This window comes from Phyllostomus hastatus, unplaced genomic scaffold, assembly GCF_019186645.2.
Source record: "Phyllostomus hastatus isolate PE091 unplaced genomic scaffold, TTU_PhHast_1.1 phas_contig_254, whole genome shotgun sequence".
Lineage (NCBI taxonomy): Eukaryota > Metazoa > Chordata > Mammalia > Chiroptera > Phyllostomidae > Phyllostomus > Phyllostomus hastatus.
This window is the reverse complement of record NW_025333810.1, coordinates 10,736,254-10,880,432: the sequence shown is the minus strand read 5'-3', so window position 1 is coordinate 10,880,432 and position 144,179 is coordinate 10,736,254. Positions and strand designations below refer to the sequence as shown.

General features: G+C 37.2%; 3 protein-coding genes and 2 pseudogenes across 5 annotated transcripts in view; 4 read left to right on the top strand and 1 right to left on the bottom strand.

Annotated features, from left to right (window-relative positions):
• Positions 1 to 41,008: 41,008 nt before the first annotated feature.
• On the bottom strand, positions 41,009 to 116,094 carry AP3S1 (adaptor related protein complex 3 subunit sigma 1). Of its 2 annotated transcripts, none has more exons than XM_045837880.1 (6): positions 115,895 to 116,094; positions 91,040 to 91,131; positions 87,709 to 87,820; positions 71,433 to 71,504; positions 50,874 to 50,981; positions 41,009 to 41,724 (listed from the first exon to the last, which is right to left on the bottom strand). In XM_045837880.1, exons 1-6 carry the CDS (start codon positions 115,961 to 115,963, stop codon positions 41,596 to 41,598), a joined length of 582 nt encoding a protein of 193 aa, XP_045693836.1. In that variant the 5' UTR covers positions 115,964 to 116,094; the 3' UTR covers positions 41,009 to 41,595. The 2 variants fall into 2 exon arrangements, with proteins under 2 accessions (XP_045693836.1, XP_045693837.1); XM_045837881.1 differs by lacking the exon at positions 41,009 to 41,724 and adding an exon at positions 47,613 to 47,653.
• Positions 84,506 to 84,840, top strand: LOC123818026 (annotated as a pseudogene).
• LOC123818025 lies at positions 112,943 to 113,347 on the top strand (annotated as a pseudogene).
• A 31-nt stretch (positions 116,095 to 116,125) lies between the features above and the next one.
• On the top strand, positions 116,126 to 138,749 carry ATG12 (autophagy related 12). Of its 2 annotated transcripts, XM_045837883.1 has the most exons (5): positions 116,126 to 116,248; positions 116,347 to 116,617; positions 122,827 to 122,963; positions 136,322 to 136,384; positions 137,087 to 138,749. In XM_045837883.1, exons 2-5 carry the CDS (start codon positions 116,455 to 116,457, stop codon positions 137,144 to 137,146), a joined length of 423 nt encoding a protein of 140 aa, XP_045693839.1. In that variant the 5' UTR covers positions 116,126 to 116,248; positions 116,347 to 116,454; the 3' UTR covers positions 137,147 to 138,749. The 2 variants fall into 2 exon arrangements, with proteins under 2 accessions (XP_045693839.1, XP_045693838.1); XM_045837882.1 differs by lacking the exon at positions 116,126 to 116,248 and having other exon boundaries at positions 116,255 to 116,617.
• Positions 138,750 to 142,537: 3,788 nt separating this feature from the next.
• Positions 142,538 to 144,179, top strand: part of CDO1 (cysteine dioxygenase type 1) — a 12,692-nt gene continuing 11,050 nt past the window's right edge. The window contains exon 1 of the mRNA XM_045837879.1: positions 142,538 to 143,071. Within this exon, the coding sequence (XP_045693835.1) occupies positions 142,902 to 143,071 (170 nt within the window). The 5' untranslated portion in view covers positions 142,538 to 142,901. The remainder of the gene's footprint in view (positions 143,072 to 144,179) is intronic.

The window sequence follows — 144,179 nt, the reverse complement described above, 5'->3', positions numbered from 1 at the left end:
CAGACATATAGGTAGCCTTTTTGTGATTTTACATCCTCTATGAGATCGTTCTTTCTTATTCTGAGATACTTGTATTTGTGGAGCAGTATCACATGTTTTAGGTGACTTTGTCCCCCATGTCTGTGGAGTTTTTGGTCTGCTTATTTCTGGTTTGTCTTTTTGTATGTGACAAAAATCTAAGGAAAACATGTAATTGATGATAACTAAACAAACATCAAAAAAATGAAAATGAAATTTGATTAGCTTGAAAAAACAGCCTGATGATCTAAAGATGCTTGTTATATCAGACCGCTCACCAACCCTTACACATTGTGTAAAACTTGGAAGCGTACACTACGTCAGATTGGGTCTGATACAGGAAATGCTATAATCAGTGTTCTTGCAATAGTGACAAAAACTCACTTTCCCTCTATTGAGGATCAAATAACTATGCAGAGTAATAAATGTTTGAAGGTCTGAACCTGGCACTTTATGTACATCATCTTATTTAACGCTCAGACTGAGGAGGACACAGGCCCAGAAAAGCAAAGGGATTTGCTCAAGGTCACTTAGCTAGGATTTGAAACCAGACCTTTCTGTTTACAAAGACTGGGCTGGTAACTGATAATTATAATGGCTTCAAATGTTTAATACCTCCATTAGTGTTATGTCTTGCATTTACAAACCCCGTATTTATGAGTGTTAAATGCATCTGAGTGATGAGCCATCACTCATAATGCCTTTGGACAGTGACGGTCTCTAGCCCATGCCAGCACTTGCGTTGCATGACAGGTCTCACAGCCGGGAAGTGGCCTTAACAGAACCGTGATTGCAGCTCCTTGCTTCTCAGGGATGGAAAATCCTGAAAGCAGGCCTGGTTCTCCACTTCACCTTTCAACTACTTTAATATTGACCACCTCTGCACTGGATATTGCCAAATAATTCATTTATTCCCTTCATTTTGAAGACCATGCTCATTTAAAAGGAAATGTAATCCATATGTTTCTGGTTCCCTTACATTTAAATCACCAACAATATATTCTTTGGTAATAGCTACTAGATGTCTAAATGTCTTTGGGGACAATGTTTTTTTTTTTTTTTTCATGAGGGCAGGAAGCTATATTTGGAAAAGAGTAATCACTAAAAGGTTTGGGTTCACGACTTGAAAATTCAATCCCATAAGGTTTAACTTGTAAACTTGCCCACTCCTTATTCAGAAAGAACCTCAAAGAACAATAATAACAAGGATCTGGCAAGTGGTAATATATGGACAGCTGGAAAACGGGGGAAGGGTTGGAATAAGAGGAGAAGACAATGACCAATATGGATGCCATCAGGAAGCCAGGCCAGGCAGGGTCCCTTGACAAATCAAGGAGACACAGTGTCCTTGGAATCCTGATGTTCTTGTTCTGAAGTGAGAGATGGTAGTAGCAGCCAGAAGAGCACACCAGGAACAATCAGGGAATTCATGGTTGAAAATAGAGCCAGGACTTGGATCCATATTTTATGCAAAACTAGACATCTGTGGCTGGGCCCAGAAGCTCCTATTTGTTCAAATGTCATATGAACAGGTCTCTACTTCTGCTGCGCTATGGAGGAATCTCATTCTGGGACACAGGTAAGAGAATTTAGAAGACTAATTTTTCATAATCAGTGGATTAAACAATAATTCTTTTGGTGAAACCTATAATATGTAAGACTTTATTATACATTTATTTTGATCATAACTTAGGAAGGGCTAAGGATTTTCTCAGTTGTAAATGAACATCAGAAAAATGAAAGTGATATTTGATTAGCTCGAAAAAACAAGGGAAAATAAATTACTCTTAAATGTATTGAAATATAAATATTTTCTATCATTAATTGTAGATAATGGAGGACAAAGACTTAGTACTGTATGAAATCTGATTAGATGGGCATTCCCTTAGAGAAAAATTAAAATTACATTATTTCTAGTTAAAGGACTAGTTGTGAAATAGAAAAGGCATAATGGGGTTCCTCTGTGACAACATGGGGCTCACAGACACAGGAAACATAGGAGAACCTGAAATTATGTCTCAGAGACAAATTCTACATTGACTGGTATGTCTCTGAGTCTCACATTACTCACACACAAGTGTATTTCTCTGTCAGCTGCTGCTGCTACCCTCCTTAACAAGGAAAGAAAAAATGTAAAGAATGGGGGCAAGCCTTGGCTGGCGTAGCTCAGTGGATTGAGCACGGGCTGCGAACCAAAGTGTCGCAGGTTCACTTCCCAGTCAGGCCACATACTTGGGTTGCAGGCCACGGCCCCCAGCAACCACACGTTGATGTTTCTTTCTCTTTCTCTATCTCCCTCCCTTCCCTTTCTAAAAATAAATAAATAAAATCTTTTTTTAATTTTATTTTGATCATTGTTCAAGTACAGCTTTCTCTCATTTACTCCCATTCCAGCCCCCCCACCCAACCCTCCCCACTTCCCTCCCATTACCCCCCCACCCCTAGTTTTTGACCATGTGTCCTTTAAATTTGTTCCTGTAAACCCTACCCATTCCCCCCTGAAATTCCCTCTTCTCTCCCCTCTAGTCACTGTCAGTCTGTCCCCTATTTCAGTGTCTTGGGTTATATTTTGCTTGTTTCTTTGTTTTGTTGTTTAGGTTCCTGTTAAAGGTGAGATCATGTGGTATTTGTCTTTCACTGCCTGGCTTGTTCCACTTAGCATAATGCTTTCCAGCTCCATCCATGCTGTTGCAAAGGGTAGGAGCTCCTTCTTTCTTTCTGCTGCATAGAATTCCATTGTGTAAATGTACCATAGTTTTTTGATCCATTCATTTACTGATGGGCATCTTGGTTGCTTCCAGCACCTAGCTATTGTAAATTGTGCTGCTATGAACATCGGGGTGCAAAGGTTCTTTTGTATTGGTGTTTCAGTGTTCTTAGGATAGAGTCCCAGCAGTGGAATTGCTGGGTCAAAAGGCAGATCGATTTTCAGTTTTCTGAGGAAGTTCCATACTGCTTTCCATAGTGGTTGTACCAGTCTGCAGTCCCCCCAACAGTGCACTAGGGTCCCCTTTTCTCCACAACCTCTCCAGCACTTGTTGTTTGTTGCTTTGTTTATGATGGCCATTCTGACTGGTGTGAAGTGGTATCTCATTGTGGTTTTAATCTGCATCTCTCTGATAGCTAGCGATATTGAACATCGTTTCATGTGTCTTTGGATTTTCTGTATGTCCTCCTTGGAGAAGTGTCTGTTCAAGTCCTTTGCCCATTTTTTAATTGGGTTACTTGTCTTCTTAGAGTGGAGTTGTGTAAGTTCTTTATATATTTTGGAGATTAAACCCTTGTCTGAGGTATCATTGGCAAGTATGTTTTCCCATACAGTTGGTTCTCTTTTTATTTTGATACTGTTTTCTTTAGCTGTGCAAAAGCTTTTTATTTTGATGAGGTCCCATTTGTTTATTCTTTCCTTTATGTCCCTTGCTCTAGGAGACATGTCAGTAAAAAAGTTTCTGCGTGAAATATCTGAGATTTTCCTTCCTACGTTCTCTTCTAGGACTTTAATGGTGTCACGGTTTATATTTAAGTCTTTTATCCACCTTGAATTTATTTTTGTATAAGGTGTAAGTTGGTGCTAAAGTTTCATTTTTTTTGCACGTAGCTGTCCAGTTCTCCCAACACCATTTGTTGAAGAGGCTATTTTTATTCCATTTTAAATAAATAAAATCTTTAAAAAAAAAAGAAAAAAGAATGGGGGCAGGAGGGTAGAGAGACCAGAAAATCCAAGAGGCTCTAGGAACCAAGGAACACAGGAAGGGAAAAGATGTCTATGATGGCTTGAGTGGAGTTTATTTTGTTGCTTAACCACTTGGAAGCTGTGGTCCTCAAGTCTGCTGGAGTAGAAAGAAATACGATTGGATGCCTATCAACTCTTAACTAACTCAACCCAGATGTGCCATATATACCTTCTGCACATAGTCTATAGGGCGGAATTAGTCACATGACCTAACTTGACTGCAAAGAAGAATAGGAGATGCAGAGAAGTATGTGGACAATTGGTGAGTTCCAATTGTTTCTGCCATAGCACCTAACTTACCTGTGCTGGTTCTTTGACTCCTCTGGGTCTCTTTGGCCTAGTTTCTTGTTAATTCACTGAGTTACACTGGTGATCTCCCCAAAATTCCCAACTCCAAAAAGTGAACAACAGTTAGGGTAAGACATGGAAGGAATATACACATCACACCAGGACTGAGCTATATCACATGGAGCAAACTGGGAGCTTCCTGTCAGTGTCTCTGCATCATTTACACTAAGTCTGAATTGAGAAACATAGAAATTGAGAAGAGATGGTTCCAACAGATGTTCAATTCTCAACTACCTTTTCCATTTTTCTTTAAATAAAGATGCATTATTTTTATTGGGAGAGAAGACTTACAAAGAGGCTTCATGTTTCAAATTGATGGAAGGACCCTCCAAAGGAGGGTATGTGGAGTGTATGGGTGCTGGAGCACATAAGTATGCCCTACATGTTCTGTGTGAGTTCAATTCATGGGAAGAGGTAGACTGTGATGCCACACAAGGTATGCCCCTATGATGCTACCCCACAGTGTCCAATGTGGGCAAACAGAATTATGAATCATCAGCACCAATGTTCTATTACTGTCTATCATCTTGATGTCTCCTACAAAAGCTTCCCACTGCTCTCTAAGCCACTGTAATGCTAATTGTGGCCACCATGAGAAAGCAGAGATGGGGGACAAAGGAAGGATATGGGGATCTCTGCCTTTTACTTGGTCTAACAAACATGGGAGCCAGGAGAGTTGTGCACAATTTAGAGAGGAAAAATGAGGGTTTAGATTTCCTACAGTCACCAACTACTGAACATAATTGCATCTATATGTCCTGGCCTTTGAATATACCTAATCTTTGAATATACCTAATCTTTGAATACACATGAGGTCACATGTATGGTGATGCCTCAAAGACACTGCTTTGTGAACTTAGTAGCAGAAATGTCTGGGGTTCTCTGGCCCCACATATCTCCATGTGGTATTACCAATGTGAATTAGAAATGCACTGTTGTCACTGAAACCACTGCTCCTGGAAGAAATTTGGTACTATTCCCTTGAGGCAAATGGGGGCCAGGGTTGGGATGCAGAAGCCAAGTTGTAGATTTTTGAATGGCCTAACTTTTCAATTTATTATACAAAGTTGACACATTCTGGGCATGCAATACTGTAAGCTGATTATGGCAGGGTGGGTTCTCCAGAAACAGATGCTAAAATGACATTTGGGGCACAAAGATGTTTATTAAAATCAACACCTGTGACAGAAAGGTGGGGTGAAGCATGTTAGGCATCAGGAAAAGTCAAACTGCAACATAGGTCAACCCAGTGAGGTGCTCGGGAGTAAATAATGTCCTTTGGAGTTGTCTCAAAACAATTGCCTGGGACTTAATATCCCTGAAATCAATGGCCAGCCCAATTTAGTTACCAGATGAAGACTGCCCTGAGATGGACATGGCTTTGGTCAAACAGATTCTCTGCAGCTGAGGCAGATCCTGAAAAGGTTGACAGCTGGAGACTGTCTACTGGTTGTGCTTTCTACTGCTGGTCTGCAAATCTTCCCTTGAAGAGGGATCTCCGTGGTGCATATCAGTGTCTACCACACCAATGGGTTAGCCCAAACCAGGGAACAGGGAAAAGAGATGAGGAGATAAAAAGATGAGAATGGGCAAGTAGTGAAGAAGCTGGAGCCACCTCGAGTGTGAAGTCAAATCCCAGTTTCAGCCCTTGCTGGTGTGGCTCAGTGCATTGAGCACCAGCCTGCGAACCAAAGGGTCACTCATTCAATTCCCAGCCTAGGGCACATGCCTGGGTTGTGGGCCAGGTGCCCAGTAGGGGGCACACGAGAGGCAACCACACATTGATGTTTTTCTCCTTCTCTTTCTCTCTCCCTTCCCTTCTCCCTAAAAATAAAATAAATAAAATATTTTTAAAAAACTCATGAAAGCCAACAATAACAACAAAAATTCCACTTTCAGTCTCAGGTCTGAGAAGACACTGGAGTCAGCAGTCTCTTACAGCCTCCACTACTACGACCAACTACATAGAGACCCCAACAACCTAACAACTTGCCTCTTTCACCTTGATTCCTCTTGGCCTGGGCCTCAACTTCCTCAATGTTGATGAGGCATAGGGCCACTCAGTGTTCACACTTACACAATCCAGAATGTGGGGGTTAAAGGTCTGGGTAGTTAATGCCCTATTTGACAACCCACTGACCAACTGGAGGCAGAATATAAATTTTGTCTTTCTGACTTCTGGCCAAGATGGAGGTGTAGGTAGATACAATTTGCCTCTTGCACAATGAAAAGAAGGACAACAACTTATTTAAAAACAAAAAATAATGAGAACTGCCAGAAAATCAAACTGTATAGAAGTCTGACAACCAAGGAGGTAAAGAAGAAACATTCATCCTGACCGGTAGGAGGGGCAGAGATGGTCAGCCGGGCAGAGAGGACTTGCAGCAAGGTGGCAGCTGGTGAACTGGGGTGGGCAAGGCGGCAACTCATGGACTGGGCGAGGTGGCAGCTGGTGGAGCAAGCAGTCCCACATTTGCATGCAGATAAACTGGTAGGAACAACTGGGAAGTAAGACAGACTACGCAACCCAGGGTTCCAGTGCTGGGAAATAAAGTCTCAAAACCTCTGACTGAAAAAACCCATGTGAGTTGCAGTGGTGGGAGAAACTCCCAGCCTCACAGGAGAGTTTGTTGGAGAGACCTACAGGGTCTTAGAATGTATACAAACCCACCCACCCAGGAGTCAGCACCAGAAGGGCCCAATTTGCTTGTGGGTAGCAGGAGAAGTGACTGAAAGCCAGCAGAGAGCCCAGCAAGTGGCATTGTTCCCTTTTGGACCTCTCACTCACATACAGCACCACAACACTGCAACTTGGGTTGCCCAGCTCTGGCGAATACCTAAGGCTCTGCCCCTTACTATACAACAGGCATGGAGACAAAAAAACAAAAACAAAACAAAACCCCCAAACAAACAAACAAAAAAACAGCCCAAATGAAAGAACAAATCAAAGCTCCAGAAAAAATACAACGAAGTGATGAAGAGATAGCCAACCTATCAGGTGCACAGTTCAAAACACTGGTAATCAGGATGCTCACAGAAATGGTTGAATATGGTCGCAAATTAGAGGAAAGCGTGAAGGTCATGAAAAGCGAATTAAAGGAAAAATCACAAGGAACCAACAGTGATGGGAAAGAAACCAGGACTCAAATCAATGATCTGCAGCAGAAGGAAGAAATAAACATTCGACCAGAACAGAATGAAGAAAGAAGAATTCAAAAATATGAGGAGAGGCTTAGGAACCTCTGGGACAACTTTAAACATTCCAACATCTGAATCATAGGGGCGCCAGAAAGGGAAGAGGAAGAGCAAGAAATTGAAAACTTATTTGATCAAATAATGGAGAATTGCCCCAATCTGGCAAAGGAAAAATGACTTTCAGGAAGTCTAGGAAGCTCAGAGAGTCCCAAAGAAGTTGGACCCCAGGAAGCACACACCAAGGCACATCATAATTCCATTACCCAAGATGAAAGAGAAGGAGAGAATCTTAGAAGCAGCAAGAGAAAAGGAGACAGTTACCTACCAAGGAGTTCCCATAAGACTGTCAGCTGATTTCTCAAACAAAACAAAACAAAACAAAACAAAACAAAACCCTTACAGGCAAGAAGAAGCTGTAAAGAAGTATTCAAAGTCATAAAAGGCAAGAGCCTACATTCAAGATTACTCTATCCAGCAAAGCTATCATTTAGAATGGAAGGGCAGATAAAGTGCTTCCTAGATCAGGTCAAGTTCAAGGAGTTCATCATCATCAAGCCATTATTATATGAAATGTTAAAGGGACTTGCCTAAGGAAAAGAAGAAGATAAAAAACTATGAACAATAAAATGACAACAAACTCACAACTATTAACAACTGAACCTAAGAAAACAAAAACAAACTAAGGAAATGACTGGAACAGGAATAGAATCACAAAAATGGAGATTACACGAAGCGTTATCAGTGGGGAGGGAGTGGGGAGAATAGGGGAAACAGTACAGGGAATAAGAAACATAAAGAGTAGGTAGAAAATAGACAGGGGAGATTAAGAATAGTATAGGAAATGTAGAAGTCAAAGAACTTATATGTATGACCCATGGACATGAACTAAGAGGGGGGATGGTGGTGGGAGGGGTGTCCAAGGTGGAAGGGAATAAAGGGGGAAATGGGACAACTGAAATAGCATAATTGATAAAATATATTTAAAAAATAAATATTGTATATCTCTTAGAAGACAATCCTATGAGATTGAGCAATCAGTCGTGTTTGACACCTGCTGTGGAGTGGGTAATACACTATCGTGTTGGCTCTCCTACCTTTCCATCTCAGTCTGTTTCCCCACTCTTCCCCTGGGATTGCACTCTCTAACAAAGCAGTAGCACAGAAACTTCTGCCTCAGGCTCTGCTCTTTGAAGACCCCAGGCTAAGCTAGTTTGTTTCTTAGGTTAGAGCAAATGTATCAGGATGAAAATTTCCCACTCTGCAAAACTAGCTAGTCATGTGCAAATGAGTGGATGGTCCAGGACTTGAAACTGTTGCTGTGTAGAAAGAAACTCCTAACTAACACCACCCCCTCCACCCATTAAGGGGAAAATCTAGATTCTTGTCTTGTTCTTTCCCCATTTCCCCTTGTAATCAGATCTTTAATGCATGCAAATCTACCTCAATCCCTTGCCTTTCACTATGACCAAAAAATTTAAAATTCAGGCCAAATACTTATGTCATTTCCGCCCCCCCTTCTCAGAATGCAAGAATTAGTAAGTGTGCTTACGTTTCTTCTTTTAAGATGGGAAACTCAAGAACATAGAGAGCAAAAAACATTTCTCCATCTTGAACCTTCATCTACTATTTGGTGTTCGATATAGAAACATTGCTCCCATTGTTCAGTCAAACGTTTGGCCTCTGACACACCTAGAAGAGCACCTTCAGATGTTCCTTTATGAAGAATTCCTTGGGGCCATGGGGGATACAGGCCAAATGAAAACTGGAGTCCATTATATCAAGCAGTACAGTTTACAATTCCAAATAGATTATTCCCAGACCAATGTGATGCACCAAGTGGAGCCTCTGGGCAATGGGGTTTATTTTCAAGTGTCACTCATAGTTCAGCAGTTGAGCTGCACATAAATGATCATGTGGCTGAATCACCTGTTGGAGATTAAGTGTATATTTTTCTCCCTCTTTAGGACACTGAAAGCCATTCCATCAGAAGGGGAAAGTGTTCAGGTGACTATTCTTGGAATAGGGCTAGAGTCCCATTGTGGGGAAAGAGCAGGATCAACATTTTAGTGCCCAAGGTTGTTATACTCCCAGAACACTCCAGACCACCTCCAGATACCATGAACTCTTGAAGAATGTGGACACCTTGGCATTGGTTAGCACCTGATGGTTCTACCCTCAGGCACAAAGTGAGAAGCCCATACTCTAGGGATGAGCTAGGGCCCAAGAGACAGAGGGCAGGACTTATCAGGAAAGTCTAAAGTTATGGAAGCCTTAAACTGTTATCTCCTTGTCTCCTTCTCTTTTCCTCCCAGTCTCCAACATTAGAGAAACAGATGCTTCACCAAGTAATTCAGCATGTGGCTCATAGGAAATAATAAGAGATCAAGAGAGTTTGTCAAAGCTTCATACTGTCATTGCACTGAGGCAGAAGCCTGAGACAGCCATCCAGATGTTTGCACTTAGATGTCTCCTGACTTTAGGCGCCACAGGCTCTCTCCTTCTGTAGCCACAGCTCCTTTCAGGATTCTGTGAACAGGGGCCTTATTTTGAAAGGACTTTTCCAAATGGATGAGAGAAATAGAACAAGAGGATGACCAGGTACACTTGAATTAAATATCAAAGGCTGGGAGTAGAGACAGAGTGGTGTGGAAGCAAGAGCACTGATCTGAGAAAAGGGACACTTGAATCCACTCCATTGCTTCCCAGGGAAAGAGATCTCTGAGCTCCCCAACAAGGCCCAAACCTCTCAGAACAGCAACATTCTCATCTCCAAGATGAAGGTGTTGGCCTATATCATAGATTTTCACACTTGTTAGCTGTGAAGAATAACACTAGTCAAAACACTTAAAAAAAAAAGAACTTCTCTTACTAGACTTGGAAATAAAACAACTGAAAACTATTGGTCTACAGGATTGCTAATGTCCCTGCCTGAAAATGCCATCTCTTAAGCCCTGTAACCCCCCGCGCAAACAGATGATATCTTATCCTCCAGATACATGCAACAGAGATCCAACCATAGTAAATTTTAAAGTTGCAAACTGATATTGAAATACTAGAACTGTTATTGTTTTCTGGGAAAAAATAAGAAAAATGAAAAATTATGTGTATCACCCTTGGTGATAGTTAGTAGATGTAGCCACAATGGGAATGATCCTTGATAAACAGAACATGTTTTGAGAAAATTTGTCCTAGCTGGTATATCCTGAATTTGCATAGGAGGATATGGGAACCTTATATATGTCTCTATAGTTGAGATCCTTAGCTTGCTGAAGGTTTAGAGGGTTAACAAGGTCTCCTCTGCTTTGCAAGATAGTTCTTATCCTCTTGCAAGTCTTCTTTCTACCAATAAAGACAACTTCATTCTACCTTGGCTCATCCCAACAGATCAAGAATTCAGGGACTCCCATGGATGGATGTCAAAAGTCCCTGGCCTTTAGTATGCTGTCATTAACTTTTGTTTCTCCTTAGACACTGGGAGGGGGTTAGGCATATCTATTCTGTAAAACATAAACATGGAATTTTAAGAATGCAGCTGGCCTAGAATCTCTAATACACTAATCTGTAGTATTCCTAGTATTATCTGTTGGGAACAGCCCTGACTGGTATTGTTACAGAACAGACAAGGGGGGCCTGGGACGATATACTATTATTGAAAGAAGGCCCCGGGTCCGTTATGTCCGCCGCCCTAGGAAAGACGTCTCTCAATGCCAGAGATTCATGAAAAGGAAAGGAAATGTTTATTTAATGCTATACTAACTTAAAGGAGTGACCTAATGTCTTTGTCAAAAATCCTAAAGTCCCTTAAAACACCCACAAACAGACACAGTCCTTCCTTCCTTCCCCCTTTGCCCAGTCCAGAGTACCGTATCTCAGGAAAGGAAATAGAAGTCCATGGCTCAGGCAGTCCTCTGGTTCTTAGTTAGTACTCCATCTCGACTGGGAGACCTCCCTGGGTTCCCAGCACCCTCGGCTGAGTCGCCGGGATCTCTGCTAAAACCAGGTGGTGGTTCCCCTTCTAAAGCTGTGGGGGTCCCCACTCTGTCCAGGTCGCGTGGTTCTCCCTCTCTCAAGGCTGCGCATGGTTCACCTCCTCAGGGCTGTGCATGGCTCTCCTTCCTAAAGCAGCATGGTTCTCCTTCTCAGGGCTGCGCATGGCTCTCCTTCCTAAAGCAGCATGGTTCTCCCCCTAATGGCTGCCAAGTCTGGGTTTTAAAATCCCCGCGGCCAATCTTCCTCTGCAGCCTCATTTCCAACTCCTCCCACACTTGGCTTCACAAGCCAGAATTCATATCCTTCCAGCTTTACTGGGCTGCCATCATGAGTCTGGGCAGGTGTGGCCCCATGTCCTGGAGCCAATCTTCTCCAAGCTCCCACGCAGGCACTGTAGCTTGGGGGATCTGCCCCCAGTCACATCTTGGTGGGGAAGTTACTTCCATTCCCCTGGCTCAGAGATGATCACAGCTATTTAACATATCCATGCAACCAGCCAAAGGCTATAGATATGTTAAATGACCACGCCAGAGCTTAGCTGCAAGGCTGTTGCTATGCCAAACAGCTCTCAATGGCCCTGCTCCATTTGTCCCTTCCCCCAACCCATACCCTGGGTGGGGAGATGGAGACATCTTAAAATCTCCTGGACACCTTAAGTTCTGGACCCCATTTCAAATGCCCATTTGGGGTCCCCCCTCTTGGCTGCACCCTGTAACAGTATCAGAAGCTGTAACCCCCACCTAGGCTAAGGCTAAGGGAACACCCTTGGAACCGTAAGCCAGAAAGGAGACAAAAGCTTATCTCCCTGGCAGGAATGCTGCTTCTGCTGCTTTATTCATAACTGAACCCCAAAAAGCTTGGTCGGTTAGCCAAAGACGGGTAAGATTCCCCAAGGGGGGAACGACCTAAGACAGGCACGGTAACTTTGGGAGGCCCCCCAAAAGAAGGACTTGGGGGGCTGCAGCAAAAGGGGGTGATGGACCCTCACTCCTCGGCTTTGACATAGTCTGAGTTCTCAGCGTCTGGGAGAAAATCTCCTTCTCTCTTGGTTGCCTTAGTTCCCTTGCTCCACCTAAGCCTGAAACAATGACAGGGTGGTGCAGCTCTGTGCTGAAAAGGGCGGATTCCCCGGGTGATCAGGCCTAAGAAAGAATATGTAAATTACTGTGAAACCTTCTTTGTTTAGAATGCTCTCAGTTGAATGAGAAGGGTCCAAGGAGGAAGTTAGTTTGTTCCTCGAAGTCTTACAGCTCTTTGACCCCAACTCAAAATAGACTGGCAGAGTTCCTTACTTTCTATAGTTCCTTACTTCCCCCTAATGAGTACTGTGCTTTACCTGAATTATTATGCAAAATGAGCCTAATAAAAGCAGGTATGGACGGTAAATCAGCGCGCTCCCCACTAGAGGGGGTGGCCATTTCGTCCCTACTTCCCCACAGAAACTAGTTTGTCTCTGTGCATGTGTTTTTTTTCTCGTGTGTTTTCGTCGAGCCATCCACAGTGTTCTGTGATCACTGCTGGCCGGTGACCCATGCAACATTATCAAATGTAGAACAAAAAGGTTTTATATATACCACTTGGAAATCAGTCAATTAGCACTGAATGAACTTCTTTGGAGCAAGTAGTAATAGTCAAAATATTTACTAAGTACTCTATCACGTGAATGGACAAATCAGAATGGATGAAGAACTGGAGTGAATTCTAGAGACCTCTTGTTGTGCCAAATGTTGACTTTTAGTTGACAGATGATGTTAAAAGTTGAATTGTGCCCATCCCACCCTACCTGTCAAATTCATGTATTAAAGTCCTAACTCCCAGTATCTCAGAATGTCCCCTTATTTGGAAATAGGTCTTTGTAGACATAATTCATTAAGAGGAGATCGTACTGGAGCGAGTTGGACCCCTAATCCACTATGACTGATATATTTATAAAAAGGAGAAATTTGGACACAGATACTCACACAACGAGAACACCATGTGAACACAGAGGCAGAGATCATGGTGATGCTGTCTACATAGCAAGGAACACCAATAATTGTCAGCAAATGACCAGGAGCTAGGGGAGAGGCCCAGAATAGATCCTTCCCTGAGTCCCATCAGAGGGAGCATGACCCTGTTAACACCTTGATCTCAGACTTCTAGCTTCCAGAACTGTAAGACAATAAATTTCTGTTGTATGAACCATCCAGTCTGTGATGCTTAGTTATAACAGTCACATCAAATTAATATGGATGGTGAGGAGGTCTGGGAGTCTCAGGGGTGGAGTCTAGGTGGCATTGGGAGAATATCTGGAGGCTTGGGCAGTGCCTATTTTCATACTAACAGGTATAAAAGCATTTCAGTATTTTACCAATCACTTTGGTCATACCATTGCACACAAGCTGGTTATCGGCCTGACTGGAAGATCTTGGGGTGCTCACAGTCTCTCATTTCCAGAAATGTATAAGAAGAGGAGAAAGAAATCTTTCTGGAGAGTTAAAGAATGCAACTACTCCAATTGGGGATTGGAAAAGAACGCTTTTATTTAGGGCTATTTTAGTTTCACGACTCACTGTATTTTGCACCTACTACTGGTTGCTTAAGTGGCCTTGGCAATGACAGAAGAAATAGGAGTCTAAGATGCTGTCTCTGATCTCCTGCAATTTACTGTCTAGTAGAAAAGACAAGATTGTGTCACTTGAAAGAAGCTTATATAAGCAATTGAAACTTAAGTGCAATATTCTTCATAAAAGTCATTATTATTATTGTTATTTTAAGAACCAGCTCAGAGGACTAACTTGAATTGAAGGTTCCTATCAGTCCAGAAGCTATTCCATGAGATGAATGGTACGAAATGCTCGGGCTGGAAGTTCATGTCCTTCTGCTCCTCCTCCCCCTGCCCCAGTATGCAAGTTGCTCAGAACATTTGGATGTGAGCATCTCTCTCAGATTGTGGGCTCTTTCTCAAGAATTAGAACAGATCCCTATGCTTGCCACATATGATGTCAATGTTCTTGCAGTTTTTTTTGGTCTCAATTGACATTTTAATTCATTTTACATTTGGTTTCTATGAGTCCCTTCCTGGTTGTGAAATGTTAGGGTGGTTAGTTTGTGTTTCATTAACTTCCCCTCAAGCCTGTCAAGATTTCTAGTTTCCCTAGAGCATATGGATATGGGCCAGACCCATAAATGTTAGCTGTGCACTGACCCTTTCTAGCAAAAGCCAAGGGGGAGTTCTCTGCATGGTAAGGAAAGCAGGTCTGACTAACAAGAAGAGGGAGGGAATGGGCAAGGCTAAAACATAAGCAGCAACAGGTCTTCCCAGAAGTGCTGGAATTTGCCAAGGGACACACTGGGATCCAGGACCTGCCAGGAACACGGTGCAATTTTTAGCCCCAATTAGCAGAGCTTCAGCATTATCACCTCTGAATGAGAATGTTCATAAAAGTGAGAGGACATGGACAAATTCCAAGCTCTCAGAGAATCATGTTTGGGGGACTCTAAGGGACATAAGTCTGGCCACGCAATCCAGAAAGAAGCTCCGACATCTGTTCCCTCTGTCTCTGGGCCCAGCCTGGGATCCCAGGAAGCCAACTGGCAAATGTGTTATTTTCTCTAGTCAGAAACATAGCATCTTGAGAAATCTAAATTCACCTTGACTTTTCTCTCCCTTTCATAAGTTGTTTGTTATTGGCCTTTGTTTTCCAGTCAGAGTTCCTTCATAATTACTTCAAACCTCAAACTTGGACACACTCAAAACAATAAATGCTGCCACTATAGATTCTGTGAGCCTAGGAGACAGGAGCTCCGGAAAGAGAACTGGAAACAAATTTTGAACATTGATAATTTAGAAATAGAACCAGATGCTTTATAACCATTTGAATTTAATTTCCATGAACCTCCTTTTGGATCTGTCCAGACCTTCGGTTACCACATTGTTTTGGGGCAACGCCGGTGTGGTAGACGTAACACTTGACTTTCTTCAGCTCTATCCCAGTTATCAACCCCTCACAAACAACCACGTTGACTTGCATGTAACTGCTTTGCTGATATAAATAAAGGATCAAACACGTTTACTTTTCATTTTATTCCTAAATCTTGGAGTTGGTCTATTGGTTTGACAAACTCTCCAAGAATTTGACAGCCTGTAATTGCCTATAGCCAGATGCCTTCTCCGGGGTAGAGCTTTCAGAAGAGTGTGTTGATGACACTCAGGCTTTAACACTCCGCTTCCTAGTAAAATCTGAACAGACTCCTTCCAAAAAGATTAAACAAACAAACAAACAGTATGATTTCCTGACACACCCACCATAAAATAGAAGTCCAAAGTGAAGGCCAATTGAAAAAATAAAGGATTTAGGAGAATTTGAATGTTTTCTCCTTCTTGGTTCGTTTCTGTTTTGGTTGGCTTGTTTTTGTGGGAATCTACATATGTGAACACTTGACTTACTTTAGTCAGATATTTTTGGGCTCTTGGCCTGGTACACACAGGAGCAATGATGGGAAGACAGATGGGGAGGAAGATGAAGGCACCAGGAAATGGGAGTGAAACTCAGACCCAGTGGTTTTTGTTGCTTGTGACTGGACTCCGATGATTTCAGAAAACTGTTCCAACCCGTCTTGTATGTTTACAGGGAAATGTCAGTTTCCAGGATAAATGAAGTTTTCTTTAAATTTACATGATACTTCACAGCAGTGCTGGGGTCCGTTTCTACTTGCACACAGAAAACATTCCAGGAATGTGTATTTGCTAAATTTAGATGAATTCCTAAAGGTTCTGTGTGACTTCCATTTTTATAAGTTGAATCATACTTTTAAAACATATGGGGTGCACATTTAAAGGAATACTGCATTGGGTCATTTTGTAAAATTAATACCCACCTCCTGATATATCTGTTTTGTAAACAGAATTGGGTTTACTGGGTTTTCTTAAAACTGAGCACATAGATACTTTGGTTCTCATCTGTAACATGAGGGGAGAGGATTTGGTGATTTTTGGATATTTCTTTCAATGTTAAAATGATAACGTTTTAGGAACAACTTCTAGCTAATGTTAAAATTTAGAAATTGAAAGATTTGGGCAACTTTTCTGCTTTGAGGGATAAGGAAAATAAGAGTAGTGTGATTCTGACTACCTTCTTTTATTCACAACTAACTCCTTATAGCAATTATATTCACTTGAAATAACAAGTGTTTGAATTAAGGCAGACTCACTTCTCACATTCAGCAGAGCTCTACCATGGACTGGATGCATTGTTTGCTTGTAGATATGCTTTACTGTTTGGCTACAAATGAACTGAGCTCTGCTGAGTTGAGACGGGAACATTTGAGCATTCCTCCTCCCTGCAGTGGCTGATTGTAAAAGATGTTATGTGTCTTAACAGCAAAATCAAGGTCCAATTTTGGGGGGTGGGAGTTGCACAGGAAAAAAATAAGAACATTTTTTCACTTTATTTGTTTTTGGTTATATAATGAGTTATATTTAAATATATTGAAAAATGAAAAAATAAATACGCTGGTAGATTATGGTAATTTAGCAAACCCTCTTTTGGACCAAATTTTATCCCACAAATCCTTACAAATTGAAACAGTATGTTGGTTCCCCTCATAACTAGAAATTATCAAGATAAAAGTTCTTGCTGGTTGGCACTTTTCTCATCCAACTTCATGTAAAAAACAGCGACTTTAATACTTTGTTAGAAATAACATGGTTATTAAAAATAACTCAAGCAGTATAGAAAATCACCATAAATTCCACTGGTCAGATACCGTAGTCCCTAAAATGTGGGCAGCATTATAGGCAGCTCCCTATGTATATACATACAGAGAGAAGTGATGGAAGAACACATAAATGTATGGATAGATGGAAAGAAAAAAAGGAAGGAGGGAGGGAAGAAGAAAGGACAGATAATCATACTATACATGCTTTTGGATTTTTAAAATATGCTTTTAAATATTTTTATATTTACAGAAAAATTGCAAGAGTAGTACAGAGGGCTCCCATACACTCATGGCCCAGTTGTCCCAACTGTTACATTAGTGTGCTACATTTGTCAAAACAAATGAACTAATACATCATTATTAACTAAAGTCCATACTTTATTTGAATTTCCTTGATTTTTATCTGCTGTCCTTTTTCTGCCCCAGGATCTCACTTGAGATACCACATTATACTGTCATCATTTCTCCTTAGGCTCATCCAGACTCGGACAGTTTCTCAGATTTTTTTTTGTTGTTGTTGTTGTTGTTGTTCTTGATAACTGGTGCTTTTGAGGAGTACAGGTCAGGAAACTTCGAGACAGGTCCTCAGTTTGGGTTTATCTGATTTTCTTTCTCATGATTGAGGTGAAAGTTTGTGGGAAGGAAGACCACAAAGGTAAAGTGCTGTTCTCACAACATGTCCAGGGCACATGCTGTTGACATGACTTATCCCTGATAGTGTCCAGCTTGACTGCACGGCTGAGGCAGTGTTTGTCACTTTCCCACTCTTGTCCCTCTTCCCACGTAGTACTGTTTGGATGGAAGAAGCTATGCATGGCCCGTACTAAGGAACAGAGAGTTACGTTCTACCAACTTGGGAATATAGTAGTTACATAAATTATTTGAAATTCTTTTGTACAGTTTTCTGTTATTTATCTACCCACTCACTTATTTGTGTCAGTATGGACTCAAAGATATTGACTTTAAACTTTGGGTTATAACCCAATGCTATGTTATTTATTTTGTTCAAATCATTTTAGCTGTAGTCATTGAGAGCTCTTTCAGTTGGCTCTTGGGTCATTTGGACAAATACCCATTGCCTTGTGTTTTGAGCACTTCCTTACTTTCTGACACCATAAGATGCTCTGGGCTCATCTTGTGTATTCCCTACCCCTACCCTAGAATCAGACATCTCCCCAAGGAGACTTTTTCTTTTTATTGAAGAATGGTATTTAGGATCCAAGTTCTGGGTGCTGAGCGTGCTCATTGCCACTAGGGTATGGCACTTCTTTCCTTTTTTTTCTTCTAGACCCTCTCAGCTGACAGAGTATAGAAATATATGTGTGTATACTAACTACTGTATGTATACATAGTTTTAATATTTCTATGTCGTCCATCTATATCTATATTAAGCTAAACATGAATTCATATTAATGTCTCCAATTATAATTCATTACTATATATTTTGTAGATATTGAAACTTGGAGAAGTATAAGCTAACCTGATTTCCCCCTCTTCTACATAACTCACTTTTCCTAACAATTTTGCTTTCTTTGAAATTCAGTAACTTCATGAGGCCATATATTGAAATCAATCATTTTAACTAGATCCTGACCCCATGAGAGGAACAGAAGTGTTCAGAAGACAATGCGAGGAAGCCACCTTCTCTGCAATTCCCAGGCTAAGCCCTATGGTGGTAACCCCAATCCTGGGACAAAGAGTTCTCTCCAGCCTCTCCTGTTGTCCAGATTGATGGGGAGAACTTTCCTCAGGGCAGGGAATGCCAAGTAAAGGATTTATAATTTTATTAAAAATTGCCTAATTTAAATTTGTACAGAGTAAAAGTCTATCTGTGATGAGCAGTTCCACATCTTTTGGCAAATGTATGGAGGTGTACAGTATACCTACTGCCACAGTCATGACACGGAACAGGTCACTCTCCCCCACCCCAGTTCCCTCCTGGTGCCCTCTGCAGTCAACCCCTCCCTCTATTTCTAATTGTTGTTATCCACTCACCTGCTCCGTATTCCTAAAGTTTGGTCTTCTCCAAAATGTCATATAAATGGAATCATACAGTAGGCAGCCTTTTGGATCTAACTTATTTCACTTAGCAAAAAAAGCATTTGAGATTCTTCCATGTAATTGCAGAAAATCACTTGATTTTAATACCAATATACTAAATCAGCATAGTTGCTCTAGAATGCCTATATTCTAGAGCAAAAATGAATGCCTGTATTAGTTTCCTACCTTTTTAAAGATTTTATTTATTTTTAGAGAGAAGGGAAGGGAAGGAGAAAAAGAGGATAGAAACATCGATATGAGAGAGAAACATCAATTGGTTGCCTCTTGTACATGCCCCAACTAGGGACCGAACCCACAACTTAGGCAGGTGCCCTGACCAGGAATCAAACCAACGACCTTTTGCTCTGCAGGACACTATCCAAACAAATAAGTCACACCAGTCAGGGCTGTATTAGTTTTCTACTGCAGCATAACAGATTACCACAGTCTTAGGAACTTAACACCTGCTTATTACCTCATAATTTCAATTGGTCTGGAGTCCAGGGAAAGCTTGGCTGAGTCCTCTGTTCAGGGTCTCACAAGGCTGTGCTCAACATGTCAGCCTAGGCTCCTAGCTCATCTGAGATTCACGGTCCTCTTCTAAGCTCACTGGTTCTTGGAAGAATTGTTTCTTACAGCTATAGGATTGAGGTCCTTGTCATGCCAACATCTTGATGTTTGTGCAGTGAAATTGATTTTGTTTCTTACCTCCAGAACTATAAGAGAACAAACTTGCATGTTTTAAGTGTAAAGCCACTAAGTTTGTGGTAATTTGTTACAGCAGTAATGAGAAACTAATAAGGAGAAAAGTGTATGTCCAGGGGACATATTAAAATACAACAGGGATTCCCAAAGTCTTTTAATTGCCAACTCTTGGTAAGTAATACATTTTACATCAATAGCCAAGATGAACAAGCATACACAGTTGTATACACACGAACACATATTCAAAAGTTTAACAAGTCATTATTTACTCTACACAGAATACTCTGATATTTTCTGTACTATTTATTCTACTTCATTATTTCAATTTTTAGAAAATGCTGGTTAGGACCCACTAAACTGATTTCACAATCACTTGAGTATCTTGAAAAACACTGGAGTTCAGGGTAGACACTTGGTCCTAAGAAAGGTAGCTTAGGACCAACTGGGATAAACTTTAAATGCCAACTTAAAAAAATCTTCTGTTTATTTACTTTTAGAGAGAGGAGAAAGGAGGGAGAAAGAGAGAGAGAAAAACATCAATGTGTGGTTGCCTCTCATGTGCCCACTACTGGGGACCTGGCCCGGCACCCAGGCATGTGCCCTGACAGGGAATCCAGCAATCCTTTGGTTTTGCAGGCCGGCACTCAATCCACTGAGCCATACCAGCCAGGGCTAAATGTCAACTTCTTCTTTTTTTATTTTTAAATTATACTTTTTATTAGCTATATATATATATTTTAATTTTATTTAAATTGTTGTTGCAGTACGATTTTCTATCTTTTACTCCCATCCCAACCCACCCACCCAACCCTCCCCTCCTCCCTCCCATTTCCACCGGCCCCTAGTTTTTATCCATGTGTCCTTATACTCATTCCTGTAAACCCTTCCCCTTTTCCCCTGAAATTCCCTCTCCTCTCCCCTCTGAACTCTGTCAGTCAGTCTTCTTGACAGCATGTGATAAATGCTTCTTAGTAGCTCATAGGTGGTAACACTACCATCCAGTGTGTAAACAAAATATAGACAGTGCCAAGTTTTCCCCTGGAATTCTGAATTCTCCATTCCAATGGTTCTCAGCTGAGGGTGATTTTGCAATCCAGGGGACATTAGCCAATGTCTACATTTTTGCTGTCATAACTGGGAGAGAGGCCACTACTGGCATCAAGTGAGTAGAGGCCAATGATGCTACTGCTGATCATTCTACAGTGCAGAGGACAGCCCCCACAACAATGAATTATCCAGCCCCAAATGTCAATAGTGCCAAGGTTGAGAAACCAAGCTGTAGCTGCTGCTTCTCCTAGTCAACTGCATCCAGAATGACTGTGTCAATCTCCTTTGAAGCCCCTCTCCAGGCTTGTCCTTCTTTATGATGTCATATGGTCCAACATTATGCCTTTCCTACCCAGCATAAAATATTCACAGGCTCCTGTGAGTTGAGTTTGTGTTTTAGTTTATTTGGGCTGCTATAACAAATATACAGACTGGGTAGCTTATAAACAACAGAAATTTATCTCTCACAGTTCTGGAGGCTGGAAGTCCACATCAGGGTGCCAGCAGGTCTAGTGGGGGCCCTCTTCCAGACTGCACACTTCTTGCTGTATCCTCACGTGGTAGAAGAGACATGCAAGCTCTAGGGAGCCTCTTTTAGACACACATTCATGAGGGCTCTACCCTCACGACCAAATCACCTCTCAAAGGCCCCACCTTCTAATAACATTACCTTGGGGGTTAGATTTCAACATTTGAATTTTGGAGGGATACAAGCATTCAGAGCATAGCAGCTACGGTGACAGCTATGTTTAAAAAAAAAACAACATTTATTAATAAATCTGAAAGCAGTAATTGGTGAAATGTGCAAGAGATCTCCTTGGCACAAAGTGGCTTACTTCACACTGCTGCTCCCAGTGAACTACATCAGTACACATGCTAATTGTTTCAGACTTCCAAACTGCAGTGTATGTAGCTCACCTAGTCATCTAAAGTCAGCTGCAAAATTAGATTTTACTACTGATTTACAGTACATTTGAAAATCATTTGAATGGGACACAGGTAGCATTGTCTCATTGAAAACTGAAAAGATAATGACTTCCATATTATAAAGCTATTTAGTAGTTTTGGGTTCCTTTTTTTTTTCATTCTAAAACTAGTTTTACCAGCCTCTAATTCTAAATATGCTATTTTGGGGCACTAGAAAACATTTTAAGGGTAGAAGGAAGAGTCAGAAATCAGCTTCTGTTGTTTCCAAAAATAACTAATATAAAATATACCATGTGTTTAGGAAATGACACCTAATTAAAGCCAACATGGGACAACTCTCTGAGGAAGGCCCAGGCCACAGTCACAAGGCCAGGGCACTGGGGTAGGGTGGACAGTGGTACACACAGGTCAAGTAGTGGTGCTTAGTGTTAGGGGGTGAATTGTTAAAATAACTTATTCTATCTCTCATATTTGGGGGGAAGATTAGGAAAATATATCATATCTATTGTTAACTCCAGAATTAATGGTTTTGCGGTTTTGGTATTATTGCCCCTTCTAGTTTCACAGGAACATGAAAGCACCTATAAAAATAAACTCCAGGAAGTGAAAGCTACATTACAAAGAAGGTTTTAAATATAATTAGAATTCCTGCCTCCTGAAACTAAGATAGCTTTATTGTGGAAAATACTCTGATCTTAATTTCTATGTTACAATATGTACCCCAACCCTTGGGGAGGCTGGAGTCCTGGTAAGAAAAGGTCTTAGGAAACCAAACTTCAAGAGTTTGAATAGTTAAGGAAGGTGTCTGAAAGAGAAATTTTCAGAACGGCATTGTTCCAAGAAGAAGGATCCTTCTGTATTTGTACATATTTCCCTATGTAGCAAAGTCACATACATTTGTTCTTTAAAAAAGAGACCATTTTATTAAATGCTGACCTTAACAGATTAGTTCAGGTAGTCATCACATTCTATGAGGTAAGTACCATTGGTATTCTGACTTATACATTAGAAAACCGAGGCTTAGAGGGATTTAGGGTTTGGCTCAAAAAGGAACCAAGCTAGGATTAGTAATCAAGCAATTTGACTCTAGAGGTCATACAAATCACCATCTGGATCATGCAGTGCATGGGATTCTTGCAAGCTCTGCCATAGATTTATCATGGGCTCAAAGTGAAAGGAATTGTTAAGGCATAGATGATTGAAATAGGAGAGGTCTGTGAGTTTTTCTTTTTCCATTTTCCAGTCATATCAATTTTTTAAATTTTATTTATTTATTTTTAGAGAGAGTAAGGTAGAGAGAAAGAGAGAGAAACATCAATGTGAGAGAGATAAATTGATTGGTTGCCTCTCACACACTCTCTGACCAGGGACCGAACCCACAACCCAGGCACATGCTCTGAGCAGACAACGCCCAACCAACTGAGCCACACTGGCTAGGGCTCAATTTTATTTTTTAATTAAAGTATATTTGACATATAACATTGCGTAAGTTTAAGGTGTACATCATGTTGATTTGATACATTTGTATATTGCAGTATGATTGTCATTATAGCTAGCACTTCTATCACTACACATAATTCTCATTTCATTTTTTATGCAGTCTTTTAGCAAGTTTGTTGCTTATAATACCATATTGTGGTCTGTAACCACCATATTGTGCATTACATCTCCAGGACTTATTTACCTGCTAGTTACGGTTTGTCCTTTTAAACATCTCTCCTATTTTCCCACTCTCCAGCCACTAGTAACCATTTCACTTTCATTATTTAATGAGTTTGGCTTTTTATAGATTCCATATATGTGATATCACACAGTATTTTGTCTTTATCTGACTATTATATTTAGCCTAATGTCCTCAAAGTCCATTCATGTTGTCACAAATAGGATTTCCTTCTTTCACATGGCTGAATAATATTCCATTATATAAATATATATAATATTCCATATATATGTGTGTGTGCAATCACATCTTTATTGATTCATCCACTGATACTGATGTACACTTTGGTTGTTTCCATATCTTCACCACTATGAATGTGCTATGATAAATATGGAAGTGCATATGTCTCTTCAACATCATGTTTTCATTTCTTTTGGGTGCATACCTGGACGTGGAATTGCTGGATCATATAGTTCTAATTTTAATTTTTTTGAGGAATCTCCATACTGTTTGTCATAGTGGCTGGTCTAACTTATATTTCCACCAACAGTTTACAAGGCTTCTCTTTTCTCCACATCCTTGCCAACACTTGTTACCTCTATCGTCTTGGTGAAAGCCCGAGGTTTGACATAATATCTCGTTACAGTTTTTATTTGTACTATCCTGATGATTATCAATGTTGAACACCTTTTCATGTACCTGTTGGCCATTTGGATGTCTTCTGTGGGAAAATGTCCATTTAGTTCTACTGTCCATTTTTAAATTGGATTGTTTTGTTGTTGTTGTTGTTGGGTTGTATGAGTTCTTTATATATTCTAGATACGTACTCCTTATCCAATATAAGGTTTGCAAATCTTTTCTCTCACTCTGTAGATTGCCTTTTCATTTTGTTGCTTCTTTTGCTGTGCAAAAGCTTTTTAAGTTTGATGTAGTCTCACTTGTTGATTTTTACTTTTGTTGTTTTGCTTTATATCAAAAAATCATTGCCAAAACCACTATTGAGGAACTTCTTCCTTGTGTTTTCTCATAGGAGTTTTATAGTACTGGTCTTATGTTTAAGTCTCTGAGCCATTTTTGTGAGTTAAGTTTTGTGAATGGTGTAATAAAGGAGTCCAATCTCATCTTTCTGCGTGCATTTATCCAGTTTTCCCAACATCATTTGTTGAAGAGACTATCCTTTCCCCATTAGGTGCTCTTGGCTCCCTTTTCAAATATTAGTTGACTAAATTATGTGGGCAGGTTAATTTTGGGCTTTCTATTCTGTTCCATTGATCAATGCGTCTATTTTTATGTCAGTAGCATACTGGTGTAATAACTATAGCTTTTGTAATACAGTTTTGAAATCTGGACATGTGATGCCTCTGATTCTGTTCTTTCCCATAATTGCTTTGGCTATTCAAGGTCTTTAGTGGTTCTATACAAATTTCAGAACTGTTTTTTTTTTATCTATGAAAAATGCCATTGGGGTTTTGTTAGGGATTGTGTTGAATCTATAAATGGCTTTGGGGGAAGAATGATGTCAACACAGTCAGAAATTCTGGAGCTGAAGAATTCAATAAATCTGATGAAGAATAAGCTTAGGAATAGGGCAGATCAGATTGAAAAAAGAATTTGCAACTTGGAGAACAGGAATTTAGAAATAACTCGTAAGAAGATAACTACGATTTTAAAAAGCAATGAAACCCTACTAGGGCTATCAGATATGATGACACAAGCAAATATAAGAATAATTGGTCTAGACCTGACTGGTATGGCTCAGTTGGTCAAGCATCATCCCACAAAATGAAAGGTCGCCAGTTTGATTTCTGGTCAGTGCACATGTCCAGGGTGTGGGTTCAGTCCCCAACTAGGCAACTGTTCGATGTTTCTCTCTCATATTGATGTATCTCTCCCTCCCTTTTTCCTACCTTTCCCCTCTCTAACAAAATAAAATATTTTTAAATTATTTTGTTGTTGTTCAATTAGTTGTCTGTGTTTACTCCCGACCACTCCCTCCCACCCCAACCAAATGCTTCCCTCCCTGGCTTCCTCCCCAGCTTGGTTTTGTGCACATGTCCTTTATAGTTGTTCCTAAAAGCCCTTTCCCTCTTCCCCTCATTATTTCCTCCCACCTCCCCTCTGGTTACTGTCAGATTGTCTGAATTTCAACATCGCTGGTTAAATTTTCTTGCTTTTGTCTTTTGTTGGTTAGGTTCCAGTTAAAGGTGAGATCATATGGTATTTGTCCCTCACCACCTGGTTTATTTCACATAGCATAATGCTCCCCAGTTCCATCCATGCTGTCGCAAAGCGTAAGAGCTCCTTTCTTTCTCTCTGCTGTGTAGTTTCCATTGTGTAAATGTACCATAGTTTTGGGGTCCATTCATTTACTGATGGGCACTTAGGTTGCTTCCAGCACTTGGCTATTGTAAATTGTGCTGCTATAAACACTGGAGTGCATAGGTTCTTTTGGATCGGTGTTTCATGGTACTTAGGATATAATCCCAGCAGTGGAACTGCTGGGTCAAAAGGCAGTTCCATTTTTAGCTTTCTGAGGAAATTCCATACTGTTTTCCACAGTGGCTGCAACAGTCTGCATTCCCACCAACAATGAACTAGGGTTCCCTTTTATCCACATCCTCTCCAACACTTGTTTGTTGATTTGTTCACCATATCCATTCTCACAGGTGTGAAGTGGTATCTCACTGTGATTTTGATTTGCATCTCTCTGATGGCTAGTGATGCTGAGCATCTTTTCATGTCTCTGGGCTCTCTGTACATTCTCCTTGGGAAAGTGTCTGTTCAAGTCTTGCCCATTTTTTAATTGGGATGTTTCTGTTCCTGGAGTGGAGTCGTGTGAATTCTTCATATATTTTTTAGATCAAACCCTTGTCCAAGGTATCATTGGAAAATATGTTTTCCCATATAGTTCGTTCTCTTTTCATTTTAATGCTGTTTTCTTTAGCCATGCAGAAGCTTTTTAATTTGATGAGGTCCCATTTGTTTTTTCTTTCCTCTATGTCCTTTGCTTTAGTGCACATATCAGTGAAGAAATTGCTGCATGGAATGTCTGAGGTTTTCCTGCCAATACTTTCCTCTAGGACTTTTATGGTGTCATGACTTACTATAAGTCTTTATCCACCTTGTATTTTTGCGTATGGTGTAAGTTGGAGACCGAATTTCCTTTTTTTGCATGTAGCTGTCCAGATCTCCCAACACCATTTGTTGAAGAGGCTGTTTTTACTCCATTTTATGCTGCCTCCCCCTTTGTCAAATATTAATTGACCATAGAGACTTGGGTTTATTTCTGGGCCCTCTGTTCTGTTCCATTGGTCTATGTGTTTGTTCTTATGCCAATACCAGGCTGTTTTGATTACAGTGGACTTGAAATAAAGTTTGATATCAGATATTGTGATCCCTCCTACTTTGTTCTTCTTTCTCAAAATTGCTGCAGCTACTCGGAGTCATTTATGGTTCCATATAAATTTTTGAATAAAACAAAATCTTTAAAAAATAAATAATAAAAAAGATTATTTGGTCTACCAGAAGAAAAAGAGTGGGAGAAGAAAGCAAAAAGTATAGTTAGAAAAATAATAGCAGAAAACTTTCCAACCCAGGAAAAATTTGATATACAAATCCAAAAAGCCAACAGAACCCTTTTATCTCAATGGAAAAAGACCTTCTCCAAACACATTATAGTTAAACTGTCCAAAATCACTGATAAAGAAAAAAATCTTCAAGACAGCCAGAGAAAACAGTATCCTAAAAAGAACCCCAATTAGGCTATCAGCAGATTTCTTACCAGAAACTCTATAGTCTAGAAGACAGTATGTGGAATGACATACTCAAATTGTTGAAAGATCAAAATTGCCAGGCAATATAATACTTTATCTGGCAAAATTATCCTTCAGATATGAAGAAGAAATAAGGACTTTCCCAAACAAAAGAGAGGGTGTTCACCACCACTATGCCTGCCTTACAAGAAATGCTGAAGAGTTCTTCAAGCTGACATGAAAAGATGCTAATTTGTGACATAAAAGTAAATGAAAGTAAATAATACTCCAGCAAAGGTAAAAAATAAACAAAATATAGATGGTTTGGGGTAGTATGGACATTTTACAATTCATAAACACAGAATGTCTTTCAATTTGTTTGTGTCTTCATTGACTTCTTTCAACAAAGTCTTATTTTGGGTTGGCCAAAATGTTTGTTCAGTTTTGAAGTAAAAATAAGACATTTTTCATTTTCGCCAATAACTTTATTGGACAATGTATTCACTGTTTTGTTCCACTACTTTCTGCTACCTTTTAGGCAACTTTATAATTTTATCTTCCAAAACTTTTTATCTTTTTGAGCAAAGAACTATTCCAGGTGTCTTTTGCAGTTTTCCAGGGAATTGAAAATTTTTCCATTAAGAGAGTTTTATAAATGCAAAATAAATGGAAATCGAAGTTGCAATATATGGTGAAATGGCGGATTAATCAGAACTTATCAGCCAAGCTGTAACACTTTCTGCCTAGTCATCAAAGTAACATGTAGTCTTGCATTATCCTGATGGGAGATTGTGCGTTTTCTGTTGACTAATTCCAGATGCTTTTCATGGACTGCTGCTTTCAATTGGTTTAATTGGGAGCAGTACTTGTTGGAATTAATTGTTTGGTTTTCCAGAAGGAGCTCATAATAGAGGACTCCCTTCAAATCCCACGATATACACAACATCATTCCTTGGATGAAGACCAGCCTTTGGTATGGTTCATTTCGTTTGCCCCATGATGTCTTCCATTCCATGTTATTGTAAAGATCCACTTTTCATTGACTATCACAATCTGTTTTCAAAATGGAAGATTTCCATTACGTTTAAGTAGAGAATCACATGTGGAAATATAGTCAAGAAGGTTTTTTGCACTTATGTGGAACCCAAACATCAAAATGATTAACATAATTAAGCTGGTGCAAATGATTTTTAATGCTTGATTAGGATATTTTGAATATGTTGGTTATCTCTTGCATAGTATAAGTTGATTGTTCTCAATTAATATCTTCAATTTGATCACTATCAATCTCAACTGGTCTGACTGTGGAGCAGTGTCCAGCAAATTGCAAGCACAAAGCTTCTCAAACCACTTTTGACACATCCAATCAGTCATAGCACCTTCTGCACAAATCCTTTTTCTTTTTGCATTTTAGTTGTGTTTTTACCTTTCTTGAAATAATAAAGCGTAATGTGCTGAAAATGTTTCTTCTATCTTCAATATTAAATGGCTATAAAAAATTCACCAATTTTGCTGTTTTATATATTTTTAAAGATTTTATTTATTTACTTTTAGAGAGAGGGGAAGGGAGGGAGAGGGAGAGAAACATTAATTTGTGAAAGATGCATCATTTGGTTGCCTCTCGCATGTCCCCAACTGGGGACCTGGCCTGCAACCCAGGCATGTCCCCTGACTGGGAATCGAACCAGCCACCTTTCAGTCAGCAGGCCTATGCTCAATCCACTGAGCCATACCAGCCAGGGCTTGATATGTTTTTTTAAATGCAGGCTGATATGACAGCTGTTACAATGCAATCCAACAAAATTGTTTTGAATGAAGTTAAAGACTTCATTCATTGTTTGAATGAAGTTAAAGACTAAGTGCTACTAGAGCCATTTCACAGATAAAAAAAAAAACCCTTTTGGCCAACCCAGTTGTTTTCATTCACTGGAGATTTCTTTTAGTTCTCTCTGGAGGTTGCAGCTGATCTAAAAGATACAAAATTTTTTTTAAAAAAATTAATCTTTACTGAATTTTTTCCCATTACCATTTAGGCCCTTTATGACCCCCAGCAATCACCACATTGTTGACCATAAGCCCTTTTTCCTTTCCTGCCACCCCTTAAACTCACCCCACCCCCAGCCACTAGCTGTCATCTGTTCTCCCTCTATGAGTCTCTCTCTTTTTTGCTTGTTAGTTTAGTTTATTCATTAGATCCTACATATGAGTGAAATTATATGGTATTTGTCTTTCTCTGGCTGGCTTATCTCACTTAGCATAATGTTCTCCAGGTCCATCCAAAGGGTAAATTTCCTTCTTTTTTACAGCAAAGTAGTATTCCATTCTATAAATATCCCAAGTTGTTTTATCCATTCATCTACTTTTGGGCAGTTAAGCTGCTTTCATATGTTGGCAATTGAAAATACTGTTGCAATGAACATAGGAATGCTTATGTTTTTTTGAATTAGTGTTTTAGGTTTCTTTGGATATATTCCCAGAAGTAGGATCACTGGGTCAAAAGACAAATCCATTTTTAATTTTTTTTGCGGTATCTCCCTACTGCTTTCCAGAGTGGCTGCACCAGTCTACATTCCCACCAACAGTGCAAAAGGGTTCCCCTTTCTCTACATCCTCACCAGCACTTGTTGTTTGTTGATTTCTTGATGACAGCCATTCTGACAGGTGTGATATGGTATCTTATTATGGTTTTAATTTGCATTTCTCTGGTTAATTGAGTCTCTTTTCATATGCTTATTGGCCATCTGTATGTCTTGTTTGGAGAAGTATCCATTCAGATTCTTTGCCCATTTTTAATTGGATTGTGTTTTAGGTTTTGTAAATACTTTTAAAATTTTGGATATTAACTTCTTATCAGATGGATTGGCGAGTATGTTCTCCCATTCTGTGTTGTCTTTTTATTTTATTGATGATTTTCTTTGCTGTGCAAAAACTTTTTAGTTTGATGTAGGCCCATCTGTTTATTTTTTCTTTTGTTTACCTTGCCTGGGGACATACATCCTATATAAGATTTCTATGAGCAATGTCTGAGATTTTGCTGTTTTCTTTTCTTTCTTAAAAAAAAGTTTATTGTTGTTGTTACAGTTGTCCCAATTTTTCCTCCTTTGCCCTCCTCCACCCAGCCCACCCCCTACTCTCACAGTCACTCCCCACCCTGTTGTCCATGTCCATGGGTCATTCATACATGTTCCTTGGCTTGTCTCTTCTCCTTATTTCTACCCTAATCCTCCTTCCCTCTCCCTTCTGGTTGCTATCAGTCTGTTCCTTATTTCTATGCCTCTGGTATTATTTTGCTCATTAATTTTGTTCATTCGGTTCCTCTTATAGGTGAGATCATATGGTATTTGTCTCTCACCCCTTGGCTTATTTCGCTTATCATATTTTCCAGTTCCATCCATGCTGTCATAAAAGGTAGTTCTTTCTGCCGCATAGTATTCCATTGTGTAAATGTACCAGTTTTTTGACCCTCTCACTTACTGATAGGCACATATGCTGTTTCCAGCACTTGGCTATTGTAAATAGTACTACCATAAACACAGGAGTACATAATAGTGTTTCAGGATTATTAGGTTATACTGTACTCCCAGGAGTGAAATGGCTGGGTCAAATGCTACCTATAGTTTCTTCTAGGATTTTTATGTTTTTGGGTCAAATATTTAAATCTTTGATCCATTTTGGATTTATTCTTGTGTGTGGTGTAAGAAGGTAGTCTAATTTCATTTTTTTGCACGTATCTGTCCAATTTTCCCAACACCATTTATTGAATCAACTATCTTTAGCCCATTGTATGTGCTTGCTTCCTCTGTCAAATATTAACTGGGCTCTCTCTTCTGTTTCATTGACCTATGTGTCTGTTTCTATGCCAGTACCAGGCTGTTTTGAGTACTATGTCCTTATAGTATGGTTTGACTTTAGGTAGGGTGGTTCCTCCAGCTTTGCTCCTTTCTCAGGATTGCTATTGCCATGCAGAGCCTTTTGTGGTTCCATATAAACTTTTGAAATATTTGTTCTAGTTCTGTAAAACATGCCACTGGAACCTTGATAGGAATTGCATTGAATCTATAGATTGCTTTGGATAGTATTGTCATTTTAATGTTGTTAATTTTTCCTATCCATGAACATAATATGTGCTTCCACTTATTTGTATCTTCTTCAATTTCTAACATCAGTGTCATATAATTTTCCATGTACACATCTTTTACATCCCTGGTTAGGTTTATTCTTAGGTATTTTATTCTTTTTGAAGCAATTATGAATGGGGTTGTTTTCTTAATTTCCCTGTTAGTTTGTTATTGGCATATAAAAATGACACTGATTTCTGGTTATTAATTTTGTGTCCTGCTACTCTGATGGATTCATTTATCAGTTCTAATAGTTTCTTGGTGGAATCTTGGGGTTCCCTAGATACAGTATCATGCCATCTGCAAAAAATGACAGTTTTATTTCTTCCTTTCCAACTTGGATGCCTTTTATTTCTTCTTGTATGCTTGCTGTGGCTAGGACTTGCATACTATGCCAAATAAGAGGTGAAAGTTGACATCCCTGTCTTGTTCCTGATATTAAGGGGAACACTTGTAGTTTTTTCCCATTGAGTATGATGCTGGCAGTGGGTTTGTCATATACAGCCTTTATTATTTTTAAGTATGTTCCCTCTATTCCCACTTTGCTAAGAATTTTGATGATCAAAATTCTCATAAATGTGTGCTGGACTTTATCAAATGCTTTTCCATATCTATTGATATGATCATCTGGTTTTACCTTCATTTTGTTTATGTGGTGAATCACATTTGTTGATTAGCAAATGTTGTACCAACCTTGCATATCCAGAATAAATCCCACTTGATCACAATGTATGATCTTTTTGATGCATTGCTATATTTGGTTTGCTAACATTTTGTTGAGGATTTTAGCGTCTATGTTCATCAGGTATATTAGTCTATACTTTTCTTTGTAGTGTCTTTGTCTGGTTTTGGAATTAGGATAATGCTGGCCTTGTTAAATGAGGTTGGGAGCCTTCCCTCCTCTTGAATTTTATGAAATAGTTTGAGAAGAGGTGTCAGTCCTTCTTGGAATGTTTGGTAAAATTCATCTGTGAGGCCATCTGGTCCAAGGGCTTTTGTTGGTTGGGTTTTTTGATTACTACTTCAATTTCATTAAGTGTAATCTGTCTATTCAGATACCCAGATTTTTCCTAGTTTAGTTTTGGAATATTGTATATTTTGAGGAACTTATGCATTTCATCCAGGCTGTCCTGTTTATTGACATGTAATTGTTCATAATATTTTTTAAATTTTATTTTAATTGTTGTTGCAGTACAATTTTCTATCTTTTACTCCCATCCCAGCCTGTTCGTAATATTTTCTTACAATCCTTTGTACATCTATGGTGGTGTTTCTCCTCTTTCATTTCTGATTTTATTTATTTGGGTCATTTCTCTTTTTTACTGGATGAATCTGGTAAATGTTTGTCAATCGTGTTTATCTTTCCAAAGAACAAGCTCTTGAAATCATTGCTCTTTTGTATCATGTTTTTAGACTCTACTTCATTTATTTCTCCTCTGATCTTTATTATTTCCTTCCTTCTACTTACTTTGGGCTTTGTTGTTCTTTTTCAAGTCCTTTTAAGTGTGAAGTTAGATTGTTTATTTGAGCTTTTTCTTTTTTGTTTTAGTTTGTTTTTTGAGATAGGTCTGTAATGCTATGAATTTTCCTCTTAGGATTGCTTTCCCAGTGTTACACAGATTTTAGATTGTTGTGTCCTCATTTTCTTTTTTTTTTTCAAGGTATCTTTTGACTTCTTCCTTGATCTTGTGTTGATCTACTCATTGTTTAATAACATGTTATTTAATTTCTATGTCTTTGCATGTTTTTCAGTGTTCTTATGATTAATTTCTAGATTCATAGCATTGTTGTCAATGAAAATGCTTGATATGATTTCAATCTTCTTCCATTTATTGGGACTTATTTTATTTCCTAACATATTGTCCGTTCTAGAAAACATTCCATGTGCACTTGAAAAGTAGGTATATTCTGCTGTTTTGGGGTAAAATGCTCTGAAGGTATTAATTAAATCCATTAGATTTAGTTTGTGATTTAAGGTTGCTGTCTCCTTGTTGATTTTCTGCCTGGAAGATCTATCTATTGAAATCAGTGGGGTGTTAAAACCGCCAGCTATGACTATTTCTGTTGATCTCTCCCTTTATAACCATCAAGATTTACTTTATACATTTTGATGCTCCAATGTTGGGTGTATAAATGTTTACTAGGGTCATATCTTCTTGTTGGATTGTTCCCTTTATCATTATGTAGTATCCATCTTTGTCTCCTACTACAACCTTGGTTTTAAAGTTTATTTTGGAAGATGGCAGCATAGACAGACATGACTCACCTCTTTGCACAACCACATCAAAATTACAACTAAAATATAGAACAACCATCATTCAGAACCATCAGAAATTGAGTTGAATGGAAGTCTGATAACTATGGAATTAAGGAAACCACATCCATCCAGACTGGTAGGAGGGACCCAGATGTGGAATGGGCTCATCCCACACCCACATGTAGTGGATAAAAATCCAGGAGGGATTTCTTGGGAGCAAGGAGTCCCAGCCATACACCAGGCTCCCCAGCCCAGGATTTCAGTGCCAGGAAAATAAGTCCCCACAACTTCTGGCTGCAAAAACCAGTGGGGTTAGAGGCAGTGAAGGAAACTCCTGGACTCCCAAGCAGTTCCTTTTAAAGAATCCACACAGGGATTCATCTACTCAAACTCACTCCCTCTGAGCTCTGGCCCTGAGGTAGCAGCTTGAAAGGCAATGATGGCATACTGGAAGAAACTGAAGTGTCTGGCATCAAGGTGAGCAGAAAACATTGTCCCTTTTCTAAATCTTCCCGCTACAGAGTCACACGGCCAGAAAGTTTATGCCATATCTCAGACTCCATCAAGACTCCATCAAGGTGGCTAACGCTGTTTGACACACCTTGGAGATCCCCTGAGGCTCTGCTCCACCTAATGTACAGTCCTGCCCAAGCTGCTTTTCCAAATGAATGGCTGGTCTTGGCTCATGCAACACAACTTCCTAAATCCTCTCAGACAAGCAATAGTTGGCTCTGGTGAGACCTAGGCCTGGCACTTGCAGCAGCCAGCCTAGACACAAAGCTTAGCTTTGCCTGGGAATCTCCAAGCCCAGCCAAAGTAGCAGCCATCTCAGATTGCTTTATAGCTCAGGCAGGGTGGCCCTGGGCAAAGTACAGTTGGGGGATGTCCTTGGTCTGCACTGCCCAGGAAACCCCAGAACCAGAGCACCCAGTGGATAGCTATAGACCATGTCAGAGCACCACCAACTTGCCCCTTAACAGCTGATGTGCCACTGAGGGCAGAAGTTGGGAGTAAGTATTCACATTCAATCATTGCAATTGACTTCCTTGGTAAGTCCCTCCCATTGATCTGCCACCAGCAACCAAGGCTCAACTACAAGTGGAGGGTGCACTCAGCCCACATGAAGGGTGGACCTCGACTACCCAGGCTGGGTGATAGGGGATGCTGTGCTACTGGACCCTATAGGGCATATGCTACATTAGGCCACGCTACCAAGACACAGAGTCAAAGCAGCTTTACCTAATACATAGAAACAAACGTGGGGAGGCTGCCAAAATGAGGAGGCAAAGAAACATGGCCCAAATGAGAGAAGAGATCAAAACTCCAGAAAAAAAAGCTAAACTAAATGGAGATAAACAATCTAGCAGATGTAGAGTTGAAAACACTGGTTATATGGATGCTCAAGGAACTCAGTGAGGACCTCAGTAGCATAAAAAAGATCCAGTCAGAAATGAAGGATACACTAATTGAAATAAAGAACAATTTATGAGGAAACAATAGTAGAGTGAATGAAGCCAAGAATTAAATCAATGATTTGGAATATAAGGAAGCAAAAAACAACAAATCAGAACAACAAGAAAAAAGAATCCAAAATGGAGGACAGTATAAGCAGCCTCTGGGACAACTTCAAGAGATCCAACATTTGCATCAATGGGCTGCCAGAAGGAGAACAGAAAGAACATGAAACTGGAAATCTGTTAGAAAAAATAAAGCAAAAAAACTTCCCTCACTTGGTGAAGGAAATGCAAGGACATGCATTTTCTGGACATACAAGTCCAGAAAGCAGTTAGTCCCAAACAAGATGGATACAAAGAAGACCACATCAACATACATCATAATTCAAATGTCAAAGGTAAAAGATAAAGAGAGAATCTTAAAAGCAGCCAGAGAAAAGAAGTTAATTACCTAAAGGGAAGTTCCCATAATTGTCAGCTGATTTCTCAAAAGAAACTTTGCAGGCTAAAAGGGATTGTCAAAACATATTCAAAGTCAAGAATAGCAGAGACCTACAGCCAAAATTGCTCTACCCGGCAAAGCTATCATTTAGAATTGAAAGGGCAAATAAAGAGCTTCCCAGAAAACAAAAAAACTAAGAGTTCAGCATCACCAAACCATTATTATATGAAATGTTAAAGGGACTTAAGAAAAAGAAGATAAAAACCATGAACAATAAAATGGCAAAAATACATACCAATCGACAATTCAATCTGAAGAACAAACTAGGTAAACAAGAATGGAAACAGAATCATGGATACGGGGAGTGTTTTGATGGTTGCCAGATGGGAAGGAGGTTTGGGGGAATGGGTGAAGGGGTGAGGGGATTAAGAAGTACAAATTGGTAGTTATAGAATAGCCACCAGGATGTAAAGTACAGTATAGGAAATGGAGTAGCCAAAGAACTTACATGCATGACCCATGGACATGAACAATGGTGGGGGAATTTCCTGAGGCAGTGGGAGTTGCTGGGTTGAGGGGGGAGCAAGACAGAAAAATCAGGACAACTGTAATAGCATAATCTATAATATATAATTTAAAAAATAGTCTATTTTGTCAGATATAAGTACTACTACCACAATTTTTTTTCTTTTCCATTTGCATAAAATATCTTCTTCCATCCCTCTACTTTTAGTCTGTGTGTATCTTTCATTCTGAGATGTGTCTCTTGGGGGCAGCATATATATGGATCTTGTTTTCTTATCCATTCAGCTACCCTATGTCTTTTGGCTGGAGCATTTAAGCCATTTACATTTAAGGTGATTATTTATAGATACATATGTAGTATGTATCCATTTTATTGTTAGACTGTTTTCTTCTGCTTTCTTTTTCTGCCTTTTTTTTCTTCTTCTTAAAGTAAGACCTTTAACATTTTTTGAAGTAATGGTTTGGTGTTAACAAACTCCTTTAGCTTTTTCTTGTCTGGGAAGCTCCTTATTTCTCCTTTAATGTTAAATGATAGCCTTGCTAGGTAAAGTAGCCTTGGAAGTAGATCCTGGCTTTCCATCACCTTGAATATTTCAAGACCTGACACTCCTTTCTGGCCTGAAATGTTTCTGTTGAATAATCAGATGTCAATCTAATTGGTACTCTCTTGTCGGTAACTACTTGTTTTCTCTTGCAGCTTTTAGGATTCTCTCCTTGTCTTTAAGCCTTGTCATTTTAATTATGTCATCTAACCAAGATGTGATCAGCAGTGCAGCTTAAGCACCACAGGGTCGGGCAGAGTAATTCCTGTGGGCAGGGCTATTGTTTCCCCTCAGACTGATGATACACAGACAGAAGTACTCAGCCTGAGAAAGATGGCTTCTTCAGTATGGGGAATGACTCAGCACAGGAATCCTGGTAGCTCTTCCTTCAGTTTTCTCCTCAGAGCCACCAACCCCAGACTCTACTCAAGTGTCTCTAGTCCACTCTACCCACCCTATGCCAGAGCCCAGGGTAAGAGGCTGCAAATGAAATTTTGTGCATTGGTCCTAAAAGAGGCTCTTTGTGTCTCAGGCCATCTCTTCCCTGGCAAATAGAAACCCTGCTGCTTTTCATAGCTGGATGTTATCTGGTTTCCTTTCTGGCTCTGGGGCTGTAGGCTGGGGTGTCCAGCTTGGGGTCTAGGCCGCACACTTCTCAAGGAGAACGCTCACCCACTGAAATAAATATCCCTCTGGAACTTCAGCTGTTCCCTGTACAAGCCCAGCCAGCCCTCTCGCACCTCTTCCATACTGCCTACCAGCCTTGTTGTGGTGAAGTGTTTTCTTCTGTCTGTCCTTGGTTATATGGCTTCTCTACAGCTAGTGTTCAGTTGGTTATTCTAGATGATTTCTCCAAAATTTAGTAGTAATCTCAGATGATCCTGGGAGAAGGTTATTGGGGCTTCCACTTACTCCTCCGCCATCCTGGATCCCCAAACATTTTTCTTAGATATTGTTACATATATTGGGTGCATAGGGCTGGCTTGAACATTATGACTTAACATTAGTCACATACAAATGTGTATGCACCCAATATATGTAACAATATTTAAGAAAAGAGTTTGTATCTCTTAGATCAGCCACAACCTCTGCCAGGTTAAATATATTCCTACAGGACTGCCAGCCAGGATGGAGGCATAGGTAGACACACTGTGCCTCCTTGAACAACCAAAATAAGGACAACAACAGTTTAAAAGCAGAAAACAAACAGAATTGACAGAAAACTGAACTGTATGGAAGTCCGTCAACCAAGGAGTTAAAGAAGACATATTCATCCAGACCGGTAGGAAGGGCAGAGATGGGCAGCTGGGCAGAGAGGACTTGTGGCAAGGCAGTGGCTGGAGGACTGGGGTAGGCAAGGTGGCAGATAGCGAACTGGGAGGTCCCACATTTGTGTGCAGATAAACTGGGAGAAATAACTTGGGAGCAGGACAGACTGTGTAACCCAGGGCCCCAGCTCCAGGAAAAAAAGGCCTCAAACCACTGATTGAAAACACCTGTGGGGGATGAGGCACTGGGAGAAACCCCAGCCTCACAGGAGAGTTGGTTGGAGAGGCGCACAATCCCCTAGAACATACACAAGCCCACCCACACGGGAATCAGCACCAGAAGGGCCCAATTTGCTTTGGGAAGTCGGGGGAGTGATGGAAATCCAGCACAGAGCAGAGCAAGTGCCATTGTTCCCTCTCAGACCCCTTCCCCACATATAGCGTCACAACACAGCAATGTGGGTTGCCCCGCCCTGGCAAATACATAACGCTCCGCCCCTCACTATGTAACAGGTGTGTCAAGACAAAAAAAATGGCTCAAATGAAAGAACAGATCAAAGCTCCAGAACAAATACAACTAAGCGACAAAGAGATAGCCAACATACCAGATGCACAGTTCAAAACACCAGTAATCAGGATGCTCACAGAATTGGTTGAATTTGGTCACAAATTAGATGAAAAAATGAAGGGTATGCTAAGGAAAATGTACAAGGAACCAATAGTGATGGGAAGGAAACTGGGACTCGAATCAACGGTATGGACCAGAAGGAAGAAAGAAACATCTAACCAGAAAAGAATGAAGTAACAAGAGTTCAAAAAAATGAGGAGAGGCTTAGGAACCTCCAAGACATCTTTAAACATTCCAACATCCAAATTATAGGGGTACCAGAAGGAGAAGAGGAAGAGCAACAAGTGGAAAAGTTATTTAAACAAATAATAAAGGAGAACTTCCCCAATCTGGCAAAGGAAACAGACTTCCAGGAAGTCCAGGAAGCTCAGAGAGCCCCAAAGAAGTTGGATCCAAGGAGGAACATGCCAAAGCACATCATAATTACATTACCCAAGATTAAAATGAAGGAGAGAATCCTAGAAGCAGCAAGAGGAAAAGAGACAGTTACCTACAAAGGAGTTCCCATAAGACTATCAGCTGGTTTCTCAAAAGAGACATTACAGGCAAGAAGGGGCTGGAAAGAAGTATTCCAAGTCATGAAAGGTGAGGACCTACATCCAAGATTACTCTATCCAGCCAAGTTCTCATTTAGAATGGAAGGGCAGATAAAGTGCTTCTCAGATAAGGTCAAGTTAAAGGAGTTCATCATCACCAAGCCCTTATTATATGAAATGTTAAAGGGATTTATCTAAGAAAAAGAAGATAAACAATATGAACAGTAAAATGACAGCAAACTCACAATCACTGACAACCACACCTAAAACAAAAATAAAAGCAAACTAAGAAAACTAGAACAGGAACAGAAATATAGAAATATAGATCACATGGAGGGTCATCAACAGGGGAGTGGGAGGGGGGGAGAGGGGGAAAAGGTACAGAGAATAAGTAGCATAGATGGCAGGTAGAAAATAGAAAGGGGGAGGGTAAGAACAGTATAGGAAATGTAGAAGCGAAAGAACTTATGTCTGTGATCCATGGACATGAACTAAAGGGGGCAAATGTGGGTGGGAGTGGGTGTGCAGGGTGGACGGGAGTGAAGGGGGGAGATGGGACAACTGTAATAGCATAATCAATAAAATATACTTAAAAAATAAATGTAAATATATTCCTACATATTTGGGATCCAGGATGGTGGCAGAGTAGGTGGAAGGAACACTCTCTCCCAGGACCAGACTGGAATTACAACTAAAATACTGAATCATCAACCTGAATAACCAATCAAAGACCAGCCGAATAGAAGTCTTGTAATCCAGGATTTACAGAGGAGGCCACACTGAAACTGGAAGGAAGGCTGGAGGCATGAAAAGGGCTGGCCCTGCTCCTGCTGGCAGTGGCTGAGATTCTGGAGGGATACCTGAGCTGCAAAGGACCCCCCCCCCACCCCCTCCCGTGAAGAGCAAGGGGTTTCGACCCCATACTGGACTTCCAGTCCAGGGCACCAAAGCTGAAAAGAAGTACCCACATAGTATCTGGCTATGAAAATCTGTAGGAATTCTCTCCACCAGGGATAGACAAGAGTCTGCTAGAGACCCAGGTGCCCTCTTAAAGGGCCAACATACAAAATCTTGTTTCTAGCCACTCACCCTGGGCTCTGACAAAGAAAGGGCAGAGCAGACAGTCCTGTGACAAGAGAATGGGGTTTGTGGTTCTGGGAAGAGGGCTAAGGGGACAGCTTCCAGGGTCCCTGTGATGAGCCCCTCTCCCACACTGCAGACACTATCATTCTTGGGTGTTGTTCCCCTGCATATGGAAGCAGCCTGGGGGAATGCAATAGCCACATCCTCTGGGCTCCCTGTCACCCCATCCTGCAGAGTTGAGCCCTGCAGAGGAGTCAGCTGCCTAGGGCCAGAATATAGAGGTCTGGGAAGATGCAGTGGGTGTCAATGACTCAGTCGTGAGGCTCTGGGGTGAAGGCCATTCCCTGCACCTTCATGGGAGCCTGGCTGGTGCCTACCCCTCACAAAAGATGCACTAGCTCCATCCTCCCCTCTAGATTCCTTGCATCACCTCTCTGCCAGACTTGGGTTCTCCAGAATCTGGGACAGACTAAGTTGTGTGGCCATTTTTCACTTGCACATCCATCTGGTGGAGAGCCCTTCCTTCACACAGCCAACTCTTGTTTTCAAAGAGAACATCTGAGGAAGGAAGACTACCACTGTAAGGAAAACCTCGGTCTAACTGGAAGAGGAATCCTACTCATGGTTCCCAAGGTAAGACCAAATAAGAAAATGTGGTCAATTATGAGAAATAAGAATATAAGTGTTAAGGCTTAAGAAAATATAGTATAGCTTTGACTTTGGGATGGAATAGTCTTTGGGTTCAGTTCTTTGAACCCAAAGAATTTTGTGTTCAAAAGCAATTAAGTATTTGCTGAAGTTATTTTTCAATATCTGAGCAAGAAAGAATCAGATTCAAGGTTTAAACCTATATACATAAAATAAATTCTGTAATTTTTAGAAAAAGATTTGTCATTTCCCACTCCAGAACTCATCCTATATGATGTGTTATAAGATACACTATTTTTGATTGTGAAATAATTGATCTTTAGAATAATTCAGTGAATTTCTGAATATTAAAAACAAAAGTATGAATTAAATAAATCATCATTAACAGCTGCTTAACAGTGATAAAATATACTTTTATTTACTTTGTTGGGTCAAAGGGTCGTAAAAAAAATTATTGCTAAAGTAGATATCAGGCAAACAGAAAGGTGCTTTAGAAGTCCAGTTACCTTGGGGTTTATTTAAACTAATAGGAAAGGTCATAATGTTTTCATGCAATACATACTTGGTTCTTTAAATGACAATTGTGACAAATAACAGAAAGAATTAAGGAATGTTGCACTTGTGATTTATACAAAACACCAACATTTTGGGTTGTACATAATTTAAAGAAATATTCCAAACACTTTTTGAAATACTGTTGTAGCCAATACATAGAGGCATGCCTTATGTGGGCATAGGAATGCAGTTTAGAAAAGAAAGAAAAAAATCATATTGGAACTACTCAATTTCTTCAAAATCACTGAGCAAGAAAAACAACATTGAACCACCATATTGATTTTATACAACTTCTATACAGTACCTTGACTTAAATCCAAGAGCAAAAGTTAAGACTCTCCTCTATTTTTGGTAAACAACTGCATGGTAAACTTAGATGACTTTCCCCCTGGATTTTACCTGGGAGTGGCCTTTTAATTTTTTTTTATTTAAAAGAGGGCAGGTTTGGCACTTTTATACTGATGTCACCAATGTTAATATTTCTTGGGATCTCAGGAAGGTTCATATTCTTTACAGCTGATACAGCACGGGCTGGAGCTCCTGCTAAGCCAGCCTGTATACAGAAGCAAATAAAAGAAAAAGAAAATGTACAACTCAGGTGTAGTCCATAAAGAAACACTAAAAATGGAGGACAATAATAAAAGATTTTCATATAACAAGCTTAGATACCACATGGTAAGTCTGAACTGATATGAGATGGTTACTCTGAAATATTAATCTATAAATAGAAAACAGTTGACATAAAAATACAGTAAATACATGCAATGATAACAATGAAAAGATTTAAATACAAATTAAACTACTAATTAGATAGTACACACAATATTCAAGTGACAAAAGCTAGATCTTCACCTATATCTTGATATAACTGACATATAAGTATGAAGCATATTTTATATTAGCTTCCTTGTTAAACATTTTTTACAATAATCATGATATATTTTGTGGGGCTTTTGCTTTAAAATGGCATTTATTATCAATATATGCTATGGAATTAAAAGTAATAGATCATGCTTATTTAGTTTCTTTACCTTAAAACACTTCAAGACAATGATATTTTTAAATTACTATTTTTTTAATTATAAAGGCTATTATAAACTTTAAAGGACATTCTAGAACATTAAAAAAAAGTCAGGCTTTTAAAGTAAAGCCTCAATCAAAGTAGAACAGTTTTGCCTAAATGTGAAACTGCAACAAGAGGATCATTCTACACTGCAATGCATTAGTAAACACATAATAATTAAAAAGAATCTATCATATCAAGTAAGTTCAACAACATATGTTTAGTTTATAAAATACAAATTTAAAAAATAGCATAAATGCAAAGATAGTAAATAAAAATAGTAAATTTTATTTTATTTATATTTATAAATGAATCTTAAAGCTTCCAGTACCATTAGTGTACAATATTTGGCTTTTATTTTAGTCAGAAAATTCATAATTTTGTAAAGTAATTTTGAAAGAAAATAAGCTTAAAAATAAAAGAATGAATATATATCATTTTTTCTCAAATATCTAATCAACAGTCTTCATATTTTTAAGGTTTAATTTATATATCAATTAGATTTCAGCAGTTTTTATTCAATCTATATAATAAAGCCAATAAACACATTCAATTCATGACATACATCATCTTGCACAAAAGCAGACACTTAAGTAACAAAAACAAATCTTCCACTTTGATTAGATTACATATATGCAGGAGTAGGCAAAAGTAGGTTTACAGTTGTTTGCATGGAAAATACAATGATTAAATAAAATAACAGAAAAATGAACTGTTTTGCTTACAACTGTAAGCCTACTATTCACTCCACCCTGTATAAGAAACAATGGTTATGTAATTAGAGACACTAGTTTTAAAGTCCCTTTTTGTAATTTTAGTTTTTTTCTCTCATGTAATCCTACCTTTCTTGTTAATTTAAAAAATAATAATAAAGCTGTTACCTGAGAAAAATCTTGACTGATACAAAATAGGCCAGTGTAAACTATTTGCTGAATAAAGGATACAAACATTGTTAAGCAATGAAATAAAAGCCATGGATTATCAAGTCAGACTTGGAAATAATAAAAGAATCTGTAATAATAGTATTAATAATAGATATGGTCCACACAGGTAATGATAAGAGTGATATGGATGAAACACTCCATACCCAATAAGACTTAATAGGGCTGGGACTTCGATTTTTATAATTTAATAGGGTTTAGTTGTTTTTGATGTATAACTAAAAATTTGACTGACCTCTGCATTTATACCTACCCAAAGTAATGCAGTTTTAGTTATACCCCACTTCCCTCCCACTGCCCCAAACGACGAAGATACATATGAATATTCCTTAAGATAGCATAAATTATATGGAAAAGGTCTTTAAGTTGATCATTTCAAGTTCAATGTCTAGTTATCAAAATTTAGAATGGTTAAGGATCAAAGAAGAATTCAGTTCAAATAGCTTTATCATCTTGTAGGCTCTCTTCCTTTTACCAGGAAATACATTGTTTCCCAAGGGGGGAAACTATTTTACAAAATGACAGACATCCTGGAACCAGTATCATTTTTTTCTAGGAAGATGAATTTTGTAATTTTTCTAAATAGCAAATCACTTTGCCACTATTTTTACTTTGAAATTTCTATACAGGATACAAATGATAAGTAGGTTATAGGAAAGTATTAATGAGATATATAAATATTTTAAAAGGCATAAATTATTAGAGGATTCTGTGAAAGAGAAAGGGTAGATATGTGTGTGGTTTACTGGATGCTATGATTTATATTTATAAATATTTAAAATAATTGTTTTCAGTATTAAACTAAATGTAATTGTCAAGAGGCCTTCTTTTCCATAATACCCTATACCATAAATGGCCAAACTAAACTTAAGCAAAGAAAATGAGGATAAAAATGTACTCTGTTTAAATTTCATTAGATTAACTCATTTCTTTGTGATCAAAGATGGTGTCGACTTTTGGCTACTAATGAGAACATATGAAGTCAACAGCGTATATGTGCCAAATTCTTATTATGGAAAAAAACAAAGTAAGTTTTTAAGTACAACAAATTACAATTCTTCTAAACATAAGCAGCAAGCTATAGACATGCAAAGGATGGTAACTATTCAGAACACACAAATGAATTAAAAGAATCAAATTATTTCTCAAGCATGTTCAATACTTTTATGTAGAATATCATGAGTTTAAGTGGTATATAATCTTAACACAGTAATGTGTATGTCAATTAAGTTTTAATTAAACAAACATTTTAAGAAATCAGATTCTACAGAATATAAAATGGAGGAAAAAATACAAGAAGGACTGTTGATTAGTAAGTAAATGTTTAAATGAACTATCGATGTTTATATACAAAAACTTAGAGCTTAAAAAAAAGAACTTCACATACTAGGTAGTCAACACCCAAACTGTTATAAAATCAATTTCATCTTTAGACTTCCATGAAAGTGAAGTCTAAAATATTTTTATTAAAGAATAAAATGTAGAAGAGGTAATTTGCCACTAGAAAATCAAGTTGCCAACACAGAGGTATAATTTTTATCTTAGTTTTTTTTCCAGTAAGATATATTCAAAGCAACAAGATAACTTTCATTAATACTCAAATTTATAAAAATTAAGTTTACCTGACTTGTTAGTAGTTTATACAATTTAAAATGTAAAAGTAAGGTATTTCTGACAGTACAACCTAGTTCTTAAAGGTTTTACAGTACACAGTTGACACAAGCAGAAATAAAAAGATGAAACCCTACTGGAGAAATAACTTGTTTCCATCTATGTTATTTTACTTGAGCACCACCATGGCAGGTAAACTGCAACAACTCCACTAACAAAAACAGATACATGAATCCAAAGCCGTTAAGAGTATGAATTAGATGAAAGAATGAAGTACAGTATATAAAAGAATGGTCATGTTTTCTCTCCCATGAGATTAAATAAATTAACAGAATTAAGAGAAAGAAAACAAAATGAAGTCTGCAAGTATACCAAAATGAGGCCAAACAGATAGAAGACTTATACAGACATACTCTTGGAAATTTCAAGCACTAAAATCACAGAGATAGTAATGGATGGATATGATTTTTTTATTTTGTTTTTAAATTGCCAGACCCAAAAATAAACAAAATATGTGCAAGCAAAACCGAAAAAGCAGCATTACTAAAATGTATTTCAAAAAATCTGAAAGCTCCCTTTTCCTCATGCAACAGCAATTAACTTTCTCAAAGGGAAAGGGAATCTAAAATTTATTTCATCTAAGACATTAAATACCAACCTACCATCTTAAAATACTTTTTCAAGTTTGAACTATAGCATAAGAAGATGGTAGCTGGAATAATTTGTATACACTAAAACCTTTACCCACCCTTCCTGCTGGAAGTTGGTATTTGCACATTCAAAATTTTGACCTAACAGCAAAGTGAAAGAACATCAACATTAATAAACACAGTATTAAATGGTTTCAGACTCAAAATCATCAACAAAATAATGGCAGGTTTTTGAAAATGTTTTAAATAAAATAGAAAATGTCAATATTTAAATTTCTGAGTGTAAGGCAGAGTAACATTTAATCTAGGAACTAATAATAGGCTTGCTCTTTGCTTCAAAGACAGTGTTTTAATACTGCAATTATAAACAAAGAGATTGGAAATACTCATGACAATCCTCTAGTGAGCAAGAACATGGCGTCTTATAAAAAAATTATCAATATAAGAATATTTAAAAATCTTAAAACCTTCCAAATTACTACTCATTTTATATAATCTTCATTTATAGTTTTCATTTCTAACACAGAATTTGCCTGTGTGAAATAAATATAGCAGACAAAAGCCTTTGATGGATTTAATGTAACTAGTTTTGACCATTACAAGTGACTTCAGGGGTCTTCACCAGCACAGAGAAGCAGAACCAGCTCACAAGCTGACTTACCAACATCTGTTACTTAGGCTTGCTTTTCTTATTCTATACTCTTTAAAAATAGAAACTTGATTTTAAAAAAGGAAAAAAGCTAATTACTAGTTCTAGGTATGGAAGTTAAGAGACCCAAGTGGTTGATAGTTCCTTGCTAGAAAATAGCAATTTAACATAAATTAAAGACTAGAACATAGAAATTGGCAGTGATTTGACTCAAGAGATTGAATGACACCATTATTTACTTCCTATGGCAGGGATACAGTAATATGGATACAGGGACCAAACATGGTACTCCCAGCTTCATGATATAGCCCATGGTCTTAGGATAAGAAATTATAAAGCCACCTATCTGTTGCTGCTTCTCAAACACATCCAGAAAGCAGTAATTCAGTGGCTAAAAACTACCAAATTCTCAGTGACATTTTCCTAATCGGTAAGGTAGGTAATCTAACTTGTTAAATTTATAGGTTTTTCTTCCCTCCATAAGACTCATTAAAGTATTTTTATTTTGAAATTTTTAAATGGGGTCCTATAAACATTTTCATTTTTCCTGAAATCACTTTGTACAAAGAAGTTGTTCATCATCTACATGGAAATGTTTAAAAAGAAATTCACACGGTTAATTTATAGTGTGAAAACCTGTACAGAAAATACCTGAGAAAATTTAGTTTTTTAAAGCTAGAAGTCTATTGAAAATACTTCTAATATTTACCCATATGTTTTGAAAAAATATTCAAGGTTTATAATATTTTATTGAGTCTTATTATGACATGTTTGGGTGTCAGAATGTTGCTATAGTGGAAATCTATTTTATTTTGATAAATGTAATTATTCTATTTTTTACAGCATTTAATTCAAATTTAAAATATCTGATCTTTCTTTTTTATTGGACACCTTTAATATATACCTATTAGTCAAATTAGTAAAGCAATTCTGTTAAGACTTTGGAAATGAAAACCATTAGGGGGTAAGGGGAGTACTATTTGACAGTCACTTATGCTAAGCCTTCACTGATTCCTACTTTGTATGCAAAACTCTGAAGGTTCAGCTTTTGGTTTTTAAATTCACAGCCTCCAAAACCTAGCAGGCAATTTTATGTTAGAATCCTAATTTAGAAAGATGGGGGGGGGGTGGAATCTGTGAGAGTTAAAGATTGGTTCTGCTATATGATGCTCAAAATAAACTCTAAATTTAATATACAAAGTAAATTGTCATTTTTACAAAATGTAATTTGTCAGGGTAAAATGACAATGTTTAAAAAAAAGAACAAAAAATTTAAACTTTCCTTTTACAATGCAGGCAGACAAAACAGAACAAACATGACATCAATGATATACTAGTAAAGTACACTAAGTCCAATAAAAGATGAAGAAATTACAAAGAGAAACTAGAATGAAAAATAGGCTACAAGGGACTATATGGGTTTATTAACACAAAGAATTTTTGAGTCTGGCCTAAATAATTGATTGCCTTTGACATCATTTTGCTTTCCCTTTTGTTAAAGTACATTTTCCCCAAAGTCAGCAATACCTTGTCTACCTGTCCTGTCTGGGAGATTGAAAGATAAAGGTCTGTAAGAGAGAAGAATGGAAAGAGCTAGAAAGATCAGGATGTTCCGAAAAAAAGAGGACTGACTTTAAAAAAGTAGTGACTAAATTCAGAGCCATTTATTCATCTTATAAATAACATGAAATACATAAAAACTGACAAGTGTCCCCATCCCACCCATCTACCTCCACCCCCAGGGAGTCCGTTCATTCCTAAGCAGATTCCTGGATGCCTCTCAGACTTTCCCCAAATCTCACCACTTCTCAGCTTAAAACCTCCTTTCCCAAGATCCCAATGTTATAGCAAACCATTTTTCTAAGAAAGCAGGATCTATGAAAATACATTTACAGCATATCTTTGCTTCTTCTCTATTTAAAGATTTGGATGATCTTTGCTCCTACCTGTTTAGGCACTGGGAATTAAACTGGTTCACTTTTGACTGTCACTGAAAATGTACTATCATTAACCCAAAATAATAAAATCTTCAGTATCTGACAAAGTAAAGGCATCTAGATAGATCCATATTACACTTTAAAAGCTGTATCTTAATTAAAGCCAGGTTAATTTTTAAAAGATAATGCTATCCTAAATATTACTTAATTAATTTAAAAAATATGATAACCAGGTCTTACATTAAACACGATACTCTGGATTTTAATTAAGTATTTCTTTCTAAGTTTTTGCTTACATAATGAATTTTAGCTAAAATTCAAAAAGAGGCAGATTAATAAAAGTTTACAGTTTGCTTTCAATTAATCTTGAATTACTCTACTGTCATATGTTTGGTAGATATAACCAATTTAAGTAACACAGAACTAGAACCAATGTGAAAATTTTGACATTTCAGTGTCTGGAATAAAGCTGGTAGCCTCCAAACATGTTTAAAATATATGAAAATGATTGAAAAATTACAAATATTAAACATTATTTTTCAATATAATTTCTTAAAATATGATCAGGACTAATGGCCTCACTTTGTCTCAAAATCCTATTTTATAAATAAATGTTAGTAGAAATCACATATAGAGAAACACTTGATAAACATAATTGTGTTTTGTCCCCAATCAGATTTGAAACATACTTTCCTTATAAAGGAGAAAAAGAAAAACTAATCTGGTAGCAGATAAGAACTGCTTGTACGTTAACAGATGATCAGTGTATGTAAAATGGGAGTACTCACTAACATTCAAAACCATTTTAAATAACACTGCTTCTTTAAAAAGTTTTTAAGTTATAGTTTTCTTATAACCATCTCATCAAAAAGGTAAATTCTGTATTTTACTGCTCTTTATAGATTAAAAAACTGCACATTAACAAGATTTTACTGAACAATCAAAAAGGAAATATCCATTATGCAGTTTTTATAGGTCCTTTATGACTTTGTCAATATTATATATATCACACTAGGGAGAAAGAAAAAAAAGGACACCACCAATAGAAAGAAATTAAATACCTGAAAATGTAAAAATTCCAGACAAGAAGTCAATATATTTTTACAGCTGATTCCACAAAATTTACAAATTACCACATCCATTCATTTTAGAGTGATTAATGATTGTGTCGCTGTCTGTATCTTGGCATTTAAAATCTATATCCACACAGTTTTGTAACACAAGGGGTAAGAGATTACATAAATTTCAAATTGATCATTTTAAGACTTACATTTTACAGTAAATCGTTTACTATTCCTTGTAATATATTGCAAACTAACCACATTAAATAATATTTTGAGTTGTTTTCCTTTTCCTAGTCTAATCTAATTTATATTTTCCCCTTTCAAAAACTAGTATTTTAAAAATGGGCTATAGAATACACAAAATATATACAGTTACTTAAAAGAGTCATAATGTTAGCTCTTCACTATTATAAGCCTCTTTTTTGGAAAACCAATAGGGATGGTAAATTGAGATAAGAAAGGCAGGACTATATCAATTTTAAATAAAACATTGGAAAATGTTTTTACACAAAGCTCAACTACTTCTAACCCTCAGATTTCAGATTTATCCATCATCCATCCTGTGTTTTATTCAATTTCAGTGACCATAGTATTGTATTAACCTGATCCTTGCAGGGCTGTCCAACCTTTTGGTATCTCTGGGCCACACTGGAAGAAGAGGAGTCTTGGGCATCACATTAAATACACAAACACTAACAAAAACTGATGAGCAAAAAAAAAAAAAAAGGTTTTAAGTAAATTTACAGTTTTGTGTTGGGCCGCATTCATAGCCATCTTGGGCCGTGGGTTGGACACCCCTGCAGGGGTCAACAGATAATAATTCTTTGGAACTCACCTGTGTAAATTAACACTAGCATATTTTTAATGCCTTGCTTTTACAGTAATATTAACTTTATATCAACCAAACACATGAATTTCTATTAATAATTATAAATATATTTTCCTAATCTAAGTTATGACTATAAATACCAAAAGTAAGAGTATCCTCAAATAAGCATAGCACTGAATGGGATATAAGACTATTATCTCTCTAAACCTCTGTAATAGTAAAAATAAAACAACCAAAATGATGTTAACTTGAGCATCTTTGCTACAGTATCTGTTACTAATATTCAGGCTAGTGCATGAGGGAAGAGTCACTAAAATTCTAAAGTAGGGTTTTATACAATACTATCGTGCTAGTTGGTCCTCATTCTAATAGCACAAAGTTAGCAATGTATAACTAACCAAATCTTTCTCTTACAGAATGCAATAAAAGCCATGAATACATCTATCAATGAATGTATGGGAAGATTAAGGCATTGAATTTACTTTTTCAATATGTACTCGGGCTTGCTAAGCCCCTATTATAACTTATCACTTCCTCATGAGAATTCCATTGCCTTCTCTTTCCTCTTCCAGTAATAGTTTCATAATGCTAAGTTTATATACCTTTTAAAATGTAAGCTCTAAGATTTCCTTGATAATTACTGCCTAATGTTTTATAATGCAAATATTTATTCCATTTTCAAATAAATAATTTCTTTTTTAAGCAATAAGAATTTGGAGTCTTGTTAATTACCTAAGGCAGTTAACTGTGGCTAAAAGTAGGATGCACAAAACTGTTTGGTGGATAGTAGTCACAGAACATTTGGCACACTAAAATTTGTGTATTCCCTTTTTAAAACTGAGTAAGCATACCAGCTGTACCTAAAGTGTGATATTGAAGGACAAACAGTGAAAGCTACAACTCATACATGATTATCATGCTTACTACCTTCATTAACTAGAGCACTTTCCATTCTTACCTCAGATTTCTCCAGTTTATTTTGTGCATCAATTTGTGTTACAATCTCATTCATGTTGGTCTCCAATACCATTCCCCCCATCACCATTTCTGCAAGAATATTGTGAACCTAAAGGAAAAAATAATACACATCCATAAAGAAAACTCACTACAAAACATTTCATAATTCCAGTAGTTTTTTGGTTTAAATACTGCTGTGTCTACTTTATAAGTATGAGCTATAAAATAAAATGATTTGGAGTAAAGGCTCATAATCTACTTTTGTCACTACTGTGAACCCTTAGGCAATTATATAACCTCTTTAAATCTTAATGTAATGGGTTGTAAAACAAAGATAATAATAGTACCTCCTCCATAGATCGCTGAAAAGATTAAATGAGATCATTCATGGAAGTGCCCCAAACAAAGTAAATGATCAATAAAGATTAGCTACCCTTTTTATCAAATTAACTTTAAGGCTAAAAAATGATCCACAAGGTCCTTTGATAGATTCTAAGCCAATAATTATTAAGTTGTTTTATGCTCAAGGTACTTAGTAAAACTATGTGGCATCATTACAAGCTCTAGATTGGAAAATAAAATTTTCTTACTGTAGGTACTTTTTAATATGATTTTACCCCAAAGCTCTCTCTATATGACACACTGAAATTTTTTATCAAATACATCCTGTGACTAAAAACAATTATCTTCCATTAGGGAGAATAAATTTAACCCAGGTGTTTTTTTTTTTTCATAAAGTATTGGATCAAAAATCACTAATTCAAAGCTGAATTAAGCTTCACTGAATAATTATACTCTGCTATAATTTTTACAAAATAACAAGGCATTTAAGAATGGAGACTCTGAAATTAGATAGATACAAATCTGACTCTACCACTTACTAGTCACATGCCCTTCAGCAGTTACATGACCTCTCTGAGTCTGTTACTTTATCTGTGAATTAGAAATAGGATAGGCATTTCATAAGATTATTGTAAGAATAATTTATGTAAAGTGCTAAGCAGTGTATGCATAGTATTACAGAGTAATTCCAATTAAAAAAAATTTTTTTTTTATTAGTCCTGACTGGTGTGACTCAGGTTGAGTGTAGTCCTGCAAACTGAAAGGTTGCTGGTTCGATTCCTGGTCAGGGCACATGCCTGGATTGCAAGCCAGGTCCCAAGTCAGAAGTGTATGACAACTGATGTTTCTCTTGCACACAGATGTTTCTCTCCCTCTCATTCTCCCTCCCTTCCCCTCTCTCCAAAAATAAATAAAATCTATAAAGAAAAAAACAAAAAACAAAACTTTCTTTGGTTAAGTATACAATTATATCATTTGATTTTCATTCCTTTATAATAGTTCATGTAAATGTATTCATGATTTAAAAAATATCATATTGTTATTTACTAATTTTTCATTATGGTAAGATGGATAACTCACATACAAATTTTGAATAAATTATAGAAATTACTTTTTTTTAGCAAACAATACAAAACCAGAAACTATAATTGTTCTTAAAAATCTGTGCTAAAAAATCATCACTTATACTACTATCCTTTCTGTTGCTAGATATCATTTATTAAAACTATATTTTGGTGCTGTACTATGGTATCTGATTTATTTCTCACATTCACCTTTGTTAAAGCTGAGAGAATAAACCAGCTTACTCAAGACACATAAACTGCCCTGTCTGGGGTAGCTCAGTGGATTGAACGTGGGCTGCGAACCAAAGTGTCACAGGTTCAATTCCCAGTCAGGGTACATGCCTGGGTTGCAGGCCATGACCCCCAGCAACCCCACATTGATGTTTCTCTCTTTCTATCTCCCTCCCCTCCCTCTCTAAAAATAAATAAAAATAAAATCTTTAAAAAGACATATAAACTAATATGTGGCAAATTAACAATTCAAACCTAAATCTGAGTGATCCAAATCCAATTCCTTGCTTTCTTCTGTGAACAATAAATGAAATTAACAATTCATAATCTATGAAAATTCAATTAAAGGTTAAGAAGGTGATTAAGCAATGAAATAAAATTATCTTATAATAGCTAATAGGTACTACATGCAGGAAAAGTGTTCAGACAGAAAGGCCATGGTCAGCCAACAGATTTATTAAAACTTCTGTTTTAGCAGTAGCACTTACTCTCTCCTTTTTAAAACAAATTCTCATGAAAAGCACAATCTGTAAACTTGATAAAAGTGCATCAACTCCACCATCCCCACTTTGGTCAGGCTTTCTTATGGGTTCATCATTACATACATTGTACTACTGCCTTTCTAGGAGTATCTCAGAACACAAGCAGTGGAGTAGTGGAAACTATAAATTTCAGTATTATAGAAACATCTTCCAGTTTGGAGGTATCAAAATATGAGCACCCCACAAATATGGGTCATACCCAAGAAATTCTAAGGACATGTCAATTTAGTAGATAAGGACTAGGATGTACATTTGCCCTCAGAGTAAAAATAATTCCTATGAAGGCAAATTCAGAAATCCAGAAGTACAGACAGAAAATACATATGAAGGGCCTGTGAGCTAAATCCTTAAAGAAACAATCTCATTTATTATAAAGATAATATATGCTTAAAGACTGTGTTCTTGTTGAGGAAGTCCTATATATTACATAGACATTCAAGGAAAGAAACAGTATGGGAATAAGAATTAATAATTTGAAAGATACTCCAATATAATCAAGGTTATGGTAACCAAAGCAAGGTGTCACATGAGATGGGGAAATTTAGGAGCTGAACATAGCACGTCCAGTGACAAAAAATTCATGTTCCAAGAGTTGGGAAGAATTTTTGGCAAACTTAATATGAGAAAGAGGATGATAAAAGCTCTGCTTTGAACATAACCCTAATTCATATGTTTAACATATTCCATTATTTCATTTTACAAATTTTACTTAAAACACATTTTTATAGAAATAAGAATGATAATATCCTTGTAATACAACTCATCTACTAAATTCTTTTATGTTCACCTAAAATAAGAGTTCAATGAGTTTTTACCTCTTTTAAAATGTTTATAGGTATTTAAGTGTTTTAAAAAGTAGCAAATGCCACATTAACAATGTACTTTTGCATTAAAAAAGCACATAGCTTCTTCTGGAAGACCATAACTTTTTAAAAAATCACAATATAAGCAAATAATTAAAAGTTCAAGCCATACAGAAACTTATATACAAGCAGTAAGTGTCCACTGCCTTCTGCTTCTGTTATTAAGTCCCTCTATCAAAAGATAATTACAGTTAATTGTATTTTATATGTCCTTCCAGAAAATTTGTTATACACATACTTATTGTGTTTGTTTGTACATGTGTATCTAATTTATACAAATTAAGTCACACTATATAGATTATATTTCACAATTCTGCAAGAAAATAAAAAATGTATTAAAAATTTGAGGCAGCTGAGAATGAGGATGTGGATTTAAAAATAATAAAAAATACTGGTGCCAGATATATGTACAGGGATAATCAATGACACTGCTAGTTAAAAGCAAAGACACAAAAATGCAAAACTGTAAAATGGTGAATCCACACTATTATCACACATCTGAAAATGAGAAAAATCTATTGATTGCTTAGAAATATAGACAGGTCATGAAATGAAAAACTGAGTAGGAAAGAACAATGCAGAGAGACAAAGTGGAAAGACAAAGAAATATGCACCAAATGAAAGAACAAGAGAAATCCCAGAAAAAGAATTAAATGAAATGGAAGCAACTAAAATACCAGATGCAGGGTTTAAAACAATGGAAGGATGCTCAAGGACCTTATGGGAAGAATGGACCATTTCAGCAAGAACTTAAACAAAGAGAGGGAGAGAAAATAAAAGGACACAGAAAACATTTTTCAAAAGGCAGAAATGAAGAATATATTATCTAAAATGAAGAATACACAAGAAGAAATCAACAGCTAGTTAAATGAAGCAGAGGTTTAGAGGACAACGGAACAGAAAGTACAAGCATCAAAAAGAAAAGGGAATTTTAAAAATAAGGAAAATCTAAGCGAACTCTGAGACATTATCATGCATAACAACATCTGCATCATAGTGGGACCAGAAGGAGAAGAATGTGAGCAAGGGATAGAGAACCTGTTTGAAAAAAGTAATAGTTAAAATTTCCTTAACCTGGTGAAGGAAGAAAAAGTCATGCTAATTCAGGAAGAGCAGAGACTCAATCAAGAGGAACTCAAAAAGGCCCATACCAAGACACATTATGATTAAAATGCCAAGAATTAAAGACAAAGAAAGATTCAAAAGCAACAAGAGAAAAGCACCTAGTTGCCTACAAATGAGTTCCCATAGGCTGATTTCTCAACAGAAACACTTCAGGCCAGAAGGGAATGGCATGAAATGTTCAAAGTAATGAAAAGCCAAAACCTATAACCAAGACTACTCTACCCAGCAAGGCTATCATTTAAAATTGAAAGCAAAATAAAGAGTTTCCTAGACAAAAGCAACCAAAAACACAAAAACCAAAAAACCTGAAGGATGTCTTTCCCACCAAACCAGTATTGCATGAAATGTTAAAGAGCCTGCTTTAAGAAGAAGGAGGGAAGAAACCAAGAGAACCTAAGTGTAAAGAATAAAATGTCAATAAATAAGTACTTTTCAATAATAACCTTAAATGTAAATGGATTAAATGCTCCAATCAAAAAGATATAGGGTAGATGAATGGAGAAGAAAACATGACCCATATATATGCTGTCTCCAAGAGACCCACCTCTGAACAAAAGATATATACAGACTGAAAGTGAAGGGATGAAAAAATATTCCATGCAAATTGAAACAAAAACAAAGGCAATAACAAGATCGATCTAAGAGGAGGATATAACCCTTGTAAACATATGCATCCAACATGGCAGGACGAAATATGAAAGAAAATCTTGCTGGACATTAAGGGAGAGATTGACAGCAATAGTCACAGTAGGGGATTTTAACATCTTAATGACATTAAAGGATAGATCTTCCAGAAAAAAATATCAACAAGGCAAAAGCAACCTTAAATAACACATGATGTTTACAGACTATTTCATCACTAAGCAGCAGAAGAAATACATGTTCTTCTCAAGTGCACATAGAACATTCTCAAAGATAGGCCACATGTTAGGCACAAAATATGTCTTAACAAATTCAAGAATTGAAATCATTATAATCTTCTCTGACCACAATGGTATGAAACTAGAAATCAATAACAATACAAAAAACTGAGAAACATTCAAACAAATGGAGGCTAAATGACATGTTATTAAACAATAAATGGGTTAACAGTGAGATCAAGGAAAAGATCAAAAGCTACCTGAAAATAAAAATGAACACACAACAATCAAAATCAATGTAACATAGAGAAACCAGTACTGAGAAGGAAGTTCATTCCATTGAAGGCCTGGCTCAAGAAGCAAGAAAAATATCAAATAAATTATTTAATCCTAAACAAAAAAGAACTAGAAGAAAAAACAAATAAATCCCACAGTAAGTAGAAGGAAGAAAATAATAAAGATGGGAGTGGAAATTAATGACACAGAGATGAAAAAAATACATAAGACTAATAAAACCAGGAGCTTGTTCTTTGTTTTTCAAAAGTAAACTAGATTGATGAAACTTTAACCAGTCTCATCAAGAAAAAATGATACAAAATTTCAATGAATCCAAGAGCTGGTTCTTTGAAAAGATGAACAAGACTGACAAACCTTTAACCAGATTCATCAAGAACAAACAGAGAAAGGACCCAAACAAATAAAATCAGAAATGGGAGAGAAGTAGCAACTGTCACTAAAGAAATACACAGGGTTGTTAGAAAATATTATGAACAACTATATGCCAACAAATTAGATAACCTGGGAAAAATGGATAAATTCCTAGAAACATAAAATCTTCTAAAACTGAATCAGGAAGAATCAGAATACCTGAACAGACCAATCACAGCTAGTGATATTAAAGCTGTAATAAAAAAAACATCCCAGCAAACAAAAGTCTTGGACCTTATGACTTCACAGACAAATGTTACCAGGCATTTAAAGAAAAACTAACACTTACCCTTCTCAAACTATTCTAAAAATATCAAGAGGCAGGAACTTTCAAGCTCTTTTTAGGAGGACAGCATTATCCTAATTACAAAACTATATAAAGACATTACAAAGAAAGAAAACTATAGGCCAATATCCCTGATTAACATGGGTGCTAAAATCCTCAACAAAATATTAGCAAACCAGATCCATCAATACATTAAAAAGATCATACATCAGCCTGAGTAGCTCAGTTTCTTAGAGCAGTGGTCCCCAACCATTTCGGCACCGGGGACTGGTTTGTGAAAGACAATTTTTCCATGGACCAGGTGTGCAGTGATGGTTTTGGGGTGATTCAAGAGTAAATTATGTTTGTTGCACATTTTATTTCTATTAGTACTACATTGTAATACATAATGAACTAATTGTACAACTCACCATAATGCAGAATCAGTGGGAGCCCTGAGACTGTTTTCCTGCAACTAGATGCTCCCATCTGGTGGTGATGGGAGACAGTGACATCGAAGTGTATTGCTTATGTCCAGTTTACTCTGTAACCTTTGTTTTGGTTGCTTTCACTGCAGAAAACCCTGCTTCACAACGACAGGAGGTTGGAAATGGAAGCAGGCTTTTCAGTGCTTTTGTGGCAATCTCAGGATATTCTGCCTTGACTTTAATCTAGAACGTACGGAGGTTTGAAGTTATTTTAAACATACTTTTAAAGCCACTGTCATTTGTGATCTCCAGCAGCTGATCCTCTTCTAGCACAAAGTCGATTCACCTGGCTTATTCACAAAGGGGCCGCAGATCCATTCCTTCCCAGTTCGGGGGTCGTTTGTGGCTGGGAAGTAATGTTCACACTCTTTTGAAAGCTGAGATAGGTGATCACACACCAGCTGGGAGAAAGAAGGCCCTGGCTCAGACCCTTTCAAAATCTCTGCTACTGTTTGAAACATGTCAGAAATCCCAATGTTCATTCATTGCCCTATAATTCCAGTTTGGCTTTGAATGCAGCCACTTTCTCTGCCAACTTGAACACAGCTGTTTTTCTCCCCTGAAGTGACAAATTGAGTCCGTTGAGCAGGTTAACTAGGCCACATGAGTAGGGCACTTTTGCAACCCATTCTGTGTCACTGAAATGTGCTGCCAGTGGTGATTATTTTTCTAAAAGAAATCTCTGGAGCAGCTCTCATAACTCAAAAACTCTGGCCAGTGATACACCTTTAGAATGCCATCCCACTTCTGTGTATAAGAGAGGACATGTGTGCTCTGCGTCCATCTCCTCACAGAGCTATGCAAACAGATGCGCATTAAAGGCATCATACTTTAATGTGGTTGATAATTTTAATCTCATCCTGTAAAACCTTGTTAAGTTCAGGTGACATTTTTTGGCCAGCCAGCATTTCTCTATGAAAGACACAGTGCATAGACTCACATTCAGAAGCGACCTCTCTGACTCAAGTAGTGAACCCAGCAAGCCGTCCAGTCACGGCAGTCGCTCTGTCCGTGCATATACTGACAAAATGACCACTTCAGTTTTCCTGATATGTAATCATTCAAAGGCTTGAATAGTCCTGTAGCTGTGGTTTTGGTTGGCAACAAACATGCTTATAACATATCCTCACACATAACCTCCTGAAAATTGTATCGCATATAAACAAGCATTGTTGCCTTGTCAACATCAGTAGACTCAGCAAACTGGATGGCATACTACAGTGACTCATTAGTCCATCTCTAACAGTTATGCTTCAATATCCTCTCCTATTCCATCAGTTCATCTAGTTATGGTACTAATTGAAAGAGGAACACGTGCCACTTTTTAAACTGCAGTCACTCCTAAAAATTCATGACAAATGTCCTTAGCAGCAGGCAGGATCAACTCTTCACCAATAGTAAAAGGCTTCTTAGCTTTAGCAATGTGGTTAGACACTAAGAATGATGTTCTTAGTGCTGATACATTTGATGAAGTGGTAGCCTTCAATAATTGCTTCCATTCTTCATGTATACATTTTTTTCTTCTGGAAAACTCCAAAGGTTTGTCTTTTAGTGCAAGGTGCTTGGTTTCCACGTGGCAAAACAGCTTTGAAGTTTTCATGGCTTCATTGGATAGCTGGTTACCACACATTATACAAAGTGGGCTTGAAGAATGTGAATCACCTGTTGCAATGAACCCACAATTTAAGTAGGGGTCTTGGTATTTTCTTTTAAATGCAGCTTTCTTTGTGCCGTCAGTCTTAGAGTTTTCCGCTGTTTTGTCATTGGGTCTTTCCTCCTTTTCAAAGACACTCTCCAGAGACGTTTGTTTTTACTCATTTTGGCTATGGTTAGCATGTGGGCTTACCAAAACTGTAACTGAGACAAGTGCACAATGCGGGAAAGAGGCACAAACAGAATTGGTAAATAAAATGGGCAGGCCATGTGCAGGCTAAAATAAGTGTTGGATTCTGACTTAAAGCCCGCTACCAGATACAGCTGTGCAACTGAAATACATCAACTCACTTGCCACTATAAAGCCTGCCACCTATCACTTGCCACTCACTGATAGGGTTTTGACATGAGTCTGCAATCAGCTGATTTATTATGATCTATGTGAAGTCAAACCTCTCTGCTAATGATAATCTGCATTTGCGGCCGCTCCCCAGGACTAGCATCACAGCCTCAGCTCCACCTTAGATCAGCAGGCATTAGATTCTCATAAGGAGCTTGCAACCTAGATCCCTTGCATGTGCAGTTCACAGTAGGGTTTGCACTCCTATGAGAATCTAATGCCACTGCTGATTTGACATGCAGCGGAGCTCAGGTGGTAATGCAAGTTGTGGGGACAGGGTGTAAACACAGATGAAGCCTCACATAATTGCCTGCTGCTCACCTACTGCTGAATAGCCCAGTTCCTAACAGGGGCCTGGGGGTTGGAGACCTCTGTTTTAGAGCATCATCCAAGACTGCGAGTTTGATCTCTGGTCAACAAACATACAAGGAACAACCAATGAATGCACAAATAATTGGGACAACAAATCAATGTCTGTCTTGTCTGGCTCTCTCTCTCCCCATCTCAAATCAATAAATAAAAACAAAAAATAAAAAATGATTATACACCATGATCAAGTGGGATTTATTCTGAGGATGCAAGGTTGGTACAATATTTGCAAATCAATAAACATGATGCATCACATAAACAAAATAAAGGAATAAAAAACACATAATATCAATAGATGCAGAAAAAGCATTTGATAAAACCCAGCACCCACTTATGATTTAAAAAAACCCTGTCAGCATAATGGGAATAGAGGGATCAGATCTCAACATAATAAAGGCTATATATGACAAACCCACTGCCAACATCATACTCAACAAGCAAAAACTAAAAGCATTTCCCTTAAGATCAGGAACAAGACAGGGATGTCTGCTTTCACTGCTCTTATTCAACATAGTATGGGAAGTACTAGCCACAGCAATCAGACAAGAAGAACCATAAAAGGCGACCAAATTGGAAATGAGGAAGTAAAACTGTCATTATTCATACATGATATCATATTGTGATATCCCATAAAGACTCCACAAAAAAAAACTATTAGAGTCTAATAAAAGAATTCAGTAAAATAGGAAACAAAATTAATATTCAGAAATTTGTGGCATTTTTATGTACCCATAATGTAATACCAGAAAGAGAAATTAAGAAAAACAATCCCATTTACTACTGCACCCTAAAAAAAAATAAAGTATCTAGGAATAAATTTAACCAAGGAGGTAAAAGATCTGCACTTGGAAAATTATAGGATACTAAAGAAAAAAACTGAGAAAAGACATAAATAAGTGGAAGTATATACTGTGTTCATGGATTGAAAGAATAAACATAATTAAAATATCCATACTACCCAAAGTGATCTATAGATTCAACGCTATTCCTATTAAAATACCAATAGTGTATTTCACAGATCTAGAACAAATATTCCAAAAATTTATATTGAATTAAAAAAGACCCTGAAGAGCCACAGCAATCTTGAGAAAGAAGAACAAAGTTGGAGGTATCACACTACCTGATATCAAACTATACTACCAGGCCACTGTAATCAAAACAGCCTTGTACTGGCCTACGAAGAGGCAGCCAGATCAATGCAACAGAACAGTGAGCCCAGAAATAAACACACACCTTTACTGTCAATTAATATTTGACAAAGGAGGCAAGATCATACAATGAGTAAAGATAATCTCTTCAATAAATGGTGTTGGGAAAATCAGACAGGTACATGCAAAAAATGAAACTAGACCACCAACTTTCACCATACACAAGAATAAACTCAAAAAGGGTAAAATACTTAAAAAGAAGTTGCAAAACCATTAAACTCTTAGAAGAAAATAAAGGCAGTAAAATCTCATACATCTCTCATACCAATATCTTTGCCAATATATCTCCTTTTGAAAGGGAAAGAAAGAAAAAATTTAACAAATGGGACCACATCAAACTAAAAATCTTTACGCAGCTAAAGAAATCATCAACAAAATGAAAAGTTGAACCCATTGAATAGGGGAACATATTTGCTAATGATACATCTGATAAGGGGTTAATTTCAAAAATATATAAAGAATTTACACAACTCAATACAAAGATGACAAACAACCCTATTTAAAAATGGGCAAAGAGGATGTACAGATGGCCAATAGACGTATGAAAAGATACTCGACATCACTGATCATCAGAAAGATGCAAATTAAAACCACAATGAGTTATCACCTAACACCTGCAACAGTAGCTGTCATCAATTAATCAACAAAGAACAAGTGCTGGCAAAAATGTCGAGAAAAGGGAACCCTCATGCACCATTGGTAGAAATGCAGACTGGAACAGCCACTGACAGTGTGAAGTTTCCTCAAAAAATTAAAAATGGAACTGCCTTTAGACCTGGTGATTCCACTTCTGGGAATACACCCAAAGGAATCTAAAACACTAATTTGAGAGAATATTTGCACCCCTATGTTAATGCAGCATTATTTACAATAGCTAAGATGTAGAAACAGCCCAGGTGCCCATCAGTAGATGAGTGCATAAAAAAATAAAATAGTGGTAAGACTATACTTTCAGGGATCATTTCTGTAGTTCATTAAAAACAAAACAAAACAGTGGTACATTTACACAGTGGCATAATACTCAGCTGTGGAAAAAAAAGGAAATGTTTTTGCAACAGCATGGATAGACCTGAAGGTTATTATGCTAAGTGAAATAGCCCATCAGAAGGAAAAATACCATCTGATCTCACTTATATGTGGACTCTAATGAAGAAAATAAACTGATGAACAAAATACAAACAGGCATGGATACATGAAACAGTCTGACAGCTGTCAGAGGGGAAGAGGTTTAGGGGACTGGACGAAAGAAGTAAAGGGATTAACCAAAAAACATATATATATATATAGCACATACACACTGACAACAATGTGGTGATAGCCAGAGGGAAAGGGGGCTAGGGAGTAGGTGAAGGTGGGCAAAGGTGAGGGAAATAGGAATGGAAAGAGACTTTGCTTGGGGTGGTGGGCACAGGATGCAGTGTGCAGATGACTTTTTTTTAGTTTTACACTTGAAATCTGTATGGTTTTGCAAACCAACATCACACCGATAAATCTGATTAAAAAACAATTGAAAAAAATCTCAAAAAAGGCAAAAGTAACACAAATATTCCTTGACAGATGAATGGAGAAACAAAATATGGTATATTCATACAGTGGAATATTATTCAACCTTATGACATGTGCTACAAAATGAACATTAATCTTCAAGACATTATGCTAAGTGTATTAAGCCAGACACAAAAAGACAAATGCTGTATGATTCTCCTTATACCAGGTATCTAAAGTAGTCAAACTTACAGAAACAAAAAGTAGAATAGTGGTTGCCAGGGCTGAGGGGAGGAGGAGGAGGAGTTGTTTAATGGGCATGAAAAGTTGGAGACTGTGTGCACAACAATGTAAATATACTTACACTTAACACTATTAAACTGTACACTTATAAATGTTTAAAATGGTAAATTTTATTTTATGTGTATTTTATAATTAAACATAAATTTTAAAAAAGGTATGAAGATTTTGAAAAAATATTGAAATCAATTTGGAATGTATTTTGTTAGCCTATCAAAATTTTGGTTATATTTTCAAGATAAAAATAGGAAAGTGAGGTATGTAAGTAACATATTACATAATAATAATGAAGACATTTGCTAATTGCTGACTAATATAAAACAACAGGGGTATAGTAACTCAAAGTCATAGATATGACTTTGATAGATATTCATATGATGAACTTCAGGCAAAATGAAGGTATAGGTAGATACATGTTGCCTCTTCACACAACCAAAAGAAGGACAACAAATTTAAAAACAAAAAACAACCAGAACTGCCAGAAAATCAAAGTATAGGGAAGTCCGACAACCAAGGAGTTAAAGAAATATTCATCCAGACTGGTATGCTGAAACAAAAGAATACGGCCCAAATGAAAGAACAGATCAAAACTCCAGGAAAAGAACTAAGTAACTAAGAGATAGTCAACCTATCAGATGCAGAGTTCAAAAGATTGGTAATCAAGGTGCTCACAGAAATGGCTGAGTATGGTCACTAAATAGAGGAAAAAGTGAAGGCAATGCAAAATGAAATAAAGGAAAATGTACAGGAAACCAAAAATGAAGGGAAGGAAACTGGGACTCAAATCAATGATTTGGAGCATGAGGAAGAAATAAACATTCAAGCAAAACAGAATGAAGAAACATGAATTCATAAAAGTGAGAGAGGTGCCCTGGCTGGCATAGCTCAGTGGATTGAGCTCAGGCTGCGAACCAAAGTGTCGTAGGTTTGATTCCCAGTCAGGGTACATGCCTGGGTTGCAGGCCATGACCCCCAGCAACCGCACATTGATGTTTCTCTCTCTCTCTATCTCCCTCCCTTCCCTCTCTAAAAATAAATAAATAAAATCTTTAAAAAATTTGTTAAAAAAAATAAGAGAGGCTTAGGGACCTCTGAGACAATTTTAAACATTCCAACATCCAAATCATAGAGGTGCCAGAAGGAGAAAAGAGCAAGACATTGAAAACTTATTTGAAAACATAACGAAGAAGAACTGCCCCAATCTGGCAAAGGAAACAGCCTTCCAAAAGGTCCAGGAAGCTCAGAGAGTCAAAGAAGTTGGACCCAAGGAAGCACAATCCAGGGCACATCATAATTACATTACCCAAGATTAAAATGAAGGAGAATCCTAGAAGCAGCAAGAGAAAAGGAGACAGTTACCTACAAAGGAGTTACCATAGGACTATCAGCTGATTTCTCAAAAGAAACCTTACAGGCAAAAAGGGAATGGAAAGAAGTATTCCAAGTCATGAGAGGCAAGAACCTACATCCAAGATTACTCTATCCAGCAAAACCATCATTTAGAATGGAAGGGCAGATGAAGTGTTTCCCAGATAAAGTCAAGTTAAAGGAATTCATCATCACCAAGCCCTTATTATATGAAAAGTTAAAGGGACTTATCTAAGAAATAAAAGACCAAAAATTATGAACAGTAAAATGACAACAAACACAACTATCAGCAACTGAACCTAAAAAACAAAAACAAACTAAGCAAACAAGAACAGGAACAGATTCACAAAAATGGAGATCACCTGGAGGGTTATCAGTGGGGAGAAGGAGGAGGTGGAGAATGGGGAGGAAAGGTACAAGAAGTAAGAAGCATAATAGACACAAAATAGACAGGGGGAAATTAAGAATAGTATAGGAAATGGAGAAGCCAAAGAACTTATATGTACAACTGATGGACATGTACAACCATGGTGGGGTGGAATGCTGGAGGAGGGGGGGCCAGGAGGAGGGGGATAAAAGGGACAAAAAAATTAGGACAACTGTAATAGTGTAGTTAATAAAATATACTTAAAAAATCTTTTTTAAAAGCTACTAATTATAAAAGTAAGAGCCACTCAGTAAAAGACTTTAGAATACTTCAACTCTGATTGATCCTTCCTGGTTTATGTGTTATTGTTGACTTGTATTTTAATGCTACAATTTTTCTGTCCTCAACCCACAAGTACTTTAACAATCAATGTTCTTTTATCTTTATCCACAAATTTACTATTTTCTTAGCTCTTACTCCTCTCCATCTCATTCCTTCCTAGGTCTCGGACTTCCTTCTATATAAAGTACTCTCTTTAGCATTTCCTTTAGTGAAGGCTTGGTGGTAGCAAATTCTCTCATTATTTGTTCCTCTGACAATGCCTTTATTTCACACATATTCTTGAAAGATATTTTTGCTGATTTTAGAATACAGTTTGGCAGTTATTTTCTTTCAACACATTGTCTTCTAATTTCCACGGTTGTTGTTGAGAAATCAGTCTCCAGTTTTCATTGCTCCTGCGAAGTTAATGTGTCTTTTATTTCCGCAGGATATGAAGAGCTCAGATGTAGATTTCTTTTTATTTATTCTGCTTTGAATCTTTTACCTGTGGATTTGTATCTTATAATAATTCTGGAAAATCATCAGCTATCAGATACTCAGATATTGAATATGCCTCATTCTTTCTCTCCTCTTCTGCTGAGACTAAGAATAAAGGTTCATTAGACCTTTCTCATTCTATCCTCCCCAACCTGTAAACTATCTTTCATTATTTCAATTTTTGTCTAATCTACTTTTAAACCCACCCAGTGAAAATTTTAATTGACATTTTTTCTCTTCTAGAAATTCCATTGAGTTCTTTTTAAAATCATATAGGTTTTTAAAAATACTTTACTCACTGCAATTTTTATCAGAATTGACTTAACAAGTTGCTGAGTAGATGGGGTGGGGGCTGATGTATCTAGGGCCAAGCTTTTGATTAGTGCTGGCAGGGAAGGGTGGTGACTGGCATGTCTGAAGATTAGCTTTTGAATGTCTGAGCCAGAAGTTTGGTTACAAAAAAGAAGTATTGAACAAACAAGTAAATGTATCTAGAACAACAACAATAAGAAGAACATAAATAATCAAAATCTCTTGTCAGAGAAGCAATTTGCAAATATGAAAAAGGAGAAGACTAAAATAACTTCTATAGTGTTAACTAGACTCTGAGGTATTAAAAAGAACTCAATGATGTTTAATATATAATAAGATATAGAAATAAATGTGTGTATGTGTATTTATTTCCCAGCTTATTTCACAGAGAACCAGGAGTAATATCGCCCCTTTCTCAATGAGCATACATGGTGCTCAGATTGTCATTTCTAAACATCATTGTCCACTATAAGGAACTAGAGGTACTTAGAGAAATAGCTGTCTCGAGGGCTGGGGCAGAAAATATTTGAGATGCTCTGTCCATACAAAAGACCTAGAAACAATGACCCGCTTCATAAAGCACCTCCAGACTGTGGTTTCTATTTACCATTTTCCCCTAAAAGGAATCAGGTTCCTAAAAGGAATGGCTGATAACATGTCTTGAGCAGGAAATGAACAAAATGAATCTATCTAGTTATACCAGAACACAAAGCAGCTATCAAAGTCCATGGGGAGAGAGATCATGTCAAAAGGACTCTGAAGACAACCTGAAGGAGTTCCCACTGGCCAAAGATGAAGCAATCTGAGCATCAAAACAACAACAACAACAACAACAACAACAACAAAACAGTATCTGGAGTGACTTAAAGCAAATTATGTTAAAATTCAAAAGTCACAAGGATAGTAAAAAAATTCAAAGATCATTTTGGAGGGTTTTAGAGAAGTGTTGTGAAAACTGGTAAATAAAGAAAAATACTCTTTCGTATATAAACTGAGACTTTAAAACCCATCACTTGTCTTTTAATGAATTATTAAATTCATTAAACCTTCAGTTCACACTTAGTGTATCAAATAATGTATCTGTTTCAAATTGTTACTTCTTTCCCCCCAACAGTGTTGGTTGATCAAATTTTATTTATATTATTTCCCCTTCTTTTAAATCAGATTCTATTGTTTATAATTTTCATTAATGAATACTGTCTCTTTCCTTGCTGTTTTAGTCAAACAAATATGATATATTTTTTTTAATTCTCACCCGAGGATATGTTTATTGATTTTATAGAGAAAGTGAGGGAGGGAGAAAGAAAGGTAGGGAAAGGGTAGGGGTGGGAGAGGGAGAGAGGGAGAGAGAGAATGAAACATCCATGAGAGAGAGAAACATCAATCGGTTGCTTTCCCTATGCACCCTGATGGGGGATCAAATGTGCAGCCTTGGTATGTGCCTTGATCGGGGATTGAACCAGCAACCTTTTTGGTGTATGGACAACTGCTCCAACCCAGTCACTCAGCCAGAGTAAACATGACTTTATTATTATTTGCAAACCAAATACCAACTCTTTCTACCACTGGGATGCCCTATTTCCCTACTAAAATGCTCTCATTATGCCCTATTCTTCTCCCCAATTAAATAACATAATCAAAATTCTATAATGCATGTAAAATGTACCCTTTAAAGTCTCTTTCCCCCCCTGACTGGTTTGGCTCAGTGGATTGAGCACTGGCCTGTGGACTGAAAGGCCACCAATTCGATTCCCAGTCAGGGCACATGCCTGAGTTGTTGCTCAGGTCCCCAGATGGGTCCTGAGAGAGGCAACTGATTGCTGTTTCTCTCACACATTGTTACTCTCCCTCTTTCTCCCTCCTTTCCCCTCTCTCTCTAAAAATAAATAAATAAAATACATGTTTTTTAAAGTGTCTTTTTCTTCATGTTTTCCCTCTCTTTAATCTTTCCATTCTGGGCTTTGAGATTATTTTCTACCCTTACACCTATAATTCAGTCCTCAGCTATGACCATCCTCTCCTTTTAAATAGTACAGTTTGAAAAACATGTTTTTTTTAAGCCCCCAGAAGACTTCAAAATTGCATCTCTGTTAAGTACTTTTTATTATTTTTAAATTTCAAGTGTTCATCTACCTTCTGTAGTGGTTCTTTTTCATGCAGCATATATGTTCAGATTATTGAAACTGTTCCTTATCTCTTGTTGAAATGGTAGTCTTTTTCTCTGTTGGCCCAATGGTACTTAGGTTTGGTTACTGGGATATTTTATGGCTAGATATTTTCAGATGGAGAAAGGAAGAGGAGTCTCTGTACGTGCTGCAATTTAAGGATAGGTTGTCAAACTCCTAAAGAGGGAGTGAACTGAGAAACCACTCGGCTTGTAATCATTCATTCTCCTAGCCTGAAGGGTAGGAAAGACACTTAGGCCTGCAATCAGATATCCCTTATCTTGAACAGCTGGGGAAGGGGGTGAAGGCAGTGAGGGGTAGACAAAGCACATTCACAGCTGTCAATATCAGAGTCATACACCCTCCACCAAGCCCTTCATTCAACTTTAGCTTTCTCATCTTTGCTCAGGAATTTGACACTGTGTTGCAGTAGTGGCAACCTGGGGCTGCCCAATTAAAACTACAGTGATTGGGAAATGGGCAGGTAATCCAGTTTAAGCAAAGAAGCAGACCATTCCAGCACACCCAAAATGGACATGTAGTATAAATAAGAAATGAACCAAGTTACTGGTATTACCACCACATAATATAGCTATAATAAGAGTTTGACTCCATTCTTGATGTTTGGTTGTTGACAGTTTTTAATTCCTACAACTCCCCCTTCCTTTTCTGTCCCATACTGGGATAAGAAAGACCAGTTGCTTCTTCCTTTGCACTGGTGGGAAGTTCAAACCACTTAAGACCTGGCTTGAATGTGGAAACCCATCCCAGCCCCATCCCATAACCACATAAGACCTTAAGTTAACTGCTGTTCCCTGCTCTCCCCAGAAAATTTTATTATGTGAATGATAAACCTTTTCAGATCAGGTCCTCCTGGTGTATATGTGGCATCTTCAGTCTCTATAGTCAAACCAATTTTGGGTAGGGTGGGCTATCCCACTGCTTCAGGGTGACAACAATATTAGCCTATGTGACAGATATAGAAATCAGTAGTTAAAGATTTATAAGAAATTGGAAAAGACACCAGCTTAGGGACTGGGCAGGGAGCCACATGGAAAATTGCATAGAAGGACTGAAAATAAGGCTTAGCATTGTTTTAGACAGAGAATATAGGGGGGACAGGAAATGTTTGGTCTCTGACTCTAGGTATATTGGCTCTTTTGTCTCATTGCATTGAAAAAATTAAAATAAAAGCTGAGCTCAAAAGAAGAAATATAGCTAACTTTGACAAGTACTAAAAGTAACACACTGGTGTGTGAATGTGTGAAATGAATAGGCTATACACACTACACATTGTATAATCCTACTTTTAAAGACATATTTCTGTACTTATTTATACAAAAAAAATCTAGCTAGAAATATACATACTCTAAGTGTTAATGCCAGCGTTAAGTTAAGGAGGCCATTAGACTGAGGTGGTTCTAATACCTCAGCAGCTTATGTAAGCAAACCAAAACCTAGCCTGTAAATACCTAAGGTTAAGAAATGGAGACCAAAGGACAACCAATCATAAACAGCCAACTCAACTTTCACAAAAAATATAACTGCTAAAGCTAGAGCTAATCAGATAATTTCCTTGCTTCGCTTCTGTCTCTTCTCTATAAAAACCTTTTGCCTGGCTCCTGTCAGTAGAGTGCTCCTAACACTTCTGGTTTGGTACTGCTCAACTTCAAACAATTTTGCTCAAGTTAACTCTGAAAATCTTTATTTTATTTTTTTCAAATCCTCATCCAAGGATTTATTTATTGATTTAGAGAGAATGAGGGGAAGGGGGGAGGAAAGACAGAGAGAGAGAGAGAGAGAAATATCGACTCATTGCCTCTCATATGCAACCTCACCAGGGATTGAACCCACAACTTAAAAATGTGCCCTGATTGGCAATCAAACGAGCAACCTTTTGGTGCATGGGATGGTGCTCCAACCAAATGAGCAACCCAGCCAGGGTTTAAAGTTTTTAATATGCCTCAATTTATCTTTTAACACTGGGCAATCTCTGAAACTGAGATGGCTTCTGTTTATTTTCCTCTTCTCTGTACTTTCTAGTAATGAATGTACATTTATAAAATAGAAGTTTAAAAATCATTATATGTCATGAATGGAAGAGCTTTATTTCCCCATTGAGGAAAACCTTTATCCTCTTGTAAAAATGTGAGAACTTTACTCACAGCAATATTTTATTAAGTATTGTCAATTTTCTTTAAAAAATTGCTAAATGTATCATATAAACTATTGATCTTTGAGCAGTCATTTTAAAAATAGAGCTTTTTATAGCATTTTAATCATGTACCAAAACATAATTTTGAATATTGTAAACCCTAATAACTAAAAATAACAGGTCTCTGTAAATGTGGAAAAACATAAGACATAATATTAGCTAGAGAAAAGCAGTAGAAAACTAAAAATAAACTCTTAAAAATGTCAAGTTTAAGTTCTCTGTCCAAATGAATTATACCTGAAATCAAATCACTTAATAAATGAGAAAAATGATCTAGAAAATTGGTTAAAGATAAATATATCCTTTTGATGTTCACAAATATTAAAATGCATTCCTTGTACTATAGCTTGACTGTGGTAGTGGTTACATACCTATATACATTTGCCAAAACTGATACCAACAGATTTAATGGTAACGCTATTATCATACTTTTAATTAATTGTATACATGTAAATTATACCTCAATAAAGCTAATTTTTAAAAATCACATTTTGCTAAAATTTTCCAAAGCTTATTTTCAGATTATTTTATTTGATGGCTTAATCATTTAAAACAATCTGTTACATTACAATTTGATACAGGGGGAAAAATCTGTATATATATTTATTTTATACATATATAAAATAAAAGTGGAATCTCCTCCTTCTAAATCTTGTATCACTAATACCCAGTAATACTGATTAGAAAACTCAGTTATTCTTTCCCTCCCTTACCTCCAGCTTTCAATAGGCCGTCAGGTCCTGTCAATTCTTTCCTTCATCCCTCCAATACTGCCTTAATTCATTTCTACTTGGATTACTGCAACAGATTTCTAAATTGATTTCCCTGTCTTTAATCTTCCATCTACCAATCCAACTTCCATAAAGTAGAAAAAAGTAATCAAAATGTACAGACAAAGCAAAAATAATGCCAATAAAAGCTTGTTTAAAAAGATTAAATTGCATCAGAATCAAGTCTAAAATCCATGGCACTAAAGGCACTTCAAAATCAGGCCTCTTGATCAAAATAATTCCCCCTCACGAGAAGCCTATATTTTACATCTTTGCCTGTAGGGCCACCTCTCATTTTCTGTCTGAGAAAATATCTACTAATCCTTAAAAATCCAGTTTAAATATAATGTCCTCCATTCACACAATCCTAGGCAGAGGTAGGTGGTTCAGGTGTGTTCCCCTTAACACTCTGAACATACTGTTACTTGTTAATGCCACTGTTTCTTCCTTGAGATGTGAATTCCTCTAGCACAGTGTCTGAACCTTCTTCTCTAAGCAGTGTCTGGCTCATAGTAAAAATAACTTAAAATTGAATATAAAGAAATAAAATAGTTTCACTAAATCCATTTTTACTTTGCCAATTAAAAACTAACATTTTCCTTAGATTAAAAAACTTAAAAGATTTGACAGTACAGTAGTACCTTGTCTACATGGAAAATTAAATCCAGTTCACAGACATTTTCAAAACACTTGTCTAATGTTTCCACAAATACCTAAAAAAAAAAGAGAAAGAGAAAAGGGTTAAAAGCTTTTAAGAACTAAGTAAGTTCATCAAATCTACTATCTACAAGGCAGACAATTCTTAATTGTGAACAAAAATTTCTGTAAATCTATTATCATACTTTTCTTTTTTAAATTAAAAAGTTGTATTAAGTGCACAAAAACAGCCATAGATAATACCTAAACAAATAAGCATGGCTCTGTTCCAAAAAACTTTATTTACAAAAACAGGTGACAGGATGGATTTGATATGCAAGCTGTAGTTTGTTGACCCTTGACTTAGACCAGAGTCACTAAGAAAAATAAGAGGTCTGTAGTAACCAAGAATATACGTTTTACTCATAATTTCATTTATGGAAAGGAGACAGCTATTAAGATAACAGCTACTAAGAAGCAGCTAATAAGTGTGGAACATACATGTCAGCCTCAATTAAATTTCCAGCTTATTTCATTTTTTTTGTGGTAGGTAGAAAATAAATATCATTGAGTATCTACCCAAATTCTCAACTTTATTAATTTTCCCTCAAGGACTTGGTGACATGGCCCCTGAAATGACTTTATCCATTCTATTTTCAGCTAATTTAGATTCATTTTCCTTCTTGTTATAACAGATTCTTGTTATAAGAACTAAATGAGATAATGCTGCTTGAACACAGAGTAAGCACTTCACACATATTAACTTCTTGGGGAAAGTAAGAATGGGATCAAAAAAGAGAAAACTTCTCCCATGGATAAAGAGGAAAATATTTCTTTGGAAACAGTGTCTTTAAATTGGAAATGGTCTGAATACCAATTTATGAAATCATAGTTAAATAAGTTATGGGAAATAAGGCCATTTAATGGTAAATTTTCACTGGAGTATGACATACAAAGAGAAAAATGCACAAATTGTAAAAATGTACAAGCTGATGAATTTTCACAAAGTAAACACATCTGTGTAACCAACACCCAAATCAAGTGTTAGAATGTTACCAACACTGCAGAAGCCCCCTTATATTCCATCAGTTGCTACCACCATCAAAGGTAACATTACCCTAACACTATAGATAATGTTTTGCCTGTTTCTGAACTGTATTTAAATGGGATCATGCAGTATATAATCTTTGTGATTAGATTCTTTGTCATTAATACAATAGCTCACTGATCCTTGTTGCGCAATATGCCATTGCATTAATATACCACAATGTATTTATCTATTCCACCATTGTCAGAAATTTGGGGAGTTTCTAGAACTGGGCTGTTAGAATTAGTACTGCTAAGAACATCCTTTTATATGTTTTTTAGTAAATTTATGCACACATATCTACTGCATGTATAGCTAGAGAACTGCTGGGTCACAGAGTGGCATACATTCAGCTTTGTAGACAGTGCCACATAGATTTCCAAAGCAATTATAAAAATTTATACCCCAAATAGCAATACATGATAGTTTCCACAGTTCTATATCCTTTCTAACACTTTATATTGTCAATATTTTAATTTTAGCCATTCTTATAGGTGTGTGGTGGTGATTTCTACTTCCCTGATGGCTAAAGAGACTGAGCACAATTTCCTATTTCTTGGCCATTTAGATGTGCTTTTTGTGATGTCTGTTCAAGACTCCTCCTCATTTTTTCTACTGGTCTTTTTCTTTCCTTTAATCCTCACCTGAAGATACATTCACTAATTTAGAGAGAGAGAAGGGTGGGGGAAAGAGAGAAACATCAATGTGAAAGAGAAACATCAATTGGTTGCCTCCGGTATGGGCCCTGACTGAGATCTATTCTGCAACCTTTTGGTGTACTGGACGATGCTCCAACCAACTAAGTGACCCTGCCAGGGCTACAATTAATCTTTGTTATGTCCAGTTTAAGTAATCTTTGCCTACAGCAAGGTCAAGAAGATATTCTACAGAAGAAAACAAAAGCTTTAAGTTTTATTTTTCATGTTTGGACTGATGTCTGGAATTGATTTCTGTGTATGGTATGAGGTGGTCCTTCTAAATTTAAAACCATTATTAGAGTTATTACTCAGAATAAAGTTTCCAGTATACCTTTTATTTTTTCATGCTTAGTTTTTTCAATTTCAGTGGTTTGCCCATATGTTAGTATAAGCAGCTAGTTAGTTAAGGAAGGGAGCAAATGGAATTGGACATTAAGCCTAATTCACTAGGAAGCCACAGCATCCATGGTCCCCAAAGGACAGTAGCATCTTCTAACAAGCAACTTAATTCTTAAAGCAGGCAGGAAGAACTGGCTACCAGTAATTAGCTGGGATTACTGATGAAGGAATAAAAACAGCAGGGCAAATTCCTTAGCTAGACACATGTGTAGCAGCAGCTAAACTTGGGGGTGAGGGGTGTTACGGCATGCGCAATGGGAGCTAGATGATGCGATGCGACAAAACTTTGAGGCATGTGCAATAGGAGCCAAAATGGTGACATAAAGGGGTGGGGTCTAGCCTGACAAACCTGGGGTAAAGAGAAGTTCAGTTAAGGGAAGGGCTCAGCACAAACCCTGCAAAGAATTAGGAAAGAAACTGATTAGTATGAACAGCCTGCTCACTCCCAAGCTCCAGGTGATACAATCAAAGCTTAACAAAGGCCTGGTTTGGTAGCATGAACACCCATTCGCTCCTGCATTCGTGCACTATCTCTCTGCAGCAGCTGTGCGGGTCCAAGCTCAGCATTGGCTGCAACCCAAGCACAGCCTTCACTGCGACATGCAGATGGAGAAATAAGACACAGAAGTTCTGCATCTCTGGGATCTGGTCTTTTCTCACAGTGGTTCGGAGGTGAACTATGTGGCCATGGATGAGACACGGGCAGCTAAAAACAGTCCTTTATTTTTGCTCCAATAAATCTTACCACTACACCTGATCCTCCTCTGTGTGGGTCCCTGGCATGCTTTTCTTGTGACTCCTTGGAAGAACCCTATTTCCACTGGCAACACATATATTGTAGCCATCCTTTTTTAACCATCAAAGATGACTATCCTGTCTATTTTCACTTCATTTACTTTTACCTTAAAAATTTAGTTAAATGATTTAGATAAACTGCTCAGCATAATGCCCATAGCACATCTAATAAATGGAAGCCAGTATTATTTATTTGGATGTTCAAAACATGTGATTACAAAATGAAAATAAAAAGAGAATTTTAATACTGTTGATAAATACAGATATAAAAAGCAAGGTAACTAGATGCTGAGGCAGCCAAGGCTTTGTGATTTGCTAGTTAACTTAGAAAAAAAAGTCAATATTTAAACCTGAACAATACCACCTATGAAAAATGTGAATACTCAAAAAAAAAACCCAAAAACAAAACAGTACCCTAAAGCAAAATGTCATATTTATTGAGGTACATGTTCTTAATTTAGGAAAAGAATTCCAAGGAATTATTTGGACTCAAATATGAAATTTGGTTTAAAAAAATAAAAGACCCTCTTCAAAAAACTTTCCATTACTTTTATTTAGCTTTAGCAAAATTATTTAATATAATTAGAAATGTAGTGCCCAGAAGATACACACTGCCCATCTGGTACATGGACACCACCAATACAAAACTAATAATCTATAAATTGAAGTAAAAAAAAAAAAAGAAATTCAAACTAATGGGCCATGGGGATTCTAGCCAGGACAACAACAACAAAATTAAATAAAGTTGCTGTTGCACTATATTTCACAAGATTATTTAAAAAGAAAAAAAAATAGTAGTGAATGGTAAATAGCACCCTCTTGTGTTTCATCTTAAAAATAATATAAAGTTTAAAGTTAATTTCATTATAATGTTACCTATTAAATAGTCATTAATCTCTGGCCTCAAGGAATTCAAAAGCTAGTAGGAGAAAAACTATTTCTTATTTACTAAGAAAACTGTATCTTAAATTTTCATTCATTTGAATAATATGTGGTTTTCCAAAAATACATAGCTATTTAACTCTTAAGTCTCAGTTTCTTCATTTGGGCATAATTATAGCACTTATACCGCAGAGTGGTTTTAGTGATTAAATGAATATAAAGGGCTAAAAACAGTGTCTCACCAAAAAGGTACTCCATATATGTTAGCTAGTAGTATAATACTATACACATATAAAGAAATAAAAATTTGCACTAGGTAAAAAAAAAGATGCCATGAAATATTCTTAAGTAACATCACTTAAAAGATTATATATAAAATAATATGCAATTTCTTTCAGGATGAATTAATCCTACTGTTTCTAATCTATACTATTAAATGAAGTACATAAATGTTAAACTGACATGTTATGGGAAAGAAAAAGTCTTAAGCCTAAGAATAGTAGGTATAAATTTAGGAATACTAAAAATATGCTAAGTGATCCAAAAAAATGTTTTCTTAGCAGCACAATGTTCTAAAGAGATCACTGATTTAGCTCAAACCAGGAATCAAAAAACACCATAAAAAATGTGCCAATAAAGCTGGGGGAGACAGACTCCACCTAAAATCAGACCAATTACACCTTTGAAGAAAAACTATGAATATAGCCTAAGTACATTCTCCAATATATACCAATAATTGTAATATTTAGAGCCCTTAATGTATGGTGTTTAAGGTGTGTATATAACACTCAACTCAGCATATGACTGGATTCTGGACTAGATTAGCACTAACCTGATGTGGACACTAATGTGTCAATGATGACAATCTTAGTAAAAATAGAAACATTTACTGTCCATTTACAGATATTAAACTTTAAATTTCAATATGAAGAAATTAAGCATTGATGAAAGGACTTCCTGTCTTCTATATTTATATCATAATGATTCTGAAAGAGATTATATCAATGATTCTTTTTGTGTGATTTAGTTATCTTAATTATATGACATTGTTATTATTCCAAGTGCTTTAAATAAATTATTTTATTTAATCTTTCATAGTAACCCCATAAGGCAGGTACTTTTATTAGCAACCATTTGCAGAAGAGTAATCTAAAGCAAAAAGTTAACTACTAACACAGTTATATACTAGGGTTTTTATTAAATTCTGGAAAGTCTTATTGCAGAACTCACATTCTTATTTAGTAGGAATAATCCTTCCAACAACAATAAAAAATAGTACTTCATTTTTAATGTAGTAAAAAGAGATTATTTAGAAAATATGAAAAATACAGAAAAGTATAAAGCAAATTTTTAACTTCTAATACTTCTACCACCCACATTAATAAAGTAATGTACAAAACAAAGACTGTTTGTACTATAGGAAATTTAACTACATTGTCCATTAAAGTCCAGGTTAATTACACCTGTCCATTAAAGTGATTTAATATGAGTTGTATGTTGGATTTAGAAGTCTAAGAAAAACAGGATTTTGAGTTTATAAGGCTAATACATCAAATACTAATTTTAAAAATGAAGGTAGCCTCTGATTATTTCTTTCTCTGCACAAAAGCTAATCATGAGAACATTTAATAAAACATACAGACATAAATTGTTAGAACTATATTTAAACTTCCAAGCAGAAGTTGATTTTCAAAATGGTATTTGGCCTCAAAAGACATCCTATCTTTAATTAAACATGGTACACTTGATGTTTTGAACACTGATTTAAAAGAAAGTTTTCCCTCATAGAGTTTAACTAATAAATATAGAAGGCATAATGGAAAAAAAATCACCATTTGGCAAATAACACAATAATAATTCTTTCAGGCAAGAATTATTGATAGATGTTAAAATTAATGGCCAAAAAAAGATTAGAGAAAGGATATTTATATAGTCTCAAATTTATTGCTCACAAAATACTTTAAGCACAAAGGGGAAATAGAAGTTTACAATAAACCTGAGAGGCATCATCTTAACCAAGAAATCAGAATAAATATCATTAAGTAATGGGACAAAATGACACCATGCCTCTTGATATGATGCATTAAAGGGGAAGTAACATTGCTTCTGGGGTATTTCTTGCCAAAATATATATAACCTGATTTAATTCTTAAGAAACACCAAACACAAAAGTGTCGCAGGTCTGATTCCCAGTCAGGCCACGTATCTGGGTTGCAGGCCACGGCCCCCAGTAACCGCACATTGATGTTTTGCTCTCTCTCTCTTTCTCCCTCCCTTCCCTCTCTAAAAATAAATATATAAAATCTTAAAAAAAAAAAAAAAAGAAACACCAAACAAATCTGAACTGAGGAATATTCTACACAATAACTATCTAGTACTCACCAAAGAATCAAGGTATAAAAGACATGAATAAAAGACAAAAATAAAGAACTATTGCACAGTAAAAAAAGACTTAGGAGACACAAAAATCAATGCAACATGTGAATTGAATTGAGCTCTGAATGAAAAAAATGACATTAATGGGACAATTGGCAAATTTTGTATAAAGTCTATAGATTAAATGATAGTACTGTATCAATGTTAATTTCCTGATTTTAATCATTGTACTATGGTTATATGGAAGATGTTAAATTTGGGGAATCTAGGTGAATATAGGATGGGGGAAGAATTCTTTGTATTACATTTGCCATTCTTTTGTTAGTCTGAAATAATTTCGACATGAAAATTTAAAAAAAAATTTAAAGAACCAAAAACCTGAATATGCAAGCTCAAAGGGGGCTCTCCTCTTCTACATCCAATTCCTTCCTGAAAACCTACCATTCTATACTGGAAATAAAGAATTCACCTTAAAGAGAAACACCATAAACTGAGTTATTTCCTCTCTTTCAAACCTACTTTTAAGGGGGAAAATTAAATTTTAAGTTGCTTCCAGCTCCAACATTCTAACTTTAGTACCTGAGTTCCAAAATCCTTCACCACTATAAAGTAAATAATAACAATGTCTACTACATTCTAGGCCCTATGCTAACTGCATTATATACATCAGTTCTAATTCTTGTAACAATGCTGGCAAGGTAGGTATAAACATCAGCATTTACAAACAAAAAAACTGGAGATGGGTTAAGGCTAAGTAATTTGCTCAAAGTTATGTAACTGTTAGATGACAGACCCAACATTTAACCATCTGACTCCAAACACTAATCTGGACTTCCGGCAAGATGGAGGCATAGGTGGACGCACCGTACCTCCACACACAACCAAGATTAGAACAACAACAATTTAGAGGCAGAATAACACCCAGAACTGGCAGAGAATTTAACTGAATGGAAGTTGGACAGCCAAGAAGTTGAAGTAGACCTGTTCATCCAGACCAGTAGGAGGAGCGGAGAGGAGCAGCCAGGAGTGGGTCGAGACGCATGGAGAACAGGGAGAACTAGGTGCATAAGGCAACTGGAGCATGTAAGACATCTGGAGCGCACAAGATTGCAGCGGGTGGACCCTGAGTACGCAAGCGGCAGCTGGCAGACCCAGTGAGGTGGCGATTGTGGACCAGGGCAGAGCACGAAACCCAGGATCCCAGAGAAGGGACTGAAGTCCCAGGAGAATGGAGCTACCGCCATTGTTCCCTCCCACCCCCGCCCCTTCCCCCACATACAACGTCACAATCTAGTGACTGGGGTGCCCAGCCCTGGTGAACACCTAAGGCTCCGCCCCTCACCGTAACAAGAGTGACCAGAGCAAGAGAGAGAGAGAGAGAGAGAGAGAGAGAGAGAGAGAGAGACAGACAGACATGTCTCCAACAGAAGAACAGATCAATGCCCCAGGACTCATCCTTTTGAGCGACCAAGAGATAGCCAATCTATCAGATGCACAGTTCAAAACACTGGTGATCAGGAAGCTCACGGAATTGGTTGATTTTGGGCACAAATTAGATGAAAAAAATGGAGGTTACCATAAAAGAGATGAAGGAAGATGCATGGAGAACCAATAGTGATGGGGAGGAAACTGGGATTCAAAACAATAGAGTGGACCAGAAGGAAGAAAAAAAAAACCAAACAGGAAAGAATGGAGAAATAAGAATTCAAAAAAATGAGGAGAAGCTTAGGAACCTCCAGGACATCTTTAAACGTTCCAACATCCAAATTATAGGGGTACCAGAAGGGGAAGAGGAAAAGCAACAAATTGAACATGTATTTGAACAAATAATAAAGGAGAACTTCCCCATTTTGGCAAAGGAAATAGACTTCTAGGAAATCCAGGAAGCTCGGAGAGCCCCAAAGAAGTTGGACTCAAGAGGAAACACACCAAGGCACATCGTAATTACATTAGCCAAGGTAAAAATGAAGGAGAGAATCCTAGAAGCAGCAAGAGATAAGGGGACAGTCACCTACAAAGGAGTTCCCATCAGACTGTCAGCTGATTTCTCCAAAGAGATCTTACAGGCAAGAAGGGGCTGGAAAGAAGTATTCCAAGTCATGAAAGGCAAGGACCTACATCCCAGATTGCTCTATCCAGCAAAGCTCTCATTTAGAATGGAAGGGCAGATAAAGTGCTTCTCAGATAAGGTCAAGTTAAAGGAGTTCATCATCATCAAGCCCTTATTTTATGAAATGTTAAAGGGACTTATCTAAGAAAAGAAGATAAAGAAAAAACATGTATAGTAAAAGGACAGCGAACTCAGAATTATTAACAACCACACTCACAATTATTAACCACCACACCTAAACCAGAACCAAAAGAAACTAAGCAAACAACTAGAACAGGAAGAGAACCACAGAAATGGAGATCACATGGAGGGTTAGCAACAGGGGAGTGGGAGGAGGAGAGAGGGGGAAAAGGTACAGAGAATAAGTAGCATAAAATATAGGTTGAAAATAGATAGGGGGAGGGTAAGAATAGTATGGGAAATGTAGAAGCTAAAGAACTTATAAGTATGACACATGGACATGACTAAAGGGGGGATATGGGTGGGAGAGAGTGTACAGGGTGGAGGGGAGTGAAGGGGGGAAAATGGGACAACTGTAATAGCATAATCAATAAAATATATTAAAGTAAATAAATAAATAAAATTTTAAAACAAACAAAAAACCACTAATCTGATACTATGATGCCTCCCAAGAGGACTGTTGAGATGTCAACAAACATGTAAACTAGAATAATAAGTATCACCAAATTTAATACTAGGATTTATCACAAAGAAATAGTAATTTAAATAACAGAAAAGTAAATTTTATATTTCTAACTATTGGAAATTAGACTTCTCAACAAGAAAATAGGAAAAAAAATCTTAAGAATAATGAGTCAGCCTAGGAGTGTTTAATTCAATTGTTTACAGAAATATTTTTTTTGCTTTTCACACAAATATAAGAAACAACTCACTGAAAACCGAAAGTTTTAATACTCTGATAATACAGCATAGTGTAGCAAGTAGAATTTTCCTAAAAGGATCCTAGTCACTCACTCTGGATTGCCTGGAAAATAAGCCAACTGGACCAGGGCTCTAGCAGGAGGAACTGTGTCAGAACTCATCTTCACCCATGGGATCAGGGGTTTATCACCTCCTACAACCTCCCAATAAAGGAGTGGCAACCTCCCACAATCCCCAAGTGCTAGTCAGCTGAGTTTCCCAGATAATTCTTAAAAACAGGTGGTATATAAACCTATATAGCCTAAAGCTTAAATAGTGTATATATCACCCCACTAACAAGGGTGCTTTCACTCCTACCCTTGTAATAAAAGAGAACAATAATGTGGGGTGGGATAAGGTGAGGTCTCCCTTGGCACACAATTCTGTTAGGTAGCACCTACCTTGCATAATTTCCTATGTAATACTAGGAAGATCAGGGAATCTTTCTTCACCTAAGTATTCTTGGTTTACAAGTATCCCCAATTAAATCTACTTCTTATCACATAACTTATTCACCATGCAGAATTCATCCTAAGCCATCACACACAGAATAAAAAGATCCACAAAGCCTTGTAAAAGTGAAAAAGTTAAAAGAACTTCTTTATCCAATTCAGTTTGTATACTAATAAAATAATACTTTATACGCTTTCCTTAATAAACATATGCCTTAATGATGTTAGCTAAGACCACTAATTACTATTATGTCAGTCATTTAGCTATGAGCTTCATGTAAAATATCTTTTTTAATCTTTGCTCCTATTTGTTCTATGAGTTGGTATTATTATTATCCCCATTTTTCAGATGAAGATATTAGGGTCAAAGAGGTTAATTTTGCCCAGCCAGTACAAAGCAGAGCTAGCTCGCTTTTATTCATTGACCTTTCAAACCACCTCATGGGGTCTGTAGGCAGCATATTAAAACAGACATACTTTACAAGTGAAAAAATTGAAGGTCTATAAAGATTAAGTGATATGGTCAATCACATACTAAATTAGCATTAACAGCTGTAAGTAAAATAATTTCATAAAAGCTAGCTGAACACTTGTAACACAATAATGACAAATGCTATACACATAGCCCCAGTTTTTATTTGTATTCTATCAACATGGCCAAAACATACCTTACTATATCTAAAGAAAAGTTTAGCTGTTATTTCTCAACTATTTCTAAACTACAACTGATGGTGCGGTAATTGCCCTATGTGGTATAAAAAACAATGACAGAATTGGGAATTACCTAGTGAACTTTTGTCTCCATTATCAGCTTGACACAATAAATTAATTGAGGACAATATGACTGCTTATAAATAACTCAAACAACTAACATTTATATTTAATGAACTTCTATTCTCACTCTGTAAATATTTTAACAGTCTCAATGAAGATATGCTACAACAGAAAAGACTCTAAAAAAAGCTTTGAGCCCTGGCTAGTGTGGCTCAGTGGATTGAGTGCCAGCCTGCAAACCAAAAGGTCATCGGTTCATTCACAAACAGGGCACACGCCTGGGTTGCCACCAGGTCCCCAGATGGGGGGTGCAAAAGGCAACTGACTGAAGTTTCTCTCACATATTGATGTTTTTCTCCCTCTCTCCCTCTTTCTCTAAAGATGAATAAAATACTTTTTAAAAAAAGCTTTGATTGACTCTGAAATTTGCTTATATGGCAGTCAATATCACACTAAAATAGTACACATCAGAAACAAAAAAGAATCACCTTTTTTCCCTTATAGAAATTTTAAAAAGGAACATAAAAAAACAGAAGCTGATTATTCAATTTGGTGACATAAGAATTTACTAACAATGACTTATCTCAGATTTTATACAATATATAAAGTCAAATCTGCAAAACACTCATGTCTCAGAAACATGAAATATTTGTATAAAAATATGCTTCTGTGATCATTTGAATGGTAATTTTTAATATTCAAAATGGCACAGCATATATTTAGTAACTATATGTTGATGTTTGTTAAGTTTTCTCAATCTGTTCTCTAAAGAATATGCAAAACCAAGAGGTTATGATCCAAACTCTCTTGGTTTATAATTTTCCCCATTTACTTTTTACATTACACTTGCCTATCTCAAAAGCAGAGGCTGAACAACACAAGAAAATCAGTTGTAAATAAGTTCTGAATAACTGTTTCATGAAAGAAGCAGAAACAATAAGCTATTTCTTTCCATATTAGTTCACTCAATGTTTTTAAAGTGACTGATTCATGCATGAGCATTCCCTTGTGATAATCTTAATGCAATATAATTATTTGAAGTACATTTTTTATTGTCAGTTAATTTTCTTATTTTAATGGAATATCACAAATGGAAAGTACAAAATATTAAGTATATACAGAGATTAATGATTTTCACAAATTAAACACATCAGTGCAACCAGCACTAAGATTAAAAAGAACTGCTCTTGCATAGCAACCACTATATTTTATTTTTCTAGTTAACTCTTCTCTTTGTAATTAACCTTTGGATTTTTGTTGTCATTTATTTTACAAAGAATGCTAAATGTTAGGCATTAAATACATTCATTCATTCAACAACTATCTGCCAAGGACCTACTATGTTGTCTGCACCTTTGTATACACTAGAGACAAATAAATGAACAAAATAAACAAAAATCCTAACCCACATGCAGCTTATATTCTTGTAAGGCTCAATGACAATAAATAAGATAAAGTCAGTTAAATATATGGCATACTAAATGGTGATAAGTACTAAGGAAAAGGATAATAAAGCAGGAAAGGAGTTAGAATATATCAAAGAGAAGGACCAGGGAGTATCATATTGAGAAAGTGACATCTGGGTCAAGACCTGAAAGATTAATGGAGTTAGCCATGGAAATGTCAAATGGAAAAACAATCTAGGTACAAAATTAGAAAGCACAAAGGATCTGAGGTAGAAGCATGCCTAATATGTTTGAGGAACAGCAAGGATGGCCAGTGTGGGTAGAACAAAAGGGAAAGTAGTAGAAGCCAAAATAAGATAAATAGCAGGGTATGGGGAGGGGAGTCAAATTATGTGGGGCTTCATGGGTCATCTGTAAGGAATTTGGTCTTTACTCTGAGCGAGAAGAAAAGCCATTGGAGCATTCAGAATGGAAGAGTGTAAGACGTGACATATTTCAATAATATCACTTTGGTTGTTTTACTGAGATAAGACCAACGGAAAAGACAGTGGAAGCAGAAACATCAGTCAGGAAACTACTGTAATAACCCAGACAAGAGCTAGTGGTGGCTTGGATCAATACACTGGCAATGCAGAGAGTGGTTAAGTGGTCATACTCTGTATATCCAACAGGATTTGCCAAAGAAAAAGAGGTAGGAGAGGTCAGAAAACTGAAACAAATCAACTAGGCAAGTAAGGTATTCTAGAAGCCAAGTGAAGAAAATATTTTATGAAGAACAGACTGATAAACATTCTTAATCAAATAAAGGACTGAAGAGAACCTTTGGATCAATAACTGTGGAGCTGAAAACCTGATGGGAATGTGTTCAAGACAAATGGGAAAAGAAAAAACTGAGACATTGTACACAGCTATCTTAAAAGTGTTTTTGCAGTAAAGAGGGGGAAAGAAATGAGGCAGTGGCTGGAGAAGGAAATAGAGACAGGACTTTTTTTTTTTTACAACGGGAGAAAATATTATAGGTTAGTGGAAATTATCTAGCAGAGAGGAAAAATGGGAGTGATTTCGGTTGCATCAACACCAGTATACAGGCATGGATCAGTGTGTCCTTGGGCTTAGAGCAGAATGTCCAGCTTTTGAGCTGGAACCTCTGAGTCATGTGTGACAAGAGTGACTTAAAAATGGGTGATGTTGAGAAAGGCAAGAAGATTTTTGTTTGGAAATGTGCCCAGTGCCATAATGTAGAAAAGAGAGGCAAGCACAAGACTTGCCTCCACTAACCTTGGGCCAAATCTCCAAGGCTTATTTGGGAGAAAGACAGGTTGGGCCACTGGATTTTCTTACATGGATGTCCACAAAAACAAATATATCACCTGGGAGGGCTTACACTGATGGAGTATTTGGGGAATCCCAAGAAACACATTCCTGGAACAAAAATGATCTTTGCTGCATTAAGAAGAAGAGTGCAGAAAGGGAAGACTTGGTAACTTATCTCAAAAAAGCTACTTATCAGTGATAGTTAGCCACTAACTTATTTATTACAACAAATGTCTCATGACCTTTTTATGTGCATCACATTTAAATTGACCTCATACACCATAATTCAGATCATGAATAGCTAATGGAACATTTCTTTTGAGTAGTCCTGATTAAAATAAGATTGGCTTGTGGTTAAATGACTATGATCAGCTTGAACTTTGATGGTAATTTCCATTAAGCAAGTACTATCACTGTTTTCCCCTTCCAAAAATATGATTGGACTTGATTTGTAATGTTCAACTTTTCACAAAGATGGTAAATGCCATCTCAATACCAGTATGAGATTGGTTTTATATTTAGATTTATATAACTAGTTATACTAATATGTTTAAATACTGAGGAAATCCTTTCACTGTCTCTTAGAACAGCAAGACTCGCTTGTGATTCAAGTTGTTTTCATTAGCCTTTTAAAAGACAAGGGCTAAAGATAAGGTGGAAGAGTCCATTTTATCTTTTTGTTCCTAACAATGCCAATTTAATTACAATTCCCTATATCTAAACTGTTGCCTTTACTTAAAGACATTTTAGTGTGGTTTATGTATAATATCAAATTAAGAATATTTAACACTTCTCACATTTTATAGATGATCTATAGGGTCAGATGCTTTTAAAAGTTCAGCATGACTAGACATGGTAGCAAACTCTGCTTGTGAATTCTTTAAGTCAGACTAAGTTATAATTCAGGATTGTCTTGAACAGCTATTCAAAAACAACTGTAAAATTCCTGTATATATGTGGTAATGGTACTTTCCCCAACTCACTAGAAGGATTAAAGTAGAGGTGAATAGATCATCAACACAAAATTGTAAATTAATGTGCTCATAGGACATAAGATAATTAAAAATGCAATCACAGATCAGTAAATACATAAATAAAACAGAGGAAAAATAACAGGAGAAAGAGGGAGAACTGCTATGGAAATGAGGAGAAAACCAGCATATAAGTGGGTGAATTGGCCTTAGCTAGGAGTATAGTGAGTTCATCTCTCGTAGAAGACAGAGTAGAGTACATGGACACAGATGTAGCGTCTGCAGAAGTTCTCTATTGCTTCAATTTTCTCAGCGAACTAAGAAGCAAAATGCTAAAAATGTTAGAGACTTAAAGAGAGAGGAGAATGTATCAGCAGTTGTCTAGAGTATGGAACAGTGAATAGACCAGGAAATTATAGTAATATTACTGGGTAGTATTAAGGACTCACTGAGGCTAGGGATCATGAGTTAAGAGTGAAGCCAGTAAGTGAAGCCAATGATTATAGTTTTTTCCCCACTCAGTATGTTCAGATGTATAGGTACAGAGAAGGAGCTGAGTATATATAAGGTTATGATTATCATGATTGACCACAGAATTTAAGCTGAGTAAGGCAAGTAAGACATCAGAGAGACCAGGAGCAGTGAAAAAAAAGATTTAAAAGACTTAAAATCACAATAGACTCAAAGAATTGTTGGAGTAACAGGAATTGTGATATGAAAGATAAGAAGAGGCAGAGAGTATAAACTGTGAAACTGAAATGATGGAGAAATTGAAGTTTGAATAAAGACAAGATCTAGAAATGAACAGTGAGGTGGGGTAAAGGGCAAAATTCATTGGAGAAGAGTAATTCCACATATGAACACACCAGCGTCCTAGAAAAATTGTCCACATGAACACTGAAATCACAAGCAATACTGAAGTGAGGGCAGTGAATAACTATAAATGAGTATCCTGTTTCTGTACATAATGTGAACAGAGTTACTAGCTGCCTTTGTTGTGGACTATCTTCTCAAGCAAGCTTGTCTAGCAAACAACCTTGGAAAATAGAGTGTCCTCTTCCAGAGCAAAGGATAGGTTTACGCTTAGAAAATATTCTCATCTTCCACTTCAAGGGCAGACATGCTTAGTGTCCATTAAAAAAGACTCCAGTTCCCTAAGCTTGCAGTTCCTCTATTACTTAATCTACTGTGTATAAAGGTATCGCATGGCCCCTTTCAAGTCACACTTTGGAAACTGGAACAACTTGAGGACCCAGTGTAAGCAAAGGCTGTTCTTTGGCAACTGCTTTTGCTGTTAGTAATGAAGTCCTTTGTTTCTGGCCCAGAAATCTCTTGTTTTCTGCAAGGATCCATGAAATTGTGGTAGTTAACTTATTAGCTTGCAGGCAGGGTAATATATCAGACCCTTGAAAGTTTTTCACAGAATCTCCAATGAATGGAAGGTGGGAATAAAAGATTACTGCAATGGGATGGGTAGAAGATGGTATAGTTTCATAACCTGAGATAAAGCTTGGAGATGTTTTTAAAAAGAAAGAAAAAATATAGATAATGATCTGGAAAAAGCAAGGAGAACACCTCCAGGCTCAACGCTGTAAAGAAAGCATGACAGAAATCTGCTACCACTGGAGAGGACTGCGTGTAATGTCATCAGGGAAACCAGATTAAATTTAAGAGCAAAAAGGTGATGGTTATATTAGGAAGCAAGGTTGAAGAATAAGAGGAATTTGCTGATGAGTGACCTTGAGTTCCAGGGACATTATGAAAGATCAGAAGACAGAGAGGAGTGGGTTTTGAGGTCAAATCTAAATATATCCAGTAAGAGATCCATTAAGTCTTGGGCTTGTTGTGGTGACTTATGTGAACAAGAAAAAGGGAGCAAGGTGAAATTAACTTGATTAGTCTTCATCAGAGTAAGCTAGTCTTTGTGTTTTTCCATCCCTCCTCCCTCTTTTACCCACCCAATATCTACTATGGAACATTTGATTTCTTACCAAATAAAACATCATTTTAGAAAAGTGTGTGTGTTACAACACGCAAGTTTTTAAAAATATAAATGCCAAAATTGTTATTGAAGATAGAGGCAAATGTTAACTTACTTGAATTAGATCTAAAATGCCAAGTTCACTTTCTGAAGAATCCACACAGAAGACAAAATATAATGTTGCATAATGTCTATATATCAGTTTGTTGTCAGATCCTCCAATTAATCTAAATGACAAAACAAACAATTGGAACATTGTAAGAACAAAATGAAAAACATTTTCATTAGCTAAAGCAAACTGACAACTGGCTTAAAAACCTTTTTATAAAATGAAAGGTAACATTTAACGGCATTGCATTCAAGCGAACTTGTATCAGAGACCAAGTAAATTAAGATGGTTGTTTTCTTCAAAAATGTTAAGTAAGAGATGCTGGTGTTTAATTTTAATTCATTCTTTCATTAAACTACTAACTGAGTACCTACTATGTGTCAGGCACTGATAGGAGGTAAGGAGCAATAACAAACAAAATAAGGAAAAATTATCAGAGTGGAAAGCATTAGAAAGATAATCAAAATGGGATAATACCACATTGGTGGATTTGTTACTTCAGATTAGATGTTAAGAGTGACATTTAGGCCAAGAGCTAATGATAATGAGCCAGCCATGACAAAATTTACAGAAGAGCATTTCAGGCAGAGGTAACAACTAATAGAACAGCCATTTCATCAGGAATAAAACATGGATGCTCAGGGAGGAAAAAGACAGCCTGCATACAAAGAAAGATTAGTAAGCAATGAGGTCAGAAAAAAGTAAGAAATCAGATCACAGGGCATTTGTAAGTGTTTACTAAATTTAATTTCACAGCTAACAGTAAATGATACAGCTTAAGACTGATTAGCAATAAGAAAAAAAAGAATGACATTTCTTCTTAAGTTTGGACAGATTTCCCAAGAAGATCTCCAAAAATACATTTTGTTTTGAAATATAAATGCAAAAAAAAAATCCTTGAACTAAGAGATATTCAATTATTTCACCAAATGTTTTTACTTACAATGTATAGCATTTTACAAATAATCTTTCCAAACTTCTTATATTTTTCTAAACACAGTTTAGATATTTCATAGTTAAATTTATAATAATCAGTCTGTTCACCTTCTCAAAATACCTTCTAACACTAACAAAAAAAAATCAAGACTAAATGTAATCAAAGCTAATTGAACACTGGAACAAGACAGGGAAAATGGCATCTATTATTTACTCAGTAAAAATAACACTGAATTTATAAGTTCTGTAGAAACAACTTCTCTAAGTATCACTATATTTATATTCTCTAACAGTAAGAGGGGAAATAATCTTTGACAAACTTTTTCCTGTGGTAGATATTTTTAGAAAAGATTTGATTAAAAATATGATTATGCACTTTAAAGATTCTCTGAAATTTTTTATAGGTTATGATTACAATTGTTCTTTGAAAAAGACAAAAAGAGCCAGCCATGACAAAATTCAGAAGGGGGCATGTCAGCCAGGGATAACAATGAAATAAAAAGGCCATTTTATCACGAACAAAATATGGATGTTCGGGAAAGAAAAAGACAGTCTGCACACAAAGAAAGATTAGTAAGCAATAAGCTCAGGCTTTACTTCATCTAAAATCAGCAATTTAGCATTTGTCTTAAACTTTTGCTTGGCTCTGTTTTAAAAGAAGATGACCAAACTTATAAAAATTTTTGTAAATGGCTATTAATGTTATTAAAAGAAAATGAAGATATTAATATGGCAAGAATGTATTTTGCCTTTAAAACATAATTTCATCTTTAAACTACAGTACAATAATGATAAAGACTGATACAAATTCTTGTATGGAATGTAATACACCATATAAAACCACAGAATTTTAGAAATTCTCTTAGTTCAAATACCTCATTTCACATAGGTTAAAAACTGAGGTATTAATACAAAAATTTAAGTTACCTGTTCAGGAAAACCAACATGCTAGTGACAAAACTAGGACTAAACCAGATGTGCAGCCTCATCTATGATGCAATATTTGCCTTCTACTTCTTATAAGGTTGGAAAAGAATGATCACAACGCCAACCCATAATTTCTAGTTCAAACAGCTCCCTGGTTAGATCAATTGAGTTCTTGCACATCTATCACATGCAGTGCATTATGCTGGCTGGTAAGTTTCTTATGAGATAAGAGATTAAGAGGCTGATAGGAAGGAAAGTAATAGTAATGGTAAAGACAACTAAACTATACAAGTTTAAGAGAAATAAGAAAAATACAATTAAAATATAAAAACAGAAAGCAGGTGCACCTGTCTCAACTATAAATCGGAAGCCTTGAGTTAATGGCAAAATTAACAAACATTTTGTCAATTTAAGTGCAGTATGATATAACCTCTTGTGAAATGAAAGTAAACTTTCTACATGATGAAAAGTAATTTATGTTCAGAAAAAATAACTTTGCTACTATCCTTTTTTTCACACTATGCATCATATACCTTAAAATACAAAAGTGTAGTTTCTCTAACCTGTGATTATTCATAATGGGACTCAGTTATAGTTTAGTTGTTGAATTGTCACTGAGAAAATATCTTGTTAAGAAATTAACTATATAAACATGTGGGAACATTTATAAAACTGAGTGCAAATTCAGTTAATTTAAAAGTCATGAAACCCATTAATTTAAAAGTATTTATAATAGTTGTCAAGTTAATTATAAGTAATTTTATTTTTAAATTTATTTTTATTGAAACATATTTGACATATTATACTATATAGATTATAGGTAATTCTTAATCATTTAAAATAGAAAATAAGCTGATTTCTAATCTATCTATATAAAGATATGCCTATACATACACATGTACACACACATAGACATATATTTGAAAAGCAGACTTCAGTCTTGTTTATCATGACAAAATAAACAAGTGACTCTACACTACAAGGAATAACCTGTAGTCATTATAAACAATAAATTGCTCTAGATATGTTTATTTGCAAAGCTTTTCAAAACACTAAGTGAAAACAAACAACATGCAAACTAGCATACACAGTTTGATTCCATAGTAAAATGTTTAAAGATCATACTTTTATATGCCAGTCAAAGCAAAATTAATTTTCTAGAAGGATACACAAGAAACTTGGAAGAAGGTCTAAAATTGGAAGAGAGAGACTCTTGATTTACATTTTATACTTTCCTTGTAATGTTTGAAATTTTACTATATGAACATATTACTTTACATGAAATACTTTTATAAAATTCTTTTAAAAATTGCTTATCTTTAAAAATTTCTTTAAATTAGACTTATAGCTAATATAGGTATCACTTAATTCACCTAATGCAATTAATTAGGAGAATTTTATCATAAACAGGTTTAACAGTATATATTTTAATCATAGTCAAAGATTAGAATTGTCTATGAAATGCTTTACTTACAATCCTCCTTCTAGGAAATTACAAACATTTTCATCTCTCTTAGATACCAAGTGGAACGTCTCCCTGATGATTTGCTGTTGTGTATCTTCACTCTGAGAAAGAACAATTCACATATGTTAGGATCAAATTTACAGGTTTAACGGCATTTTAAACTTTTAAAACAGGCTTCTGGTCAAGAAGGTGAAGTAGGTGAATGCTGTGTTCACATCCTCCCACAACCAGAACAAAATTACAACTAAACTATAGAACAACCCTCATTGAGAACCTCCAGAAGACTAGCTGAACAGACGTCCTATAACTAAGGATATAGCAAAGAAGCCAGTTGGAGGCAGGTAGGAGGGGTAAAAACCAGAAGGGATTGTGGCTGACTGAGATGGAGGGCTTCTGGAGCCCTAGGCATTCCTTTTAAAGGGCCTGCGGTGCAGAGACTTACTTGTGGACAGATTCACTCACTCTGGGGAGGCAGCTCAAAGGGTGCCAAAGAGAAAAAAGAATTGTCTGGCCTCTGGGTGAGGGCTGGAGAAGCAGCTTTCTACCAGACAGAAGTGCTGTCAGAGGCCATTGTTCCTTTGTTGATCCCTTTCCCAACCCATCCAGCACTTGCAGGTGGGTGCCATACGTGGGCCTCCATCAACCTTACCGTTTGGCTAATCGTGGTGATTCCCTGAGATCCTGCCTCACCCAACTTGCAGGCCCACCCAAGCTACTTCCAGTGGCTTTTCCATAAAAATGGCCTGTCTTAGCTTATGCTTCAGACTTTCCCAAAATCTCTTGAAGGTTCAAAAACCAAAATAAACAGTGTCTGGCCTCATTGTGTCCCATATCTCTTACTAAAGAGTCCCAAGCCTGGCACCGGCAGTGGCCAGCCTCAATTCTCCTTAGCCTCTCCCAGGCAACCATCTGATGATCAACCATCATAAGTGGCAACCATGCCCAGCATAAGTGGCAACCATGCCCAGCATAAGTGGCAACCATCTGATGATCAATTTTGTAGCTCGTACTCAGTAGCCCAGAACAGGGTCGAGGCAGCAGCTGACCTTGGCCTGCACTAAAGTCCCTCCCAAACACTTCCACAAATGACATACTCTTAAGTGAAGACTCAGCAGGCACCAGTCCTGGTCTGTAGGGTCAACCGCTGCACAAACAGCTCTTCAGCTATAGTCATAGCCAGTTCTCATGACCAATCAGCATGAGGGTCAATCCCTCCAAATGACATGCCAACTGTAATTAAGGCTCAACTACAACAGGAGGGCATGTACAACCCACACAAGGGATACTCCTGGAGTACCTGGCTCAAGTTCCATACCTGGTTCTATACCATGGAGACTGCAGCACTGAATCCCCCACAACATCTATTCCAAAGGCCACTCTACCAAGACCAGGAGACATAGCAACCCTACCTAATATATAGAAACAAACACAAGGAGGCGGCCAAAATGAGCAGACAAAGAAATATGTTCCAAATGAAACAACGATCATGCTCCAGAAAGAGAGCTAAACAAAATGGAGAAAAGCAATCTACCAGATACAGTGTTCAAACCTCTAGTTATAAGGATGCTCCATTATCTCAGTGAGAACGTCAACAAAGAGAAAGGAAACATAAAAAGAAGCAGTCAGAAGTGACCAATAACTGAAATGAAGAATAATCAGAAGCAATCCAAATCAGATTAGATGAAACATATGATTGAATCAGCAATTTGGAAGATAAGGTAGCAGAGAACACGCAATCAAAACAGCAAAAAGAAAAAAGTACTCAGAAATATGAGTATCATTTCAGGGGCCTCTGGGACAACTTCAAGCACAACATGATTCACATCATAGGAGTACCAGAAGGAAAAGAAGGGAAAAAGGGAATAAAAACCTATTTGAAGAACTAAAAACTTCCCTAACCTGGCAAAGGAAATAGACATATAAGCCCAGCAAGCTCAGAGTCCTAAACAAGAGAAACTTGAAGGTCTATAACAAGACACATTGTAATTAAAATGCCCAAGGCTAAAGACAAAGAGAGTCTCTAAACAGCAGCAAAAGAGACCCAAGATGGTGGAGGAGTAAGGGGAAGCTATAATAACCTTCTAGGACCAAACTGGAATTACAATTAAAGAAAAATCATTCTGAACAACTAACTGAACACTAGCTGGAGAGAAGCCTCATAACCAATGACATACGGAAGAAACCACTTAACCACAACACGACTGGTAGACAGTATGGAGGCGTGAGAGGGCTGAATTCCCATAGACGGCAACTGAAGTTCGAGAGGTACATTAAGTGGTCAAGGGGATTCCCCCTGAGAAGTGAGGTCTAAATCCCAAGTTAGGCCCCCTGGTCTAGAGCACCAGAACCAGGAAAGGAACCCAAATAACACCCAGCTGTAAAAGCAGCAGGGTTTCTGTCTGTCAGAGATGTAGAGAGCCTCTTAAAGGACCAATGCACAAAACTTCATTTGCAGCCACTTACTGCTGGGCTCTAATAGAGGAAAGGCAGAGTGGCCTAGAGACTCATGAGAAGAGTCTGGGGCTGGTGGTTCTGGGGAGAGAGCTGAAAAATCAGCTACCAGGATTCCTATACTGAGTTATTCCACATACTGCAGGAGCCATCTTTCTTGGGCAGAGCAATCCCTCCATGTGGCATCAGCCTGAGGAGGAGCAGTGGCTCCACCCTGTGGAGCTTAAGCCAGGCTGCTGAGTATAGATGGAGGCTATATTAGTGATTAAACCTAACAGTGAAGGCAGATCTCTGGGAGCTCTGAGACTTTAGCTGACCCTCCCTGGGAAACTGCCCTGGTAAAAGCCGGGCTTAGTGCACAGCCTGGCTCTTTCTGGATACAACCAGACCTAGCAAAGGGAGCCACAACCTGTGCATCACTGATAGCTCCAAATAGGTTGCTCAGGGCCAGTCATGAGCAGCATCTCACATAAGTCTGTCCTAGAGTCTTTGCAGAACTACCTAAAACACAGAAACAAATACAAAGAAGCAGCCAAAATGGAAAGAAATAGGTCCCAACATAAAAACAAGAAAATTCTCCAGAAGAACTAAATGAAATGAACGCGAGTAATTTTCCAGATATAGAGTTTAGAGTAATGATTTTAAGGATACTGAAAAGCATGAAAAAAAAGACTACATAACCATAAAAGACTACTGACCCATAAAAGGGTCAGTCAGAATATACAACGCAATACCTAAAATAAATAATACACTGGAAGGAATGAACAATAGGTTAGATGAAGCAGAGGACTGAATCAGTGATTCAGAAGACAAGGTAAAGAAAAAACACCCAAGCAGAGCAGCAAAAAGAAAAAAGAATTAAAAAAACTGAGGAGAGCTTAAGAAACCTTTGGGACACGTAACAACATCTGAATCACAGGAATACCAGGAGAAGAGAGGGAGCAAGGGATCAAAAACCTGTTTGAAGAAACAATGACTGAAAACTTCCCTAATCTGGGAAAGAAAAACACACAAGTCTTGTTTGTACAAACAGTCCCAAACAAGATGGACCCAAAGAGGCCTACACCAAGACACATCCTAATTAAAATGACAAAACTTAAAAGACAAGGAGAGAATCCTAAAAGCTACAAGAGAAAAAGCAGGTAGTTACCCACAAGGGAGCTCACATAAAACTGTCATCCGATTTCTCAATAGAAACATTTCAGGCCAGAAGGGATTAGCATGAAATATTCAAGGTGAAGAAAAAGCGAGGACCTACAACCAAGGCTAGTTTACCCAGCAAGGCTATCATTTAAATTGAAGGAGAAATAAAGGGCTTCCCAGACAAGAAAAAGCTGAAGGAATTCATCACTACCAAACCAGTATTACAAGAAAAGTTGGAGAGGCTTCCTTAAAAAGAAAGAAAAAATCAAAATGATGAATAATAAAATGGCAACAACTACATATCTATCAACTATTACTTTAAATGTAAATGGATTAAATGCTCCAATCAAAAGACAAGTGGTGGCTGAATGAATAAGAAACTAAGACCCTTACATATGCTGGTTACAAGGGACTCACATCAGATGGGTAGACACACACAGACTGAAAGTCAAGAGAGGGAAAAAGGTATTTCCTGAAAATGGAAATTAAAGAAAAAGATGGGGGAGCAATACTTACACCAGATAAAATAGACTTTAAAACAAAGGCTATAACATGAGACAAAGACCCAGCAATTTCACTTCTGGGTATTTATCTGAAAAAATCCAAAACATTCATTCAAATAGACATATAAATCCATAGGTTCACTGCAGCATTATTTATAATAGCCAATATATGGAAGCAGCTTAAGTGTTCATCAACAGATGAATGGATAAAGAAGTAGTATATACATACAACGGAATATTACTTGGCCATAAAAAAGAATGAAATTTTGCCACCTGTAACAACATGGTTGGACCCAGAGGGTATTATGTTAAATAAAATAAGTCAGGCACAGAAAGCAAAATACCATATTATTTCACTTATAAGTGAAATTTAAAAAACAAAATAAATGAACAAACGAAACAGAAATAAATTCATAGATACAGAGAAAATTTTGATGGTTGCCAGGTGGGAGGGAAGTTAGGGGGATGGGTGAAAAAGGGGAAGGGATTCAGAAGTACAAATCATAGTACAAAACAGTCATGGAGATGTAAAGTATTGCATAGGGAATACAGTCAATAATACTGTAATAACTATGTATGACATCAGATGGGTACTAGATTTATAGGGTGACCACTTCATAAGTTATATAAATATCTAGTCACTATGTTGTACACCTTAAACTAATATAATATTGTATGTCAAGTCTGATTGAAAAATAAAAAATTACTTTAAAAAAATTTTTAAATAAAATTAGTGATATCTGCCTGAAAAATTCATCTGAGAGCTCCTTGTAGAACTGACATATCACATCTTACAGAAACAAAACCCAATATTTTCTTATGAGAAACAAAAAAAATCAATGTTTTATAGTGTACCACTACAATATAACTTATTTCTAAGTTTCAAGACCAACAAGAACATATTAGACAGATGAATTATAGACACTAGTAAAAGGGACATAATAAATTAATTAGTCAAAGCCCCCTGACTTACAAATAAGTAAAATGAAACAGAGAAGTAAAGGTAGAATTAATTCACATAGCCAATCTATATGGAATAAAGTCTGGAGCTTCCAATTAAGAATGCTTAACTAAATGCAAATTGAGGTTAAGAGTCCATCCATCTTACTCACCTCTGTATGTTATCAGAAAATGGAAACCAAAATGCTGAATAAACTATGAAAGATATTTATGTTCTCAAGGAACAGAAGAAAAAAGAGGGAAAATCCTCTGCTAATTAAAACTACAATCACAACATTATGTGCCCATATACTATTGATGAAGACATATAAAAACATGTAATAATATCAAGTATTGTCAAGAGTAGAACAATAAAGCACTTATATAATACTAGAACAGTACATTGGAACAACCACTTCTGAAAACAGAACCAGCATTACCTAGTAAAGCTGAACATGCCAGTAAAATAGTTGACAATGCTATTCAAATATTATGCCCTAGAGAAATCTAAAAAGATGTTTGCAAGACTGCTTATAGCAGCACTGTTTGTAGCACCAAGGAAAACTACAATGTAAATTTCATTTAATCTTAGAATGCATAAATAAACTGTGGTTTATTCATGTATGGAATATTACACAGCAATGAAAAAATAATGACTACAATAGATGTAATGCCAATGGTGATCTTAGAATGATGAGTGTTTTAAAAATTAAATCACAGAATGCTGGGAATATACCCTAAGAATCCTGAAACATCAACTGAAAAGAATTTATGCATCCCTATGTTCATAGTGCTATTTATAATAGCAAGGATTCTGAAACATCCTAAATGCCCATCAGATTAAGTGGATTAAAACACTCTCATACATCTACAAATGGAATGCTGTGTAGCAGAAAGAAACAAGAAATACTACCTTCTGTGACAGGATGGATGGAACTGGAGACTATTATGCTAAGTGAAATAAGCCAGCTGGTGAAAGACAAATACCATATGGTCTTACTTATAAGAGGAATCTAATGAACAAAATAAACTAATAAGCAAAAAAGAACCAGAGGCACAGAATCATGGAATAGACTGACAGCTGTAAGAGGGGAGAAAAGAGGTAGAAACTGTTTGAAAGAAGGTGAAGCGATGAGTCAAAGAACATATATGAAGGACCCATGGACATGGACAACAGTATGAGGATTGACCACGGATGTAAGAGGTGGGCTGGGTGGAGGGGGACAAAAGGGGAAAAACTGGGACAACAATAAGTAATAAAACATTAAAAAATAAATTAAAAAAATAAAAAAATTAAGTCATAGAAGACTGTAAAGATCACTCTATTTTTTACGTTCAAAAACATGCAAAACTAAATAATTGTGTAAGAAAATATATGGCAGCACAAAAATAAAAATGATATTAAAAATTAAAAATGGTAGCCTTGGCTGATGTGGCTCAGGGAACTGAGTGCCAGCCTGCGAACCAAGGGGTCGCTAGTTTGATTGCCAGTCTAGGGCATTTATTTGTGCTGTGGGCCAGGTCCCCAGTAGCAGGTGTGCGAGATGCAACCACACACTAATGTCTTTCTCTCCTTCTCTTTCTCCCCCATTTCCCCTCTCTAAAAATAAATACATACATACATTCATACATACATTCATTCATTCATTCATTCAAAATTGTGGTTATAGAGAGGAAACTGTGAAAACAAGAGAGATACAGAAAGACTTCAAAGATATTGCTAATTTTTCTTAAAACGGGTGGTGAACACACAGCAGTCAGGGCATTATTTATTGTATTTTATAGATATTTAATATATAAATATTCTTTTGTATCTAATCAATATTTCACTTAAAAATTGAAAAGAAATAAGGGGGAAGTGGGAAAAAAACAGTTGCCCTTTTCTCTCTTGTTTGCTTTATTGCTTCTATCACTTCCTTCTAGTCTTCATCTAGAGATAAACAGTGCTCCTTGAATGACCGTACCTACTCTTGTGGTTTCAACCACGTTATCTTCCTAATCTTCAAATCCCCCATGTGTCTAGTGCCTAAAAGAAGGCTGCCTTCTTTTCTGAGTTGGGATAGATATTTCCAGCTTCCAAGTATATATGAGGTCAGCCTGGAAAAAGTCCAACTATTGTTAATATAACAAGAATGGTTTTCAGGACATCAGTATCAACTGACAGTCAAAAAGAGTGAACTGGAATGTGCATGCTTGAAAAATGAAACCTTCACTGTACTACTAAGTGGAGGTGGTAGATGCTGTTGAGTGAGCACATGTACTATGTGGATATCACATTCAAAATGACTGAGCTAGTAGAGCAACAAATCTGCAACAAATGTTGCATTAGGCTTGAACATTCCTCCCTGGAAAGTATTCTGATGATTCAGAGGGCTGCAGCTATGGGCAACTGGTGACTGGCAATGCACCTGCTCATGCATCATGTCTCATAGTTTTTTGACAAAACATCAAATCATCCAGATGACTCAGCCCTGCAACAGGCCAGATTTGAAGCCCTGTGACTTCTGGCTTTCCCCAAAACTAAAATCATCTTTGAAAAGGAAGAGATTTCAAACTGTTCATAAGATTCAAGAAAATATGATGGGGCAGCTGATGGCAAATGGAAGGACTGTGTACAGTCCCAAGGTGCCTATTTTGAAGGGGACTGAGGCATCATTGTCCTATGTACAATGTTCCTTGTAGCTGATATCTTTTTCAATAAATGTCTCTATTTTTCATATTGTGTGGCTGGATACTTTCTGAACAGTTGTATCTCTACTTGCAACTCATAAATTTAAATTAAAACTTAAATGCTGAAGATTAAAAACATTACGTTTTTTTCTAAAACTTATTTTTCTTACTATATTCTAATGTTAGTTAATAATAGCATCATTCCACAGACTCTTAAGCCAAAATTCTTGATGGTTTCTTTTCTTTCACTTCCCATGTCTGTTCAGTCAGTGAAAGTCCTATTAATTTTATTTCAGCAACAGTAAAGCTGGATTCAGAGACATTATCTCAACTCAGATTCTTACTCAGAATATTTAAGAACCACCCAAATGTTTACTTTGCCACCTGTCTCTCTACTCCATCCCACACATCACCAGAATTACTTGCTTAAAAAATAGTATTTGTTTCTTCCCTTCTTAAAGCCCTTCAAATGGTTTCCATCTGATCTAAAATAAAATCCAAACTCCCTACCCTGCCGTAAAACTCCCTCCAAAATTTAACTCAGACCTAAGTCTCAAATTTCATCACCTATTTCTTTCCTATACAATCTGCTCCAGCAACATTGAACTTTTCACCATTCACTCCCTTTATATTTTCCCATTCCTTACCCCATTCTCTAACAACATCCTTTTAAGACTCAGCTTAAGTCCTGACTGATGTAGCTCAGGGGATTGAATGTGGGCCTGTGAACCAAAGTGCTGTTCGATTCCTAGTCAGGACACATGCCTGGGTTGCAGGCCAGGTCCCCAGCAAGGGGTGTGCCAGAGGCAACCACACATTGATGTTTCTCTCCCTCTCTTTCTCCTTCCCCTCCCCTCTCTCTAAAAATAACTAAATAAAATATAATAATAATAATAAAAGACTCCACTCAAACATAACTTCTGTGAAGTCTTTTTTTACATTTTCCCAGGAAAAATTAGTTCCTCCTTCTTCAGTGATTCCTTGATACTGTTTCTATTCCTGTTATACATTTATAACAAAGTGTTCAAATTTCCTTTGTAGATATCTGAATTCTACTAGACTCTGAGCTCCTTCAGGTATTCTTTGAATCTGAAATTCTCTTGTTGGCTGGCATAGAGCAGCCAATAAAAGGGTACTGAATAAATAAATGTGTAATCTAAATGATGGAATCCACATTCCTTTATCTTACTGAATATCTAGGTTATTTTCCACGTATACATAAAAAGATGAAATGAAGTAAAGACAATATAGTATAGTAGTTAAAAGTATTAAGCCCTGTTCTAAATAAGATGGTAGATTAAAGATACATCTACTTTTGTTGCCTTCTTACTCAGCTAAAAATGACAATAAAGGGTTGGTTTTCTTCTTTTTTTAAAGACATAAACCCACAAGGAGAGGAAAGTAGGAAAGGACAACAAGGGCAACAAAATTTGGCAAATGGCTGAATGAGTGGTAGAGTATTAAGTTAACCTCAGAAAATGTAACCCTAAATTGGTGACCAGGACACCCAAGAAGTGACCCAATTTGTATTACAAACAGGCAAAGACTCAGGAATTGGTGCTTTTAGGTACTTTTGGAAGTGAAGATATAGGGAAGAATATAAAATAAGGAGGGCTGTTGAAGCAGAAAGACCACTTAATTCCCTTTACCATCCCCAATAAAAGTCTGTAGACTTATTCCCAGGAGTAGAGAAAACAGGGTCTTTGGACAGCAAGGACTATATGGTAGACAGAATAATGACCCACCGAAGATGACAATATCCTGCTCCCTGGAACCAGTGAATATACATTCTCTTACAAGAGTAAGGGACTTTGTAGATATGATTAAATTAATGACCTTGAAATGGGAAGATTACCCCATATTATCTAAATGGGCCTAATCTAATCACATGACTCTTTAAAATCAAGAAATCTTTCCTGGGCTGTGGTCAGAGGGAGATGTGACCAGAGAAGTCATCAGAGAAATGTTATGCAGCTGACTATGAGAAAGAGAAAGGGGATCATAAGCCAAGGACTACAGGTGGCCTCCAAGAGCTGGAAAAGGCAAGGAGATGGATTCTCTCCCACAGCCTCCAGAAAGATAAGCTGTTCTGCTGATATTTTTATTTTAGCCCAGTAAAACCCATGTTAGACTTCTAAATCACAGAACTGTGATTAAGTTTGCATTGTTTTAAGCTACTAAGTTTGTGGCCATTTGGTAGAGTGGCAGTAGAAACCAAACACAAGGACCATACTGAAAACATTGTGGAGAGTGGGGTGAAAAAATGTACACATGTGAGATGCTGCAATCCCTAGCCCTTTTCTTTAATCAGCTTCCAAAGTTCCTATAGCCAGGTCTTCTTTGTCCTCCAGGCAAGAGCCTGGAACACACTTCTCCTGGGAACTCTACTTAGATCTAAATGCCACTGAAGGTTCCAACTACGGCAGAAACTGTGTGTTATTTGTTCACCAAAATCTAGTTGCTTTACCTACCAGACACACAATTCAATAATATTTTCCATTCTCCCTTGAATTTAGGGGAAGCCATTCAACTCATTTCTGGCCAATGGAATGTGGTTGGTGGATGCAGTGGTATTCCAGAGCTGAAAGCCAATTGTGCATTCCAAGCCATCATGGCCATCAATGTTGTTAACCTGAAACTGGCTGTCATTGTAGCAAACACTACAAATTAGAGTTTTCTCCCCGGTAAGCCAGTTGTTAAAAATATGTGTACCATCTAAGCCTCATCCATAAAAATTCCTGCTCAATCTTTCATGTTAGTTAGATGCAGAAGTTCCTTTAATCCCTTATCAAGAATGACAAAAAAATGCCCACATAGAAGGTTCTAGCTGATCAAGGCCACCAAAATTAGACTTTATATGAGTGAGTAATAAACTTTCATTGTGTTAAGCCACTAAGATTTGGGAGATTGTTGTTATACCAATTGTAATTCTTAAATTATCTAAATTGCCTGATCATCTCAAGTAAAGCTCATATAGACAACCTCTAATCACAGATGCAAAGCTTCCAGTTAGTTTTTAGTATCCTAGCCTTAGACAGGAGCAGTCAACCAAGGACACTGGACATTTAACATAAAAGCTAAAGATGAAATGGGGGGAAAGCAACTCAGAGGAAACAAAATAAGTAGGGAGAAGAAAATTTTAAAATTCATACCATTAATATCAGAGAGGTAAAAAAATAATGCAACTATGAAACAAGAAAGGAATATTAGAAAAGAGTAGCATTTGGAGATTAAAAGGGAACTCATGGAAATTAAAATATAAGGATAAATTTTAAGACACATGAGAAAAACTGAAATATAAAGTTGAGAAAATTATCCCAAAAATAGAGTCAAGGGCAAAAAGACAGAAAACAGAAGAGAAAGGGTAAGAAAGCAGAACAATCCAGAGAAATTCCAAATAGAAGATTCAAAAAGAGAACACAGAAACTGAGAAGTTTTCAACCAGAGAGGACAAGAGTTTTCAGAATAAAAGTGCCCACCTAGTAACTATCACAATGAATGAAAACTGATTCATAGCAAGGATCCGTGAAACTTTAGAAACTACAAACAAGAATCTATATACTTTCTGGACAGTGAAACAGATCATACTCAAAGAGTTATCAGAATTGTTACAGGTTTTTGATAAGCAATACTGGAAACTAAAAGGCATGGAGCAATACCTTCAAAACTAAAGATCAAAATGTAGTCTGATCAGATTCCTAACACTATAGTTTCACCATTGAAGTCAAGAGGTACATTTCATTAGTCTCCTAATGAAATGACTCCTAAATTACATTAGTCTAAAGACAACTAGAGTTACAAATGGCATAAATATTTCTTAATGCATTAATGAAAAACAAATTGTAAAAATTCAGTAACTCACTAGTAAAACTTCTACTTTTCTTACATTCCTTTCCTGTCCTTATGTATGTCATAAAAGTCATCTTTAAAACCAAAATTTCCCTCTTAATCAAATAGTAAATATACCATTATCCTTAGCCCGCCTTCCCACATACATTCAAAGAATTTTTCCTAAATGTATTCATTCACTCCACTAGATGTTAGAATATTGAGTATTACCAAGATGAAAAAGAAACATATCTTTTCTCAGAGCTTCACACAAGAAATATGAATAAAACTACTTTAAACCTTTATTTAGTGTTTTATATCTTGTTTTTTTAATATTCCAAAAAAGAAATAAATCTGTTTTGACTCCCAGCTAAGATGGAGGCATAGGTAGATATACTTTGCTTCCTTGAAAAACTGAAAGGGCAAAAACAAATTTAAAAACAAAAATAACCAGAACTGCAGAAAGTCAAACTGTATGAAAGTCTGACAACCAAGGAGTTAAAAAAGAAACCTATATCCAGACTGGTAGGAAGGGTGGATACAGGCAGCCAGGGTGAAGAGGACTCAGGGCAAGACGGCAGCTGGAGGACTGGGGAGGGCAAGATGGTGGCTGGTGGACCAGGTGGTCCCACATCTGCATGCAGATAAACTGGGAGGAACAACTGGGGAGCAAGATAGACTGTGCAACACAGTCTTCCAGCACCGTGGAAATAAAGCCTCAAAACCTCTGGCTGTAAAAACCAGTGGGGGTTGAGGTGGCAGCAGAAACTCACAGCCTCACAAGAGAGTTTGTTGGAGAGACCCACAGGGCCCTAGAATGTACACAAGCCCATGTACCGGGAATCATCACCAGAAGGACACAATTTGTTTGTGGGTAGCAGGAGAAGTAACCGAGCCAGGTGAGAGCCAAGCAAGCGGCATTGTTCCCTCTTGGACCCCTCCCCCACAGACAGCACCACAATGCAGCAAAGTCAGTTGCCCCACCCTGGCGAATACCTAAGGCTCTGCCCCTTACAATGTAACAGGTGCACAGAGACAAAGAAATATGGCCCAAACGAAAGAACAGATCAAAACTCCAAAAATAGAACTAAGTGATGAAGACATAGCCAACCTATCACATGCAAAGTTCAAAACACTGGTAATCAGGATGCTCACAGAAATAGTTGAATATGGTCACCAAATGGAGGAAAAAGTGAAGGCAATGAAAAGTGAAATAAAGAAACATGTACAAGGAACCAACAGTGACAAGAAGGAAACAGGGACTCAAATCAACGATTTGGAGGAGAAGGAAGAAATAAACATTCAACAAGAACAGAATGAAGAAACAGGAATTCAAAAAAAATGAGGAGAGGCTTAGGAACCTCTGGGATGACTTTAAATGTTCCAACATCTGAATCATAAAGGTGCCAGAAGGAGAAGAGCAAGAGCAAGACATTGAAAACTTATTTGAAAACATAATGACGGAGAACTGCCCCAATCTGGCAAAGGAAATAGACTTCCAGGAAGTCCAGGAAGCTCAGAGAGTCCCAAAGAAGTTGGACCCAAGGAAGCACACACGAAGGCACATCATAATTCCATTACCCAAGATGAAAGAGAAGGAGAAAATCTTAAAAACAGCAAGAGAAAAGGAGACAGTTACCTACAAAGGAGTGCCCATAAGACAATCAGCTGATTTCTCAAAAGAAACCCTGTAGGCAAGAAGGGGCTGGAAAGAAGTATTCGAAGTCTTGAAGGGCAAGGACCTACATCCAAGATTACTCTATACAGCAAAGCTATCATTTAGAATGGAAGGGCAAATAAAGTGCTTCCCAGATAAAGTCAAGTTAAAGGAGGTCATTATCACCAAGCCCTTATTATATGAAAAGTTGAAGGGACTTATCAAAGAAATAGAAGATCAAAGATACAAACAGTAAAATGACAACAAACTCACAACTATCAGCAATTAAACCTAAAAAACAAAAACAAACTAAGCAAACAAATAGAACAGGAACAGAATTACAGAAATGGAGATCACATGGAAGGTTATCAGTGGGGAGGTAGTGGGAGATTGGGGAGAATGGGGAAAAATGTACAAGGAATAAGAAGCATAAATGGTAGATACAAAATACATGGGGGGAGTTAAGAATAATATGAGAAATGGAGAAATCAAAGAACTTATATGTATGATCCATGGACATGAACTAAGGTGGGGGAATGCTGATGGGAGGGTGGGTACAGGGCACAGGGAAATAAAGGGGAGAAAAATTAGGACAACTGTAATAGCATAATCAATAAAATATATTTAAAAACAAAGAAATAGATATCTCTATAATCAAAATTAGAGGACAATCCGTGATATATGAATAGTACAAATAATACATAATAGTATAAATAGTAAAGAGGAATAATGACTTTCACAGCAAGATTATCATCTTCGAAGAAAAGTGACAGACATTTAGGAAGGTCCATAAAGAATAGGTAGATTTCTGACCAGGTGGCTCAGTTGATCAGAGTATCGTCCCATGCACCAAAGGTTTTGGGTTTGATTCCCCATCAGAGCACACACGTAGGTTGTAGGTTCGATCCTCAATTAGGGTGCTTACTGGAGGCAACCGAGTGATGTTTCTCTCTCACATAGATGTTCCTGTCTCTCCCTCCCTTCCTTTCTCCCCCACCCTACTTCCTCTCTTTCTAAAACTCAATGAACATGTCCTCAGATGAGAATTAAAAAAATAGGTATTGACAGAATTAAAAAATGCAGGCAATAGACAAGTTAAAATTGCACATTGGAGGCAGAAAAAAATTTGAGCAAAAGAATAAAATCAGGAAAATAAGGAGCATATGGGAAATAATTAGTTCTTTGCACTAAAAAGTTCTTTGCATTAAAATGTAGTGAAGTCTAAAGACTAAGCTACAAAGCACTCCAACAATTAGGAATCAGAAAAAAGAGAAGGCCCCAGCAAGAAAAAAAAAATTCACGAGTGTGATTTTTTTTTTTGTGGGGTGCAGGCATCTCCCAAGTAGTAAGTGCTGCTAGAAACTCTGTGTTTGTGCCTAGGCCTCACTTCAGCATGAGTGCATAAGCAGGTGATCAGAATGCGACTAGCTTTATATTCCAAACAAGGAGGGAAGAAGGCATCTACAACAGAAACTGTATTAGCACTTTCATTAAATATCTTTAAAGAGCACTATGCTATTTCCCCTTAGAGTGTAAAAAATGTATTTGAAATGCTCAGCACAACAAAGAAGGCACTCAATAAATGAAAGCTATTATCATTCTAAAACTACCATCTCCAATACTAAGATGTTTTCCAGTATCAGGGGCAAGACCCTATTACTGAATTTAAATAAAAAATAGCTGAGATGATGATATATTGTGTTTGAATACTTAAAGAGAGACACTGAGTCATGGTAGCAAACGAAAAGGGCTGAGACCTCAAAAACAAGGTAAAATTTAGGTTAAAAAGTTGGAGTTAAAGTTTCAAGACAATTCAATGGGGAAAGAATAGTCTCTTCAACAAATGGTGCTGGGAAAACTGGATATCCATGTACAAAAAAATTAAGTTAGATCCCTACCTCATACCATACATAAAAGAACTCAAAATGGATCTTAGACATAAATATAAGAACTAAAACTAATAGTTATTAATCTTTATGACCCTGGATTAGACAAAGCTTTCTTAGATATAACTACACCAAAAAGCAAAATCAAATAAAAAACTGAAAAACTTGATGACATCAAAATTTGAAATCTTTGTGCTGCAAATGACATCAACAGGAAAGTGAAAACAACCCATATAATAGAAAATATTTGCAAATCATGATACTGATATGGAATTTGCATCCATAATATATACAGAACTCTCATAGTTCAATAATAAAAAGACAAAAACACAACTTAAAAATGGGCAAAGATTCTAACAGATTTTTCTTTAAAGATATGTAAATAGCCAATAATCACTTGAAAAGATGATCAAAATTATCTGTCACTAAGAAAATACAAATCAAATTCACAATGGCATGTTACCTGACATCCATCAGGATGACTAGAATAAAAAAAGACAGACCATAGCAAAAGTTAATGAGAATATGGAGAAATCAAAACCTTCATACATAGCAGATGGCAATATAAAATGGTACAGTCACTTCGGAAAACAGCGTGATCTTCAAACAAGTAAGCACAGAGTTACCATATAACCTAGCAATTTCACTTCTAGATACACACCCAAGAAAAATGAAAACAAATGTTCACATAAAAAGTTCAGATAAATTCACATGAATGTCATAGCAGAATTATGGTAATGGCTGCATAATGGGGAAAACAATAAAAACTATTGAATTATACACTTTCAGTGGGCAAATTGTATAGTATGTGAATTATATCTTAATAAGGATATTTTTAAGGTTAGATAATTCTTTTTACAAAAGCTGAGGCCAGTTTCATCACAATACTTTTTCCTTAAAAAGTCTCCTTATAGATATATTCTCAGAAAGAATATTGAAAGATATTATATTTTAAAATTAGGAAGTTCATTCCCAAATAAAGCTCACATAATTTAAACACTAGAGTCTTTGAAAATAAAAATAAAAGAAGCAATTCAGTCTGAGGAAATACAAAGAGTAACTGAGAATAATCTCTGGAATGTCCTACAGTTCCCTTAGATACATAATCTTCCAAATTTTTGTTTGGGGGAGATGAAAAAGTTCTGGAGATGAATGATGTGATGCTGTACACAATGTGAGTGTACTTACTGCCACAGGACTGTACAGTTAAAATGATAAATTTTGTTATGTATATTTTATTACTGTAAAAATTAGTTTAAACAATCACACTAAGATATATTAATGACAGGAAATAGTAAGATATCTAGGTAGTGGGATGAACTAGCGATCTTTCCCACTTTGCACACAGGAATCGAAATAATGGATCTGGCACACTGACAAAGAGCCCTTTACTCCAGGACAACAAAGAGAACAATGACTGACAGCTAGCGATTCTTGTAATTACACCAGACTTCAACCAAGAAAGAAAGATGTAAATGCTTCTCAGCCCAATAATAAAGGTAGTCTAGTGGACTTCACATAAACTTTGCACCCCTACAATTAAGGCTATGAGATGTCTGAGAAAAAGAATTTTTTTTTTTCTCAAGTTGTATTACTTCACAGGTATCTTAGGAAATGGAACCAGCTTGATCATTGGTCTAATTCGTATAGAGGCTGCAGAGAACTGCAGCACTCACTTTGCTTTTATTCATTGGTTAAGCACTCCAACAGCCTAAGATAACTGGGTGGAAAAGAAAATAACTGAGCAGGAGAGAGCATCCCTACCTCTCCCACAGAGGCCAGAGGCATTGTTCACTTGTGTAAATTACAAGAAAGATTCAAGGAGAAATACTTGTAGAAAGCATGTTGGGAATAATGTAATCAGACTGAAAGGTTTGAAGGGGCTACAAGATTTGCATGGAGGTCCAATCTGGCCCTATCTTTCTCCCCAACCCCATCTCTTGCCACTCTTGCTTGTAATCACTCAGCTTGCCTTCTTACTCTTTCTCAACAGGCCATGTTTGGTTTCATATAAGGAATCCTGAACCTATTTCTGTCAAATACATTCTTTCCTCAGGTGTTTTCACACACTCCTTTACTTCATTCAATACTTTTTTTTAAAGAATATTTTATTGATTATGCTATTACAGTTGTCCCATTTTTTTTCTCCCTTTACTCCCCTCCACCCTGCAACCTCCCTTCCACCAGCATTGTCCCACCTTAGTTCATGTCCATGGGTTGTACTTATAAGTTCTTTGGCTTCTACATTTCCTATACTATTCTCAATCTCCCCCTCTCTATTTTGTACCTACCAATTATGTTTCCTATTCCTTGTACCTTTTCCTCTATTCTCTTTTCAAAGGTCAGGTCCACAAAGAGGCTTTCCCTGATTATCTTATCTAATATTGCCCCTCCCCCACACTATATCCCTTTACACTATTTCACCTTTCTTCACAGACTAATCAGAATCTTACACAACTTATTGTCTGTCTCCTGTCACTAGAATGTAAACTCACATTACTCAGCACAATGTTACCAACCATATGACCTGTAAAACAGGGTCATACAAAAATAAATATTTGTTGAAAAATATGGGCAGAGAACAGAGAATGTAATGCTCAGGTCAGGTAATATGCAAAAAGGCCATTTCTCAAGGGACTGTCTAGAAGTTCCTCCCCTAAGAGTCTTAAGAACTAAATACCTGTTAGCTAACTATGGCCTTTATTCTTCCTACACTGCAACATGCTTTCTGAGTTGCCTGATCATTCAGTGAAGAAAGTTTTTCATTTTCTTTCAGCACAAAGGATTTGGTAAGGGGAAAGCTGAAAGGACAGAATGGGCAAAGATGTGAGAGTTTTATATAACAATATTCTTAAAGGGGTCTGGCTTCCCTAGCTGGTCTACAACTCAGAGTCAACTTGGCTTATCAGCAACAGTTAAGAGATTCATAACCCACAAGTACAAAGTCAACTCCAAGTGCTAAAGATAAGAATAAATTCTGATTTTCCAACAAAACTTAGCAAATATTTCACATCAGAATCAGAAAAGGGAAGAGCCCTGATACACTCAGTTTATATATGAGTTCAATTTTGTAAAAGAGAAAGAGCTACAATATGTGCAAAGAGAAAAATATGTGCAAATTATTAAAAGCTATTAATATATATTAATGTATTTTAAACAATTTAACATAGAAGCCAGACATTAACATATTTAATTATCTTAAAGAAATGTTCAATAAATCCACCAATAGCTTTGATGCATTCATTCTGTGTTATCAATGTCTAAAAAGTGTTTACTTTTCACTGGGGCATTCTGAAAGGATATATAAAAAGACTGGAAGAAATACAAATATACGTTAATAGTTATCTGTGGATAATGAAATCAAGGGTGACGTTAGGGATCTAAATACTTAAATATTTTCCACATAATCACAAAAAAAGAAACACATTTAAAAATTAAAACAATAAATAATTAAATAATCAATGACTTTGCTAAAGAAACAAATAGCTCTAAAGAAGGCCTTTGTCTGCTTAGAAAGGCAGAGGAACGACCTGTAACACGGCCCAATTTATAACCCTTCTCCTAAAGCCAAGAATCACTGTAATGTTGAATATTTTATTTCCTCCTTTAATTTTAACAGGTTAAACTTAAATTTTTTTAAAAGCAAGTCTTCAAGCACACCATGTACAAAAACCATGATCACAGTAGAATGGACATTTTCAATGATCCTTTGATACAATACCCCAAACTAATATCTTTTGTGTGACATATTCAGAATCACATATTTTCAAGAACTATTCCTGATATTAACAATCTCAGAAGCAATCTAAAATTACAGAGAAGAAAAAATTAGTATCTAGTCAAAAGAAAGAACATGAGCTAATACAGAGGGAATAGTGGGAACTTGCTTTCCTACCCAACATCTACCTACTCCTCTCTTCCACAATACCAATTTTATTCGTGTTTCCATCCTCATCCTCAGCTCCATGGGTAGATCCTGATTAGTGTAAGCTATTATTGGCCCTGGGTAGGACTAATCAGACCGAAGGGAAAGATATATTCTTGGACTCGAAGAACAGATTACTCTTATGGATTGAATTGATTACTGCTTATTTCAAGGAGGAAATCAGCCTTTGAACATCAACTTTGTGAAAAGCCAGGTAGAGAAAGAAATTGGATCTAGGATGAAGTCATTGATTTGCTGAATCAAATAGTTTTCAAATCTATCTACTGCTCTTGCACTTCCTATTATGTGTACTAACAGTTCCTTTTAAGTGAAAGACTCAGGCTACATAAAACCCTGTAGTAATAGCATAGTTAGATGCTATTATGTATCTAATAGCATCTTAACTAATGTGAAAAGAAACTAAATCACTTGGAATTATCTTCTTAACAAAACAGCCTAAATATTATGTGTTAATACAATATGTATTAACACCTTAGTTAATACTTAGAACTGCTGACACTTATATCTTGATCATAAAAATAAGTTTAACTATCCCATCTGCCACATCGTCCTAACAGTCACTAAAAAAGACATCAACAAACATGGATGCATCTTTCTTAAGGATTTTTTAAAAAGGAAAACAAAGTTTTACTTTCAATATTTTATATCTGTCATGTAAAGACATTCAAAAAATAAATGAACAATCTTAGAGTTCCTTCTAGGATTTGCATTTTCATTGACAAATAATTGGATATAGTTTACAAGTATAAGAAAATTGAGGCAAGTCTCATGTATGTAAGAGTTTGAAAACTTCCCTGTTTGTATATGTGTGTGAATTCTCCAACAAGATACATATACAATCTTTTAAATCAGTGGAAACAACTAAGATAATTCATATAAAAGACAAACACTTTTTACTTTATTAAAGTGATTCACCAAAGGATATACTAAGGTTTATTAATAATACAGGAATCATAACCCAAGGGTTTTTTCTTGTTTGATGACTAGGTAAAAATATATCTGGTTTAAGAAATATTAGTTTTATTAGTCAATTATAGTAATATACAACTATTGCTAGGCAAATATTAAAAGACTAAAGTTTACTGCTGCCAAGTCACTGTGGTCAAGCATTAATTTAAAGAGACAAACCAAGAAAAACATCTGAACTTATGCAGACATAGTTCAAGGATATAGAAGGCAAAAACAAAAGAGAATCTATTCTGAGTATACTCTTGAATTCTTAATGTCAAACTCTAGCAGAATGAACCAAAAACTTCAGTTTAGCCAAATATGTGGTGATTTCATGTGCCTCACACATTAATAGCAGCTTGGAGACACAATCAAATATAAAACTTAATTACAGCAAAAGAAATGGAAATCTGCACTAGTCAAGGGTAACGCTGAAATAATGAATGAAAATCCAATGCAGTAGGGGAAGCTGGTTGGCAAATGGTTACGCACTTTTCAAACTGCTTAGTGTTAAACCATTATTACTGAACTCAAACCTCAGTATGAAACAGTTAACCCAACCATACCTCTAAATACTGCTTAATAAATTAAACTCAAAACTGTCAATCTTATTGAATATATAGTTCTTAAGAGATTTCTTTCCATTTAAAATAGAAACAGTTGAAGTAATAGCTATTCTATCATTACATTTATCCTAAAGGCATGGATTCTGAAAACCTCCTGTCAATGAAGGACTACATTTTAAGAATTGGAAGGGAATTTAGGTCACTTCTATTCCAAACTTTATCCCAAACTAGGAAACTCCAATAAATACATCAGCACAGATTTATTGAGAGTTCTCTATATTGAAGACTCAATATTGATTGCTGGTGGTGACACAAATAAATCTTAAACCTGATACGTTACTTCAAGGAATCTATAGAATGCCCCAAAGGAATTATAATATAGGATGTGAAACAGAATATTATATTCTAATATAGATGAAACTCCTAAGAACCAAGAGGAGTCTTTCAGCAAAATAAAAGGCTCCAGGGAATGATTAAGTGATGTCTGAGTTAGGCCTGGAACAAGGGGTGGAATTTAGAAATTTGGCAATGGAAGGAAAGGACATTTCAAGCAATGAGAATAAAATAAACTCAAATGCCCTATACTAGGGGTGTCAAACTCATTTTCAGCCTCAGGGCTGAAATTTTCAAGGGCCACATCAGCCTCGAGGCTGCCTTCAAAGGGCCAAATATAATTTGAGGACTGTATAAATATAACTGCTCCTTAACAGTTAAGTGAAAGCTCAGCATTGCCACCAGGTAGAAGAAACAAGGTGCCAGGCTGGATAAAACAAGATAGAGGACCAGATTCGGCCCGCAGGCCTTTTGTTTGCCACCTGTGCCCTGTACAAACACACCCCATTTTCAACTGCTCTTCCCTTACATATTCTGCTCTTGCCATGCCAGTTTTCTTGGTGTTCCTTAACATTTAGGGCAAGTTCTTCAAACAGGCATTGCCACCTCAGGGGCATTGCATTTCCTGCTCTCTCTGCTTGGACTGATCTGCCCCCAGATATCTGCTAGGTGGGCCTTCCTACCTCCTGCAAGTCTCTGATCAAATGTCACCTTCTCAGTGAGAATTTACCTATCTTACTTTAAAAGGCGATAGATTTATACGATCTGAAGAGAAACCAGAGTATAGAACTTACCTATCTTATTTTAAATTATCATCCTTACACTCCATCACGCTCCCCTGCTTTTTTCCCAGCACTTATAACTACCTGACACACTATATATTCTATTATACTTATTAGCTTTGTGTTCCCTCCCCGCCGAAAAAAACAGAAGTTATGTTTGTTCACCTTTAGATTTTATTTATTTAAAGATTTTATTTGGCCAAGCTCCTAACACAAGACTCTTCTCTTTACTGGTTGCCTGCACACCTCCCATGCCTACCATGGCCAGCATTCAGCAATGGGTAGGAAGATGGCACTTAGTGGAGAGCAAAGGCTTCGATGAGTACATGAAGGAACTAGTTGGAATGGCTCTGCGGAAAATGGGTGCCATGGCCAAACGAGACTGTACCATTACTTTTAATAAGAAAACCTCACCGTAAAAACTGAGAGTACATTGAAAACGACACAGTTCTCATGTAACCTGGGAGAAAAGTTCGAAGAAACTACAAGTGATGGCAGAAAAACTCAAGACCATCTGCAACTTTGAAGAGGTTGCATTGGTTCAACATCAGGAGTGGGATGGGAAGGAAAGCACAATTACAAGAAAATTGGAAGGTGGGAAAATGGTGGTGGAATGCATCATGAACTATGTTACCTGTACTTGGATCTATGAAAAAGTTGAGTGAAAATTCCATCATCCTTCTGGACAGGAATTAGCTGTGAGGATAAACAAGCTCAGTTCAACACGCAAATCTTTCCATGCTTGTTTCCCCATTACTGTTCTGTTATCTTCATCACAAACATTTTACATGCAACTATTTCCAAGTGTTAGTTTAATTAGGACCAACCCTTTGGTTAGTAAATAAGTGTGTTTATGCAAAAAAAAAGATGTTATTTATTTATTTTTAGAGAGAGGGGAAGGGAGGGAGGAAGAGAAGGAGAGAAATATCAATACGTGATACACTGATAGGTTGCCTCTAACATGCCCCCAACCAGAGACCTGACCTGAAACCAAGGCATGTGCCCTGACTAGGAATTGAACTGGTGAACCTTTCAGACCCCCAGGCCGATACCCAATCCCCTGAGTCACACCAGCCAAGACTCATCTGCAGATTTTAAAACACTGCCTGAACCTAGTAAGCATGAAATAAATATTTGTTGACAAACTGACTGAAATAAATGAATGAGAAAGATTTCTGCCCTAAATAGCTTATGGTCTAGTAAAGGAAGCAAATAACCTTACATTATTCCTGAATGACAAAAATACAAATGGCAAAACCCAGTTTATAAAACTAATTACATAAATGTAATTTATGTAGTAAATTACATAAATGTAATTAGTTTACATCCCTACTTCCTGGCATCCCTACTTCTACATGACCAGTGACCACTAGATTCTTCTTTATACACCGCTTAGCTCCCTGCCCCCAGTAACATTGTCACGTATGCAATGGCCAAAAATGATACCAGAGCTGCCCCTGCTGCTAGAATTGCCTCTTCCCACATTAACCTTCACTGCTACCTACTAGTAAAGGTAAAACGTATTCTGTTCCATTGTTAAACAAGAGTAATATTCCTGGATTCCCAGATTGCATTCATTTTTCTGTAGATGGTTAAATTCTAAACTACAGGAATGGTTATACTGATATTACGCATTAAGCAAGAAACCTATTTTTAATATTGCCTAATTATTGAGTGTAGACATGGAAAAGCAAATTTTTGAATTGTTTCATTATTGGACCATACTTTTCTGTACTGCAAATGGAGGACACAAGCAAAATGGTTAAGAGAAAGCTCCTTCAATAAAGGCTAATACTATATTTTAGGTAAATGGGTAACAATGTAAAGTTAAAGGCATTTTTTTTTTTCATCCAGAAGGATCAACTAGAATTCTGTCCTGGATTAATGAATGAATGTAGAACTCTTAAATAAAGGATCAGCATTTAAATTACATCAAACTCAAGCCAAACAGTAGTAGAAAATATTCTTTATCACTAGCAAAACCTAAACTACTTAAGGAAATGAGGAATAAACTCAAGATTTCTCACTTCAGCTAACACCTTCACCGACTGAATTATCATTTTAGGCAAAGTGACATCTTCACATTTAATTTTTAATGGCAGGAATGATTTCTCTCTGGGAATAATTTGCATAAAAGCGTTAGCTTTGGCACAATTTAAATATTTAATTGAAAGTTCATTTATGACTGTAAGCAAATGCCCCAAATACTATGCAATAGTTATATCTCTAAATTAACTCTACTGATAGCCCAACTTTCAGTGTTTTACCTAATGGAGAATCTGGCCTCAGATGAGCACATAATTCTCCATTAACCATTACTAAATTACTTATCTTTACCACCTTAAGATCTCCTGCATTTTTAAACAATATTTACTTCTAAAATAATTTTACAAATATTACTATTCTTCATAGGTAGAAGAAACTATAAGTTAGGACAAATTCCCTTACGTAGAAAAATGCCAAATCATAATAACTTTAAGGTATAGAATCACAGTTATACCTGATCGACTACAAAAGTCTCCAGTTATTGCAGAAGGAAATAATTTACAGCCACTAAGAAAAAAGTCCAATAAAAATGTTAGTTCCCCACTTATCTTTTTCTTTAATAAGGAGACACGTGAAAGTCAAACCATGCAGTCGATCCTGTATCGCAACATACAAGAGATTGTACAAAGCGTGCAATTATCAAAAGGCAGGAAGCTGAAGTTCCTGCTCAATGAAAGGATTACGGTGAACAACAGTAGCCCATCTGTCCATAAGAGAAGAGAAAGAAATCCACCAAGAAAGGCTGGGAGTCAGGAAGGTGGGGCTGCGAGACCGACTACCTCCGCTGTCTTCCTCAGAAGCTAAAAGAAGTCGCTGGTGTCAGGAAAGCAAGAGCGCTGGTAGGCTAGCCAGCGCAGGTGGGCTGAGGCTCCCAGACCCAGGAGGGCCCCGCACCGGAAAGTCTCCAGGGCCTCCACCGCGCAGCCGGGAAACCACCCAGGCAACCGACTGGCGGAGAGGCCGCCTAGGCAAAGCCACGTCGGAGGACTGGGAGCGCAATGGGAGGTTGGCACCTGGTTCACACCCACCCGGAGGCTGACAGCCCCGCTGCGCTAGGCTGCTGGGGCGCGAGAAGGGCCGAGGCGCGCCTAAGGGAGTCGCACTGAGGGCGCTGCCAGCTGCCAACGACTCCCGCTTGCCCATTTCGGCGGCGGCGGGATACTCACGTAAGGCTGGTAAAACTTGGACAGCCGCGGCTTCCCGTGGTTGTTGAAGATGAGGATCGCCTTAATCATGGCTGAGCCGGGCGGACCGGGTGGGCTCTGGAGGCCAGGGCGGGGGCGGGTGCGCGATCCTAGCCTCGGGATCTCGCCGCTGATCCTTCCCCACCCGCCCCCTCCGGCACGCGCGCGCGCCCCCGAGTCATCGGGCGGGGACTTGAAGGGGCAGGGCTTGGGCGGGGCCAAAGCGCGGCTGGCGTGGAGGGAAGCGGAAACACTCCAGTCCACTCCCCACTTGCCAGAGCGGCACCTGCGAACTAAGTGGTCTGCTGCGACGCAAGCCACCGTCTCTTTCCCGAGGTGCGTTGCTGTGGGAAAACAGTGGGCATTGTATTAAGGATTAGGGATCTGCCACAGGTTCGACTTCGACCAGCCGACTCCTCCAACTGTCGTTTTAGGGTTGGGTCCCCTTACTTCGGCGCTTACAGTTCGACTCTCCGCGGCGCAAAGCCCGCCCACTGCACACCCTGAACCCCCATTTCCGCTCTCGCCTCCCACTGAACAAAATGGCTGAGGAGTCGGAGGCAGTGCTGCAGCTCCCTCCCTCAGGAGCGGCTGACAGCGAAGGACCTGCGGACGTCTCCCCAGGAACAGCCACTCCGGAGCCCCCTTCTTCCGCTGCAGTCTCCCCTGGTACAGAGGAACCTGCCGGCGACACCAAGAAAAAAAGTAATTTTGAAAGTAGTTTTTTTCTGGGCAGAGCCGGAAGGTTTAGATGGCTTCACGCTAGGGATGGCGGCCAATAAAAGAAGCAAAATTTAGAGGGCACGTCCCAGACGTGGTTTTTGACCAGTCAGGGTAGAGGAAACGTACTTTTCGGCTTTGAAGACCGTTGAATTGAGTTCTTAAGAAAGCCGTTACTGGACGTACCTTGGCAGTGTGGTGCCCGGTACTTTACTTGGTTGCCACAGTACTTACGACACCATACTATTCCTTGCAGTTGGCCAGACGTCGAACTGAGTGGGATCTCGGTAGCTCCAGGTACTTTACACGGTACCTCATTATTAAAATAATGACTTAAAATGATAGGCATGGTGAGTGGCAGGTGTGGATTAGAATCCCCACCTTCCTACTAATTAGTTTGCAGTTTTTAATACAAACTGCGTGTGAATTCACTTCTTGAACCAAAAAAAACGAAATTTTGCCCAGAATGAAGAAATGCTAAGGGAAAATTAATGGCATAGGAATTGCCTTAAAAACAAAAATTTTTGGAACCTTTGTGAATCATTTCATTGCTTGAACTAGCTGTCATCAACCTTGTATTGCTTAAGAATTAGTTTGCCATTGTAAAATACGGAAATTCCTAAATTTACTTGTTCTTGAGTGCTCTGTGTACAGTTGCTTATGAGAAAATCAGCAAATCAAAACCTGTAATTCAGAGGTTGACCCTGGGCCTTAGACAAGTTTTCTCAGTCTAGAGTCTTAGTGTAGATATTGGCATGTTTTCTGTTTAGTGATCTCAAGGCCTCTCCTCAGACTTTAGTTTCTTCTGCCATGAAGGATAATTGTCTCTCGGCACTGTCCCCCTTTAAAGTTACAGTGCCTCTACATTTGGGGGAAGTTTATTCTGTCATTTCCACATGATGCATTACTAGAGAAACAAGCTCTATATTTTTATAGATAACCACTACAATCTTCAGAAGAAGTCCGTGAGTTTTACAGATTTTTGTCCCCCTGCCTGTTTTTCCGTTTTACTGTAAGCAGTAACATACTTTCAAAGGATTTGTTGTAATCTCTGACCATCTTAGTCAAAAGTTTACTACTTGATGCTGAAGACAGTCATGTAAAACAGTGGTTAAAAAATAATAACCTGCAACTGGGATATGGCCTGAGGTTATATAGCATGCTTTCTTTGGTTTGAGCAGTGTATATATGTGTGTCTGTGTGTGTGTGAATACACCGTCATTTAAAAATTGGCTCTTTTTCTGACATCTATGAGCTTTGCGTTTGCCTCTTTGATGTAAAACTTAGTTTCTAGCTATTGAATTTTCTCCCTGAAAGTGTCCTTTTTTGAGGATGCCTTCTGATGAAATGAGCTTAGCTAATTCATTCATATGCTCCACATCTGGTTTAATCTATGGAAGAACAAAGATTAAAACAAAACGAGGTTCTTTGTCTTGGTTTCACGTTAGGACCACCTGGGAGAGCTTTTGAACGAACCTATGCCCAAGACCCTGCTTTAAAAAGATTCTGATTTAATTCATGTGGACACCTGTATTTTTGTAAATTAAATTGTTACCCCAGTTGATTCCAATGCTTAGAGTTGAGAACTACAAGCAAATCACCTTTAGCATTTAAAAAAAGTTATTAAAATAAATGTGTCCTCCTTTAGCTCCTTGCCCTTACATTTTTTTTCATTCAGTAACACAATTCATAATATTTTCTGCTTCACTTTCTTGAAATGCCCAATTGCAACTGAGTTGTTGGTAGCCTGAGGGGATTGAGGGAGTATGCAAGTGAGTTATTCAAAATTCCTTCATTTATCTTCCAGTTTATTCCTCTTTTCTAAATAACTGAAGCTAGAGTTTTTAAGTGGGAAAAGGAATACAAAATTTAGCAGAAAAAAATGCTGTGTACATTTTGTGCTGGAAGTGCCTTCATTATAAGGGTAAACTTGAATGTATTTATCTCTGACATCTTTAGGTCCCAATTGTTTAATACCAGTGAATGGGACAAGAGGGATGTAGTAGAACAGAATTAACTTTAGGGGGCAGCAATACACTATTTTGCTTTCAGTGTTGCTTTTGATTGTAGATAGACTTTTTCCTTTTTATTGAATTTACTGGGGTGACCTTGTTTAATTACATAGGTTTCAAGTGTACAGTTCTGTAATACCTCATCTGTATATTGTATTATTTGTTCACCAGCCCCTCCCCTTTTTTTAAAGTGTAATAAGTTTAGGAGACAGATTCATAGTTTGAATTTGTATTTTACTTTCTCTAACTGAAATTTTTTGACCCCTAATTGTATTTTGTTTCTAATAATTATTGTGTTCCTTTATTTAAAAGGTTTTTATAGGAAACTTGGTGTTTGTAACAAGCACAAATAAAACAAAGTAATTATCTGTAATGTCATTACTGGCAAAGTAGCATTTTGGTGCATATTCCACATTTATGTGAATTTGTGTTTGTGATGGTTTTAATGAAATTGAGGTTTTTTATACGTACTGTTTTATATTTAATACATTTTGATAACTTCATAGTGTTAAATATGCTTTTGTAATATGTGTTCTTTAATGGCACCTTATAATCTTAAGGTTCAATAAGTATGAGTTGTGAACTGATACTGTTCTAAACACTTTATGTATATTAATTCACTTAATCCTCAAAGCAGCCTTATGAGATAGTGCTATTATCTTAATTTTACAAGTGGAGAAACTCTGGCACAGAGAGATTAAAGAGCTTACATCCCTAGCAAGTGGCAGAGCCGGGATTTTGAACCCAGAGATTTTAGAGTGTGTGTTCTTTACTGAATTATATAAATTCTATCATAGACTATAGTATCCTTTATTTAACTAATGCTGCCTAAGTATCCTTGTTGGCAAACCGTGGCTGGGTAGCTCAATTGATTCGAGCATTACCCCATACACCAAGGTTACAGGTTCAATCCTCTGTCAGGGCACAACCAATGAATTCGTAAATAAGTGGAACAACAAATCGATGTTTCTCTCTCAATCTTCCTCCCTCCCTCCTCCCTCTAAAAAAAATCTATCTTTATCTATGTGTCTCTCTCCCCCCATATATATATATATAGATCTATATACACACACACATATATGTATATCGTTGGATATTTAGGTTTACCAGTTTTTTTGCCCATAAAAATAAATGTTTCAACAAAGGTGAAGTCCTTCTAAGTGAATCTTTTTACATCTCATATTTTATTACTCTAGATCCCTAGAATTATTAGTAGTAGTATTGAGTCAACGTATATCTCTACTGTAATGTATTATCATATTCTTCTCCAGAAAAGGTATACCATTTTGTTCCCAACAGTTGTGTCACATACAGTATTATTCTAGTCTTTACTAATTTGATAGGTGAAAAGGGCCATGACTCTATATATTTTATATATTTATCAACCATTTATATATTTTTTTCCTGGAATTGTTAAAATGACCTTTAAAGATTATTTGCATGGGGAGGCCTTTGTGGGATTGTAGAATCGAGGGGGGGAAAAAACAAAAACACAACAAAAAGAGAATCTTACCTAATACTTGTACATCTTAGACATACTTCCAGTATCATTAATGTTGGGTTGGCCACAAGGTCCATTTAGTTTTTCCCTAAAATAAAAGACACATTTTTCATTTTCACCAATAACTTAATTGATTTGGATATTTTGAATATGCTGGCTATCTCCTGCTATTACCTTCTAGTGGGTAGAGGCCAGGGGTGCTGCTAAACATCCTGCAGTGTATGAGACAGCCTCATGGCAAAGAATCATTTGGCCAAAATATCAGTAGTACCAAGAAACTTCTCAAATCACTTTTGACACGTTCAGTCAGTCACAGCACCTTCTCCATAGCAGTACAAATTTTTTTTTGCGATTCGGTTGTGTTATTATCTAAGTATATTTTATTGATTCCGCTGTTGCAGTTGTCCCATTTCAGCTCTCCATTTCTATACTATCCTTAACTTCCCCCTGTCTATTTTGTACCTACCATTTATGCTTCTTATTACCTGTACCTTCTTCCCCATTCTCACCCTTCCCCACTGATAATCCTCTGTGTGATCTCCATTTCTGTAATTCTGATCCTGTTCTAGTTGTTTGCTTAGTTTGTTTTTGATTTTTTCTTTAGGTTCAGTTGTGAGTTGTCATTTTACTCTTCATATTTTTGGTCATCTTCTTTTTCTTAGATAAGTCCCTTTAACATTTCATATAATAAGGGCTCAGTGATAATGATCTCCTTTAACTTAACCTTATCTGGGAAGCACTTTATTTGCCCTTTCATTCTAAATGATAGCTTTGCTGTATAGAGTAATCTTGGATGTAAGTCCTTGCCCTTTAAGACTTCGAATACTTCCTTCCAGCCCCTTCTTGCCTACAGGGTTTCTTTTGAGAAATCAGCTGATAGTCTACTGGGAAATCTTTTGTAGGTAACTGTGTCTCCTTTTCCCTTCCCGCTTTTCAGGTTCTCTCCTTCTCTTTAATCTTGGGTAATAGAATTAGGATGTGTGTTGGTGTGTGCTTCCTTGGATCCAACTTCTTTGGGACTCTCTGAGCTTCCTGGACTTTCTGGAAGTCTATTTCCTTTGCCAGATTGGGGCAGTTCTCCTTCATTATTTTTTCAAATAAGTTTTCAATGTCTTGCTCTTGCTCTTCTCCTTCTGGCACCCCTATGATTCAGATGTTGGAACATTTAAAGTCATCCCAGAGGTTCCTAAGCCTCTCCTCATTTTTTTGAATTCCTGTTTCTTCATTCTGTTCTTGTTGAATGTTTATTTTTTTCCTTCTGCTGCAGATCATTTATTTGAGTCCCAGTTTCCTTCCCTTCACTGTTGGTTCCTTGTACATGTTTCTTTATTTCACTTTGCATTGCCTTCACTTTTTCCTCCATTTGGTGACCATATTCAACCATTTCTGTGAGCATCCTGATTACCAGTGTTTTGAACTCTGCATGTGATAGGTTGGCTATGTCTTCATCACTTAGTTCTATTTTTGGAGTTTGATCTGTTCTTTCATTTGGGCCATATCTCTTTGTTTCAGCGCACTTGTTACATTATAGGAGACAAAGCCTTAGTATTCACTAAGACAGGGCAACCCTCTTCCCATCATTGTGGTGCTGTCTGTGGAGGAGGGGTCAAAGAGGGAACAATGCCATTTGCTTGGTTCTCGGTGGCTTTCATTCATTTCCCCCACTACCCACAGTCAAATCGGGCCCTTCTGATGCTGATTCCCAGTGAGTGGGTTTAGGTACATTCTAAGACTCCCCTAGGCCTCCAACTGACTCTCCTGTGAGGTTGGGAGTTTTTCCTGCCACCTCAACCCCCACTGGTTTTTACAGCCAGAGGTTTTGATGCTTTATTTTCCTGTTCTGGGACCCTGGGTTGCACCACCTGTCTCACTCCCCAGGTGTTCTTTCCTCTTTATCCGCACAAGTGTGGGACCGCTAGCTGCCACCTTGCCCACCAGGTCCTCCATCCATTCTCTCCACCCCTCCTACCATTTTGGATGCATGTTTCCTCTTTAACTCCTTGGTTGTCATACTTCTACACAGTTGGATATTTTGGCAGTTCTGGTTGTTTTTTTGTTTTTAAGTTTGTTGTCCTTCTTTTGATTGTGCAAGGAGGCAAAGTATATCTACCTTTGTCTTCAGCTTGGCTGGAAGTCCCTGTTTTACACTTCTTGAAGTAATAAAACATAATACACCAAAAATGCTGTTATCTTCTTCCATCTTTAATAATAAAATGACTGCACAAAAATTCACCAGTTTTGATGTTTTTTTATGACAGCTGTCACAATACAATGTAACAAAATTGTTTTTTTTTTAAGCTCATTGCCAGGCTTTATAAAAAAAAGATTTTATTTATTTATTTTTAGAGAGCGAAGGGAGGGAGAAGGAGAGGGAAAGAGAAACATCAATGTGCAATTGCTGGGGGCCGTGACCTGCAGCCCAGGAATGTGCCCTGACTGGGAATCGAACCTGCGATGCTTTGGTTTGCAGCCCACCCTCAATCCACTGAGCTCTGCCAGCCAGGGCACAATGTAATATAATTGTTTTGAATGGAGTTAAAGACAACTAACAGTACTAGAGCCATTCCAGGAAAAAAAAAAACTAACCTTTTGGCCAACCCAATATATAAACTTAACTGCAGATTAGTTTAATTTCACTTTAGATGTTTCAATGCAATTCTCAATTTCTTTTCCTTTTACAGTTGACATCCTACTAAAGGCTGTAGGAGACACCCCTATAATGAAAACAAAGAAGTGGGCTGTAGAGCGAACCCGAACCATCCAAGGACTTATTGACTTCATCAAAAAGTTCCTTAAACTTGTGGCTTCAGAACAGTTGGTATGAAACCAGTGGTGAATATTTTTCTGCAGTAATTTACAGTGGTTACGGGGCAACAATCAGTAACTGTTGTATATAAAAATACATATGGAGCCACATATGTTACTTAAGTATGTTATTTTATTTCTTTTGTTGGTAGAATTTCTGTACTTTATTGAAGAATGCTCTGGGGAACCCTGAAATGAAATGAATTTTAGATTTACAGTGGGATTTTTAACCTACTGTATTGGTGGTTTTGTGTGTGTGTTTGTATTTGGTTTTTTGTTTTTGTTTTTCAAAAAGTCACCGAATGTCCATGTAGAAAGATCTATCATAGAACATTGATACATAAATTTTTAGGTTTTAAAATTTGTTTTGATATCAGTGTTGCTTTCTTCCCATTCATCTTGAGGTAAGCAATATATCTTTGCTATACATTATGGAAAAATTAAGAGATATTCTTATTTCATATTATAGTAGATGTTGAGCACTTTATGGTAGCAGTTGTAAAGATTAATATTTTAAATGCCACTGGTTTCTTTTCTCACCTGAGGATGTGCCTTACTGATTTTTTGAGAGAGAGAGAAAGGGAGACAAAGTGAGAAACATCCATCGTTGCTTCCCATACATGATCCACCTGGGGATCAAACCCACAACCTTTTGGTATATGGGATAACACTCCTACTAAGCCACATGGCCAGGGCTCACTGGTTTTTAACTTGGTCTTCAGCTGTAGAAATTTAAATGTCTACATGTATTTGGAATGTTGTTGCATGTTAATATAAGACACCTTTATCTTGGCCAATATTAATATAAGAGTTTACTGTACATGGCTCTCATAAAATGAACATAGGTGCAAGAACAAGCACAAGATAGATCAATGACTAGAAGTAATTTGAGGTAAAAACAGCGTAGAGCCAGGGATTCCTCCAAAGAAACTTGTTTAGGAAAAGTATTGGGGATATTTGAGTTTTGTAGCTCACCATTTTACTCTGACCAATCAGAGTGAGAAAAGTATCTGTTTTATGAGAATGTCATATAGAATTTAATTAAATGTTAGAGATGGGCAAGAAGATTATTGTATCATCCACATGCATATGGTAGTTAAATCCTCAGAAGCAGAGGGCTTCCCTAGAGTCCAAGTCTAAATAGAAAAGTCAGCAAAATGAGGACATACACCTGAGAAATATGAGCAGAGCTATATCTCTGCATGAAGAGTTGGAGAGGTAGAAAACCAGAGGAGCATCAAATAATCAAGACACTGCTTTTAGCCCTGGCTGGTGTGGCTCAGTGGATTGAGCACCAGCCTCTGAACAAAAGGGTGGTCAGTTTGATTCCCAGTCTAGGATACATCCCTGGGTTGCAGGCCAGGTGCCCAGTAGAGAGCATAAGAGAGCCAACCACACATTGATGTTTCTTTTCCTCTCTTTCTCCCATCCTCTCTCTAAAAATAAATAAATGAAATCTTTTTTAAAAAAAAAAAGACACTGCTGCCCCGGCTGGCGTAGCTCAGTGGATTGAGCGCGGGCTGCAAAGCAGGCATCGCAGGTTTGATTCCCAGTCAGGGCACATGCCTAGGTTGCAGGCCATGGCTCCCAGCAACCGCAAATTGATGTTTCTTTCCTTCTCTCTCTCTCCCTCTCCCTGTCTCTCTCCCTCTCCCTGTCTCTCTCTCTCTGTCTCTCTTTCCCCCTCTCTCTCCCCTTCCCTCTCTAAAAAATAAATAATAAGTAAAATCTTTAAAAGAAGAGGCCTTTAAAAAAATTTTTTTAAATAAATTTAAAAAAATAAAAAAGACACTGCTTTTAGAAATTTATAATTAGAAGAAAAGATGAAACTATGCTATGTTGTATGTTAATGTTAGTCTTGATCTTTTGTATTGCCTATATCCAGTAATCTGAAAGAATTTGATTAATATTCACATGTTAGATTGAGCCATATAAAATTGTCATTAATTAATCATTTTAAACTATAAAAAGAGCAATTTTATATGGTTCCACCTTAAACCTCTATAGTGAATCTGATTATCCCTTTTTATGTAATCAATAAGAAACATAAAAGTAATGTCACTTTTTTAGATTAAACTAGAGCTTACATCTTCTTTCATCTAACTGTACCCTACATTATTTTAGCAAAATGGATGTTAAAGAAAAAAATAATACTAGGGACTTAGGGAAGATAGCAGTGGTGTCAGAAGGCATAGTTGAGCCCTGGCCATTGTGGCTCAGTGGTTAGAGTGTCATCAGGTAACCTAAAGGTGTAGGGTTTGATTCCTGATCAGGGCACATACCTAGGTTGTGGGTTCATCCTGATCCAGTGGCAGGCACATGTGATCCCTGGTCCCCATGCAGATCCCCAGTCTGGTTGCGTACAGAGGCAACTGATCAGTGCTTCTCTCGCATCGATGTTTCTCTCTCTCTCTCTCTCTCTCTCTCTCTCTCTCTCTCTCTCTCTCTCTCTCTCTCTCTCTCTCTCTCTCTCCCCCCTCCCTCCCCCTCTCCCTCTCCTTCTCCCTCTCTCTCTCTCCCCCTCCCTCCCTCCCTTCCTTTCTCTCGCTCTCTCTCTCCAAGTGAAAGTGTCCTTGAATGAAGATTTAAAAGCATAGTTGAATCTCCAAATTCCCACTAAAATGTCAACTAGATGGCAAAAGCAAATACCCATGTTCAGTATTTATAACACAACTAGATGACAAATATCTTCATGAACCTTTACATGCAAGTTTGTAGAGACAAATCACCAACAACCGTGCCTGCCGTGGTAGCAGCATTGTGCTGAAAGGAGCAAGCAAGCAACAGGATTGGCATCTAACAACACTGAGAAAGGGAAAACCTGGAAATAGCTAACACCTGTTTACTGGAAAGTGCAGTAGATATTTTAAGAATAGTAGCTGAAATTGAGAGGGTTCCATTCTCTCCCATAGTAGGTTATTATTGTATATCTTCACTAAGGTAAACAGAAGGGACTGGAGCAGTCTACCTTGTGAGATCTCTCAAAATAGATTCAGTAAAGCTCCTTCCCTTCCAGGATAAGACTCCACACTGAGGAGGAGCTTCTAGAAGTGAATCAAAATTGAGCAGAGTAGGAACATGAGAGAGGAAGGAAATAGAAGGACCAAATCAAAGTGGAGGGGAACAGAACCTGGAGTCTCAGAAAGCAGGCTTCCATATTGTTGGACACTATACCAAAAAGGAAAAAAAAGAAAAACAGAAGAGGGCATTCTCTAGAGTTAGAAAAACCACTCAAACCTCATTCTTTAGTCTTCAAAAGTTGAAGACTAAATTCATATAAAAACAAGCAACAGAAAAGTGTCAAGGTCAAATCCCATAGAATGTTATTGGGGAGGGGGGGGAATAATATCACTAAAGACAAAGCATGCCAGAAAAATGTGCCTACAAGACAAGTCAATTATTGTAACTTACTATTTCAGAGCAAACTAAAAGACATTAAGAAAATTATACAAGACATGAAAGAACATAAATCAGCTTTAGTAAAACTCAAATGAAGTTACAGCTCAGGAAAAGAATTACAAATATTCCTGAACTAGTTATTTCAGAAATGGACATTAAACTAGAAGGAGAAAGCAAAATAACAAATAATTACTTTTAAAAAAAGGCAAAAATTGTTTTTAATCAGAAAGAAATGAAAGGTAAAAAAGATTTGAGAAAAAGTGACAAATAATGAGTATGTACAAAGGAGAGAAGATCTGGATAACAGTCATTCCTGAAGAAGAATACCAAAACAAAGGACAAAACATAAAAGTATAATTCAAAGTAAATTTCTTTAAAAAAAATTGAAACTATTGTACATGTTAAAAAATATACCAAGTACCTAAGAATGTCAGGCCAGAATAATGAGCATTAAGATTCATTATGGTAAAATTATTGGACTTAAAATTTTTAAAGGGTTTTGGACATCTAAGGGATAAAAGAGGAAATGACTAGAAAACTAGGCTATCATTAAACTTGGACAGTGAAGATACCAGGAAAGAAAATGTGAAATAAAGATTTTATATACAACAAAACTGTTAATCAAGACACAATTGTTAGTAATGTGTAAGACTTGGGGAATACTATTCCCAAAAGCCTGCCCTGAAGAATCTACTAGGGAAAGAGCTTTGTGACAACGAAAATAGTTGGAGAGACATCACTTAAAGACCAGTGATTTAAAAACAAAATTGTTATTCTTTAAAATAATATTATCTTCCCAAGTCCTAACATTTAGTAAAAGATTGCATTTTGAAATGTTTACTTTCATGGAATTTTAAACTGGCTAAATTGTTCTTGTTTTTTTAAACTTTCAGTTTCTTTTTATTAAATATTTAATGTTGTTCTATTATAGTTGTCCTAGTTTTTCCCCTTTGGTTCTCCTCCTGTTGCTCCTACTGCTCCACAGTCAGTCCCCACCTTGCTGTTCATGTCTTTGGGTCATTCACACATGTTCTGAAACTAGTCACTTCCTCCTCTTTCCACCCTTATCTCACTCTCCCATCCCTCTGGTCCCTGTCAGTCTGTTCTTTGTTTCCATGTCTCTGGTTCTACTTTGTTTTATTCATTAGATTCCTCTTATAGGTGAGGTCATACGGTATTTGTCCTTCACTGCCTGGCTTATTTCACTTAGCAAAATATTCTCCAGTTCCATCCATGCTGATGCAAAAAGTAGGAGTTCCTTGTTCTGTTGTATAGTATTCCATTGTGTAAATGTACCACAGTTTTTGATCTGTTCGTTCACTGATGTGCACTTAGGCTGTTTCCAGCACTTGGCTTTTATAAATAGCACTACTATGAACACAGGAGTGCGTAAGTTCTTTTGAATTGGTGATTTGGGATTCTTAGGGTATAATCCCAGCAATGGAATTGCTGGGTCAAAAAGCAGCTCCATTTATAGATTTTTTTATGAAATTCCATACTCTTTTCCACAGTGGCTGCACCGGTCTGCATTCCCACCAACAGTACACTAGGGTTCCCTTTTCTCCACATCCTCACCAGAACTTATTTGTTGATTTTATGGTGGCCATTCTGACCTGTATGAAGTGGTATCTCATTGTGATTTTAATTTGCATGTCTCTGATGGCTAGTGATGCTGAGCACCCTTTCATATACTTATGGACCCTTTTAATATCTTCCTTAGAGAAGTGCCTATTCGGGTCCTTCATCCATTTTTTTAATTGGATTGTCTTCCTGGTATGAGTCATATGAGTTCCTTATATATTTTAGAGATCAAACTTTTGTCCAAGGTGTCATTGCCAAGTATGTTCATTACAATCAGTTCCCTTTTCATTTTGTTGATGTTTTCTTTAGACATGCAGAAGAAATTTGATGTAGTTCCGTTTGCTTATTTTTTCCTTGATTTCCCTTGCCCTAGGAGACATATTGGCAAAAATATTGCTGTGTGAGATATCTGAAATTTCCTGCCTATGTTCTCCTCTAGGATTTTCATGGTGTCATAGCTTATGTTTAAGTCTTTTATCCATTTTTAGTTTATTCTGCAGTATTCCTCCTTTCCATTGTAAGTTGGTAATGTAGTTTCATTTTTTTTGTATGTATCTGTCCCAACACCATTTATTGAAGAGGCTATTTTTACTCCATTCTGTGCTCCTGCCCCCTCTGTCAGATATTAAGTGACCGTAGAGACATGGGTTTATTTCTGAGCTGTCTATTCTGTTCCATTAATCTGTGTGTCTGTTCTTATGGCAGTGCCAGACTGTTTTGATTACAGTGGACTTCTAGTATAGTTTGACATCAGCTATTGTGATTCCTCCTACTTCTAATTTCTCAAGATTGCTGAAGCTATTGGGGGTCTTTTTTGGTTCCATATAAATTTTTCAAATATTTGTTCTAGATCTGTGAAACATGTCATTGATATTATAATAGGGATTGTGTTTAATCTACAGATTGCTTTGGGTAGTATGCACATTTTATTGATGTTAATTCTTCCAGTTCATGAACATGGTATATACTTCCATTTATTTGTATCTTCCTTCCTTTAATTTCTTTCTTCAGTGTTCTTACAGTTATCCAAGTATAGGTCTTGATTAAGTTTATTCCTATGTACTGTATTTTTAATGTTGCTATAGTAAATGGTATTTTTTTTCCTAGTTCCTAATTTCTTACAATCCTTTGTATTTCTGTGGTATTGATTGTAACTTCTCTTTCATCTGATTTTATTTATTTGGGTCCTCTTTTCTTCTTGATGAGTCTGGTTAAAGGCTTGTCAATTTTATCTTTTCAAAGAACCAGCTCCCGGGTTCATTGAGCCTTTAAATTGTTCTTTTAGTCTCTATGTCATTTAATTCTGTTCTGATCTTGATTATATCCTTCCTTCTACTTGTTGTGGGCTTTGTTTATTGTTGTTCCTCCAGTTCTTGTACATGTAGGGTTAGGTTTTTTTGTTTGAGACTTCTCTATCTTTTTTAGGTGGGCCTGTATTGCTATGAACTTTCCTCTCAGGACTGCCTTTGCAGTGTCCCATAGGTTTTGGGCTCTTGTGTGTTCATTTTCACTTGTTTCCAGATATGTATTGATTTCTTTCTTGATCTATTTATAAACCCATTCATTATTTAAAAGCATGTTATTCAATCTCTATGAATTTGGATGTTTTTGCTTTTCTTTTCCCTTGAGATTGGTTTCTAGTTTCAAGCCATTGTGATCCAAGAAGATGCTTGATATGGTTTCAGTTTCCTTGAGTTTGTTGAGGTTTTTTTTTGTGTCCTACCATGTGGTCTCTTTTTGAAAGTTCCACATACAATTGAAAATAATGTATATTTTGCTTTTTGGGGATGAATGGTTCTGTATATATCAAATAAGTCCATTTGATCTAGTGTATTGTTTAATATCACAATATTCTTGTTGATTTTTTTCTAGTAAAATGTCAATTATTGGCAATGGGGTGTTAAGATCCCCTACAGTGAGTGTGTTGCTGTCTGTATCTTTCTTGAAGTCCTCCAAGATTTTCCTTATATATTTGGGTGATTCTCTCTTGGGTGCATATATGTTTACAATGGTTATTTCTTGATGGATTATTACTTTTAAGTTTTATGTAGTGTCCTTCTTTGCCTCTTTTTATAGCCTTTGTTTGGAAATCTATTTTGTCAGATATGAATATTGCTACCCCATTTTTTTTCATGTCTATTTGCATGGAATATTTTTCCCATAGCTTCACTTTCATTCTGTGTAGGTCTTTTGTTCTGAGGTGGGTCTCTTGTAGGCAGTATATGTGTGGGTCATGTTTTCTTTTCCATTTAGCTGCCCTATGTCCTTTGATTGGAGCATTTAATCCATTCACATTTAAGGTTATTATTGATAAGTACTTACTCATTGCCATTTTTGCTCTTTGTACCTGTATCTGTCTGTCTCTTTCATTTATCATCTTAAAATAGTCCCTTTAGTATATCTTACAGTACTTGTTAGGTGGAGATGTATTCTTTGAGCCTTCTTGTGCCTGGGAAACTCCTTATTTGGCCTTCTATTTTAATTGAGAGCCTTACTGGTTAGAGTAGTCTGGGATGTAGACCTTTGCTTTTTGTTACTTGGAATATTTCTTGCCATTCTCATCTGGTTTGGAGCATTTCCATTAAGAAGTCAGCTGCTAGCCTTATCCGGGGCCCCATTGTAAGTTACTTCCTGTGTCTCCCTTGCTGCCTTTAAGAATCTCTCTTTGTCTTTGAATTTGGCATTTTAATTATGATGTGTCTTGCCCTGGGCCTCTTTGGGTTCCTCTTGATTGGGACCCTCTGTGCTTCCTGGACTTCTGTGACTTTCCTCTCATCAAATTAGGGAAGTTTCCATCCTTACTTTTTCAAACAGGTTTTCTATCCCTCGCTCTTCTCCTTTTGGCATCCCTAGTATACGGATATTATTACATTTCATGTTGTCCTGCATCTCCCTTACATCCTCTTCATTCTTTTTGAATCTTTTTGATTTTGTTGCTCTCTCTGGAGTTTTTTCTACCTTGTCCTCCAGATTGCTGATTCTATCCTCTGCTTCATCTAGCCTGCTTTTAATTCCTTCTAGTGTATTCTTCACTTCAGACACTGTATTCCTCATTTCCTGCCGCTCTCAATGATAGAGTCTCTTTACTTTTTCACGCTGATGTAGTTCTAGTAAGTTCCTTGTAGCTTCCGTAGAATACCTTGTAGTTCTCACTGAGCTCTTTGAGGACCCTTTTAACCATTTTTTTAACTCAGTGTCTGACAGATTGTTTGCTTCAATTTCATTTAGCACTTTTTCTGGGGATTCCTCCTTTCCTTTTGATTGGGTGTATTTCTTAGTCTCCCCATTTTAATCTTCTCTTCTTGTTTCCTTCAGTGTATTAGATTGATCTGCTTTAACTCCCTGTCATCATGGTGTGACCTTCCATGGTAGAAGACCTGTGGGACTCAGTGGTGCAGCCCCCTTGATCTTCTGCACTAGGTGCTGCTGGGATGCCCTTTATGCCATTTATGTGTTGTCTCTTGTTGTAATTTGGTTTTGGTTGTTGTAGACTCATTCTTTGGTGGGGTTTTCCCTCTGCATCCTGTCTGAGAGTCACACTGCACACCATGCTTTGTATGATGCCACATACAACCTCCACCATATCCACACTATCAACAGCAAATGAGTAAATAATAATAAAAGTGTAAGGAGATTGACTATTATAAGGAAGGAAAACAAATATGAGATGACTAACTGGAAGAAAAATAATTTTAAGAGGGTAGAGGAAGGAGAAATAAGAGTAGGGAATAGGAACAAAGTAGAGAAAATAAAATTTACATCGTAATTAAAAGGAGAGAAATAAGACAATATGGAGTAAGAAAAGGGAAAAGTATAGTATGAGGTTCAAGAAAAAATATATTTTAAACAGTAATGAAAAAATCAGGAACCAAATTGGAGGAAAAGATCCACCACAGCAATACCAACAACAAATGAGCAAAGATTAATACCGATGAAATGGGAATAAGAAGGGAGGGAGGGAAGGAGGGAAAGAAAGGAAAAAAAGAAAAGCTAATGAGATATCTAGAGGAAAGAAAAAATGATTTTGAGAGAATAGAGAAGAAATACTAAGAGTGAGGAATGAAAATCAGGCTAAGATGGAAAAAGCAAAATTTAAAACAAAGAAAGGGTGGGGGAAGGCAAAATGGAGTAGGAGAGGGAAAGGGTAAAATTTTAAGATTTTTTTTAAAATTCAAGATTTGAAATATGAAAGTAGTGAAGATCTAAGAATACAATTGAAGAGACACCACAATAACCACCATATCAACAGTCAACTAGTGAAGATTCGTAAAGGTGGAGTGAGAATAATGGCATTTTAAGAATGGGAAAAAGAATGTGAGATGACTAGTGACAAGAAAAATGGTTTTGAGAGGCTGGAGAGGGGAGAAATAGTAATGGTGCAGAATAGAAACAAGTTGTAGCCAGAGAAAAAAATAAAATTTAAAGCAAGAGTAAGAGGAAGGAAGAAGGTAAAATATAGTAAGAGAAGGGAGGAGCAAAATAAAACATTAGAAGTAAAGTAAAATAAAAAAACTAGTGAAATAGTAGGCACAAACTTGAAGGAAAAGAAATGAATCTTAAAAAGCTATACAGGAGAGAAAATAACGCAAATAATGAAGACCATGGTGGAATTCATCTCTATAGAATCCAGTGTTTACCTCTGTCTTCTCTTTCTGGATCCGCCCCTGGTAATGTCAGATGGTGTCCTAGCCTGGCTCTAGGTAGCCTGTTCAAGACTACAAATGATCTACAGTCTGTGGCTGTCACCTTCAATTTTGGCTGGTCCCTACTATTGTGCCCTGCCTGCTTCCCATCAGCCCAGGGCCCAGGAATGGTTCATTTAATGACCAGAGAGGACTGCCGGTACCTTCTCCACCTGTGTTCAGAGGGGACCTCTAGTGCTATCGTGGGGACGGGAACCCTGGGTTATCCCCAGGGGGTGCCCTTCAGTTTTCAGGGAAGATGATGGGAGTGTTTCCCTGCCCCTTCACCACATGACTTGCTCTATCCCAGATTTTTTCCAATAATGTGTGGTTTCTGGTGAATTATCTGTCTGTTTCCTGTGAGAAGCCAATCTGTGTAAAAGGGACAGCTCCTTCTGCTTGGCACAGACAGTTGCTCTGTTTAGGCACAGAGGCTGCGTGGGGGGGGACCTGAACCCCGCCATGTTGCACCTGTATCTAATCTCTCTGCACTACTGGTTTCAGTGGATCATGGCCCAAGGAAGAATGTAGCTCTAGTGTTTGGTAGAAAGGTGTTCAGAGTGTTCAGTGTTCACTGTTTCAGTGTTCACAGTGAACACTAGAACACAGTGTTCAGTGTTCTAGTGTTCAGAGCTTTTAGCTTTCCCCTGCAGATACACACTGAGCAGATATTCCTGAGCCTGGCCTCAGTGATCTGCAGAGCCTGTAATCTGGCAGTTGGGGGTTGGGCACACATGCTTGTGAGGTGACCTGCCTGGTTGCAGTGAATCTCAGGTGTTCAGCCTCTGGCATGTGCATGTGAGCACAGGGTCCCTGCCAGGTCTTGAGTCTTGCCTCAGCTCTTTTAAGAGGAGTTCCTGTGTGGCCCCCTCACTGTAGCATTGAACCCTGGGGGGCCTGTTCTCCTCATGCTCCCCTCCACAAAAAGTACAACGTCTTGGTCAGGTCTGGCCACAGCCTGATAGAGCCTCAGGCAGTTTTAGTTAAAGTTTCTCAGTGGATCTCTCCTGGATGGTGCTGGAAAGAATCCCACAGCAATACTATAACATGGAGTGGTGGCAGGGTGCTCTCCCTGCTCCCACCAGTGATTGTCAGCCTCAGGCCGGCCTGCTCCTGCCATGCTATTTCTGCAGCCAGCACTGCCCTCACTGTCTCTCTTCTCCCCCAGAGCTTACAGCTCCTGAGCCAAACTGCAGCCTCCTCAGTGAGATTCTATCCCATTTGCAGTTCCCATGGTGCCTGGGGTCAAGGAGGTGACAGCCTCTTCCCCAGTAAGTTACCGCAGTATCCAGATCCTGGCTCCTGGTGGCTCCTGGTAGCAGTGGACTTTCAGTTTCTGACCCCTGTTACAAATCACATCGAGTTCTGTAGTTCTTTTCCCATAACACTAAAACCATCTTACTTGTGCCTACAAAGTCCTAATTATTCTTTTCACCTAGTCAAATCTTATTTATCATCTCAAGGAGGCGTTCCCTGATGCTTTAACTAATGCCACATCTCTGTACTACACACCTCATCAGATGCATTTTTCTCATCTATATTCTTATCTGCGTGTGCCTGACTCTCCAGCAGACTGAAAACTCATTAATGGAACATACAATCTTCATAGTTCCACACCTTTGGACAATTCCTACAACATAATAGACACTCAGTTCACTGAAATAAAAACTGCCATTGGGAGCCTTTCTCATGTAAAATGTGTACCAGAAGAGAAATGTACCTGACAGTTTGCTCATAGTTGAACTGCCAGGAACTAAAGACAAATTCTTGTATCTGTATTATAGAAATTCACATTTAAATGCACACTCACCTCTGTTAAGTTTCTGAAGTTTTTGTTAGTATATTATTCAGCCTTAACCATGAATTGATACTTATGCATTAACTGTTTTAAAATAATTAAAACTGGCTATGGAGCACATGTACCAGCAACTGATACTATCTCATTTTATCTTCCCCAGCAGCCCCAATAGGTACTATTATTTTCCGTATTTATAAATAAGGAAATGGTCTAGCCCTGGCTGGCGTAGCTCAGTGGATTGAGCACAGGCTGGGAACCTAAGTGTCGTAGGTTCGATTCCCAGCCAGGGTACATGCCTGGGTTGCAGGCCATAACCCCCAGCAACCACACATTGATGTTTCTCTCTCTCTCTTTCTCTCTATCTCCCTCCCTTCCCTCTCTAAAAATAAGTAAATAAAATCTTTAAAAAAAAATAAGGAAATGCTCTGAGAAAAGTTAACTCCATTTAGAGCCATAATTCAAACCTAGATCTGCCTCAATAGAGCCTCTGTTCTTAATTACCACACTGTATCATCTAAGGTAGAAATGTAAATAATATTTGTTATTGCTGGTGACCCAAATAGTGTCTGTCAACCATCTACTTATTCTGATATTGTTGGGTTTTAAAGAATATGGTAAGCCCAGGAAATTTTAGTCTTAGAATTTGACTGTGGACAAAGGAAAATTGAATGTGGTACCTGCAAGTAATGTTTTGTTTTCTAAAAAGAAAATTATCAAAAGCTACTTTGACACTGTGGCCTTTTGTTTCAGTATCTTCAGGAATTTTTTAAGGACAGGTTTCCCCCACTATCTGAAATAAGAGCATTCCTATAGAACCTTTCCTAAGCCAAAATGGCATGAAGCAAATAAGCAATTACTATTAATTTATACAGAAAAATTTTTAGCATACCCAGGCTCCACAAAATAACCTGCCAAATCATATTAAATACACTTAATTATATCTGATTTTATGCTAAGCATAACACCTTACAAGCTTCCTTAGGCTTTGTGGTATCTTAGGAGACAGCTTGTTAATTAATGCTCAGATGCTCATAGACACAGTCCAAAGCTTTGGTGGCTTATGCTGAGATGCTGAGTGTAGTTCCCATGAACAAGCTGGGCAGAGCCAGTCTTACTGTTTCTGTAATAGCTCACTGCAACACGTATGCTGAATGCTATTTTTGCTTTCTTTGTAAAAGTGAAAATCCTCTTCAGATTTCTTCAGTTAGTGAAAACTGGGACTAATGTAGGTCTTTCATAACATGAACTTTCGAAAAGCGGAGAATACCTTTATTAGAATGTTTTAGTAAAAACAAGACTAAACTGAAACATTGAACAATGAATCCTTTAAAGAACAAGGTTATAAGGACATTAGGTTTCAGTTATATTGCAGTCCTTTTTAACTACAAATGAGTTTACAATAGTACACCTAGCCTGGAGTTCAATACCTTTAAGAGTTTTCAATGGTGGTAAAAGTAAAAAAAAAAAAAATCCAACTATGTATGTTATTTACCCAAGAAAAATGTACAGGCTATCTCAAATACTAGATCTGATTTTCAGCTATGTCTGTGAAATTTTGTTAGGAAAAATTGTGTCCTTAATTAATGACTGATTGGGAAAATTAATACTTTTAATAATTTATTGAATAAACCTTCAAGCTATTTGTAAAAACATGTAAAAGGTTTTAGTTATAATAAGAGGGAACCACTGTTCTAGGAGAAAATATTCTATTGTTTTTCCTCCAGGAAGATTGTGATCTTCATAAACATCTCATTAGGTGACTAATTTATGAGAAGTAGAAAAAGGAATTTAGGGAAGCTTTCTTCAATTCTGAAGACAAAGAATTTGAAATAACTGGCTGATTAGACCCCAGAAAAGTACAAATTAATCATGATACCATTAAAAATTAATCACCATATTTTTTTCTTGCAGTTTATTTATGTGAATCAGTCCTTTGCCCCTTCCCCTGACCAGGAAGTTGGAACCCTCTATGAGGTAAAACATAACTACTTCATTTTCTTAATGCAAGATGTACATCTGTGAATAGTATGATTATTAATCATATCATTATTTTAAGAGATGCTATTCTTAATTGCCTCCAGGGGAAAAAGATTACTCTTGTTTTCTGTTACTTCTCTTACACCTTAAACATAGCTGGATCTCAGTAAATTATGCACTGATTAAAGAATTAAGGAATGAATAATACAAATAAAGGATGACTTTGAAGTATGCCCAGAAAGTAAGGTCTTCTTTTTTACCTAATTTGTTTCTCCTACATTGTTTATATTAATCAGTAATCCAGATTTGCCTCTAAGAAATTTAAAAGGAGACTACATAAGAATGACTTCACTTAACATTCTTAAGTTTCATGGCAATAATAATTATAGTACATATACACATTAACACCACTAGTTCAAAACAGTATATACATTACAGTTAGAGGTGTAAAGAAGGGACAAGATTAAATATGTAAGCCTATCATCCATGCCTGTGATGTTTAAAGGAGAGGTTTTATTAATAAACATTGTGATTACTAATATATGTCCAGTAGCAACTTGCATCTCTTGACAGAAATAGCTTTATAGATAACTTACATGTACATTGTATGAGGATATTTATGATAAATATAACATTTCTTAATTTTTGTCATTCTTAGGTGAAACTAAGTTTAACTTACTGCCTTGTTTTCTTTTTTAGTGTTTTGGCAGTGATGGTAAACTGGTCCTACACTACTGCAAATCTCAGGCATGGGGATGAACTACAGAAAAGATCTTCATAACTAAAATGAATCTTCACAAAGGAAACAGCTCTGAAAAGTTGGACACTTTTGGCAAGATACTTGTGAATATGATCTACTGAGCATGTTATCTGCTATGACCCATGTTTATGCATGTTATCCATAGAGTAGATAGACTCACAATGCAAATGTAATTTGCATTACAGAAATCATGATAAAAGATTGACATGAGAGTATACCCAGCACTACAACTATTGCTCCATATATGCCTCCGTGATAATTGATAAGGAGACTAAGATTGTAAAAGCCTCTTTGTCACCAGTTCTTAAAATTGTTTACTTGTAGAATTAACACTCTGCTGATTGTTTTTCCACTGTAAAAGTCAGTTTTGTTTACTAAAGGATTCTTTTTGTGCTTACTCTGGGAAGCTCAGTTTGTTCAATGTATGGGATATGCCTGTTCTCATTTATATTTATACCTATACAGTATTATGAAACAAAATCTTACTGTCCTGCTGATTTTATACCTTACATGATCCAGTAGAGGGCAGCCCAGCTGGCAGAAAGAAGCAGTTTGGTTTTACATCTTTGCCAGATGATAATGGAGGAAAAAAACTGTTCCTGCTCATTTCTAGCAAACATCTAGACAAGACAACGTATATATTGACACACTGGAAGACTGTTTTAAAGAATATGCATCATTTAGATTTAATTATTTTGTTCGGAAACAGGAATTTTACAAATTTTGGACAAATTTCAGTCCAGTCATTTGATGATTCTTGAATCCCGATGGTTATAGCTGTAGTGATATTCTGTCTCTTATTCTTAGTGTCAGAAGTGCTCATGTGAAGGTGACAGCATTCTTGAATTTTTTTATAATGAATTTTTTCAATTTGAAAATGCTCAGAATAACTGGAAAAAACCTAGTTTTTATGTGTATTTCATGGCATAACTAAAAGTACCTTTTTTCTAATGCTGTTAGACTGGTTATTGCTTGAAGTAAGATTTAACACTTTTCTCTATTCTGTACTAAATTTGTAATGCAGTATTTAAAAAGTATTTCACTGATGTGTGGAACCTGAAAAACTAAAAAAATTAGCAAAAAAAACAGACTCATAGATACAGAATAACTGATAGTTGCCAGAGGGTGGGGTGGCAAGGGTATGGCCAGAGATGGTGAAGGGGAGTAAGAGGTACAAACTTAGAGATAAGTCACGGGGGTGTAAAGTACAGCATAGGGAATGCAGTCAACAATGTCACAATAACTTTATCTGGTGACACATGGATAGTGCACTTCTGTGATCACTTTTGTAGGGTGTGAAAACTCACTATGTGATACACCTGAAACTAATATAATATTGTATGTCAACTATAATTAAAAACAGCTGTACATTCCAGAATAAAAATTAGACATGAAGCCAAAAAAAAGTATTTCAGTAAATTGAATGGAACATCCAAACAGGTCTAAAGTATGTGCAAGAATCCTAAGTGTTTATTTTCAAAGTCAATGGGCATGGTATGGTTTTGTCAAAGAACTTTGAACTATGCTTATGTCCCTTAAATCCTAGAATGTACTTTATGGTTAATGATCTGCCATATACTAGCATTAAAGGATACTAAGGAACAATTGAGTTTACAGTGATCGAATCACTGTTCATTTCTTATTTTCTGTCCTTCTTAAGTCCCCTTATACCAATGTTCCTGTGTAATAACTTAATACAGCTAGTAGTTACCAGTGGAATAATACAGGTTAAATTTTCCAAATTTATCTTGTAAAAACTGGGTCAGAAATTTGTATATATGTTGAAAACCAGAAAGTGTATTTTCAAGTCACGTATGTTGGATGTGGAAAAGAGCTGTTCTCTAGCTTCATCCACTTAGAGTTTATTGAAAGATGTAAACATATTTTTATGCATATATAGTTAACAAATAGCAAAAATTATTTACTTTATATTTATTACTAAGGTTTCAGTTGTGGAATATTTACTACCTCAATAAGCAAAACTCCATTTTGAATTTGTGACATCAATTGTTCATTTTTGATCTAAAGAACTTAGTAATTGATTAAATCTAAGGTTAGTTAAATACGTATATACCTTGCTTGTTTTTTTTCCCTAATGACCTTGAAGAACATAGTATAGGGCTTTACACTATTATAAATCATATTTATACTATTACCTCTTAATCTTTACCCAAAGAGTTGATCACTTTATGTAACTTTGCAACATCTACTTGTAAGCCTAGATCCTATTAAGTTATTTGGTGACTAGAACCTTATACACAATTCACAAATATTTTCGTAGTTGTCTGGTTTAAACGGTTAACTGCAATTGAACTTGGAGCTAGGGAGAACTGAACCCTCAGGTCATATTTTGTTTTCCATGTTTATGAGAAAATTGATGTCAGTTAAGTCATGCTTTACATTACTGTGCAAAGATGACCTACAGTATACAGAGTGTATATAATTACTAGAATATTGTACTTCCATCTTTGAAGGTATCTACACCAAAGACTTCATTATGAGTTTCTCACACTTAGAATATATGGTAAGCTAAATAAGATTGGATACTTCATAGAATCTAATTGTCTAGACTTTCTAATGCTGAAGGCACCTTAAATATCATCTACTCTAATCACACTAGAAAACAAAGAAGTGCAGACTGTGCCTTTCATCATACAGCAGCCAGTTGTATATAACCCAAAATAGGACAGTGCAGTGTTCAAGGGGTATGAAAATCACCTTTCATGCATCTTTTACCTCATTTTCCAAGGACAATAATATACTGGGTAAGCTTCTGGCACCAGGGAAGTCAGCTACAGACCACATAATGGAAGAAAAAGTATTCAGAAAGCAGTGCAGCAGGTTTCTGTACTGCTGCAAAAGTTGAAAGTACTGTTACCCTACATTATTCAACCCACACTATTCCCTGAACCTGCCGCCTTTTTTCTGTTTCTTACATCTGCTCATATGTTTCCATTACAGAAGTGCACTTACCCTCACCCTTTCAAATCCTGCCTCGACCTAATTCAGATTTTAACTTCCCTAAAGCTGTCTGAATCAGTTAAAGGGGAGATACTCTGTACCTCATAAAAACAGTTATAGTGAACTACCACTATTACAGCACTGCTGCATACTGCATTTAAGCATTGTGTCAACACCCTTCCATGATTGTATATACGTATGTACCTAAAAATAGGACTTTTTTGGTTTTTTATTTGGTACCCATACACATAATACTTAGTATGTTTCCTTATGCGTACCCAATCAATAATTCATTATATATTGAGTGAATGAAATGAAGCGTGGCTTTCAAAGTATGGTTTAACTTGGAAAAGCAACACTAAAGGGCAATTTGTGTACAAGAGTCCCCACTTACCCATGAGCTCCAACGGATTCCTAAAACCCTGGATAGTACCAAACCATATAGATGCTGGTTTTTTTGACAGTATGCTGCGATAAAAGTGATGTGAATGGTGTTTGTCTTTTCATCATGAAGATGTGAGATGATACTCTGCCTATGTGATGAGATGGCTTTCTATATCAACAAAAGCTGAAGACCTTACAAGGTGTTCTGTAGTCCCCATTTTTGCATATCCGTGTTCATCTGTGTTAATATTCAAAAACTAAGTTTGTTCCCATCTTAGGGCTTTTGCATTTACTGTTTCCTCCACTTGGAAGCTTCCCCCAGAAAACCACATGTCTCACTAACATCCTTCAGTCCCTGCCCAAATTTCACATCAAGAATGTTCCCCTGAACTCCCTCTAAAATATACCACCCTCAACCTTCTTTCCCCCTGCTTTAGTTTTCCTCCATTGTAAGCTGTGTACAGTATTTGTGTGTCCAATTCACCATGTATTGGACACTACATGTCTGCTCTTCCCCTCCATTAGAACATAAGCCCTCTGAGGGCAGAGACTTGGTGGTGTGAGCAGTGCCAGGCATGTAGTACATGATTTCTTAAATGTGTCAAATGGATCATTAGATGTATATTTCCAGACCTCTGATAATTCTGGTTCCCTTCTCTAGTTACTCCATATCAATGACTGTTCAAATGTGTAAATCATTGCCCTGGACAATTCAGAGTGCAGTGGAACTACTACCTCTCTGGATCTAGGTATTCCACTTATGTTACTAGAGCCTCTCCTTGCAACACACATAAAAGGTTGGCTTCTGGCATGCTTCCTAACCAAAGCCCTTTCTGAACAATGGTGATTGAACTGTCATTTGTATTTCCAAAGGACACTTAGTACAAGTAAGTTTACATTATATGTACATAAAAGGGGTGGGCAAAAGTAGGTTAAGTTACCAGCTATCATTGCCTAAAAGATAAGTCATAAATAATGATACAAAACAGAACAATACTAATAATACAAGAATAAACTTTTGTGTATTCACAACCGTAAACCTACTTTTGCCCACCCCTGTATATACATTCAAGTGAAGTCTAGGAAAAAGTCTTCCAGAAGTCTAGACCTTTTATAACCTTGAATCCAAATTATTCCCTGAGCCCATTAATGAGAAAGAAGGAATCTGTACTTGCGTTTTTTCTGTCCCTCACATTTTTTAATCTTGTTCTCAAGCATGAAAGTGCTGTGCACAACATAAAAATGTGTTTCCATATAGGTATTACCAGGAGGCTCCTTCAAGCACATTCCTAGAAATGAAAGATTGATATAGTCTCACTAGAACACTTTAAATTACTGCATTGGGAGAAAACACACACACACAGAGTACTTCTATTCACTATGAATTGAAACACTAAGTCTTTGCACTAAACATTTTTTTTATGTTTGATTTTAAAATCAAAGAGGTATACCTGGCCACCTCCCATTTTCTAGTCTTGCTCCACAGTCGAGTCTCCTTTGTCAAATGTACTTTCAGTACAGCACACAATACAACATATAGATAATGTATGATATAATTGTATATCTGAAACCTATATAATTGTATCAACCAATATCACCCCAATAAATTAAAAAGTTTTTAAAAATTTAAAGGAAAGCACAGTTATTTCACCTAGTCTGAAGTATGTTATCTATAGTTTCAATCCACAAAAACAGATATCTGTTTTGGGAGTATAATCTGTCCTTAGCCTTCTCAAGGTCTATGCAATTTCCCAGTTCTCTGAAAGGAAGGATCCCCTTCCTCAACATTCACCCCCAGCAGTCTTCTCCAGAACTCTGGTGCTTTGCATCCTTGGTTGGGAACCCCTGAGGCCAAAAGAAGCCTCAGGGCGAGGTGGCAGGAGAAGGTAAGGAAGGGTGCAGGGAGAGGGGTGGGTGGGGATGGGCGGCCAAAGTGCGCCCAGGCCCAGTTAAGGTGGGGGAGAAATTACGTGCTGCCCAGTGCGAGTGCGGGGATTTGGGAGGGAGGGGCTTCCGGTAAGGCTAAAACGCTTGGAGGACCTTACCCACACGCTCCTTAGCTTCCACCACCGTCCTCAAGTTGCGCCTCTCCCCACCCTCCGAGGGCCTTTGGTACATTCCCGCTGCTCCGAGAGCTTAAAAAGGGCCCAGGAGGCTAAATTCAGCAGATTTGGTCCTGATTTGTGTTTAAGAGCTTTGCGATCCCGCATTCTCTGCGCCGCCCTGGTTGGGAGGGTGTCTTGGTATCTTGGCCAGGGATTTTAAAGCTGTGGCTCTCAAACGTTGGGGGTTTTGTGTGTGTAGCTGTGTGGCTGGCAGCTAGGGTCCATCGTCCCCATTTCCTAGGCTTTCTCGGCTCCTTCGCCGAAGCCCAGCAGTGAGAAAGGCGTGCTGCCACTTCTGCAAAGGATGGAGCAAACCGAGGTGCTAAAGCCACGGACACTAGCCGATCTGATCCGCATCCTGCACCAGCTCTTCGCCAGGGAAGAGGTCAATGTGGAGGAGGTGCAGGCAGTCATGGAAGCCTACGAGAGCGACCCCGCCGAGTGGTCAGTGTATGCCAAGTACGACCAGTACAGGTGAGTGCGCTCTAGCCTGGCCAGCTGAGGATCTCGAGCACGGGCCTCAAAACCCTGCAGCGCCAACTCTCGGAGGCCGCAGAGGAGCGGGCTCGGGGAGGGAGGTGGGAATCTTGCTGGGGGAGAGCGCTGACCGCATTGCGCCCACGCTTCCAGCGCCCGAGGTCCTTCGCCGCACCGCAGTGCTGCTCCTCCTCCGGGGGCGCCTGGGCTCAGTCTCCGAGCTTGGGGTGGAAGGTAGATCCCGCGGGGATCGCCCACTGGAGGGGAGGCCACCGGGCCTCTACAGTTTTCTGTTCTCGCGTGCCAATATCTCAGCTTCAAAACTACCACTCCTCCCTCTGCCCCTGCCCTGGGGAGCAGTGCACTGGGGAACAGACTGCCTGGGCTAATGGAGGGTGGTGTTCCCACGAGAGGAGTATACCAGCCATTCAGAGAAAAGGGTAACGGTGGAGAACACACTTCCCCGATACTAGTTCTCCATCACTTCAACCTTGGTCGCCTACAACCAGGCACCTGCCGACAGGCATTCTTTCGCGTCTTGGGGTTGTCAGCTGCTCCTTTTCCATTTGTGGTGCCTTTTCTCCCAAACCAGTTTAACTTCCTGGACTGCAGTTTTATTTAAATCCACCATCGGGTTCGCGAAATAAATGACAGTCTCTCTTTCGCCCCCAAGCAGTATGCTTTCTCTTGTCCATAGTTCTGGGGATCTGGAATGTAAAATGAAGACCACTGCTCTCCAGCTGTGCTGGAGTGAGATGCCCCCCGGAGGCTTGGTCCTTTACAGCACTGACTCGGTTTTTAAGTAAAAATGAATCTCTACCTATCCTCTGGGGCCAGAAGTAAAATTTAATCACCCCAAGGAGTGAGAAGTTGTTTTCCGAAGGGTAGGTAGAGCTTCAGTCATTATAGTTAGTTGGGTCAAGGAGGATAGTTGAAATAGAAGAATAAGGAAAGATTATGCTTTCTTTGGTAGCAATTTCTGTTAGTCGTTTCACTAACCCATTATTATATGAAATGTTAAAGGGATTTATTCAAGAAAAAAGAAGATCAAAGCTATGAACAATAACATGGCAATAAACACGTATCTATCAACAATTGAATCTAA

Coding starts and splice junctions, on each gene's coding strand:
- AP3S1 (XM_045837880.1), bottom strand. CDS start 115,963: ATGATTAAGGCGATCCTCATCTTCAACAACCACGGGAAGCCGCGGCTG. Junction 87,821..91,039: donor AATTTCCTAGAAGGAGGATT/GTAAGTAAAGCA, acceptor TTTGTCATTTAG/ATTAATTGGAGGATCTGACA. Junction 50,982..71,432: donor TAATTTTCCATGTAGACAAG/GTACTACTGTAC, acceptor TTTTTCCTTTAG/GTTCACAATATTCTTGCAGA.
- ATG12 (XM_045837883.1), top strand. CDS start 116,455: ATGGCTGAGGAGTCGGAGGCAGTGCTGCAGCTCCCTCCCTCAGGAGCG. Junction 122,964..136,321: donor TTGTGGCTTCAGAACAGTTG/GTATGAAACCAG, acceptor TTTTTCTTGCAG/TTTATTTATGTGAATCAGTC. Junction 136,385..137,086: donor AAGTTGGAACCCTCTATGAG/GTAAAACATAAC, acceptor TTTCTTTTTTAG/TGTTTTGGCAGTGATGGTAA.